The 144,179-nt window shown below is 38.1% G+C and overlaps 3 protein-coding genes across 5 annotated transcripts in view; 1 reads left to right on the top strand and 2 right to left on the bottom strand.

Moving 5' to 3' along the window:
- The window catches only part of nr1d4b (nuclear receptor subfamily 1, group D, member 4b), a 22,924-nt gene extending 20,506 nt beyond the window's left edge, over window positions 1-2,418 (bottom strand). The window contains exon 1 of the mRNA XM_036559958.1: window positions 1,858-2,418. Coding sequence (XP_036415851.1) covers window positions 1,858-1,873 — 16 coding nt within the window. The 5' untranslated portion in view covers window positions 1,874-2,418. The remainder of the gene's footprint in view (window positions 1-1,857) is intronic.
- Window positions 2,419-36,190: 33,772 nt separating this feature from the next.
- On the top strand, window positions 36,191-125,859 carry LOC118799292 (retinoic acid receptor gamma-A-like). 2 transcript variants are annotated; one of them, XM_036559039.1, is made up of 9 exons: window positions 36,191-36,296; window positions 66,773-67,163; window positions 109,002-109,150; window positions 111,259-111,400; window positions 113,808-113,971; window positions 114,992-115,168; window positions 117,195-117,399; window positions 119,105-119,263; window positions 121,449-125,859. In XM_036559039.1, the coding sequence occupies exons 2-9, from the start codon at window positions 67,007-67,009 to the stop codon at window positions 121,772-121,774; spliced, it is 1,479 nt and encodes a 492-aa protein (XP_036414932.1). In that variant the 5' UTR covers window positions 36,191-36,296; window positions 66,773-67,006; the 3' UTR covers window positions 121,775-125,859. The 2 variants fall into 2 exon arrangements, with proteins under 2 accessions (XP_036414932.1, XP_036414933.1); XM_036559040.1 differs by lacking the exons at window positions 36,191-36,296; window positions 66,773-67,163 and adding an exon at window positions 88,616-89,209.
- Window positions 125,860-138,605: 12,746 nt separating this feature from the next.
- The window catches only part of calcoco1b (calcium binding and coiled-coil domain 1b), a 14,529-nt gene continuing 8,955 nt past the window's right edge, over window positions 138,606-144,179 (bottom strand). For both annotated transcript variants that reach the window (XM_036559786.1, XM_036559784.1), the window contains exons 10-14: window positions 143,899-143,961; window positions 143,714-143,798; window positions 142,931-143,112; window positions 142,338-142,426; window positions 138,606-139,863 (exon numbers count right to left, since the gene is read on the bottom strand). In XM_036559786.1, the coding sequence (XP_036415679.1) occupies window positions 139,836-139,863; window positions 142,338-142,426; window positions 142,931-143,112; window positions 143,714-143,798; window positions 143,899-143,961 (447 nt within the window). In that variant the 3' untranslated portion in view covers window positions 138,606-139,835. The remainder of the gene's footprint in view (window positions 139,864-142,337; window positions 142,427-142,930; window positions 143,113-143,713; window positions 143,799-143,898; window positions 143,962-144,179) is intronic.

Genomic DNA, 144,179 nt, shown 5'->3' with positions numbered 1-144,179 from the left:
TTAGTCAGGTTCCGAAGTCTTTCTCCTGATTCACCCTTAAGACTGAAAAGTAACTTTTCCATCCTGAGTGATTGTGATTAGTGAGCTGTATAGCAGCGTTTAGAAGCAGATAAACAGCTCATAGTGAGAGCTAGACAGGCTAAAGTACAGCCTCCAAATGGGGGGGTTAGTTTAACACACTGTTACATCTGAGACTCCCAAAGTACACAGTCAGAGAACTCCATATCAACCCTGTGTACATTCATGTTAATTCTAGTTCACAAATTCTCAAATTTGATATTGTGCTGAAATTCTTTGGAAGTCGTATTTATTTTCATGCACACATTTTTATGCATTTGGGTTGCCAAGCTTGTCTGGTTCATTCAATAAAGATTTGTATTGAATTGTATTTACTTTGCCTTAGATGTTTGCACTCCTGCCACCTTTGGCTGAATTGTTCATAAATGGTAGTTGCAGGAATCAAAAATATCTTTGCAGCAGATGTGTATGTTGCTTGCATAAAAAAATCATTAATCTTGCTCAAGTACTTTTAAAATTATTCAGCAAAGGCCAAAATGTGTTGATGACTCCTCCACAAACAGATCTCCTCAACTTTGGAGATCATCAGGTTTATCAGCCTTGGTCCATCCATTCTTTCCAGGTAGTCATCAAAGCATTCTCACATGTTGGAGCTTAGCATGTGCTGTCACTGACAATCCACACGTGCAGTGAGAGAAAGGGAAGGGAGGGGAGAGGGGCAGGGAGCTGGGGTCAGTTTTAAAAAAGCGTGTCCACCGCTTGAAGGAAACGGAGTCACCGGTGAAGGAGCGTGACTTGGTTCTAATGAATCGAGGCAGGAAAACAAGCCAACCTGGTTTGAGGTCACAGAAGGGAAACACCTTTAATAGCGGCCAAGTGAGCTTAGGGATTTCACTCAGAGCCCAGCCCCTCTGTGGAACCCACGTGCAGTAGGTCGCCAGCAGAACCAGCCGAGCACGCCTTAACCCACTATTCACCATGTCTGAAATGTTCTCATAGCACAGATTTGAAGAAATGCTTCCAATCCATCAAAGTAAATGGCTACAAAGTGAATTTTCATCACATTATATTAATCCATTGATCAACAAAACAACTGGGCATCCAAATTTAATTTGGATTAAAATATGCAAATAACATGGAACCAAAAGAAACCAAACGGCTACTGTTAGATATCCATCTAAGGCATAAGTCTACCAAATTTTATCACTTTAGACCAATCAGAGCCGTCAATGTGGGTGGCATTTTTTTTTATTGCACTAAATATAATGGGCATGAATGGGATAAACATACCCAGTGTTATTTTGGTAAAACTAGCATTGCATACATTAAAAAAACTCGGCTTAAATATTTTAAAAGGCTCTGCTGTGGAACTTTAAAGGGAGCAGAGAGCCGCACGTGAGTTTGTTTACATGCAGCGAGGAAGGAAGTGGCTGTGGGAATGGGGAGTGACGACACCACGGCAGCCAAAATGAAATGGACAGAACTTTAAAGATCATAAATTAAAACAAACAGCATCTCAGCATCTAAAAGAAGCGTATTCGCCAGTTTCTCGTTTGAACTTCTCGTTCCACCTTAAATAGAGCTGCAGTTACTACTGCACCTTTTAAGGTGGAACGGGGAATTCGAACAAGATGCCAACTTCAGCCTCGTTATCTGATATGAACTTGCTAGTTCACTCAGGGGTGACTTCTGGGAGACTAAACTGACGCTCCAAGTTTTGCTTACCTGTTCACAACATACACAGATGTAACGGTAGATAAACTGCCTACGCATGACATAAGACTGTCCACCTCGTTCGTACACTGGCTTCTCGCATTTAACCGTGCATGCATCACTCACCTGGACTGTTGTCCATCGCGTCTTTGGCTTTGGCAGGATGCTCCTCCTGGACAGAGTTAGGAAATCTGAACGTGCGTTAAGTTAATTTGCCTGCATCCATGCAGGTGAGTCCCAGTTGATTTTTGTTTGTTTGTTGTTTTTGTTTTGCTTTTGATGAAATAACGCAGGTGTCCTTCAGGTGAGCGTCGTCACAGCTCGCTCCCTTCAACTTGTCTGAGCTGAGGCATCCTGATGTACAGTAGAGTAACTCCTTAAAGAAACACCCCCACCACCACCACCAGTTAGTGCCAGACTAGGCAGCTGTCAACACATGCACAGAGCTGTTTTGACTAATAGTCCCTCACTGTATGCACGAGCAAAGAGCACGAGCACATTCTTTCAGGTGTTTTCAAATGCCATCGATTTGCCCCCCCTTCTTCCTCCTCCTCCTGTCCTTTCAACCTCTTGTTTTTGTTTTGTGTGTGTGTGTGTGCCAAGGATTATTTCGTCTCTCTCTCTCTCTCTCTCTCTCTCTCTCTCTCTCTCTCTCTCTCTCATGTACTCACGCCCTCTTGCTCTCACTGTCACGCTCCTCTAGTGTCTAGTGTATGTGCACCCCCCCTCCTCATCCTCCTCCTCCTTTCTTTCTCTGCTCTGTGTTCTTTCTCACGTTTTCATTGGCTGCCTTGGAGGCGAGACGCTTTGGACTGATTTGACATTGAAAGCGGCTGCACTGAAGGCGCGCGGCATGTGCGCGCGGCATGTGAGCGCTGTCGACCGCTGCCCTACTGACACACATTTTATGCAAATGAGAGGCAGCGGGAGGCGGGGCTTACGCTGAAGCACATGCGGCAGGGGCGGAGCTCACCGTGACTGCCTTTTTGTTTTTTTTTCTGTTAGTCCAAGCTGCTCGCACGCGCTCTCTACTGGCCAGAGCTGGATCTTCAAGCGTTCTTTAGTAAAGGGAATGGTTCTGTTTAGAACCACGAGGTCTATATAAAACTATTTGCATGCTTAAATGGTTCTCTGAACATAGCACTTTCTGTTCTTACTAGATTGACATTGCAACAACAGCAAAAGCCATTTTGGTGCAATATAGAACCATATGCAACACATTCTCAATCAATCTGAAGAACAATTTCACCATGCAAAGAACCTTTTTAGCATGCTAGTAGTTCATTGAGCGTTTATGTTTCTGTATAGAGCCATTGTTTTTACTAAAGAACCATCTTTTTAAGCGTGTATACAGAACCATTGACATGCTTATTTGCTTCAGAATGGTTGAGAATGTGTTGTAGATGATTCTACATAAAACCTTTTTGAAAAAGGTTCTATGTAGCCCCCAAAGGGTTCTTCTATTATTACAAGCTTGACATACAGAACCATGAGATCTATATAGAACAATTTCATGTTTAAATGCAAGTGCAAAACTGTTTGCATGCTTAAAGGGTTCTTTGCATGGTGAAATGGTTCTTCATATTGATGCAGAATGTGTTACATACGGTTCTTCTATTCTTAAGATGTCAAAATCTTACAGAATAGAAAAACCCTTTTTGGTGTTGCATAGAACCATGTACAATAAGGTTCTATACAGAGCCATATACAACACATTCTTCCTCAATCTAAAGAACCATTTCACCTTGCAAAGAGCCATTTAAGCATGATAATTGTTCTATGTATAACTCATGGTTCTAAACACAAACATTGTCTTTACAAAAGAACCCTTGAAGAACTATTTTGTAAGAGTGTACAATATTTAGTCCAAAAGACACCAGAATTTCTTGGAGTATTAAGGGACTTTTTTCTGAAGTAACAGCTTGTACTTTTCTGGGATGGCATTATGGAACATTGCTGTGAGGAGGGTTTGATTGCATTTAGCTACAAAGTTGCTCCCATCAGTCCAGAGAACACACAGCTTAATGCTGGGGGGCTTTATACTCAGGGGTGGTCTTTGCACTAGGCATGGCCTATGGCCCCCATTACCCAAGGGCCCTATGAAAATACAAATTAGATAGATGTGTTGATATTAAATAACCTTAACTATAAATAGCTGTTATTGTAGTGATTATTTTCAGGCATTGTAATAGGATTACTTTACTTATTATTTTCTGGAAAAAAGTAATCTCACTGCTCATTACTTTATTTCTGTGTTACTCCACACCTAATTATCTCACCACACTGGCGGATAATTTGCTTGTTTAAAGCGTTTTTTCATAAAACAGGCAAAATTATTTGCCAATATAGTAAGATAGTTTTACTTTATTTCACGAATGTCTACAAATAAGTTAAATAATCTAACACTATTCTTACAACAATATCAAAACTAGCAGTGTGCCACTCAAGAGCACAGAGACTCAACTACTTTAAAAATGTGCATTCTGTTTTTGCCCTAGACCCCCAGAATCACTAAATCTCTCTAGCCCATGGGCATGGTCATCTCTCATTCCACCAATTTTTCAAACATTCTGAATAACTCAATTGCTGAGCTGTAAACTTAGTGATTCAGAGTGGTTTGGTGTGAAGTGGTTCAGATTTCTTTAGAGTGGTGGTGATAGGAACCAGGGGTCACCATGACTACAACACAAATATAGCCATTTTATTTACTAACCAAAACCACCAGTGAACCCACACTCTTAAAGCAGATGCGTTCATTGTGGAGGGATACATGCAGGACATTGTGAGGCAAAATAGTCCCCAAAGAAAATGTATTATTTCCGCGTTTCCACTATTTTACAATTATCAACCTTCCATATAAAACTCACATGTACAATCTTAAAACAGATGGTACTTCAAACATTCCTTAGTAAAGAAAATGGTTCTGTATAGAACCATGAACACTCAAAGAAAAATGTTTTTTTTTCAGATTGATGGAGAATGTGTTGTATATGGTTCTACATAGCACCAAAAAGGATTGTTCCACTGTTGCAAGCTTGACATAGTAATAATAGCAGAACCCTTTTTGTTGCCATGTAGAACCATTTTCAAAAAGGTTCTATATAGAACCATATTCAACACATTCTCCATCGATCTGAAGAACAATTTCACCATGCAAAGAACTCTTCAAGCATGCAAATGGTTCTTTGTGTGTTCATGGTTCAATTTAGAACCATTTTCTTTACTAAAGAACCCTTGAGGAAGCATCTGTTTTAAGAATGTACTGAGTTTTATATGGAATGTTGATTATGGTAAAATAGTGGAAAATCTAAAATAATAATAAGTTTTCTTTGCAGACTATTTTGCCTCACAACACCCTGCACATATCCCTCCACAATGGATAGATTTTAAAGGCCTAAATCTTCTGAACACAGACAGGCAGTGTATTCATAACCCTTTCATGTAATAGCTTGTGAGGGAGCTTTTAGAGGTGGACATCTGGTTCCTATCACCACCACTATGAACAATTCTGACTCTAGAACAGAGCATTTCACACCAAACTGCTCTGAATTGCTGTGTTTATATCTCAACCAAGTCATTTAAATATATTGAATTTTGGAAAATGAGTTGAGTTCCTCTTTAAAGTGGCTGAATTCACCAACACAAGGAGTATCTGGATACTTTTGGACCTGATGACAGCAGGAAAGGAACTGACGTGCGTTTGACGTGCCACCTAAATTAAGTCCATATAAAAAAATAAATGAATAAATAAAAGAAGAGAGCAAACATTCTGGAGCACATTAGGGAGTCTGTTCTGAACAAGCATCATCACGTTTCTGGCCCCGGCTCACGCTGATCTGAATGTAGGTCACAGTGCTAAATTAGAGTCCTATATTTCGCCTCCTACCACAGTGTGAATAAAAATGAGCCTTTAGAGAACAGTGGCCAGATCTGAGTGAGGAAGGGCTGATAACACCTAATGACACTGCAGCCTTAAAGGGACAGTCCAGCATTGGTCAGAATGAGCTCAGTCCTGCTGTGTTTATAGCATACGGTCGATTACCAAGGACAATAATTTCAGCACGTTCTCCTGAGTTTAATAAAAGAACAGAAAGCCGGTTGAGTCGAAACTCACCTATAACAAGTCAGTGGGCAGATGCTGAAACTATTATACTTATGCTTTGAGTCGGCGTGTTTAAATTGTGGGCAATTTCTGACCATTTTACATCGATTAGCTCTTCAAAAGAAGGAACAGCAGCAGCTGAGATCCTGCATCCAAAACTGTCCATTTACATAGAATCATGCAGCACATTTTTAAATGCCAATCAGAAACTGCCTGACACTGATAAACAGGCTATAGCTAGCTCTTTAAAAGGATGGTTCTTCAAGGGTTCTTTAGTAAAGGCAATAAATACTACAAGAACCATGAGCACTCAAAGAACGCTTTGTATGTTTAAATGGTTCTTTGCATGGTGAAATGGCTCTTCATATTGATGGAAAATGAGTTGTATATGGTTCTATATAGTACCAAAAAGGTTCTATTGTATTGTATTGTATTGTAAGGTTCTACCTTCTATTGTATACAACACTCTTGAAAATAATAGTTCTTCAAGGGTTCTTTAGTAAAGACAATGGTTCTATTCAGAACCATAAGTTCCATATAGAACCATATGCATGGTGAAATGGTTCTTCAGATCGATGGAGAATGTGTTGTATATGGTTATATATAACACCAAAAAGTTTCTTCTATTGTATACAATACTCTTAAAAAAAGATCTTCGAGGGTTCTTTAGTAAAGACAGTGGTTTTATTCAGCACCTTGAGGTCCATGTCAAAATGTTTGCATGCTTAAATGATTCTTTGCTTGGTGAAATGGTTCTTAGAGTGTTTATGGTTCTGTTTAGAACCCTTTTCCTTACTAAGGAACCCTTGATGAACCATCATTTTTAAGAGTGTAAACTTAAAATGGTTCATGAAGGGTTCTTTAGTACAGTAATGGTTATATATAAAATTGCATATATTGTATTGTATAATATTTGAAATAGGTTCTTTAAAGAATCACTAGATGGGTTTCATTGTGAATCAAAGTGTGATTGGTTGATACCACAGAGAAAACAATCCTGATTGGACAATTTTCTCTTGGGCGTCTCAAGATGTTAACCCTTTTCTTTCCAACCAAAACTTCTTCTGTTGTTAAAATCTCAGGCTTGTTACAGAGGAAGAACCCTTTTTGGTGCTATATAGAACCCTTTTTGAAAAGGTTCTATGTAGAACCATCTGCAACGCATTCTCCATCAGTCTGAGGAACTCTTTCACGATGCACAGAACCCTCTGAGTACTTTGAGCGTTCATGGTTCTATGTAGAACCATTTTCTTTACTGAAGAACCTTGTAGAACCATCTTTTTTAAGAGTTTTTTAAGAGCATGTCACATTTTACATCAGTCTTTCACAGAACATCTTGTATCTTTGTCCTGAGGAGTACACAGTAGATAATCTGGCAAAAAGAGGGTATTAAACACAAACATAGTCTCACCGTTATTATGTGACACAAACGAAGCTAAACTGTCCTGGGTCTTGCTGTGCTTTTATGCACACACAAAAAGAGAAAGAGAAAATGCAAACTGGAGGTGAGTATGTGGTTCACAGAATATCACAGAGTTTTTCTGCAGTTTTGTTTGGTTTGTTTTGGCTTGTGTGTCACCTGCTGCAACCTAGAAACTAATGCCTGAGATTACAACTGGGTGGTTCGCTGTTTGAAGTGGTAAGTAAACACATACACATTGGTTAAACACTGTTTCGCCTTTCGATCTGAAAGAAACTCTGACCTGTGTATTTACTACATGTCCAAAAGTATCCAGAAGCCTCTTCTAATGAGTGAATTCAGCGACTTTAAGGTGCACCGTTTGCTCACACCGCTTGTAAAAATATTGACCAATGGGATGGGACACTCTGGAGCAGCTGCACATGAGCCTAAGGTCACCATGCGCCCAGATCGTCCCATTGTATTGGTCAATGCTTTTAAAAGCTGTTTCGCCCGTGGATGCATTGGGCTGTGGAGCAGTGGAACTGTGTTCTTTGAAGTGATGCTCCATCCAGTACCATTGGGATGAGTTGGAGTGATCCAGAACTGACCATCTAACATCAGTTCCTCATTTGCCTGTTTCTTGTTTGAATTTCCCCGTTCCACCTTAAATGGTGCAGCAGTTACATTCTGGCAACTCAGGCACCATTTAAGATGGAATGGGAAAATTAAAACTGTAAGCTGGCAAATAAGAAGCTGATTTAACCCTTGTAAGAATAAGAACATTGAGAGACATTTTACAAGAAACTATTCTACTTTTGAGTAAAGGTTTCCTGCCAGGGATGCGAGAAAAGCGGCTAGAGCTGAGCTAAAACTTAAAGCAGAGCAAAGTAAGTCTGCGTTATCTTTTATTTTATATTTTTAGCCTGTACTAGGAGATTATCACATACTAAGACATATTTACAGCCAAGATGGTAAAACGCTACTTCAATAAAATGCGCATACAATGTTGTGGCTCTAAAGGTGGTTTGATTTTTGTTGAAAGGACAAAATGGCTCTTCTTAATATTTGGGTTGTGACTCCTGATGTAGTGTAAAGCCTTCCCAAAAGAGTAGAGGCTGTTACTGCAGCACAAACTCACTATTAATATCCTTCATTTTAGAAGAAACACTGGAGTTTACAAACTACAAACAGATGGTGCTGCTGTCACGTTGGACAATGAGGTTTTAACTCTCACAAATTCTTAGAAAAGCTCTTATCTCCACTCGCTCCACCAGTGTTTCCATCTCCTATCACTACAGTGGATTTTATAAGCCTTGAAGTTCAACGTTCAGAAATATTTCACAAAAATGACACAGACAAGCTCTGGCACTTCTAGAATTCTATTGTTTTCACATTCCAGAGACTGGTTTTCTGACTCTAGTCACGTTCCACAAACCTAGCACAGATACAGCACCCAGCAAACCACTGGTCCTGACTGCACTGACAGATCTACTGTTTATTTTTCATATGAATTACAGCAGACCTGTGTGCAGACAATGGCCCTCATTCATCTAACTTGCATACAGTCTTAAAAAAGATGGTTCTTCAAGGGTTCTTTAGTACCATGAACATTCAAATATATATATCTATATCTATCTATCTATCTATCTATATATATATATATATATATATATATATATATATATATATATATATATATATATGTCAAGCTTGTAACAATAGCAGAACCCTTCTGGTGCTATAAAGAACGATATACAACACAGTCTGAAGAACAATTTCCCATGCAAAGTACCATTTAAGCATGCAAATGTGTCTTTGAGGGCTTATGGTTCTATATAGAACTATTGTCTTTACCAAAGAACCTTCTTATTAATGAGCTAGCTTCAGATAGGAATTTGTAAACGTGCTGCATGATTCCATGGAAATGGATAGTTTTAGATTTTACCATGCAGATGGTTCTATATGGAACTTATGGTGCTGAATAGAACCATTGTCTTTATTAAAGAATCCTTGAAGAACATTCTTTTTCAAGTGTGCACGGCTATGTCAAGGTTCAAGTATATCATTGTCATCTGAATGTAATATTTTAAAGCTGCACTATGGAAGTTTTGGGGATTGGGGATTTGGAGACGTCTCTGGTGGAAGCGTGTAATTACACGCTACGTGCAGGAGAAAATTTTGTAGAGTGGGTTGTGCTTCGGTTCTCTTCCCCGAATCTGATGATTAAAAGAGGATTCAGCTAGAAATCAGTCTAAACTTGGTGAAGGACACGTCGTCTCAAGGATGTGAGTGAATTATCAACTATTGTGATCATATCCTCATCAGTATAATGTTGATTTTGAGATCATTTGAGACCTAAACATCGAGCTGGACCTTGTTTTTGAGCCTGTGTGTGATACTATGACGTAAAGCCATACGACAAACCTCACAACTGGACGCTTCTGACCTAGAAATGATTATTTCAGGCTTCACAGGGTGACTCTGTGGCTCACGCTCACCATATTTTAGCCTGTTTTTATTTTCTCCCCTCAGTAATGACACTTCTTTCAGTTTTAACAACGCAAGTCTTACGTAGTGCAGCTTTAACAACCTGAAAATGCTCAATTAGTGGTTAAGTAATTATTGTGGTTTAAATTATTATCAATATCATCAATATTGGGATTTTAGGATGAGCTTCCTGAGTCTCTTAGAAACTTTGAATCTTTAGGGAAAATCTTTTTAAGAAAAATCTTAAGGCTTTTCTTTTTAGGCATGACAAGTTGGGTTTATTTTGTCAGAAGTGTCCGTACAGTTCTGTTTGTATTTGTATTTTATTTCAAATGTGTTATCTTATGTTTTTCTTATTTTGTGCTTTCTGTTTTAAGTTTTATTTCATCTTCTGTGAAGAGCCTTGAGTATACACTGTCATTAATGTGTGCTGTATAAATATAAAAAATGTATTATTACTAAAAATATTATTAGAATCAGTAATAACTAGCGAGCTAGCAGAGTAAAAGTGTCTGAGATGTATGAACAGACTTAAATTTCAGCAGTACGCTGTCAAAAAGTGGAAGAACATACATTTTTATTGAAAGTGTTTTGTAATTTTCGGTTGATTGAAAATATTGCTTTTATAATCTGCAGTATTACTGTACTTTGGATTCAGCCGAAAAGTGTATCTGATTGAATAAAACCAGTTAGACTCCTTTTACTTCTGTTAGGCTGAACTGACTAAATGTACAAGCAAGGCTGAAACAATCAGTCACATGTTTAACCCACCTGCTATATTGCAGGTCAAATTGACCCATTGCAAAGTTTAAAAATACAGGAAATTTTTTTTTAGCAATTTATGGAGTATGAAACTTTTTCTTTTCTTTTGAATTGAAAAGGTCGATTTGACCCAGAACGAAAGAGATGGTTTGTTTGTATTAATTGACATAATGACAGAAAATATGTCAAAAATGTTGAAAAAGTCTAAATAAGAATAAATAAAACAAATGTCTAGTTTTTGCAAATGTACAGAAAAAATTTTTTTAAGTATTTTTGATGACAAATAAGTGATTATAATGAGTGACAAATAATGAGTGACAAATGAGTTATTATAAGCAAACCATGATCTGTAAGGGGTGAAACCTACTACACTGTATTATATTAAAACTACACTATATATTGATTAAATTGATATTAATTGAGCTAAAGCTAATGTTTATGGAGAAGAACATTCTAGAGTATTGTTAATGCTGGATAATTTTATAACAACGTGAATGGGCAAGAACATTCTAGAACAGCATGAATGAGGGAGAACGTTGTAAAGTATATTTTTAATGACTTTCTGTTGGTTAAACATGCATCAGGACAGTTTGACCCTGGAACAGTACAGTAGAACAATAACATGAGCGTTAATGATGGCAGATCACTTCATTAGACTTTTACTGCTGAGGTTTCACTGATAGATTCACTGTTAGAGAATGAGGTTCCACTTTATTAAGAACGCCTACACACTGAACTAGATAGGGAAATGTTGCTGATCACCTGTGTGAGCATTTGGCTGAAGCAGCAACTGGGTCACGACCCACCGTTAATCCTCCAGGGGCAGATAAAATGAGCAAACAGCTGATGTTGCTCTCAATTAAGTTTGCATTTCAGATTCTGCCTTGGAATTTGTACCTGTCTGCTCTGAGCCCAGAGCACACTGACCCGGCGCTCGCCAACAAACAGCTTTCCTATGTTCACACTCCACTTTGTACTGTTCCACTGTGAGAACCGACCAGTCAGATGAACCAGTGTGAATGGGGGAGAACTTTCTGGAACAGTATCAATGGAGAAAAACATTGTAGAATTGCATGAACAGGATGAATGAGGAAAAAAATTTAGAACAGTGAAGAACAGTTGGAGAACATTCCAGAACAGTGAATGGTGAGGAACATTCTAGAACAGCATGCAGCATGAAAGAGGGAGAACATTGTACAAAATTGTGAATGAGGAGAACATTTTAGCACAGAGTGAAAGGAGAAAAAACATTCTAGAATGGTATGAATGGGAAGACCACTCTAGAACAATATGAATAAGGAGAATATTGTAGAACAGTGTGAATGGAGAAGAACATTCTAGAAATTTGTAATACTGGAGGACATTTTAGGACAGTGTGAATATTGAAGAACATTCTAGAACAGCATGGATGAGGGAGAACATTGTACAAAAATGTGAATGCTGAGAACATTGTAGAACAGGGTGAAAGCAGAACAACATTCTAGAAAAGTGTGAATAATGAAGAACATTCTGGAACAGTGTGAATGGGTAAGAACATTCTAGAACAGCATGAATGAGGGAGAACACTGTACAAAAGTATGAATGAGGAGAACATTGTAACAATAAAATAACTTTTTTGGTGCTGTTTTAAGCATGCAAGTGGTTATTTGAGTGTTCATGGTTCTACAGAGAACTATTGTCTTTACAAAAGAACCCTTGAAGAACCATCTTTTTTAAGAGCAAAGGAGAAAAGGTCAGAGCTTTATGTCCTTCATCAGAGTTGTCAGCAAATTTGTATTTGTTGTGACCACATACAGAATAAGGTCATTTACATCCTAAATACACGTGCCGTACAGTCGTGCTCTGTATTGCTCTGTATTGTGTACACTGCATGTGTGGAGCAGGGAACTGACTAACTAACGTGGGGTGAAATGTCACATGGATATTTATTTTAGTTAAACAGGTTCAAGTCTAGCTTTCTGGTCGTCCCCTCATGTTCCCATACTAATTAGTGACTTTGTCCAGCAGTCAGTTAGATGTTTCTCCAGATTCACCCTGAAGACTGTTTTATACCCATATAAGTAACTTTGTGTTTTTGATTAGTGAGCTGTACAGAATTCACTGCTGTGCAGCAAAAATGGCCTCACTGTAAGTGAAACCATCTTAAATCTAGTTAATATATCGAATATTTCTCATTTTGAGATTTTTTTAGGCTTATTAAGATAATTTAGCTTATTTCAACACATATACAATTGATGGTTCTTCAAGGGTTCCAAAGTAAAGACAGTGGTTCTAGATAGTGGACATATTTATATATTTTAGTAACAACTTTTTAAAGAAAAAAATAAAATAAAAGTCTGCAGTCAAGACGGGCTGCATGAAGTCAATATAGCTCTGATTGGTTTTTAAATAAAAAAAATAAACATCTAAGTTTATAGTGTACACTCTTAAAAAGATGGTTCTTCAGTGTTTCTTTAGTAAAAAAAGGTTCTATATTGAACCATTAACACTTAAGGAACTCTTTGATTAAATGGTTCTTTGCATTGTGAAAGGGTTCTTCAGCTTGATGGAGAATGGGTTGTATATGAAAAATATTTTTATATACTTTTTGAAAAGTGTTCTATATAGCACCAAAAATGGTTCTTCTACAGTTTACAAGCTTGACATCGTAACAGTAGCAAATACCTTTTTGGTGCAATATAGAACCATCTACAGCACCGTCTCCATCAATCTGAAGAACACTTTCACCTTGCAAAGAACCATTTAACCAGGCTAAAAGGTTCTTTGTGTGTTCATGGTTCTATATAGAACCATTTTTTTTACTAAAAAAACCTTTACTTAAAATAAGTAAAAAATATCTAGAAGTAAGTTAAATAATCTTATAATGAGCTTACAAACAATCTTAAACTAGATCTAAGAAAATTTCACCTGACCTGATGCCATGCACTGTGCATTATTTGAATCTCCTCTTGGTGTGTGTAATATAGTAGCTTTTAGAGGCAGATAAACAGCTCACAGTGAGAGCTAGACAGGCTAAAGTACAGCCTCCACACGGGGGGCTTAGTTTAACCCCCAAAGTACACAATCAGAGCTCCATATCCCCAACATAAACATCCAATGGGGGGATATGCCATGTTTAAAATTATTGCTAATAACATTCATTTTGATGCTGATACTGTTATGCATTTACGTTGGGAAGCTCATTTGGTTCAAACAACAGATTTGTATTGAATTCATTGATTCATTGATTTACGGCTTGTTAATACTCACCCCTCAGTCTCTTACAGCTGTTTACCTGTCTGTGGGGTAAGCTCTAACATTTGCACTCATGCAACCTTTGGCTAAACTGTTCGTAAACAGTAGGAGCTTTACATTTTTGTTTGTAGGAGAGATGTTTAGGTAGCCTGTATAATAATAAATATGTTAATTTAGTTCAAACACTTTTAGAATTAATTAGGAAAAAACTAAATGTTAGACTGTACTCTGCTGCGCAGGTCAGCTTGATGTCCTTCTTCACAGTTGTTTCAAATGCATCTATTAAACAGTGTGGCCAAATTGAAGACATCATCATTTCCTATTTCTCAGTTAACTATCAACGAGTGCAGTTTGTGAGGACATTGTCCTATTTCTTAATGAGCTTTCCTACACATCTATCATATAAGAGACAATCAGCATAGTGCAAGTTATTCCTCAGGTAGTCAACAGCCTTGTGGAGGTTCTGCATGCCATTCCCTCTTACTTGGGTCTCTTAAATGATCTGTTCATTTAGTCTTTGACAATGCTGCCACCTGCTGTTCATCACAGCAACTGCAGCACTTCATGACAAATGGGTGCTCTCAGGGTCAGTAAACACATACAGTACTGTGTAAAATTCTAGGAACTTTCGTTTTTTGAATTATATTCACTATAATAAAATCCACTCGCATAAGGAAGGAGAAAGTCAAAGGAAAATGTGATATTAATTAAGCTACAGAGAAAATGTGCCTCCTAACAACCACCTGGAAGACCTGGTAGACACCAAAACTGCCCCCATCAGATAAACAGCTCTTAAAACTTTCATCTCTGAGAGAGAGGAGAAAATCAAGCTGCTTCAGATCTGAAAACATCCACAGGTGTTTCTGCCCATCCTTCCACTGTGAGAAGACAACTCAGCGCTATGGGTCTGAAAGGATGTGTAGCTGTCAAGAAGCCTCACTGAGAAAAGGAGACAGACACATCAAACAAAGAAGCTGAACAATGGACTGACCACCCCAGAGTCCAGACCTCAATATCACTGAATGTGTTTGATTACTTCAGAAAATGATCAACCAACTTCTAAGACTGAACTTTAGAGGTGTGTCTGCAGATTTCTTTGAGAAACTGAAAGTGAGTCTCCTGAAAAGAATAGAAGCTGTAATAAAGGTAAAGAGAGACACAGTGAACACTCAAACAACTGGTATTAGTTGTGTTTTAATCTCTGTACAGAACTGCTGTGATGATCATATACAGTATTATGAAGCAAGCAAAGAGATTGGGCAGGAGTTGTAGTAAGTGCTATTGGCCACCCAGGGGCACTCTCTGTAAAGAAAAAAGTTTCATGATTGCAGTGTAAGATTTTTCTTAAGCACTATCACAGGAAATGACAAACCTCCTTATCTATCAAACTGCAAATCAAAAATATTGAAAATATGCTTTTTTAACTTTGCATGCTATCAGCTTGATTTTATACCAAATATAATATGTTAATTCTAACCTTTCAGTGAAGTTTAAAGAAAAACAGAAGTTCCTCATGAAAAAGAAAGAAGGAAAGAGAGAATGAAAAAAAACACAGCAGGCATAGTTATTGGCACCCTTGCATTTAGTACATTTGGTCCCATTGTCAAAAATAACAGCACATTGTGTTCTTCTGTACTGAGAAATGAGGTGGGAGAACACTTATAAAGGGATCTGAGACCATTCTATCCAAATAAAATCTCTCCAGATCTGTCAGGGTTCTTGGTCCTCACTTGCGTTTTCTCCTCATCAACTTGTTTTCAGTGGCATTTAGTTCAGGGGAATTTGTCTGGATTTGGATGTATGCTTAACCAGTGTTTTACTGGAGGACACAACTATGACCCCATCTCAACTTCCTGGCACATCCACCACCACGCTTCACAATGGGGATTAGGCTCTTTTTTTGACTCTTTTTGCACTAAGCCTTCTGGCATTTGTTGCCAAAATTCTCTATATTGCTCTCATCTGATCACAGAACCTGGTCCTGGTGATGTTTAGCTAACTCCAGGCATTTATGTTTGTGGTTTGAGGACAGGAGAGGCTTTCTTCTGGCAAGACCTTCAGAAATGGGCATCGGAGGTGGCATCTAACTGTTAGTTTTGGAAAATTAGGAAACCCAGCTTTAAAATAAGTCTTATTGTTTACTATAATATGATATATTATTACTTATATTTTTTGTCCAACTGTGATCCTGAAAGGTTAGCTTCTTGAACCTTCTACGTCTCTGTGTGCAGGGCAAAATACACTTTCAGACAGCTTAATGACAGCTCCAGTTCTCTTAAAGTTAGTTGCTGTACTAATAGTGGAGGTACCTTTAGGTATTAAGCTATTTCCTTATTAGCTTTGTCTGATTTATAGTTGTCAACAACCTTTTGTCTCTTCCGGGGGCGTCGTTTGGCCAGTTTTACGGTGCTTTAGAACTGAGTCTATCAAATTATTAATTTCTTTGACCATGTCGCCACCTGCTGTCCATCACTGCAATTGCACTACTTATTGATAAAAAGCCAGTTTTAGGGGGATTTACTCCCTCATATAGTACCCTTTTCCCCTGTAAATGTACATTATTAATTTAAATCTTTATTTTAATTTCTTATTCATTCTGTAATTCAGCTGTGCCAAGTTCACAAAATATTGTGGTAGCAGGGCGCGAACTGGGGGAGGCGCTGCTGCTGTTTTAATACAGCGCTGCCTCATGACCCCCAGCTCAGCCAATCACATCGCTCCTTGCGAGCTCTAAGCCAATCATATTAAACCTGGGGGATGGACTTCGGTGCAAAAAGTAACGACAATCAGAAACCATTGAAATTGTGAAAGGATTTTGGCTGAAAGCTAACTATAATAAACATTATGTATAATAAACATAAAATACGTAGTGAAATGTGAGGTAGATGTAGAGTGAAAATACCTTCATAAAATATGGATTTGAGGCAAATTATGGTCAACATAGCTGGCTATTCAGTTTCTAGCTGGTTGCTTGTTAGCTAACGTTAGCTAGCGTTAGCTTCAAGTTTACAAGAGGTAAAGCACACGGAAAGACTACATAATGCTAATGTTAGCTAGCTGACAAGCTAAACAACTAACAATCATTAAGAATTAATATTAAGAATATAAATTAGTTACTGAAAACTGTTTGTATTGTTGGTTTTCATGTTTCTCTTTAGTATTCTGAAACAATCACATTAGCATTAGCTATGTACTGTTGTTTACAATAAGAAAAAGTCATATAGTGTTGATCTTAATGCATTTTTATATCACCCTGATGGAAACGAAGAGGCGCCTGCTCCCTAGAGGCCAGTCAGGTGAGACAATTTTTGCCAGTTCAAAAACTGAACAGATCTTTCATTATTCCTGGAGTTCTTGTAAATTTGAGTTTAATAAAAAATAAAGATGATGTTATACTAAATACAGGTGAGGAGAGGGAGAGAAAGAAACTGAAGGGAGACTGATGGAGCTGAAGGAGCAGGTCTTATCAAGAGGAAAGTGGGTGAGAGTAGTTTAAGCTCTTAGTTAAAGTTGTTATTGAATGTATGCAAGTGTTATTTTCTTAATGCATCCTCAATAGTGAGACTTTTATTTTTATTTTTTGACCATTTTTCACCTGTTGCTACTGGGAGAACATGCCCCCAGACCCCCTTGTAAAGGCTTAGCCACTCTTTGCATAATCTCTACACACCAAGATGGTTCCTTAAGAGCTCTTTGGTAAAGAAAATGGTTCTATATAGAACCATGACCACTCAAAGAACCATTTGCATGCTTAAAAGTTTCTTTGCATGGTGAAATGTTTCTTCAGAATGATGAAGAATGGTTCTATATAGCACCAAAAAGGTTCTTCTATTGTGTACTAGCTTAACATCATAACAATAGCAGAACCCTTTTTGGTGCTATATAGAACCACTTTTAATAAGGTTCTGTATAGAACCATATACAACACAATATGAAGAACCATTTCACCATGCAAAGAACCATTTAAGTATACTCACAGTTCTACTAAAGAACCCTTGAAGGACCTTCTTTTTTAAGAGTGTAGTTACGTCCCTGGACTATTCTTCGTCTGAAAAACCCCAAGGTAGTCGGCGGTTGTGTTAGTATGCCTAAATGTCATAGAGGAGAACTTTGTTTCCTCTGTTTTTATTTCGGAATGCAGCCTTGGAAGGCCATGTGGAGTAAACAAAACCCTGAAGGGTCCAACTGGTTAAAAAGGGGGTCCCGGACCCCATGGACTACTATATTTCACACATTGGTGTTATTCATTTGTGCATTCTCTAATCTTCCATGTTCTTTTAGAAATATAATAAATAGAAATTAAGGATGCTAAAAATTGTGTTGTGTGTTCTTGAAAAAAGTGCTTGTAAAAAGGCCATATGCCATTACAGTAAATGCAGATTAACATAAATACAGTAAAAAGTAACAAGGATGTCTTGTTTTCAAATATAGTATTTGATATTTTATAAGCTAGTTTGAAGAACAAAGTTCCAGATTTCTCCTGGACGCCTCCAGATGTCACATGGATTTAGTCAGTTCCATCTTCAGCTCCTGATTTAACATAGTGAAGTATTGATTAGTTTAACCAGGAATTGGATGATAACTACAAACAAAAGTGGGCTTCCATCAGGAGAAGTTTGAAAAATTCATAGTCAGTGACGTATCTAGAACTTTCAGAAGCTCTAGAGTGATGTTTCTTCACATTCATTGTAAATCAGTTGATTGGTTGATTCTTCTGTCACTTCCTAGTTATGTTGGTAGTTAATCTAATCGTGTAAGGCCTTCAGTCCAGCTCCTGAAGTTCTAACCAATGGGAGAGCTCACATGGCTGTATCTACTTAGATACTACAAAGAACACAATCCCGATTGGCTGATTTTCTGCTGGGTGTTTAACCCTTTTGTTTTCAACCAAAACGTAGGAGTATTGCTGCAATACGAACAGTTTATGTACAAGCAAGCAGGATGATTCTATTAAAAATGCTTATTTTTAGTATTTTTTTTGTTCCCAGAAATCATTAGGCCTTCTCTGAACTAGATATTTGACAGTGTAGTTGTGTGCATGTTTCATTCTTTTATTGTGGTGTGCTGTGACATTTGTTGATTTAAAGAACAGTAACGGTGAGTAAAAGTGAACTGAAAAATGTAAGAGATTTTTTGAGGTGAAAGTAGAGCTGAAAGATGAATCATTTTTAGTTCAAAATCGCAATTTTCAAATCACAAGAGCTGCAGTTTTTTTTTAATTACAGCCTACACTTTTAAAAAGATAGTTCTTCAAGGTTTTTAAAAAAGATGGTTCTTTAGGAAAGACAATTTTTCTATATAGAACCATGAACACTCAAAGACCCATTTGCGAGCTTAACTGGTTCTTTGCATGGTGAAATTGTTCTTCAAACTTATAACAAAAAGAACATTTTGGTGCTATATAGAACCCTTTTCAACAATGCGTTGTATAGAACCATACAACAAATTCTCCATAAATGTAAAGAACCGTTTCACCATGCAAAGAACCATTTAAGCATGCAGATAGGTCATTGAGTGTTTATGGGTCTGTTTAGAACCAGGGTCTTTACTAAAGAACCCTTGAAGAACCATCTTTTTCATTAGCAAAAACACTGTTTTAAGTTTTAGAAGGGCAAATTGAACCTAATAAGAGTTTGTGAGATGCTTGTGGATAAGTTAGACCAATCAGAGGCAACCAAACCTCCATGTGTTGTGACCTCACAACCACAACTTACTGGCAGGTTGGCATGCTACGTTCAGGGGTCAAAAAAGGTGGATATTGTGGTCTTCTTGCCCAAAATAAATCAGGCCAGAATTTCACACACATGCACATTTTAAGGCACAATTACTGTTTATTTGATGAATTAACATATTGGGAAAAAAATCTAACACAAAATGTGGTCTACGCAAAACATTCTGGCAGAGGTTAGATTTTATGTTTTATTCTTTTTCAGTATGTTAAACTTAGAAAATAAATAGAAATTGTGCACTAAAATTTGCAGAAGAATGACACGTTTAAGTGAGCTTACTGAAGAGGATGTGTTCACTTACTTTAGGTGAGAAAGTCAACAAAATATGGTATTTGACTGACAGTGCTTAAAGTTTTGCTTACAACTGTATTTGAGAAAGTTTGGGAACCCCTTTATTCAGTGTAGATTTTTGTGTCTAAGTTTCTGATGGATATGATTTACATTTGTATGTGCGGGGTGTAATGATTCTGAGTCCGAAACCTTGATGCAAGCGTCTACAGTCTCGTGTCGCAGTTCCAGAAGACGGAACCACAATATCTCTCTCCCCATCCCGCTGCTGCCGCTGCTGGTGCAGCCTTTTGAGCTCTTATTACGTTACTAATGTAACAAAACTCATTTTTCATTTCACAGTTCACACCAAAACACATATAAATCATAAAACAATTATTCTATGTAAAGTTTGGGCAAGATTTAGTATTGCTCTCCTTAGGGTTCCAAATTGTTTGTGATTTAGGAAAACCCAAAATTTATTTCCCTGTATTTTCTTATTCACTCTCCCTACAAAAAAGAATCCAAAAAACAATCAAGGTATGAATCAAACTGTGAATTCGGAGAACTGTTCCATCTCTGGTATTGACTTTGCGCACACATGAGATACTGTATTCTCACACTGATGCGATATGAGAGTTATGAGAGTGTGTGTGTGTTTACAAGGCAAATCTGCGTGAGTGCAGCGAGCGCTCCAGGTGCTGTGTTTTACAGGTGTGTGTGTGTGTGTGTGTGTGTTGGCAGCCATTTCTGACAAGCTACAAATCACAGACCTGTTACCAACATGCCCATCACAACATGTTCTGACACAAAATTACACTGAGAAATGCTCTTAATGCGCTCATTGCCTCTCATTCACACATACATTCCAAAATTATTAGCACCCACTTACTCACTGTCTGTTGTTCATCAGCTTGATCTTACACTGAACATATGAGAGAAATTAGTCCTTCAGTTTGGTACTCAGTAACAGTTTTTGCCACTTGAGAATATTAGATTTTTAAAATAATTATCTGGTCTTGTGTTTGTTCCCCATAACGACAGTACTATTAGCTAAAATAGTAAAGGTAAATAGCATTAATAAAATTTGAGCTGTTCAGATGACGCTCAAACGCTCTCAAATGCACTTTAAACAAAGTCAGCTTTTTCTTTGACTGAGTGCTACGGAAAACTCCATAAGTCATCACAGCTGACTGGTGAATATCGAGGAAGCCTCAATGTTGGTCGAGAGCAGAAGAATTACTGTTTTTTGGAAAACTGAGCTGTACAACACTTGGCATTTAATGTCTTTTACAAGCTTCAGATGTCTAGGTATAATTTAGAATGGCCAAAATATGTGAATGTGAATCGCTGTTAGCTTAGCGCTAACATTCTATTGTAATTCCATAGAGGAGCTAGCAGAAATTAGCATTGTTGTAGATATGTTTTTCCCCTTGTTTTTGTTTTGAATTGATGGCCTAATTGTAATAACTGTGTTTTTCTATCGGTTAAAGCAACAACAAAAGAGCTACATTTTTAAAATAAATGGTTCTTCAAGGGTTCTTTAGTAAAATGAGTGGTTCTAAATAGTTATATAGAACTATTTCATGCCTTTCATGGAGAAACATGTTTTGTAAATGGTTCTATATAGAAGTTTTTTGATAATAGTTCTAAATAGCACCAAAAAGGGTTCTGCTATTGTAACAATGTCAAGCTTGTAACAATAAAAGAACCCTTTTTGTGGCTATGTAGACCCATATACCACAAGCTCTTCATCAGTCTGAAGAGCCATTTCACCATGCAAAGAACGATTCTGTATAGAAATCAGGGTTCGAAATAGAACCATTTCCTTTTCTAAAGAACCCTTGAAGAACCATCTTATTTAAAAGTGTACCGAGTAGATTCTCTCTGTCAGTCATATTTGAGAATCTAACATTTCTTCAATGGGCCTCATTCACCAACTGTTCTTAAGAAGAAATTTCTTAATAAAACCCACTTTCAGACATTGTGGATTTTTTCTTAGGACCTTTTTTGAAGAACATATTTAAGACGATATTGGTGAATTGTTGAATGTTATTTGCTGTTTCATACTGATTATTTGAAAACTGTGAAATTGCACAGGACTAGCAGACGGAATTTACTGTATACATTTATATGAAACCATATTGCGTTGATTTTATTGCAAACACTGGACCTCATTTATTTGATATCTTCCTAAGTTTGTTCGTAAATGTGTGAGAAAGGTCCTAAGAGAAAGTCTATGTCAGATTCGTGACGTGTTCTTAAACCACAGAACTGTCCTCACCTTTATGCTCTTGAGTGTGTGTAGATTCTGTCCTTACCTAAGAACAAATCCCAAATAAGAAAACATTGGTGAATGTCAGAATCTTCGTGAAAACTATGTAAGTGGGTTTGAAGCAGTGGGTTCTTATTAAGAACAGTTGATGAATGAAGCCCATTGATTCTAAACTTTTGAACAGTAGTATAAAACTCCAAATCAGTCATAATCCCCGCTAAGTGCATACAGAATGCATTTGTGTGCAAAAAAGGCACCCTTAGTCAAATTACTTAAACTTGTTGATTTTTAAGTGTAAATAAGTGAACACATTCTCTACAGAGACACATTCTGCACATTTTAATGCATGGTTAGTTTTTATTGGGCTGATTTAAAGATAATGGAAAAAAAACATAAAATGTGGCTTGTACAAAAGTTATGGCACATTTTATATTTTATGTTAAATAAAATTGTGTGCTTAGATTTGCTGAAAAGAAAGACAAAAGAAAGACAAGCTCCCTGCGGAGGATGTGTTACTTCATTTTCAGTTGGAAAATCAACAAAAAATTTGAATGAAGGTGTTCAAAGTTTTGCCTGGGACTGTAAATATCATTTGAAACCCATGACAGATGCAAAATTTACTTATTTTGGTGTTGTGCACTGCAGTGACTTATTAGATTGAATGAGAGTTTTGCTGACATTCTGTAAAATAGGTTCACACATCATAACAGTAGCTGTGAATGTTTGCTTTAGTGGGCGGAGCCTGGAAAGATCGGTTGTAAATACATAGTGTAATTTCAAGTTCACTACTTTCTCTTTATCCGCCAATCAACTTCCCTTCCTGGTAGGATTTCCTCCCATCACAGAAGTCAGTGAGACTTTGTCCTCCAATCAGAAATTCCTAAACCCACAGATCTTCAGAAACTGCAAAATCATTTCCATATGTGCATCAAACTGCTTCTTAAACCATTCATACCCCTCCCTCTCTCACTCCCCCTCCCTCTCTCTCTCTCTCTCTCTCTCTCTCTCTGATCATTTGGAAATTTCTGGATTTTTACAGACTCTGTCTTAATCAAAACAACCTGGCACATTTTGGCTCTGGAACTACACTTATGGTAATTCAATCAGTGTGAGAGCAAGAAAAGAAAAAAAAGGAGAGCGAGAGTGAATGTTGAACTTTTTCAGTGATCGTACTTAAACAGTGAGAAAGTGGACGACTGGCAGGAAACCGTATGAAACTGTATGACTGTAAAAGAGAAGGAGAAAAGAAGGAAAGAATGAAAGGAGCGAAGGTTTGAAGTTAGGAAAGGAGAAACATTTGAAAGGAAAAGAAAACGAGTGCAGAGCAGAGGGGGGAATCAGACAGTAATGGCAGTTGACAGAGGTGGGTTCACCGCAGGTTCACGATGACATCATTGGCTGATTTTAGGGACGTTTATATAGGAAAGCTACTCACCTCGTGTGAAGCGAGTGTAGGAGAGTGCGGGGCACAGCCTAACACGCTTTAGTTCTACTTTAATAACTTTAAAAGTATTTAAGCAAGATTAATGTTTGTTTTATTCAAGCAACCTAAACATCTGTGCTTCAAATGAAAACCTAAACTTTGTTTCGAGCACCTGCTGTTTATCAACAATTCAGCTGAAAGCAGAGTGAGTGCAAATGTTACAGCTCACCCCATAGGCGGGGATAATTGTCACGAACCGAAGGGGGAGTTGTAACGGTTGCTGATATATCTGAGAAAATGATGCAAATACAATTAATTCAGCATGTTGGCATGAGCCAAAACAAGCTATCCAACCTCGATACATAAAAACATAACATAAAAATGAATCAAATGGATTTTAGATCACAAAGTAGAATAAACATGAGCACAGTACATTAAAATATATTTCATTTGCATGATATTTGCAGTACATTTTTGATTTTTAAAAACTGAACTTTGAACATATATGGAGGGATATTATATGGAGTTCTCTGATTTACTCTGTTTACTTTCGGCGTCTTAGTTGTAACAGCTTGTTAAACTAACCCCACTATGTGGAGGCTGCACTTTAGCCTGGCTAGCTCTCACTGTGAACTGTCAACTCATTAATCAATAAACATATGATGTACTGGAACTTGTTAAACTATACTGTATGGCCAAAAGTATGTCGATTTTCCTCCTGATTATTCATTTCAGGGTTTTATGCCACACTGATTGCTAACAATCAAGCAAATAGCTGTGCAGTCTCCATAGACAAACAGTAGCAGTAGAATGGGTCGTACTGAAGAGCTCAGTGACTTTAAACGTGGCACTGTCATACGATGCAGCCTTTGCCGTAAGTCAGTTTGTGAAATGTCTGCCCTGCTAGAGCTGCCCCAGACAACTTTAAGTGCTATTATTGGGAACTGGAAGCAACTAGGAGCAACAACAACTCATTCACGAAGTAGTAGACCATGCAAACTCACAGAGTGGGACAGGCGAATGCTGAAGCACATAGCTTGTAAATATTGCCTGTCCTCAATTGTATCACTCACTACAGAGTTTCAAACTGCCTTTGGAAGCAACATCAGCACAAGAACCATGTCAGGAGCTTCATAAAATAGGTGTCTGTGGTGGGGGCAGCTGCACACAAGCCTAAGATCACTATGCACAATGCCAAGAGTCGGAGGGAGTGGTGTAAAGTAAAGAATTTGGTGGATGCCAGGAGAACATTACCTAACAGAATGCATAGTGCCAGCAGTAAAGTTTGGTGGTGGAGGGATAATGGGCTGGCGCTCTTTTTCAGGGTTTGGGCCCCTTAGTTCCAGTGAAGGGTGATGTTAATGCTACAGCACACAAAGACATTTTACACAATTATATGTTTCCAACTTTGTGTCAGCAGTTTGGGGAAGAGCCTTTCCTGTTCCAGCATGACTGAGCCCCTGTTCACAAAGCGAGCTCCGTAAAGACATGATTTGACCAGTTTAGTGTGGAGGAACTCCAGTGGTCTGCACAGAGCCCTGACCTTAACCCCACTGAACACCTCTGGGATGAACTGGAATGGAGATTCCAGGCCCTCTCATCCAACATTAGTGTCTGACATGACAAATGCTCTTTTGACTGAATGGGCACAAATTCCCACAGACACACTCCAAAATATTGTAGGAAGCTTCTCAGAAGAGTGGACGCTGTTACAGCTGCGAAGATGGGCAACATCATATTAATGCCCAAGGTTTTGGAATGGGACGTCCAACAAATTCATATAGGTGTTACGATCACATGTCCACATACTTTTGGCCATATTGTGAAAATAAAATATTCATGTTACATTTTACTCTTTTTAGTTTTGCTCTCTTCTTAGTGACAGTTATGTTCATGTGCACATGCACACACAAACAAGTGAGCTTGCACGCTTTAAAATGTGTAAATTGGAGCTGCAGTGGAATGAATGAGCTCCTTCATCACTCAGGATGTGTGTTTAACTTTATAACCCAAAACTGACAACTGCTCTGCACTGCTCTCTCTCTCTCGCTCTCTCTCTCTCTCTCTCTCTCTCTCTCTCTCTCTCTCCTGTACTTGCCCGTCCCCAAATGCAGTACAGTGTGGTCTTTGTGTGTTAGTTTGGTTGTATGGCTGTGTGTTTGTGTTTTGATTGTGTTTTTGCACACTCAGAATGTTTCAGGGCACAAACGCTGTCACAGGGGTGGTAGCCTTGAGTTTAGAGGAGAGATGTCACATGGATATTTTATGTAATTAAATGGGTAAAGGAAAGCATGCTTTTGATCACCTTCTTGTGTACCCATAGCAACATCATCTGTGGATTTTGATGGCAATCAGACAGATGTTTCTCTAGATTCACCCTGAAGAAAGTAGGTTTTTCATTATCATTGTTTGTGATTACTGAGCTGTACAGAATTCACTGCAATATTATTTGAATCTCCTCTTGTGTGTAATACAGCAGTGTTTAGACCAGGGGTCAGCAACATGCAGCTCCGAAGCCGCATGCTGCTCTTTTACTGCTCTGTCGTGGCTCCACAGCAGAATTATTTTTTTTTTGAGGTCAAAATAAAATACAGCTCTGCTGATCGTTATATCGCAGTTTTAACAATAAATGGTCTTAAACGCTGGAGTTAATGTATAACTGCTAATTCACCCCTTTACTCTGACGGCTGGCGTGACTGCTAGTCACCATAGCAACGCAGACAACAGTCTCGCCTAGCTAATAGCTGACAAAAAGACAAATAGAAAGATTTAAGATGTTGATCGATAATTTGGAGACGAATGGACTTATTTACGATTCTGTGCACTCCGCTGGTTTCCTGATACTTTTAGTCTGCACCGAGAAACTGTCAAACACTAAAAAGCCGCAAAGCTGAAGTCAGCTTCTCATTTAGATTTTCCCGTTACACCTTAAATGGTGCAGCAGTTACATTTTGGCACCTCAGGTTTGAGGTGGAACGGAAAAATATGTACAAGAAGCTGGCGAATGAGAAGCTGACTTCAGCCTTATAAAAAAATTTAACATAAAGAGACATTTCTCAAGAAACTGTTCTACTTTTGGGTGAAAAGTTTCTTGCCAGAGATGCAAGAAAAGCGGCTATAGCTGAGCTAAAGCTGAAAGCAGAGGAAAGTAAGTCTGCGTTTTCGTTCATATTAAATTTGTTAGCCTAAACTAATATATTAGCACATACTGAGACATATTTACAGCCAGGATGGTCTAATGGACATAAAATATTTTGGTTCCCAAGGTGGTTTGATCTTTGCTGAAAGGACAGAAAGGCTCTTCTTAACATTTGGCTTGCGACCCCTGATTTAGAAGCAGATAAACAGCTCACAGTGAGAGCTAGCCAGGCTAAAGTGCAGCCTCCACACGGGGGGGGGGGTTAGTTTAACCCACACAGCCAAGACCCCCAAAGTAAAAATCAGAGAACTACAAATATAAAGTAAAAATGCCAGCTGCAGTTTACACTGGGGTAAAATAGAAATAGTCCAGACTGATTTCATTAACTTCCATTCCAAATTCATAACATTTTTCCCTCTCCTGTAAAGGTACCATTTCAGAAATATAAGATTTTGTTTCAACTGTGACAATAATTGTACTATATTCCATCGCAGTTATATTGTACTTTTATGTTCTTTATTGTCAACTCCAGAGATCCCCAGAACGAAACAGGCTGTTTTTGTTTCTGGGCCTTTAAGACTGAAATATGTCAGTAGGTTCTGTTCCGTTCCTGTATTGTGCTTTATTCACAAAGCAGTCTGGGCTGAAACACTCTATTAAATACATTTTTATAAAATACAATTTATTATCATTTCAGTGTGAATGGGGGGGCTAAACTGCTGCAGGCTGAATGAGTGGATATGCGTAAATGAGGTGGGTTTTTTGAGATCATAAATGCAATGAAGGGGCTGTTTTTGCAGCTAAGCTTATATATATATTGACTAGGGAGTGAGTGGTACATTCTTAAAAAGATGGTTCTTCAAGTAAATAGCACACTCTCCATCAATCTGAAGAATCATTTTACTATGCAAAGAGCCAATTAACCTTGCAAATGATTTCTGAGCATCCATAGTTTAGTATAGAACCATAGTCTTTAATAAAGAACAGTTGAAAACTATCTTTTTAAAGGCTATACACTTTGAAACTTTCATGTTTAAACTCTTTTATTTAAAAAAATAAGAGTTGCATTCAGACTGACTGCAGGCTTTTATTTTATTTTTTTACTTAAAAATGTTGTCATGTTAAAACTTCTTTAGGGTACAGAATTGAACTTTAAGGACGATGTTGCACCTTTGAGAGTATTTACATTGTTCAGTTTACCTGAACCCTTTTTCTGATAGTGTGGGTTATGACACTTTCACAGTTAGAACAGAGAAGAATTTGAGTCCCAGTGTATAAAGATGTGTTTACTGATATGCCCCTCTGCTCGCAACTTCACATGACCTCAATCTGAGTGGATGGGGCTAGTGATCTCATTACAGACAGCTCGCTGTTGATTAAAACCTGCCGTGGTTGCCCCCCTTCCCCTTCTTTTTACCCCTTCCCTCTCCCTCTCTTTCTCCCTCCCTCTCTCTCTCTTTTTCTCTCTCCCTCTCTCAGCCCCGGGCTCACACCACTCTGCGGTTTCTCCTCTACTTGTGTCCAAATGGGGCCCCATTTTATGTTCTCCAAAAACTGGCTCGCCATCCCGTCCCAGTTTTTATGAAACACATCTTATTCTTTATTTCAGGGTGCCTTCCTACACTCTTTATCTCCTAATTTACATGTAGAGGTAGTTATTAGATTACATATTACATCCTACAGCTGTCACTGTAGGTGGAGAATGTAATAAAAGTTATATAAGTTAATACAAGATTGCAAACAGAGCTGTAGCTCATGGTCAAGAAACACTTACTGTTCATATATTGGGTCCTTTTTTCTGCAGCCTGTTAAGATCAGGTCGTCATAGTCACATGCAAAGCTTCCCATAAATGGCCAATAACAGGTCCTGTTTCACTGTATTTTGTGTTTTCCCTCTGAGTGTCATTTATGATATTTATGTGTTTTTTTATAGCAAGAATAACCATAATTCGTTTCTACATAACCATGTTCTAAACTCTCTTTATCTCTCTTTATTAGCTTGTTCTTGTTACTCTGTGTTTAAGAGTGACAATGTGTAAATAAACTATGTTCTGATTGGCTGCCCTCATTAAAACCATCCAGGTTTAAATATTCCATTAAATCAATCGTTAAATTAATCAACCTTAATTTAAACTCAAGTATATTGAAAGTGACCCTCATTTACTGTGTAGCTGAGCCTTACACAAAAAAGATGAGACTGAAAAGAGCAAATGTATATTTTTGATAGTAAAAATATAGCAAGAAAATAAAACATCACCAACAAATTATCAGTTAAACAGTACATAAAAATAAAATTTTGATAGGAAATTAGAAGCCATCACAGCAGAATTTAAAAAGTTTGGTCTGATTGCAGAAAGATTTTTTTTTTTCAATTTTCAAAACGCAAGAGCCGCAATTTTCATTAAAGCCTACATTATCAGCAATGTCTTAACAAGTTTAAAAGTGGGAGAATTTAACCTAATAACACAGAGCTTGCCTTGAGTTTAAGCCTCAAGCTAGAACAAGTATATATGCTGGTGTTCTTGGCCAAAAAATGGCCCGGACCTCAAATTTATAGAAAATAATTGTAATTTATATTGCATTTTGTTGTATTTAACTGTGTTAATTGTGTGAGATTGTTTAACTGTTTAACTGTTTCAATCAGAGTGATGACCAGAGGGATATATAACAGTAAATAAAATGAAAACTGGATAAAAACTGCTCTCGTTAATGAATTTAATAGTAGAAATGTGCAGGTTTCAGTGAGTATATATAGCTTGGATGCTGAGAAGATCAGGTTTACTGTCTCTGAGAGGTTTAGTTTTATTTTTGTTTTATTTTTTGGTCTGCTTGCTGTGTATTTTGTCCCTAAACACTTGGAACAGAGAAACGATGGACAGTATTTTTGTTTAATTTGTTTAATCCACACTGGCACACCACTAAAATGGTTACACAGACACACACACACACACACATACACACACACACCATAAATCTCCACACTCGTCCTCAAGTCGTCCTTAAAGACTCCACTGACACTGAAACACAAACACCGCTAACCTTTGACCTTACTGATGCTACTGTGACACACATGCAGTCAGTAGAGGAATTTTCTGAGATGTCCACCAGCTGAAATATGGTAAATGGCCATTTATTTGATCTTCTTAAAATTCCCATCTCCTTTTTAACTGTAGTCTACGTATAATGTTTGGGTTTATGTACCCAAAACAGTTTTAATTCATTTTTATATGACAGTTTTTATACCTTAGAATTAAACAGCTTGTTTTAGTTACTGCAACTTTAAGACTGATATATGCAAATAAACCTTGTTCTGATTGGCTGCACCCACTCAAAAAACAGTCAGGCTGAAGCATTTCTTATAACTTTCATGAAAATGGGCATGGCTAAACTGCTGTAGGCAATATAGGCGTATACACACTCACCGAGCACTTTATTAGGAACACTTTCTTGTATCTACACTCATTGTCCATTTTATCAGTATATATATTTTATATATATTTTCATATATTTTATCACTTTGTTAACCTGTTCTTAAATGGTCAGGACCCCCGCAGAGCAGGTATTATTTGGGTGGTGGGTCATTCTCGGCACTGCAGTAACACTGACATGGTGGTGGTGTGTTAGTGTGTGTTGCGCTGGTGCGAGTCCCCTCACTGTCCACTCTATTAGGCGCTCCTACCTTATTGGTCCACCTTGTAGTTGTAAAGTCTCAGACGATTGCTCATCTTCTGCTGCACAGTTTGTGTTGGTCATCCTCTAGTCCTTCATCAGTGGCCAATGCTCCCCACAGGACCCTGCTGTCTGGATGTTTTTGGTTCTCAGTCCAGCAGCGACACTGAGGTGTTTAAAAACTCCAGCAACACCCCATGAATGTTGAGTGTTAGCAGCACAAGGTTTGAGGAGTCAGAGAATTAATTACAGTCAGCTGATAAATCCTAATGACGATTTTTGACTTGCCTAACCATCCTAAAGAGTCAATGAAGGCCTTTATGATAATCTTAACGCGTTTAGATTAGTCATGAACCAAAGCTGAGAGTTAGAGAGAAGCAGAGAATGACAGTGACGAAGGGCTGTTGGCCTCGAGACAGACAGTGAGAAAGAGATTATATCTGTTATTAATCAGATCCATTACTCATCTCATTGTATTCATTTGTTCTTTATCTAGTTTCTTAGCTTTGTTTGTTCTCATTGGGTCACCTGTTTCCTTCTTCCTTACAACTCATCACACAGATGATTTGTATATGTAAAACTGTGACAGGTTTTTCAAACCCAGCAGACTCATGGACTATGGAAATCTGAGTGATGGGAACAGAGTGTCTCTAACCTCAGTATTTCTTTCTCTTTCTCTCTATGTGGTGTACAGTGTACTATGCGTATTCTATATGTTTGTGCTCCTGCATGTAGTACATATAGACTGCACAATAACTGGAAAAGATGAGCAAAAAAAGTGCTACAACACCGACATATCTATGCCATAAACATGACATATTCTGTCATAAGTTGTCATAATAGATTATATTTAAGCAATAGAACACGAGAGGGAGTGTGTTATCGCGAAATAACATCATGGCTGTGATTTGGTCGCAATCTGTAAATTGGCCGTAGATCATCACAGCTGTGATGTTCTTCGCGATAACACACGACCTTGAGCGTTCTATTGCTTTTATACAACAGTTAAATAAATAAAGTAAGAAATAAATCAATTGTCCTGTGAACGTGGCGTTTAATATTCACAGTTCCTTCCGCCAAATTATAGTTCCTTAACAAGCAGCTTGTTGCTACGTCAGAGTAACGAACTCCGCTCACTTGCTGCTCAGCCAGCAGTTTGTTCTCCGACTCCTTACACTAACTTCTGAAACTGTTATTACCACTGAGCAAGCTTTTCGGTTGGCAGCTATGACAGAAGAACACCTAAACAACCTGGAATTAGCCACACATGAACAGAATACCATTTGCCAAACGTGTAGGCTCATCTTCAGAGCCTGACCAAATCGGACTGAGCCATAAAACTGACGCAATATCAAGTTTAGCTTAGCTTTTTAAATTTTTGCTAGATCAGTATTATGTATATATGTTGTTTTGTTCCAGCCAATCTGTAAAGCATCTCACAGCCCATTTTGGCAAATGGTATTCGGTTAATTTCTGGCTAATTAGAGGTTGTTTAGGCCGACTGAAAAGCTTGCTCAGTGGCAATGACAGTTTCGGAATTTAGTGTAGTCTCATCTTCAGAGTCTGACCAAATTGGCTGTCAGTCAAATGAAATCTTAAAAGTATCCATTCTCTGTTTGTGCCCAAAGTAAGAAGTAAAAATGTTCAAATGGCTTCTCATACAGCTGTCAAACTCGTTGCTAAGCAGCGGCGTCTCAGCGGAGTGATACAGTATTTGTGAAAAAAACGTGCTGTCTTGGCGAAATAACAGCACAGTTAGAACGCTTCTCAACCAATCAGCTTGCGTGGCCAGAATCAACTGTTGTATAATGAGTAATATAAGTGTCATGTTGTCATGAAATACAGGGGGCCCTGGGATGTCCTGAATGTCTCCAATTCCAAATTCTAAAGCAGGGCCCTGAAAATAAACTAATTATAACATTATGCTGTCCGTTAGGGAAGAAATATGCGCTCAAATACAGATTCAGTGAAGCGCAGTTTATCTGCCTCACCCACAATCAGCTTCTGTCTTTGGTGTTCTTAACTGACTAGATCTGCAGCACTGCTCTGCCTTAGGGTGGCGCTGTAGCAGACTGGCTCACCCAGTTGGTCCTTCATAGACAAGAAAATGTCTATATACCACAGTTTCCCGTTGTATATAGAACCATGTACAACACATTCTCCATCAATCTAAAGAACCATTTCACAATGCAAAGAACGATTTAAGCATGCAGATGGTTTAAGTGTTTATGGTTTAATATAGAACCATTGCCTTTACTAAAGAACCTTTGATGAACCGTCCCTAAGAGTGTGCTGAAATGTTCTTTGGAGCACTAAAGAACTTTCCCAATTGATGGGTTTTAAACATTTTTTTGTAAGTGAGGTGTGCAAGTGTGAATAACCTTTTAAAGTCTAAAGAACCTCTTCGTAATGAAAACATTTTTCCTAATGAGTGTGTTCAAGCCGAGACTCGATTAGGAACCTTTGACCTGATCATTTTGATACTTTCCCTGGATGTAAATCCTCAAGACTGGGACTGATGTCAGCTAATTTGACTGTGTAACTGAGAGAATGTGAGAGTGTACTATGCGTATTCTATATGTTTGTGCTCCTGCATGTAGTACATATAGACTGCACAATAACTGGAAAAGATGAGCAAAAAAAGTGCTACAACACCGACATATCTATGCCATAAACATGACATATTCTGTCGTAAGTTGTCATAATAGATTATATTTAAGCAATAGAACACGAGAGGGAGTGTGTTATCGCGAAATAACATCATGGCTGTGATTTGGTCGCAATCTGTAAATTGGCCGTAGATCATCACAGCTGTGATGTTCTTCGCGATAACACACGACCTTGAGCGTTCTATTGCTTTTATACAACAGTTAAATAAGACTGGGACTGATGTCAGCTAATTTGACTGTGTAACTGAGAGAATGTGACAATTGGAAATGTAAAGCAAAAATCCAGCTTAAACATGGCTTTAGATTAGAAGATGGATTAGAAGGTGGTAATGCTGTTTAATTGCTGTTGTTGTAATAATGTAATGTGCTCACTGTATCTGGATCAATCTTGTGTTCTTGTGCTATGTGGGGACCAGGATCAGTGTAGACGAGGAGAAATCTGACCCTAGATCAGCAACAGAGGTCTGCTGGAGCTACCAAAGAGCTGCAGCCAGCCTGGAGTTTAACCTCTCTGAACAGGCGCTGCAGGCCGTGCATTGATAACTGATATCCCCACAGCGCCTGGTCTTGGAGGCAGGTGTGTTTATGTATGTCTGAGGGGGTAGTGACTCTCTCACTCTCTCTCTCTCTCTCTCTCTCTCTCTCTCTCTCTCTCTCTCTGTCTCTCTATCTCTCTCTCTCTCCCTCTTGTGTTAGACAATATGTTTCATGGCATTCATCACAGTATAGTGTGTTCAGAAAAGGACAGTGAACAGTGCTTCATTTAAAGGGGAATTCCACCAAATTTTCCACGTTTTGACATGAATCCGTTTGTTGATATGTAAACAAAGTCATTCAGAGTGGTTTTGTGTGAAATGGTTCATCATAGAGATTTCTTTACAGTGGTGGGTGATGATGGGGTCAGGGGTTAAGATGTTTACAACACAAATATAACCATTTTATTTGTTATCCAAAAACAACAGTGAGCCTACATCTGAGTTTTATATGGATTGTTGATGGGAAAATTGGGAAAAATCTCAAATAATGAGTTTTCTTTGGGGACTATTTTGCCTCACAACTCCCTGCATGTACCTTCTCAAACTTTCTCAGAACTATCAGACATCAGGCAGTGTATTCATAACTGTCTCATATAATAACATTTTATGAGGGAGCTTTTAGAAGGGACGTCTGGTTCCTATCACTATGAACAATTCTGACTCGGTAAGTTTCTCTAGAACAAAGCATTTCATACCAAACCACTATGAATGACTTTGTTTACATCTTAATCACCTAATCATGCAGATATTTAGGAAAATCAGTGGAGCTGCTCTTTAAGGAAGCAAAAGGAAAAAAAGGTGTCCGGGAGAATCGAGACAAACAAAAGAGAGAAAGTAAACATGAAAAGAGTATAGATGGTAGGAGAAGAGGAGGGGAGTGTTCCATTGGCCTGAGACTGAAACAGAGAACGCGAGGGAAGAGCACGGAGGAAACAGACGGTTTCAGAGAGGGTGCAGAAAGAGAGGGAAGAAGATAATGAAGAGGAAGGAAAATAAAGCAGCCTGGAGAAAGTGCAGGGCCGTGTGAGATGTAGCATTTGGGAATAACAAGAAAAAAGAGGAGGCGGATGGTTGCAGAGAAAGGGGGGAGGAAGAAGAGAAGGAGAAGAAAGAGTGGCAGGGTAGAGAAAGGGGGGGCATGAAGAGGAGGAATGGGTAAGAGAAGAGTGTGCGGAGGGGGTGGAGAGGGAAACTTTCTGGCCCTTATTTTTCCATTCCTTTAGGCGTTCTGTGGTCTTCTAAAAAAAAGCACAATGAATATTTGAAGTGTTGAATCACGTGAGCGAGGGGCAGCATTTATGACTGTAAGGATATTATTATTTCAGAAACAAAGGGAGAGGGAGAGAGAGACACACATATGGATCTATAAAACAGCTGGAGAGAGAAAGAAAAGAATATTTTTTATTATTGTTGTTATTTTTATTTGTTGTCATTGTTATGTTTACATTTATGATCTTTAGCAGCACCTTAAAAGAGTGCTTTGGAAAATCTAGTGCAAATGTTGTCGTAAAGTAGTGGTTTGAAATAGTGCACTTAAAGGGAAATTCCAGTGAATAATTGAATTAAAGTGAATAGTTTCTGCATAATTAAATGGTTAAACAGAGTCATTCAGAGTGGTTTGGTGTGAAATGCTCTGTTCTAGAGAAACTTACAGAGTCAGAATTGTTCATAGTGGTGGTGATAGGAACCAGACGTCCACCTCTAAAAGCTCCCTCTTACATGAAATGCTTATGTTTATGCTGCCTGATGTCTGAAACATTGTTTTATGATAGTTTTGAGATAAAGTTTTGGCTTAAAATTTATTTTAATCCATCATAGTGGAGGAATACATTCAGGGCATTGTAAGGCAAAACAGTCCCCAGAGAAGACTTATTATTTCAGATTTTACACTATATGCCATCATCAGCATTACACGACAGAAGACACGTCTAGGTTCACTGGTGGTTTTGGATAATACACTTTTAGAAATAAAGGTTCTGAGCAGGTACATTTCTTGTTCATCAAGGTACAAACAATGAAAATGTTCCCTCAAAGGTACAGCAGCGGTTTTAAGGTCCGATTGTGTACATTAAATAAGTTTTCACTGGTAAAAAGTATGTATTTGTAAATTTTCATAACTGAATGTTTTAAAACAGAACAATAAAATAAAAAGCCTGGAGACGAGACGGGGTGTATGGAGTCAATACAACTTAGAAAATATCATTTCAATGGATTATGGTACAGTTATGTTCCCTGACTAAAGGTACTGAGATGTACCCTTGATGTACCCTGTGACAAGAAGGTTACTGTCCCACAGTTTCGTACCTTTTTTTTCATGGAGTGTAAATAAAATGGCTATATTTTCTACATTTTGACACCTGGTTCCTATCACCACCACTGTAAAGAAATCTGAGTCTTTAAGTTTCTCTACAATTAACCATTTCATATCAAACACGCTGAATGATTTTGTGTACGTATCAATGATGGAATTAGGTAGAAAAGTTTGGTGGAATTTCCCTTTAATTGTAATGCCAATAGAGCTAGAACTGAACTGAGAACTACTAACGTGTTACAGAGTAACAGTAAGTAACATTGCTGGGTTGAATAGGAGCCGAATGGAGGAGGGCAAGAGAGGATAAGCGAGAGAGAGAGAGAGAGAGGAGAGAGAGAGAGAGAGAGAAAGAGAGGGGAAGAGCTAAAGAGAGTGGGGAGGGAGGGAAAGAGAGAGGGAGAGAGAGTGAAAAAAGGGGCGGAATGCCACAGGCTTCTCTTTATCCGGGCAAAAGAGCGCAACTTCTACACTCACTAAGCTCAAGTCAGCCGAGCTGCTCTCGCCTTTTCCACTCGTTCTGTCACTTCATCCCATCTGCTCGCCAGACCCGGCTGCACTGGGTGAGTTTCTGTTTTCACCATATTGTTTTTGGAGACCTTTTGAGAGGCTGTTTTTACACATAACTCAATTTATACATTTACACACGCAGAGCTGAACTATTTCACATCTAACATGTTCCTCCACTCAACCTGAAAGAGAAAGACAGAGAGGCAGAACATGTCAGAGCAAGACGGAGGACAGATCTGAGCGGCGTGAGTGCGCTTGCGTGCATGTGCGTGTAACAAGTTAGGCATTAAGGACGGGGTGTTTTGGGTAGCATGTGTTTTTTGTGTAAATTTCTGTGGCTTTTGAATGACCTGCTTGAGAGAAATGCTTGTTATGCTACACTCTAATTGTGGACAAGCTTGAACTGAAGATAGAACTGTTTGTGTTTATTTGCTTGTTTGTGTGTCATTAAAGGGGAATTCCATCCATTTTTCAAAATTCCCGTATAATGAAATGGTTAAGATGTAAACAAAGTCATTCAGAGTGCTTTGGTGTGTTCTACACACCTAGAAAAGAGGGTTCTTTAGTAAAAGCAGTGGTTCTATTTAGAACCATGAGTTCTCTATAGAACTATATTATGCTTAAATGGTTCTTTGCATGGTGAAGTGATTCTTTTTGATGGAGAATGTATTACATATAGCACCAAAAAGGGCTCTTCTGTTGTTACAAGCTTGACATTGTATCAGTACTATGACCCATTTTGGTGCTATATAGGACCATTTTGAAAAAGGTCATATACAGAACCATATACAACACATTCTCCATCGGTCTTAACAACCATCTCACCATGTAAAGAACCACTTAAGCATGTAGATGGTTCTATATGGAACTCATGGTTTCTTTTGCTATGTGTTTTTCCTTAAGAGACTAAAAATGGTGCTTGGGTACTTTGAACTGATATAAATCAAATGTGTCAAACAGTTTAACATGACAAAATGAGTTACATCAGCATAACTATTGCCTAAAAAGGAAATTTGAATGCAGCAGTTGTGTCAATATAGCACATTTTATTCATATGTAACCCAATCACAAACCATTTTTTCACTTTAATATTTATATAGTCTATTTAACAGGCACTTAAAGAGGAATTCCACCAATTTGTTCAAATTTTCTGCATAACTCAATCGCTGAGATGTGAACAGAGTCAACTGGATTGTTTTGATGTTAAATGGTTGATCAGATTTCTTCACAGTGGTGGTGATAGGAACCAGAGGTCACCATGACTACAACACAAACATAGGCATTTTATTTACTATCCAAAACCAGCAGTGAACCTACACTAGTCTGAGTTTTATATTGAATGTTGATGATAGGAAAATAGTGGAAAATCTGAAATAATAAGATTTCTTTGGGGACTGTTTTGCCTCACAGCACCCTGCATGTATCCCTCCACAATGAATTGATTTTAAGGCCAAAATCTTCTCCAACCTATTGTAAAACATTGTATTCCTATCCATTTCATGTAATCACTTTCTGTGAGAGAGCTTTTAGAGGTGGACGTCTGGTTCCTATCACGACCACTGTGAACAATTCTGACTTGGTAAGTTTCTCTACACCCCTAAAAAAGATGATTCTTCAAGGGTTCTTTGCAGGCTTAAATGGTTCTTTACATGGTGAAGTAGTTCTTTAGATTGATGGAAAATGTGTTGTATATGGTTCTAAGTAGTATCAAAAAGGTTTCTACTATTGTTACTATTGTTACTGCTAGGGTTCTTTGAGTGTTCATGATTCTGTGTAGATATACTATACTACTTTCTAAAGAACCCTTGAAGAACCATCTTTTTAAAAGTGTACAACACATTCTCAATCTGAAGAACCATTTCGCCATGCAAAAAAATGTGAAATGCTTCTATATAGAAGCCATAATTCTAAACAGAGCCATTCCCTTTACCAAAGAACGCTTGGAGAAGTAGCAGATATATTAACCATAATAGCAGATAGATTGCTAACAACTCATAATAGCAGACCAGCAAATTTAACAATATTAAAAAATGAATACTGCCCAATAAGAAAAGTCATTCACTCTCAGGAGAAAAGGTTCTGTGTGGGTACCTTTGTACAAACAGTGTAAATCAGGGGTTCTCAATCCATCACCCTGCAGACTTTAGCTCCAACTCTAATTTAACACACCTGATCCAGGTAATGAAGGCCATCAGGGACATCTCAACATCAGAGCTAGGTGTAATGGATCTGATGTTGGATCTATATAGAGCCTTTTTGAAAATGGTTCTATTTAGCACCATAAAGGGTCCTTCTGGGTGCTATATAGAACCGTTTTCAAAAAGATTCTATATAGAACCATATACAACACATTCTCCATCAATCTAAAGAACCATTTCACCATGCAAAGAATGATTTAAAAAGCAAAAGTGTTCTATGAGCATACATGGCTCTATATAGATTCTATAGAACACTTCTATATAGAACTGTTTTCGTTACTAAAGAACCCTTGAAGAACCTTCTTTTTTAAGGGTGTTCCGTGCAAAGGTTTTAGACACCAGAGAAATTTAGATTTACAAGCTGTTTATAGGAGCAGTAAGCATTTATTTGCTCTGAAAAGTACTATATTAGAATGAATACATATAATATTAATATAGTAAGTAGTGATTTTACGTGTGTCCAAGTGTGTGTTTAACCATTTCCTGCCCTCTCCTGGAGGAAGTGTTATTTACAGTTATCATCCAATGTCTGCTTTACTTAGTCGAAAACTTCATTATGTTAAATCAGGTGCTACTGGTGGAATTGAATAAATCTGTGTGTTGTTGTAGGAGAAATCTGGAACTTCCTTCAAACTAGCTGTCAAAATATCAACTACAGACTTGAAATAGTTCTTCAAGCGTTCTTTATCTTTATTTCTATATAGAACCGTATTCTTTACTAATGAACCCTTTGCATGGTGAAATTGTTCTTCAGATTGATGGAGAATGTGTTGTATATGGTTCTATGGTTGTGCTATTGTGATGATGTCAAGCTTGCAACAGTAAAAGAACCTTTTTTGGTGCTATGTGGAACTGTTTTCAAAAAGAAAAGAGTTCCACATAGCACAATCTCCATCAACCTGAAGAACACTTTCATGCTGCAGAGGACTTTTTAATCATGCAAAGGGCTCTTGAAGTGTTCATGGTTCTATATAGAACCATTTTCTTTACTAAAGAACCCTTGAAGAACCATCTTTTAAGTGTGTGCTTTTTTGAAAATAATACATTCTTGTTACTTTTTACTGTATTAATATTAATTTGCATCTGTTGTAATGATAATAATGTGCTTAGGGGCCTTTTGCACAGGACTGTATGTAGAGTGCATTTACATGTAAGTCTTATAAATATTACTTTTAAAGTTTTTTTTATTAAAGAATAATCAATAACCATTATGAACAAGAGCAACGTCACTGAATCTTTTTTGTAAGGAGGTTTTTAAGATTCATTCAAAACAGACAAACATTATTTTTACAAAAGCAGTAGTGTGGCGAAGTGTAATGTTAATACAGTAACTTAAATAAAGCAAATAAGTATCATAACACATTACAGTTTAAGGTCTTATAATCACATTACAGTTACAGACTTAATAAGAGTTACCATACTTTTGTCACTTATACGTCTCTAACAGGGCAATATTATTTACACATGATGCTCTAGTCCTCTACAGAGAACACACTTATGCACATTTTAATGCACAATTACTGTTTATTTGCTGAGTTTGACATATTGGTAATAAAATAAAACATAAAATGTGGCCTGTATGAAAGTTATGGCATATTTTGTATTGTTCCAATATGTTGTTCCAGTATGTTAAACTCAGCAAATAAAATGTAATAAATTTTTAAACAAAATTTAATCCCCCTCTCTTGAGGGTGTATAAACTTATTTTCACTTAGAAATCAACAAAACATGTGATTTGACTGGGGGAGCTTAAACGTTTGCCTATGACTGTATACAATCTTCCCAGTGTAAAAAAATGAAATAATAACCAAACATCACTCTTTTATTTCCTGCTACACATGCTTTCAGTAATACTTCCTTTCATCACTCGTTCTTTTCCAAATAAACATGAATGGGTTGCGGTTCAATCAGAAGTAAAAACAGACGTAAACATGAACTTTTGCTCGGTGATTGCTGCCAGAAATATTCCTCTCTCACTGTAAACAGTAGAGGATGCCGTGACTGGCAGGGTGTGATTGCTGCAGTAAATTTCAAGTTGTGATGGACGGCTGTGTTAGTGATGTAAATGGCCAGCTCTAGTCTTGTTTATTTTCTTTAGAGAGGTGAAGGGCTGCCTCTGGAAAGGTTATGTAAACAGGTCCATCTACAGCAATTAATCTGAACGCAATGGAAACATTAAAATCAGCTACTTTGAATATTGGAGAGATCAAGCTAGAGTGTCTGGGACACGACTGCAGCTTCCTTACCGGACATCTGTCTGTGTATGTATGACACAGAGAGTGTGTGTGTGTTTGTTTTTGTACTTTTCTGGACAGTGGTACCCAGACATTGTAGCTAAACCAGAGGAAAACAGGGCTAATCTACAATGTCAACACCAACAAAATGTTCCTGAAATGCATTTTACCAAAACTCCTTGTTACGTGTTGTAAATCTGAGAGTTAAACTTTTTCTTTTTGGTGTTGTAGGTTTTGTGTTAAGCTTAGAAAATAACATATAGATACTTACACATTTATAACACAAATGGAGCATATTATTACCACACTTGCACTCTAATTATTGAGTTCAGGTGTTTCAGCGTGTATAAAGCGTAACACGTGTATAAAATCAAGCACATTGCCTTGCAGTGTTCATAGACAAACACTGGCAGTAGAACTGGTGGTACTGAAGAGCTCAGTAACTTTAAACATGGCGCTGTCATAGGATGCCACCTTTGCCATGAGTAAGTTCATGAAATTTCTGCCCAATGCGGTAGACCACACATACTCTGAACAATGCCGCCAGGTGCTTAGACACATAGTACGCAAAACTCCCCTATCCTCTGTTGCAGCACTAACAGCAGAGAACCAAACTGCCCTTGGAAGAAAGATCAGCACAAGAACTGTGTGTCAGGAGCTTCACGAAATGGGGTTCCATGGCTGAGCAGTTGCACACGAACCTAAGATCACTGTGCGCAATGCCAAGAGTCAGCTGGAGTGGTGTAAAGCACATCGCCACAAGACTCTGGAGCAGTGGAAATGTGTTCTCTGGAGTGATGAATCATGCTTCATTATCTGACAGTCTGATGGACAAATCTGGGATTGGTGGATGCCAGGAGAACGCCACCTACTGAAATGCAGTGCCAACAGTAAAGTTTGGTGGAGGAGGGATAATGGGCTGGGGCTGTTTTTCAGGGTTTGGGCCCATTTGTTCCAGTGAAGGGTGATGTTAATGCTACAGCACACAAAGACATTTTACAAAATTACATACTTCCAGCTTTGTGTCAGTAGTTTGGGGAAGAGCCTTTTCTGTTCCAGCATGACTGAGCCCCTGTTCACAAAGCGAGCTCCATAAAGACATAGTTTGACCGATTTGGTGTGGTGGAACTCCAGTGGTCTGCACAGAGCCCTGACCTCAACCCCACTGAACACCTTTGAGATTAACTAGAACACTGATTGTAAGCCAGGCCTTCTCATCTAACATCAGTGTCTGACCTCACAAATGCTCTTTTGACTGAATGGGCACAGATTTCCACAAACACACTCCAACATCTTGTAGAAAGCTTACCAGAAGAGTGGAGGCTGTTATAGCTGCAAAAGGGGGGTGACTCCATTTTAATGCCCGTGGTTTTGTAATGGAAAATGGACCATCACGGTGTGATGGTCAGGTGTCCACATATGTTTGAGTATTTAGTGTAGGTTCTTATATCTTATCATGGTTAGAGCAACACTTTATATACTTTTTTATTTTTTATGTTTTTTTCATAATTTGCAAATGCTGCTCTTTACACTGTGTCAAAATATCATTCAATTCAAAATATCATTTTCCTTCGTGTGATATACATATAATACATATGGGTCTTGTCAATATTATTACATAAAGATAAAGTAGCTTTACAGGGGAAAGAAGAAAACATCTGTAACTTCCACTGTGAATCAGTGCGACAAGATTTTCTTCAAACGAATTTTGGATAATGTCCATTGATGTGTTCATTAAGAAATTTGGGGATATTTTATTGTTACATAATGAATTATAAGGGATATTTTATAACATACGGGCAGTACATATAGATCATTATAATATATAGGTATGTACATACTGTGTACAGGACATATCGAGCATTTGTATGACTCCATGTCCTGACAGTGTATAAAAACAAATCTGTGTTTGTGGGCTACACATATTCAGCTGCATATTGTTGAACAAAACTTTATATCTCCAAAATGGTAAATTAATAGAAGAAGGAGACAACTTTCTGGACTTTTAAGGCACAATTCAGTGAAATGTAAAGGGCATTTAGAGGTTTCAATTTACGCAAAAGAAGTAAAAAAATGACAAAAACGTTAGAAGGTACAGTGACAGTGATGATATTCTTAGCTACACAGAGCTTTTTAGATTCCTGTTGGAGCAAATAAGGTCACAAAAACAACTCTGATGTAGCCCAGCACATCACTGACCAACTGTGGAGCACTGTGTCATCATACTGTAACACTTTTAATTGAATTACAGTCATGTTCCAAGTCAAGAGTTTTACAATTGCTTTACTATACTTTTAAAGTGTAGATATGTAATTACATTATTAAAAACATAGTAAGTTATATAATGAAGCACATTTACATTTGATTTTCATTCTGTATTGACAGATTTATGATTGAACTTCTGACTGTTTGTTGGGAAATGAGATAAAGTGGCATAAAAATAAAAGAATAGTTTTATTACACAAAACAAGACACAATAATTTAAATTATAAAACAAACACTTTCCACACCGTTTCTTGACTTGTTTCAATGAGCTACGAGTGATAAATAGTTCATAGCGAATTACATTATGCTTTTAATATTGCTGATGATAACTTTCTAAGAATTAACATAATCCTTTATCTGCTTACACGTGTAGCATAGTGTCCAGCCTTTTTGATTTTTCTTGTCAATGCAAGATCCACAGTCAGCATCCATCAGTCACAGGCAGTAAAAGCTGGCACCAACACTGAGGAGCTCGGCACAAACCAGGCATCTGAACACTGCCTTCCCACAGACATAAAGCCTTGTTTGTGTCACTAAGATTTTAAGTGCTTGTGAAAGGGACTCGCCAGTTCATGTATATTTAGGTTGACTGAAATCAAAGCAGCCTGACCAACACTCTGCAGTTATAGTTAAAGCCTTAAGACCCAGAAGAGACGCAGAGCAAAGCCTGTGATTACAGCTCCGAGAACGCTGTGATGGACAGTTTAATCATGCAAACCAAGACATAAACAGCATAACTGAGTAACTTGTTAGTAGCATATGGTCTCGAAGATGAAGGCTCCTAAATGGTTCTTAGGTTTGACGTATGGTTGTATGGGAAGTCATTTGGTATAGAAACTTTGCATTGTGTTTATTAGACTTTAAAAAGGTTCTGGGACACTGATATAGTTGTTATAGTTGTTCTTCTTTGGCATTAGCATTGCTCCAAAGAATCCTTTGACAGATCCCTTTTATATAATGAATTTTTGCTTTTAATAAACACCATTTAACATTTTAATACTTATAAATAAACATGAATACAGTACAACATAACAAGAATTTCTTGTTTTCAAAAAAAGTTTTGTTTTTTTTTGGTTCCTGCTTTTCTCACGTACATTTGTTATCAGCACACCCGATTTATTTTAATAAAGTATTGATTACATAGATCAAGTAAGAGGAGCAGTTTGGAAGTGGTTAAACAAACACTGACATACACAAATATATATATAATACACATACTACACTCTTAAAGGTGGTTCTTTAGTAAAGGCAATGGTTCTGTTTTAAATAACGGGTTCTGTATAGAACCATTTCATGCTTAAATGATTCACTGCATGGTAAAATGGTTCTTCAGACTGATGGAGAATGTGTTGTATATGGTTCTATATAGCACCAAAAAGATTTTTTTATGGTTATGATGTCAAGTTTGTTACCATAGAGGAACCCTTTTTGTTGCGATAAAATGAACCATAAAAATGTTCTATACAGAGCTCATGGTTCGAAATAGAACCATTGACTTTACTAAAGAACCCTTAGCAGTTACAGACTGTAGTCCATCTGTTTCTCTGCATACTTTGTTACCTTGTTCTTCAATGGTGAGGACCCCCACAGAGCAGGCATTATTTGGGTGGTGGGTCATTCTCAGCACTGCAGTAACACTGACGTGGTGGTGGTGGTGTGTTGGTGTGTGTTGCGCTGGTAGCAGTGGATCAGAAACAGCAGTGTTGCTGGAGTTTGTCCACTCACTGTCCACTCTATTAGACGCTCCTACCTTGTTGGTCTACTTTGTAGATGTAAAGTCAGAGACGATAGCTCATCTGCTGCTGCACAGTTTGTGTTGGTCATCCTCTAGTCCTTCATCAGTGGTCACAGGACGCTGTTGGCTGGATGTATTGGTTCTCAGTCCAGCAGTGACACTGAAGTGTTTAAAACCTCCAGCAGCACTAGGAGCAGCTAGAACAGCAGAATCAGAGGTCCTTAGCTTGTACTATGGGGCATGAGAATGTAACAAAGCAGAGAGATGAGCAGGTGCTAGTCCACGCAAGGCTTTTAAGGTTAACAGCAAGATTCTGTTACGGATGCGTTCTGTAACTGGTAGCCTGTGTAACTGATGAAGGATGGGGGTAATATAGGCAGATTTCTTAGTGGGAACTAAGACTCTGGCTAGAGTTTTGGATGTCCTGGAGAGAACAAAGAGTTTTAGATGGTTAACCAAAGAACAGAGAACTGCAGTACGCTAACTTTGATGTAATGATAGCATGCGCCAAGATTTCAGTATCTTTAAAGATAAGCGTAAGGCAAAGTCTAGCATTATTGTGAAGATGGAAGAATGCAGATGTGGTCAGAGATTTAATAGGTGACTCATGTCTTACCTGTTTGCGAATAGGTGAGACATGGTGTCAGTACACCTCGGATGGACAATCCACACCGCATCCACATCTCAAACAGACTCACTCTAATCTACTGTAACTAGCAAATCTATACCTGCATATATAGACTGACATATTGTACATCTTCTACATTATATTGTATAATCTAGAATATATATGTAATCAATATTCTATTCCGGGTACACCCTGCTTCTCATGTATCTACCTCAGACTCACTAATTGCATATATGTAAATGTGTACAACTGTATCATAGCTTTTATTTCATCCTGTATTACTGTTACAAAACGGTATATTGGGAATGGTGCAATGCTGTTGTATATCAATGTGTATATTTAGAGTCTAATGTGTAATGTGTATATTAGAGTCTAATGTGTATATATTTTTTATATATTTTTGTATTTAAGTCCTACAAGAGAGCTACACAAGATTTTCAGTCCTGTCACACCTGTGTTAATGTGATATGAAAAAAATGTGAGTTGATTTGGGTCAAATAGGACACCCAAGGTTTTGTGCAATAGAGAAAGGGCTCACTGGAGCATTATCAACAACAAAAGTACAGTGACTTGTTACTAACCAAGCTGAGAATGTTAGCATTCAACCAATGTGTTAACTCCTTTACACAGGACAACAGCGTAGATGCTGGGAATCATTCTGTTTAAGGCTAAGATCTGTGTATCATCAGCTTAGCAATGAAGATTTATTCTCTGCCTATTTTGCTCTTGGGCTATTGTTTGCTATCCGGTATGGTCTAGAGGACGATGGGTTACCTTTTTGAGTCTTGCTACCTCTCAAGGTTTCTTCCTCTTGCTCTTGGGGAGTTTTTTCTTGCCGTTGTCACCTTTGGCGACGCTCATGGGGGCCTGGACCCGGATTTTTCTGTAAAGTTGCTTTGTGACAATGGCAGTTGTAAAAAGTGCTTTATAAATTAGCTTTGAAACTTCGACGTTGAGGCCATGGGAACGAGTCATGTTTCCAAGGGGCAGTACGTAGACAATAAATAGCAGGGGATCCAGAACTGAGCCTTGTGGAACTACCTAAGTACCAGAGCAGTAATTGATTTGTGCCTCCCCAATACTAACAAACTGAGAACTGCATTGTTGACACCCCCACTCCAGCAACCCCTAATCTCATTAGTGCAACAACATCTCATTAGGCTACAATCATCATTTTGCTTCATTCATATGTTGTTCAAAACACCACTGGATGTTTAGATCACTCGGCTCGTGAACCCAGGGTAATGTGATCTTGTCTTTTTGGACCATTTCTACTGGCCTAGCTAGTGTTTTCATACAAAAAGACAAAAATGGAAAACTGTGTTTTGAGGTTGTCCAAAGACAACAACAATTTGCTAAAAGATGATTAGCAATGCATTTTTTCTCTCTATACTGTTATCGTCAGTTAGTTACTTGCGAGCGCACTAAGTCAGACGGTGGTTTACACTGAATATAACGTAGCTGACACTTTACTCATGAGTATACTATGCAATGCTAATTGCACTTGCTGACGGCTGCATTGCAGGCTGTCTGGGCCTGTCGCCCAGTGTACACGCCGTGAAAGATCTCATCAGTCAATCTGTCAGCTAACTGTCTCCCAATCCATCTTGCCTCACTTGACAGGTCGGCTTTGTTCGTCTACTCCAGTCAACGCATTCAAATTCAAGCACTTTTAAGAATTCGGGTTACATTCCTCCCAGAAGTGTAAATGTGTTTGTTTTTGTCGTACACTTTCTGGCCCTGACTTTTTGTGAAAACAGTAGAAAAACAGGAATTACCAACTCCTGACTTTAAAAAAAAAGAAAGAAAACAGAAGAGTAAAACCATTTCCGTTTGGTTCCCAAGGGTTAAATTACAGTTAGGTTGAGGATTACACTCTTAAAAAGATGATTCTTAATGGGTTATTTAGTAAAGACAGTTGTTCTACATTGAACCATTTGCTGGCTTTGCATGGTGAAATGGTTCTTCAGATTGATGGAGAATGTGCTGTAGACCTTTTTAAAAAGGGTTCTATATAGCACCACAAAGGGTTGTTGTGCTTTTTGGTGCTATATAGAACCATATACACACATTCTTCATCACTCTGAAGAACCATTTCACCGTTTCACCCTATAAGCATGAAATGGTTCCATATAGCACCCAAAAGGGGTTCTTCTGTTGTTACAGACTTGACATTGTAACAATGAAAAAAACCCTTTTTGGTACAAGAAAAAGGTTCTGTATAGAACCATATACCACACATTTTCCATCAATCTGAAGAATGAGTTAACCATGCAAAGAACCATGTAAGCATGCAAATGGTTCTTTGAGTGGTTGTGGTTCCATATGGAATCATTTTTCTAAGAGTGTAGGCTTAGAAAATCTTGCTTGCATATGCAGTCGTATGCAAAAGTTTGACCACACCTGGTCAAATTAGTTTGTTTGATTTTCTTTCTGAACATTTTAGTGCACAATTTCTGTTTATTCCCCTGAGTTTAACATATTGGTAAAACAAAAGAAACATAAACTACAAAATGTGTCATAACTTTTGTACAGGCCACTTATTATGTTTTGTTTTTTTCCAATATGTAAAATTCAGTAAATAAACAGGACAAACAGTACATTAAAATAAGTGTGTTCTCTGTAGATGTGTTCAGTCTTACAAGTTAGGTCTTAGAAGTTGGTCGATCATTTTCTGAAGTAATCCAAACACATTCGGTGATGTTGAGGTCTGGACTCTGGGGTGGTCAGTCCATTGTTCAGCTTCTTTGTTTGATGTGTCTGTCTCCTTTTCTCAGTGAGGCTTCTTGACAGCTACACATCCTTTCAGAGTCATAGCGCTGAGTTGTCTTCTCACAGTAGAAGGATGGACAGAAACACCTGTGGATGTTTTCAGATCTGAAGCAGCTTGATTTTCTCCTCCCTCAAAGATGAAAGCTTTAAGTGCTGTTTATCTGATGGGGACAGTTTTGGTGTCTACCAGGTCTTCCAGGTGGTTGTTAGGAGGCACATTTTGGAAACTCATGTTTTTTTTTTCTGTTCCTTATATTTAATCTCCTCAGAAATATTCTGTGAAAAATAAATGACTCGTACTTCATGGCCATTTCAACTGGAAAACTGACTTTTGCACACTACTGTATAGTAGACAACTGTGACATATTATTATAACATGTAAATAATTATATAATTGGGGCATTTTATCATTACATATACTGTAGATTCTTACAAAACTTATAGGGTACATATGTGTGGCGCCACATACTGACATTGTCTAAAAACAAACTGTGTGTTTGTGTGCGTTGAGCATTTAAATACTTTAACCGCTCCTCGATCTTGATCTTTTAGTGCGTTTTTTAAAGAATGACGAGCCCTCGAGGCAGAGAATGCTGTGTGTTTCCTCTTTGTCTTTCTTTCTCGCCGTGTCCAGCAGTCTGTCATCACCTGCTCTTTTCAGCACTCCCTCTCCATCGCTACCCTCCACACTCCCAGTGAAAGTATCACGTCCTCTCAGTTGCTTTACTTAAATGAGTGCGTTATGCATGTTTATTTAAACAACTGTAGCCGTCTCTCATTACTGCCCTGCTATGTGGACGCAATGAAGAGTTTTATGAAGGAGAATGATTTTATTGAGCATAAGCTCACTGAGATAACACAAGAAAATGACATACGTTCTTAAAAAAGATGGTTCTTCAAGGGTTCTTTAGTAAAGGGAATGGCTCTGTTTAGAACCACAACTTCTATATAGAATCATTTTATGCTTACATGGTGAAATGTTTTTCAAAGTGATGGAGAATGTGTAGTGTATGATTCTATATAGGACCTATTTAAAAATGGTTCTCTATAGCACCAAAAAGAGTTCTGCTATTGTTACGAACTTGTCACAATAGCAGAATTTGTTTTAGTGCTATACAGAACCATTTTTCAAAAAAGTTCTATATATAACCACATCCAACACGTTCTCCATCACTCTGAAGAACTTTCATAATGCAAAGAACCCTTTAACCATGCAAAGGGTTCATTGATTGTTCTTGGTTCTGTACAGAATCATTTTTTTACTAAAGAGCCCTTAAGAACCTTCTCTTTTATGAGTGTTGTAACAATAGTAGAACCCTATCTGCTGCTATGTAGAACCAATTTCAAAAAAGTTCTATATAGAACCATATCCAACATGTTCTCCATCACTCTGAAGAACTCTCATGATGCAAAGAACCCTTTAACCATGCAAATGGTTCTTTGATCGTTCTTGGTTCTGTATAGAACCATTTTCCTTACTAAAGAACCCTTGAAGAACCATCTCTTTTAAGAGTGCTCTAACAATAGCAGAACCCTTTCTGTCGCTATGTAGAACCATTTTCAAAACGTTCTGTATAGAACCACCCATATTATTTCTTCAATAATCTGAAGAACAATTTCACCATTTAAAGAACCCTTTAATCATGGAAAGGGTCCTTTGAATGTTCATGGTTCTATATATAGCCATCTTCTTTACAAAGAAACACTTGAAGAACCCCCTTTTTTAAGTGTGTAGACTATGGCTGCTTCCAAAACCACTACTCAAGTAAAAAAAAAACTACAAAATGACTTGATTTTCAGTACTGAACTACTTAAGCTTGAACTACTAAAAGAGTACTTTTGTAATTTAACTCAAGTAGAAACATATAGAACTGATATATGTTGTTCCTAACTAGGCCTCAGCTTTATAAGCTATGTTATTTGGAAATGAGGATTCATAACAGTGTTACAAATGGAAGTAAATATCTTGCCCTTTAGTTTGAAGCCCTTAATGCCAATACAACGTCATCTATTTCATAGAACATCTCATGTGATTACCTGACATTCATAAATTTCAAGTACTGCTTTATAAAAGTGTTATGCCTGTGTTATGAAGTCCCATTAAAGAAAGTGTTACCATGGAATCTGACGCTGAGATGTGAGCTCAGAATAAGCAAAAAAGGGTGTCGGTTCCTGGGCACAGACTTAATTACGCTCGACCCCTGACCTTTTCCTGTAGCTCCGGGCACTGAGAGAGTGACCTTTCAACTCCAGGGGCCAGCCGTCGGGGTCTGGTTGGAATAAAGGCACCTCTGTGTGCCTCAAACTCAACGTGATTATCATCATCAGCTGTCGGAGAGTTATTCCAGCGCCCTCTCAGATGAAGACATACAGTCTCGCCAAAAAGAAATGATGATGTTGGAGCCACATTCTGACTTTTGAAGTCATTTTGTTTACGTTATTATTAAAATAAATAAATATGAATACATTTTATTTATAAAGCACATTTTATGGCAGCGACAACTCAAGGTGCTTTACAGAAACGTAAACAAAACAAAATTTATAAAAACACGTCTAAAAAATGTCTTAAAATTCTTGAGAAAAGAGATCCAGAATTACTTACAGTAGAAAATTAAAATTAATTTATAAAAACAGGTCTACAAAGAGAAGTCTTAAGATTTGTTTTAAAAAGAGATGAAGATCCAGAATTTCTTAGATACTCAGGACCCAGTACACTAAAAGCATGTTACTTACTTGCTGTGGTAACAACACCTTGTAGCTGTGAAATAGTAACTTTTTAACCCTCTGAAATTAAAGATGTTGCCAGAAATATAAAAACGACATATTATTTAAAAACTCTTGGAATCATTTGGTGAGAGTTGCTGTAAGTTGCATTTTGCCATGAAGATCCAAAGCTTTCTGGAAGTCACAGCATTTACAGTTTAGCAGTGGAACACCATGATATTCTGAACTTCTTTTTTTTGTTGTTTATAACATTATTTGGCAGCTATTTTATGGGGAGTGTTTTTCCCATCATGTGTAATGTGTTTCTGGTGAGATAGTAACATACCCAAGGTTTCCTTGTCAGCAAAATTACTAATATAAAATGAAAAATAATGACTTTTCTTTATCCTCACATTTTTTCAATGCTTTATCTTTTTATACAATCATCTAACACAATTAAATCTACAAAACTGTGCTGAAGAAAACAATATTAAACACTTTATAGTCACTTATTTCACTTGTGTTTGTATTCACAGTTAATCCAAGATATCAAAGGTACATGAATATGAGTTTATTTACACTATGATGATCATGATAGCATCCTAATTGGGATGTCATATGTCATAATCTACCTTTCCTAGCAGATTAGTATTTTTAAACAAGACGAAAGTATATAAATGGAGTGGCTTTGTTAACTGATTTGATTAATGCAAAGTTATTACTGAGGGAAAATGGAACATAGTGATGTTGTTGTTAATGGTGTGCCCTCTTAGCCTGAGGGCTGTGATTATAGGCCTCAGATTTACACAGAATTTTAAATGTATATGGAGGAAATGATCATAATCCAAATATCATGTCTTATATAGTTTTATTGTATATATATATTGCATGCTTAAATGGATCTTTGCAAGATGATTGAATGAATTGAATAAATGAATGAAGCAATGATACACGGACCAACTTGATATCGTTAATCAGTTTAAATCAGATATTTATTTTCTAATATAGTGTGATTTACAAAACATACTGTCTCTTTCCTCATGAAAGAGTTCTGTGTTCTGGCTGTTCTTCTACACAACCACCAGGAACACATTCTAGCCTACACACGATCCAGAGCCAGCGTACACTTAAGCACCATTCCATGCAAAGCTCCAGCTTTTATAAATCACAGCTCTGGTGTGGATTTCAATGTCTACACAACTTAAAGGGCCAGTGTCCTACATTTTCTTGCATTTTATTGATTTGTCTGAGGTCCACTTATGACATTTGTGTGTTTATGCCAAAAACAGTAATAATTCATTTCAACATGACCATTTTCCAACCTCTCTCTTAGAAGTGATAAACATGGTGTTGTTAAGACCAATAGGTGTAAATGAGGTGTAAATTCTGGTTCTGAAAAAGCAGCCTGGACTGAAACACTTCTTATAATGTCAGTGTGAGTGGGCGGGGCTTAAGCAATACAGGCTGAATAGGCGGGTTTATGTAAATGTGTTTCGGTGACATCACAGAAACAGTAAATTGAAAGTGGACTGTATTTTGCAGCTTAGTTTCCATATATAGTCTGTGTGGTCTGGACAGTGAATGGTATAAGACTTTTATTTTTCAGCATTTTTGGCTCTTAGAAAATCATCTGTGATGTTTTATCGATCCTACGTTTGCATCTTTGTGTCCTTTTTATGTAAAAAGGAAATTTAATAACCTCTTAGATCCTGATACAGCAGACTAACAAACAGGACAAACACAAAAAACATCATTCAAACAGCTGGAATGTGAACGTGAGCTGGCTAGCTAGTTTAGCCTACCGATAACAAGTAAAGACACAACATTATTCCAATAGAGCATCGTTTGTTTGTTTTTTTCTGGGCATATATATGATTGAAATAAGTCATTTGAAACGATATTGTTTGACCTAATCACATGTTAAGTCATCTGCATTTTGATTAGTTGTCTTCATTCTCTAGACCCGGTGTTTAGGTGTGTCCCAGTTCAGGGGCTGCTCCTTCGATCAACGAAGGCGTGTCCTTTGAAGGCTGCATAGAGCCGTGAAGGCTGAACCAAAATGAGACAGTCTACTCTATGGCGAATTTCCTGTTTGCGTCACAGCACCGCTGTTCCCGCCCTTACCGTTGCCTCACGAAACACCACTCATCAAGTTCTTTTAAAGTACTTTAAAGATGGAGCCAAAAAATTAGATTTTGCTTATTATTTGTTTCATTTATTAGAGCTGGAGATGCTTCTCTCTGTCTGCTCATTGCTCCCTAAAACAAAACGAAACGTTTTGCTTTAAACCACATTGGCTTATTTTAACATTTGTCTTGTTAGCTATTCGACTCAGTTTAAACCCAATACTTAGATTTAAACGTGTCTCCTCAGCCGCCATTCGCTCCTCTGCTGAAGCCGCCGTGTTCTCGAATCCTTGCTGACACACAGTGAACCCTGGGATATGTTGGCTGGCGAAGGACCCACCCATTGCGCTGCTGTGATGTAGTTGGCCTTCAAACACAGCCTCCGAAAGATGCCTCCCCTGAATTGGAACACAGCTTTTGGTTTGTCTGTTCTGAGCTACTGTAGAAACATGGCGGCGCAACATGATGGCTCTGTTGGAAGAGCAGGCGCTCCCTATGTAGATATCATAGGCTCATTTTAAGATAACGAAAACAGTGGATTATACACTTATTAAAACATGGTTTTGTATTATACACTCTTAAAAAAGATGGTGCTTCAAGGTTTCTTTCAAGCACTTGCTCAGACTCATCAGACAGTCATGTTGAGGTTTGTCTATGGGAGGAAAACAAAGCTCAGAGCTCACGCTGTCCTTTTGCCTAAACTAATTACAGTCTCGCTCGGCCTCTGCTACTGCTTACAAAGGAGGGACTGATTATTTCTGACTAAATGTGACCACTGTATACAAGCACCGTGGCACTTAAGAATATTTATACACACATTCGTACCACGTTTAACTGCACGGCCAACGACATAATGGTGATCATAAATCGGAGTTATTGTGCACCAGCGGTGACCGCGCTCATAAAAATGTTTTTTTGGAAAAAGCGCAATTCACTCTCACGATTCAGTTTCACAGAAATGTTTTAATTTATCAGAGATGGAAATTTAGGCTCATTAACTGAAGTCATGTGCTGTTTCTTTAGTCATATTTGGAAGCTGCGGTTGTGGAGTTTTTTTTAGATTGGATACATATGTGTGGAAATGCCTCAGTGTAGTGAAGTTTGGCAACGTTTGTGTTTTTATGTGCGTTTTGAGAAGAGTTTGTGCTCTTGGACACCTGCGTCACGTTCACGGACACCTGAAGCACTAAAAACGGCCATTAAGTGCGAGTTATTCATTTTTCAGCATCAGTATATATATATATATATATATATATATATATGTATATATATATATGTATATATATATATATATATGAAATGAAATGATATAACAGAAAATTATACAGATGCCCTAACAACTAATATAATATGTTATTGTATGTAAAATACATTTTGTCAGTATTCAGTGTGTCACTTTTTACCTTTTCTTTACTCTTTTCAGGAGACTCACTTTCAGTTTCTCAAAGAAATCTGCAGACACACCTCCAAAGTTCAGTCCTAGAAGTTGGTTGATCATTTTCTAAAGTAATTCAAACACATTCAGTGATGCCAAGGTCTGGACTCTTAAAGATGAAAACTTTAAGTGCTGTTTATCTGATGGGGACAGTTTTTGTATCTACCAGGTCTTCCAGGTGGTTGTTAGGAGGCCCTTTTTCTCTGTAGCTTTTAATCAGTTTTTTGGTTTTGTTCTCCTTCTTTATAAAAGCGTATTATCTTTTATCTAATTGAAATATTTCCTTAAAAATTAATTACTTAAACCAAATGGCCGTTTTGACTGCAGATTAAAGAAGTGAAGAGTGGTCTCTGACTTTTGCATGTTGCTGTATAAGCCGAGTTGTGGGTGAGTTTAATTTGCTTCAAAATGTATTTCTGTCAACTTTGATAAGTATATGAAATTTTCTAATGAAGAACTTATAAACTATAAATCAACAGATAATAAACAAAATAGTGCAGTTGCTTTGCACTGTCAACTCTTATGAGCTTTCTTTTACTATGAGCAAATCAAATAATGAGAAAATGGGGAAACTGATTAAATTGGACATGCATCCTTGATAAATATGCTCTGAAAGTATGTAAATGATAGTGCCATCATCAAGTTCAAGTAAAATTATAATGTAAAATGTAAATATAAATGTAAAAGTTAATTCAGCTATACCTTAATTGGACATTTGTGCCTGCTGTAGAAGACCAGTGTGCCCAGTTACAGCTGAAGGGACACACTTAATGAGGGGTGAGGGTTATTAACTAAAAACGGGGAAAAAATGTCTGTGTTTCATGAAATCAAAATAATTTGGAACACTAAAGAGAAGAACACTAAAGGACATGGTGTACAGCTTGCTCTAACTTTAAATAGAGTAATACTTTTGTAATTTACATTACATGTTGTTAACTTTAAATGGGTTGTATTACATTAGTAATATAATAAGAGCTCAACAGGCCACACCAGCAACAGTTGGGGTTGAGGTGGGGGTGGTGTTTTCCATGATGCATGACCGTGGACGTTTATATCACAGTTTCGATCGCGGTTTCAGAATCGTTACACGCCTAACAAACATACATGCTTTGAATCTCTACTGTTTTCCAACTGTTAACAAGCAGTATTTCTGCCTATTTTAAGACTATGTACTATGCGTTTTCACTACTAGGGCTTTTCTTGAGCTTTGCACAAGGATCAGAGGGGCATCTTCCACCCAGTTTTGGTTCTGGGGGTTCAAATGACCCAGTGGCCCCCTGTAGTTGGTGCCTATGGAGGTTTGTATCCATCTGTGTTCGGTGAGACTGTAAGCATGCATGTGAAAATGCCTGCGATGCATGAGTGTCTGTTAATCTGAGCGCTTTAGTGCACCACATCCTTTGGTTTGAGGTTCATAACCTCCCTCAGGCACCTTGATTTATGCCTCATATTTCAGCGACGTAATTATTCCCTCTTAGCTCATGTTTTTCCAGACATGTTTGCCTGTGTGACTGTTCTCCCTTTCAAACGGACCCTGCCTCACTGCTATTGGACCAAGAGGTGCCAAACTGAAGTCATTAGTGAACTTCAAAGGGGCTTTTTTCTCCCACCTGGCTCAAAGCACGCTTGTCTCACTTGTAACTGGCGAGGTAGCTCAAACAAAGTAAACGTGTTGTTGCTTTAGTGAAAGCAGAATAAAAGTAGCCTAGCAAGTTGTCAGGTCAGAAATGTCCCCCAGAGCTCTGCAGTGGAAGTTCTAGTGCATCCAGCATCTGGCAGCATAGGAACTGATGGTTTTTAGGTGCTATTCTTTTTTTTTTGGTCTAAAGTAGAATGCTAAAGCTAAAATGCTAAACAGCAAAGCTGTCCAGGAGCAGAACCATCTGAACAGAATGAATTTTACATGATGTATTTTATTCAAAATGTCCACATAATTCAGTGTTTGAGATGTAAACATACTGATTCAGAGTGGTTTTGTGTGAAATAGTTCAGATTTCTTTACAGTGGTGATGATGGGAACCAGGGGTCACCATGACTACAACACAAATGTAGACATTTTATTTACTATCCAAAACCACCAGTGAACCTTCACATGTCTTCTCAGTTTTATATGGAATGTTGATGATGGTAAAATAGTGGAAAATCTGAAATAAGTTTTCTTTGGGGACTACTTTGCCTCACAACACCCTGCATATTATGTATTCCCTCAACCATGAATGGATTTTTAGGCCAAAATCTTCTCAAAACTATCATAAACAGTGTCACAGACATCAGGCAGTGTATTCATAACCTTTTCAAGTAATAACTTTCTGTGAGAGAGCTTTTAGAGGGGGGCGTCTGGTTCCTATCACCACCACTGCGAACACTTCTGTCTCTGGAACAGAACCACTTTGAATGACCTTAATGAGTTAATTATGCAGAATATTTGGTGAAATTCTCCAATCATGTTATTGAGTAAATGCAACTAGCTAGTCAAGGTAAACAAGGTATCCTGAATGACTTTTTAGCAAATGAATGTCTTTTAAAACTCCTTCGAACTTTATGTTTTACTGTTTGCTGCATAACTGTGGCACCAAAGTGGCAGCGTTCGAAATCTTGGCGCGCTCATTTTTCTCTGATTCATTCATGGAAAAGCTGGTCTTGGTCACTTTTTTCCATCGAGTGCCACCCTATGAGTTCATATATGGCATGATGATGTCAGAATCTTGTCATTTTCTTGATCTCTTGCTCTTTTCCACAAATGTCACTGCAACACAACCCCTCTGTCCTCACTGCCAGGTGTCATGTTATGTTGCCCAGGACAACTATTAAAATCCCGCACTTCTATTACTCACTCTGTTGAAATGGCATCCAAAACTTCATTTTCATGACTGATCTGTTGCTCTTGCTGGACGCCCTGCTCTGGGTAATAACGTAAGGTGTTGTGCGAGTGCTTTCAGTATAATTAACAGCCTGTAAATTGACCTCTTATATTGGTTTGTGGCTCTAGCTGGTTCATTACACGAACAATTATGCACTTAAATCCTATTTCACAATTTTTTTTGTAGTGATTGGCCATATGGTTCAGATTTGGAGTTTATTGTCATACCACATAGTAGACTATCATTCATTTACAGTAGAAATAGGTTGGCAACTATGCTAAAAACAGCAAAATGAGCTCTATGAAATGATTTTTCTGTAGCTACAAATAGAAGCCGAATTGGCTGATGTTGTAGTACTGAGTGTTGTTTCCAGATTTGGCAGTGGGAAAGTTTCCTTTGAAGGATTTAGTGGAAAAACAAGGCAGCAAAAGGGATGTGGAAAGACCTGAGACATTAACAAAAAACGAAAGCAGCCTTTGATTCCTTCTACAGCCCCGAGGCTGCAATCCTTAATGCACTTTGAGGGCAATTTGTGCCTGTAATGTCTGTTTAATTCAACTGAGTCTACTGCAGCAAGACTGTATATGTATTACGTACACAAAATATCTGTGCAGGATTGAGCAAGTAATTTTAAAACTGTACTAAAGCCCCTATTTGCCTGATATCTAATGCAAATCTAACGTGTTACACAATCTCAGCAGCCTATTTTGATGGTTTTTGAGTCCTTTTGTTTAGGATTAAAAGAATGTGTTTTGAAAGAAGGGATGTGGACGGGTACTCCAGCACTCGGATAACTGTTCCAGATGCCAGTATTTAAATACTAAAATCACTATCTTGTGCTGCTGCTTTTAGCTTGTTGTCCTCTGGTGATTCATGTCTGTGGTTTGAGTGATCCATTCTCTCCTCTGTAATGACGTTTTGGAGACGGTTAGCACAGTTGTATGGCTGCAGTAAGCTTACCTAGTAGTAATGTTAGCTGTCTGCCTTCCTTCTGCATTTATCAGCTAATGAAAAAAACAAAACCCTTACAAATCCACCCCAAAGCAATTGTAGTTTTTCAAAAGTTTCGCCCTCCTTTTAGATCCCATGTGTCAAACACAAGGCCCCTGGGCCTGATCAGGTCCACGACAATCCTCTCTGGCCTGCAAAAGTATTTTAATTTTCTTTTAAAGCATGCACTGCAATGTAATGTGTGCTCTGACACTCCTACCCCAACAACAGTCTATGGGACAGTGGTTACACCTCAATTCTACACAATTCTACACAATTCCACACCAGTCATTTCACTAAACACACTAGCTTCATTTATATCTAACGTCAGCTCAGCAGCTCTGAAATTGAGCCCAAGCATTAATGAACTTGCAGCAAAGAAACAGGTAGGTTTATTCTGCCGATATTTAAATTTTGAATATTTCAGTATTCATGTAATATTTTAAGGTCTACTACAAGTGCCTGTATTGTAATGCTGAAGTCTTTGCGTATTTTGAATAAACAGTCGTCAGTCTAGATTATAGCAATATGTTGATTAAAAATTGAATAAAACATAGGCGTTCTCTGGCCCACAGATTTGTTGAGATTTTTTAATATGGCCCTTTCAGTGCTTGGGTTTGCTACCCCTGATCTAGATGCATCATCAGAAGGGGGTTTTCCTAGCCTTTAAACTGGAAATCTCATTCTGCAGAAGACTGCAGAACGTTAGTAGGAAGCGAGGAAGCATATTTAAAGCAAACGTTATTTATTTATTTATTTATTTTTATCCCAAGAAACTTTTGTCCACCTTTATTTTGTACTTAAATGACTGGATGAAGGCAGAGATCATTAGAGTTCCATCACTGCTCAACCCCAGCCCTGCCCTGGCAGGTGGACTCTGGGACATAGGAGCTTTTGTCAATTTAAAGGTGTGCACGCTGTGGAGAAGCAGACTCTGGAGACCAGGTCTTGGAGCTGTGGAGCTCAGGATGAGGTAGAGACAGTAGACATTCAGAGTGGTTTGATGTGAACTGCAGTGTTCAGGGGAAACTCAGATGTCTTTACAGTGGTGGTGATGGGAACCATGGGTCGCCATGACTACAACACATTAATACACATTTTATTTACTATCCATAACCACCAGTGAACCTACACGTGTCTTCTGAGTTTTATATGCAATGTTGACGATGGGAAAATAGTGGAAAATCTGAAATAATAAGTTTTCTTTGGGGACTGTTTTGCCTCACAACACCCTGCATGTCCTCTACCACCATGATCGGATTTTAACAAAAATGTTTTGGGCCAAAAACTTCTCTGTCTCAGACATCAGGCAGCATATTCACAACCGTTTCATGTAATGACTTCCTGTGATGTTATACTAAAAAATGTGATGTAATGTTTAGTTGTTTTTATGGAGCCCTGCTGGTGACATCCCTTTGTAAATAAACACTGTATTAACACGTGGGAACAAGATCTTCATGCATAGCCACAACTTAGTAAGGCGTGGGAAAGAGATTATTAAGCCGTGGCCACAACTAGGTATAGGTGTGAGATCATGTCTTATTGATAAGCTCTAGTCAAGGCTTAATTATCTCATTTCCACACTTTACTACGTTGTGGCCACGCATTAGGATCTCGGTCCCACGCCTTACTAAGTCGTGGCCGTGAATTAATTATCTCATTCCCATTCCATTCCTTTCGTTAATCGTGACCAAGCATTATTTTTATGTATACAGGATGTCACCAGCAGAGCTCTGTAGTTTTTCCTGGGTAAACATATGTTTTCCTCTTTGTTTCCCTGATTCTGAAAAATTAAACTTTTACTTAATGGCTGTTTTGACTGAAAATTAGATAAACAAAGGGTGATCTCTGACTTTTGCAGCTGTTTGCTTAATGTGCAAGGCATTTGCGTCTCACACTAAGCAAGAATGTCACAAAGTAATCCATGATTGTTTTATTCTTTTATTCCTACACATGCCTTACTCAAATACCAGATTAAGCAAACCAATAAAAGGCTGAATTGGTCAGGTTCACACAGTATATTTGATGCACAGCACCAAAAGCTACTGGAGTGTTAATAGCGTCCCACTGTGGAGAGTTTTCAGCCTGCTAAACATGATCGAGTGAGTAAATTACAGGACAAGTTCATGAGGTGCTTCACATTGAGAAAACCTACCTGGGGCCTCTTGTAATCTAGAATCAGCTTTTGAAGTGATCATTAAAATTTAAAATAACAAAGTCAAGAATATTATTAAAAATACAATAAAAGTCTCATCACAGGAAATAATGTGCTCTTGTACTGTGCTTCTTTATAAGAGTACAGACGAGAATGTTTTCATAATGTGTTCCCACATTCAAGAATGTAGGTGCGGTTGAACTTTACAGCTTTATTAAGGCACCGACAGTTTGTGTGAGTGAGTATGTGCGTTTGTGAGGGTCTTTTTAGTACATTAGGCTGGTATGAGTCATTAAAGGCTATAGTCAGCCTCCTGGCATGGCTGCTCATTATTTTTTTTCATTTTATTGGGGGAAATAAAGCCCTTTTTATATGCTTTAGGTCCTTGTTCACCCTGGTTTATACAAACACATGCACTATAGACTCATTCAGCACTCAACATGTTACTAATTAATGATTAATTACTTGCTCCAAATGAGGACTGTTTCACTATTTTCCATCTTTTCCCACTTTCGCCTTACTCCATTCTCATTTATCACCTCTCTCTCTCTCTCTCTCTCTCTCTCTCTCTTTTAATAAACTGCCCTGTTTTTAGGCCCCTTTTCACACCATCTTAAAACTTAGTTTAAGCATCTTTGTGTGGAGAAGCATTGTGGTAACTGTGGTGGTCCCTCCTGCCGAAGGGTGTTGACCTGTTGAGGATGTGTTCATTTATTTTCACTTTTCACTTGTCATTTGACCAGGGGTGCCCAAACTTTTGCATATGACAACAAACGTGCTTCTTTCATCCTTTTAAACCAGCACTCTTAAAAAACATGATTCTTCAAGGGTTCTTTAGTAAAGATAATGGTTCTATGTAGAAGTTTTATGTAGAACCTTTGCACAATATAAATAATAATAATAATATGAAGTACTGTGCAAAAGTCAGAGACCACAATTAATGTATTTAATATCCAGTCAAAACGGCCATTAAGTAAGTAATTAAGTAATTAAGTTAGTTATTCTTTAGTGTCAGGACAATTACACAAAAGCCTGAAAAACTAAATCTAATATTTTATTACAGCTTTCGTTCTTTTCGGGAGACTCACTTTCAGTTTCTCAAAGAACTCTGCAGACACACCTCCAAAGTTCAGTTGTAGAAGTTGGGTGGTCATTTTCTGAAGTAATCTAAACACATTCAGCGATGTTGAGGTCTGGACTCTGGGGTGGTCAGTCCATTGTTCAGCTTCTTTGTTTGCTTTAAGTGCAAACATGAAAGCTTTAAGTGCTGTTTATCTGATGGGGCAGTTTTGTTGGTCCGCTAGGTCTTGCACTGTTGTTAGGTTATATAACTCCTGTTTTTTTCACTTATTTTCCTTTGACTCTTGTGTAAGTGGTTTATTTTTTATCTGGTCTCCAGAAACATCTCCTGAAGAAAATGAACCATTGTTACTTAATGGCTGTTTTGACTGGAAATCAAATAAATGAAGTGCAAACAGTACTGTATATTAGCTGATAGCATTCGTTATCAGAATTTGTCCTTGAAATCAGTACGGCAATAAAATACCTGCGCAAATGTGACGTAAGTGCGTATAGTTGGTTCATGCAATATGGATGCTCCATGCAGACCTCACATGTGGAACAGCTTAGCTGCAAACTGCAATCAGCTGCAGACAGAGAGAGAGTGAGACAAACAAAAGAAGAGAAAGAGGCTAAAGAAGACAAACAACATTAATTGTGAGAACGCAACTGTGTTCCAGAGTGTGCATTGTTTTTTTTTGTTTTTTTTTACCTTTTTTTTTAGTGTCTGTCAGTGACGCAAATCTGCTGAAATGTTGTGGCGTTTGTGTGTGGTGGATTCTCTTGTCTGTTTTGGACTGAAGTAGAAAGAAACCACAGAAACAAATGTGGCCCATACTTGTTTACCAGTTTCAAAAGGGTGCGTGCCACAGGCCACCTGTCAGGACCCAAAACCCAGAACTGAATGATAAATATAACCTCACCTTACACGAAGCATCACGAACGCACGCCAGTTTCGGTTCAGTCCCACATCTGCATTTACCCATCACATTCCTTCTGAAACATGTGGTTACAAAGGCCTGGCCACGAGCTGAATTCACTCCCATAACACTGCTAGAAAACATTGTTAGTCATCAAACAGCAGTCAAGTCTCTCAGGCCAGATGTGGTCTCGTAACGAGAACGTCCGGGGACAGCCATGAGAAATTTGAGACTCAATGTGGATGGGAACATAGACTAAGCAGGAAGGGAACAAACTGAAGCTCAAAGTAGGGGGCGTCAGCACTGTCAGATGGACAAGTCTGTCGTTAGCACATGGAAGGAACATAAGTTAGCATGACTGAAAAGTCCCAAAAAGAACTACACACTGTGAAATAAGCTTCACCTCTAACAAGGTAAACAGTTAGCTAATGCTAACCTGCGGCAATTTAGCCTGTCTAATCAGCTTGAATGCATGTCTTTGGACTGTGGGAGAGAACCCACAGAGACACGGGGAGAACATGCAAGCTCCACATAGAAAGGACCCTGGTCACCCAGCCGGGGAATCAAACCTAGGCTCTTCTTGCTGTGCCACGCCTAAATAAGCAACGTCTAGAGGAAATTGAGGTGAATTTAGGTGGGGTGTATCCATGTTGTTGTTGAATTTAGCTGCAATCCAGCACTAGAAGTTTAACAGTTTCCCCAAACAAGTATCTGCCTTTGACTTCACAGCAATAAAACTTCAGAAATCATATTTTGAGCATATTTCTTCGATTATATATATGTTTTGCCCAGTTTTGCCTCAGCTAATTAGTTAGGTCTCCTTCTGTCTAGCAATGCTACCAAGCTGGGATGGTAAAGGATAGCATGTGCTTCCTCAGAGACAGGTGAAGCTCCACCACATCTTTCCAAATGCTAATGCAACGGCAAGCTGAGCGATTGGGAGATAGAGAGCTATCTTACCCACCCAGAAAGAGTGACAGTGAATATTTTACTGAGTCGTAACTGTGAGGAGTAAAATATGAAGCTCATAAAATTTGCATTTCTATCTTGTACTGTCCATTGATCATTTGGTGCATTGCCATGTTGTTGAATATGTTTTAAATACTAACAGATATAATGACAACACTCTCAAAAAAGATGCCTCTTCAAGAGTTCTTTAGTAAAGAGAATGGTTCTAATTAGAACCATGGGCTCTATATAGAATCATTTCATGCTTAAATAGTTCTTTGGTGAAATTGTTCTTTAGATTGATAGCGAATGTGTTGTATGTTGTTCTATGTAGCACCAAAAAGGGTTCTTCTATTATGACAACACACTTAAAAAAGATGTTTTTTTAAGAAAAAAACATCAGAAGAAAATGGGAAGAAAATGGTTCATAGCATGATTAAAGGCTTCTTTGCATTATGAAAGAATGAAAAACGTGCTTTAGATGGTTATTTATAGAAATGATTTTCTCGTCTCTCTCAAAGCTCTGTTTTTTTTTTCAGTTTCGGTGGCCTTGCAGAGTTGTTAAGATCCCATTTTTCTCTGTAGCTTTTTATCATTTTTTTGGAAACTCCTGCTTTTTCACTTATTTTTCTTTGACTTTCTCCTTCCTTTTGCAAGTATTTTATCTTTTATCTAATATCTTCTGACATGTCTCCTGAAAAATGAATAGAGATTTTTCGCAAGAAATTAAATAGCAAGGTGGTTTCTGACCTTTGCACAGTTCTGTAGATTCTGCACTGCATGTTTAAGCACAATAACGTCTTTATATGTGAAAAGAGCATTTAGTGGTTCAAAAGTCATGAAAAAAGAGAAAGAGCCTATGACGTAGGCTGTTTTTTTAGGCTGTTTTTTTAAAGAAAATAACATATTTAAGGTTAGAATCTTATTACGCAGACTTCTAGAAGTGTTGTGACTTTCCATTAGGTATTTATGGAGAGAATTGAGGGTGGAAGGGGTTAAGCGTGCCCACGGTGGGTGCCCTCCACCCTGGGCATGTGGCAGTTGGAGGCTGGCTTTGGAACAGAAGCGTCTTTATTGAGGACTGCCTCTGATTTAAATCATATGGCATTGCCTGGAATCACTTCACGGCTTTGGAGGCCATTCAAATGAACGCCCGAAACAAGAGGCTCACTCTCTTCCCCCACTTCTTGCTCCCTCCCTTTCATCTGGCTGTCTGCTCTCACTTTCACTAATTTAATGATACTTTGTAAGTAACATGGACTTCGTTTGTCAGTCTTTACTGTCCCCTGTTGTGCGTGGAAATGTTAGAGTCTTTGAAGCTGGCGCACGTACCCTGACGCTGCTGAATGCCTTTGTCTCGAGCTGTTCCTTTGATGAGTTGCGTCTAATGAGATCATGTCATAAAGAAAGACCTTTTTTGTCATTCAGAATATAAAACGCACTCTTCTTCCTCTCTCTATCCTCCTTTCTCTTCCTCCACTCCCTTCTTTGCGAGGCAAGCAAGTGCAGGAACAAATTTAATTGCTCCACGCTTTAAGGCCAAATGGTTGGAGACGAGTCTTTTTTCGTTGATCTGTTTTTTCCAAACAAATGACAGTTACAAAGGAAAGCTTTATGGAAGGGAAGTGATGGTATAATAATAAATCATCCTCTCAGTATTGGTCTGTGACCTTTTACATGCGGTTTTTTGGCCTATGCACTGTCCAGAGTTGGTGTTGGCATAAAAACACTAGTGCTGACCCTGAGTTTACATCAGAGGTACCTGTATCTGTGTAGTGCTAAAAATATCTGTATTTGGATTTGACCATAAGTGAGTATGGTGCAAACGGGAAGTGGGCGTGGCCCATCCCCTTTTTTAAAATCCCTTTTTTTTTGGACTGTGCTTGCACATAGGATGTTTTATGCTTGCACAGTGCTTGTTCTGCTTAACAAGAAAACAATCAACCAAATCACACAGTTATTAAAGCATAATTTTTAAGCAAGTAGTTCACTAATATTTCATCAAGTAGCTCAGATCATAACACCTACTTTTCAGGATTAGATTAATAAGGCTGTGCTTAGGTCTGGTTAACGGGACAGTCTTTAAAATGGTGGTATTATTTTGGAGATGCAACATTATTTAGGACCAGTTGACACAGAACAATGTGATTACTTAGGAGAATAATAGGCTGTGTTTAGGTCTGGTTGGTATATAAGTGTGAGCTTATTTCGCAGGTGTATTTAGGTCTAGTTAGCAGGATAATTGGTATGGACCTATGGGATTATTTTTTGGGTTATTAATGCCATGTTTAGGTCTGGTTAGTGGGACAGTCTGTATAGAACTGTGGGATTATTTTGGGATTATAAAAGCTGTGTTTGGGTCTGGTAAACTGGATAGTCTGTATGGCTCTGTGGGATTATTCAACCTATGTTTAGGTCTGATTAGCCGAACAGTATTTTTAGGAGTGTTGGATTATTTTTGGAACTATTAAAGCTGTGTTTAGGTCTGGTTAGCAGGACAGTTTGTACAGAACTGTTGGATTATTTTGTGGATTATTAAAGTTGTATTTAGGTCTGGTTAGCAGGACTGTCAGTAAAGAACTATGGTATTATTTTTAGGATTATTTAAAATGTGTTCAGGTCTGGTTAGCAGGACCATCTGTATAGAACTGTGGGACTATTTTTGGGATTATTAAAGCTGTGTTTAGGTCTGGTTAGCAGGGCAGTCTGTCTAGAACTGTGGGATTATTTTTGGGATCATTAAATCTGTGTTTAGGTCTGGTTAGCAGGACAGTGAGTGCAGAAGTGTGGGATTATTTTTGGGTTTATTAAAGCTGTTTTTAGGTCTGGTTTGCAGGACTGTCTGTATAGAACTGTCAGATTATTTGGGGGGTTATTAAAGCTGTCTTTAGGTCTTTTTAGCAGGACAGTCTGTATAGAGCTGTGGGATTATTTATTAAAACTGGGGCGGCACGGTGGCGCAGTGGGTAGCACTGTTGCCTCACAGCAAGAATGGCCTGGGTTCGATTCCCGGCTGGGTCACCAGGGTCCTTTCTGTGTGGAGTTTGCCTGTTCTCCCCGTGTCTGCGTGGGTTTCCTTCCACAGTCCAAAAACATGCAGTCAGGCTGACTGGACGTGCTAAAATTGCCCCTAGGTGTGTATGTCTGCCCTGTCTGCCCTTCCACCCAATAGCTGGGATAGGCTCCAGCACCCCACCGCGACCCAGAAGGATAAGCTTAGATGATGTATGTATGTAGATTATTAAAGCTGTGTTTAGGTTTGGTTATCAGGACAGTCACTGTAGAACTATGGGATTATTTTGAAGATGAATAAAGCTGTGGCTGTCTGATTAGCAGCGTAGATCTTGTAGCGTGTTCTGTGTTGTGACAGCGGTTAAAAAAGCGAGCTGCAACTTGCAAGTTAAAACATGCACAGTGTGTCGACATTCATTCGATTCAGTGATTACAAAATCACAGTTTGCTAACATTTCTTCATTTTTGTCCCCTTTCTTGTCTTCTAGGAGCCCAAATTTTGAAAGACATTGCAAACTGGCTACTGAAAAAAGCCTACGATGGGCAAGTGGTGGTGGTTGTGAGCCAACAGGTACCTCCAAGACCTATTAAGTTACCAAGCATTGTGGGAATACCAGAAGGAAAGAGTGGAAGAAAAGAGATAAGAAGATAAGCGGGAGCTCTGCCCCCTAACGAAGCCCCTTTGGAGCGTGGGTTTGATATTGGGGCGTCCTGTGATTACCATGGCAACAAACAGGGAGCGGTCTGTAGGTCACATGACTGGGTTTTACCCTTTCGCCTTTAACACCATGCGAAACCACTCCCCCTTCGATCTCCTGGCCAATGGCAGCCTCTTCGGGCGATATGGGGCGGACCTACCTAAAGAGATGGCAGCACTATGTGAGTAACTTTGAGAGATTTTGTTACATATTAACGTTTCTTTTGATATAAGACAGAGTTTGCTTGCTTCTGACTCTCAAACCAAGTTTATAAGTGTTTGGAGCCGGGATGAATGTGTGTCAGACTTTTATTTTGCACACTTTTATGGAGTGATAGTACTGGGGAAAGCACTTTAAGAGCTGTTTTGTCCCTGGAAAACAGCCTTTTTCCATTCAGACCCGCTGTGTGTATGTGTCTTTGTGTGTGCTGCCAACCCTACTCCGTTTTATGAGGTTGAACATTGAGGAGAATTTCCTGTAAAAACCACAGGGGGTGCTGTTGTCTGACTTTGCTAAATGGAAAGTGGATGGCAAGCCAATGAAACAAAAGAAGGAACAAAACCAGAGTGCAAGAATGAAGGAAATTTCATTATGTCCAGAACTCTGTCTTCCTTTAGCTTTTAGAAAAGTTTTATTATTCATAAAAAGGCAATTTTCCAAATGGGGGCCAGCCAGATGTCCCCACAGTGTCACAGTGTTATTGTTTTCCATCATCCTGGTCCCTGCAAAGAGCTGAATACACACCCACACAAGGATAAAAAAGGCCTACTATTGTGTGGCAGTTTTAAACATGTAGCGGCTGAGATCTGGGTATGGATCTGGTATCTGGACTACTCGTGTTTTGATCAAAGGAAGGATTAACTTCTGTCCACTCAGGAGCTGTTAAGACCACCACATTATCAGATATACATGTACATACGTAGATTGCAACCTTGTTTCTAGAAGTAAAACCATGAAACTCATCATTTTGTATATGCTAACCACCTCCCTGGCTGTGTGAAGTGAACGCTGAGGTGTTTTTTCTCCCGTGTTTTAGTGTTTGGAGCCGAACATTTAAGTTATAACAGTACATTTCAGTTTGATTTGGAGCTCAGAAGATACAAGTAAATACTTCTTGTACAAAATGCTTCTCCATACTTTAGAAAACTGCAAAAACTGCTTTTCTACAGAATGTGATGGAATATTGACTGACATATAACCTGGGGTTATTTCTGTGGTTTGTTTTATATGACAGGATTAATATAACCTGAGGTTATTTATACAGTTTCTTTTACAGCACAGGATTAATATAAAATGGGATCATTTCTATGGTTAGTTTTAAATATTGGGGTTAATATCACCTGGGATTGTTTATACAATTTGTTTTATAGCCCTGCGTTAATTTAATTTGGGATTATTATTACAGTTCCTTTTAAAGCACTGGATTAATTTAATTTGGGATTATCATTACACTTTATTATGTAGCACAGGATTAATTTATTTGGGATTAATATTACGCTTCATTTTGTAGCATTGGATTAATTTAATTTGGGATTATTATTACATTTTATTATGTTGCACTAGATTAATATATTTGGGATTAATATTACGCTTCATTTTGTGGCACTGGATTAATTTAATATGGGATTATTATTATGCTTCGTTTTGTAGCACTGGATTAATTTCATTTGGGATTATTATTACATTTCATTTTGTAGCACTGGGCTAATTTAATTTGGGATTATCCTTAATCTATGGACCCTAAAATCATATAAGTTTAATAAAGTTCCGTTCTGCATGTTCTAGTTGGCTTTGGTGCCTTTGTCTCACAGTGAGTTCCATGCTGAGACGTGCACAGACTCCACCAGCAGCGTCCTGCACTTCAGTCAGCACTTTCCAGACTAACACTAGTGGAGGGCTCTCTTTCTCTCTCTCTCTCTCTCTCACTCACTCAAGAACGTATGCTTTCAGACACTGTGTGTGTGTGAGGGTCAGATAGGAAAAGTATGAGAGTAGAAAAGTGAGAAGTACAGAATGAATGAATGAAGTACTGCATGAATGATTTGAATAGCTTTGAGATAATTCAGGTAGTCAGTAGTTTTGGAAAGCTGTGGAGTCTCAATGTTCGTTTCTAGATATTCTTGAACAAAGACAGTTTCTGCATGTTTGTGTTTGTACAAAAATGCTCATAAAAGCAGAGAAAAACAGGACTAACCAACATCAGCACCAACCAAACGCTCCTGAATTTGTGAATTTTTGTGTTATAGTCCTTAAATGTGCTAAATGTATGTGCTGTGTTGGAGAAAATAATCTGTAAAGCTCTTAATCTGGTCAGTAGACATTTATTTGTGCATTAGAATAAATCCATTGTGATTGTTCTGTGTTAGTTTAACCACTTCCTGCCCTCTCCTCGAGTAGGTCCAGTATTTACAGTCACCATCCAATACATGTTTGTCTGATGAATAACTTCAGTAAATTAAATCAGGTGCTGCTGATGGAACTGATCAAAGCAGCGATGCATCAGGAACCAAACCTGTGTTCCCTGGAACTTCCCTGGAAACAACACAGTCTTCTTATGCTTCACTGTATTTATGTTTATTTGTAATTATTATAATGTTATATAGTGTTTTACTGGAAAACAATTACACTTACTGTCCTTATAAATATACATTTGAACACATTTCTTACACATACACTATTTAAAAAGATGGTTCTTTAGGGGTTCTTCAGTAAAAGGGAGCTGTTCTATTTAAAACCAATATACACGCTTATAAAAGATGGGTTCTTCAAGGGTTATTTAGCAAAGGCAGTGGTTCTGTTTAGAACCATGAGTTCAGTATACACTCTTAAAAAGATGGTTCTTTAAGGGTTCTTCAGTAACGTTATTGGTTCTGTTTAGAACCATGAGTTCAATATACAGTCTTACAAAATATAATTCTTGAAGTGTTTTGTAGTAAAGGAAGCGGTTCTATTTAGAACATTGAGTTCAGGATAGCCCTGTGATGGACTGGTGACCTGTCCAGGGTGTTTCCTGCCTTCCACCCATCGACCACTAGGATAGGCTCCAGCTCCCCCCCGTGACCCAGAAGTGTTCTTCAGTAAAAGGGAGCGGTTCTATTTAAAACCAAGAGTTCAATATACACTCCTAAAAAGATGGTTCTTTAAGGGTTCTTCAGTAAAGGGAATGGTTCTATTTAGATCCAAGAGCTCAATATACACTCTTAAAAAAGATAGTTCTTCAAGGGTTCTTTAGTAAAATGAGTAGTTCTATTTAGAACCATGAATTCAGTATACACTCTTAAGAAAGATTGTTCTTCAAGGATTCTTTGGTAAAGAAAGCAGTTCTATATAGAATTATTAACACTCAAAGAACCGTGTGCATGGTTTAATGGTTCTTTGCTTGGTGAAATGGTTCTGCAGATGGTTGGAGAATGTGTTGTGCATGGTTCTATATAGAACCCCTTGAAAAATGGCACTACAAATGGTTCTTCTACTGTTACAAGCTTGACATCGTAACGATAGTAGGAACGCTTTTTTGGTGCCATTTCAGAAAAGGCTCTATATAGATCCATGCACGACACCTTCTCCTCAAAATGAAGAACCATTTCACCAGGCAAAGAAGCATTAAGCATGCAAATGGTTCTATGTAGAACTTGTGGTTCTAAACAGAACCAATCCCTTTACTAGAGAACACTGAAGAACCCAAGAATAACCATTGTTTTTAAGAGTGTAGGATATGGGATATAAGTATGACTCCAGGTCCTGATGTATAAAAAAGTGTGTGTGTGTGTGTGTGTGTGTGTGTGTGTGTGTGTGTGATTCTTTATCTCAGATCTGTGTGATTATGCGGTGCAGTCAGAGCGAACTCAGAGAGTCCATTAGCAGCATTTAATAAGAGATAAAATCTGCTCTTCCCTCTGACTGCGCTGTCCTTTATTCTCTCTGAGAGAGCGAGGGAGAGAGAAAGAGAGAGAGAGAGAGAGAGAGAGAGAGAGAGTTGGCCTTCAGGTGCTGCTGCGCTGGTCTCACTTCACTGCCTGTGTAAGTGACTCCACCTGCTCTTATTGTTCCACTGTGTGTGTTCACTGGTGTCATGTGACGTCGACTTTGAATACTTTAAATACTCACTTTCTTTGGCTTTCGGGCTCCAAATAATTCTGTACCTGCAGCTACATTTTTACTTACACTCTTGAAAAGATGGTTCTTCAAGGGTTCTTTAGTGAAAAAATGGTTCTATAAAGAACCATAAACATGGTTCCCAGAGAGCCCTTTGCGTGATTAAAGGATACTGTTCATCATGAAAGGGTACTTAAGAATGTGCTGTAGATGGTTCTATATAGAATATTTTTGAAACAGGTTCTATAGAGCACGCAAAAAGGTTCCTCTACTGTTATGATGTCAAGCTTGTAACAATAAAAAAATCTATATAGGACCTTCTACAGCACACAAACTTCTACAGACTTTTTCCCAAGTCATTATGGCCGCTTATTTTGGTCCATTCATCATGAAATGCACACACAATGTAAAGGACAACAGGCATTTTTAAAATTATGAAAAAGCAACAAAAATGAAGATACAAGGTTTTGTTTGGACTTTGGGTTTATTAAAATGAGCGTTGAGTTTTTGCTCATAAAACACCCTATATTATTAGAGGAAATGCAAATAAACATAAATAAAGTAAAAAAATAAATAAATACAGTAAAAGTAAAAAGTACAGTAAGTAGGTTTTTGTTCGTTTGTTTGTTTTTTGGAGCTAGTTTGAAGAACAACACTGGATTACAAATTTCTCCTGGATGCCTCCAGGCATTTAATGAATTCCGTCAGCAGCATCAGATTTAACACAATGGAGTCCTGATTAGATAAACCAGGTGTTGGATGACGACTGTAAGAGCAGAGGTTAGGAAAGGTTAACCAAACGCTGACACACATAAATATATACAAAACACAATCAAAATTTGCCCTGTTATTTATTTAATTTCCAGTCAAAATGAAATTAAGTACACATTATTACACATTATTCACAGTAAAATGACAAGAAGCCTTAACAGCCAAATCTAATATGAGCTGTTTGAGTGTTCAGTGTTTCACTCTTTACCTTTATTCCAGCTTCCATTCTTTTCAGGAGACTCACTTTCAGTTTCTCAAAGAAATCTGCAGACACACCTCCAAAGTTCAGTCTTAGAAGTTGGTTGGTCATTTTCTGAAGTAATCAAATCATTCAGTGATGTTGAGGTCTGGACTCTGGGGTGGTCATTCCATTGTTCAGCTTCTTTGTTTGATGTGTTCGTCTCCTTTTCTCAGTGAGGCTTCTTGACAGCTACACATCCTTTCAGACTCATAGCGCTGAGTTGTCTTCTCACAGTGGAAGGATGGGCAGAAACACCTGTGGATGTTTTCAGATCTGAAGCAGCCTGATTTTCTCCTCTCTCTCAAAGATGAAAGCTTTAAGTGCTGTTTATCTGATGGGGCAGTTTTGATGGTCCAAAATAACACAGACTTTTTAATACCATTTAAGAGTTATGAGGTTTTTGCTCTGATAAACTTCTATTTGTCTCGTACGTGAATAAATGTAACTTCACTTCCTTTAAGATTTGCATAGTTTTATTAGGTTGGACACGCAGCCTAAAGAGCAAACTTCCTCCTGTGTGCAGTCGGCCTGTTTGCTCTTTTACCGGCCGTATTTGCACAGAAGCAATTGAGGTTAAGTGCTTTCGCTCGGGGGCACAACAAAGGCTCATTCCACCTTAAATATTGTGACCGAGTGTTTGCCCGGCCATTCCAAAAGCACTGAAGCACAGTTCATCCTCAGAGCTCACCACAATGCGCTTGAATTATTGAGCACATATGAAAGAGCACTTTGTTCAGCCGTCTGGGATCAGTTAATGTTGAATTTGGAGACATAAAAGGTTAAGCCAAACACTTCCGCATCCCAAATGTTTTTTTTTCTTGTTTTTTCACTGATACCTGGCAGGCACACAGTAAGCTCTTGCTCTCCTTCAAGAAAAGTTTAATTTACAGTGCCGTCCAATCTGAATGGGATCTTATAGAGAGTTCAGTTCAGCACAGAGCTGCACATTTCACCATTTGTTAATTATTTTATGTTGAAATGTCAGCCTTTAGTATTAGGTCAGTGGTAAACCATGACTGTTAGCACTAGGCCTTGATTCATTTTAAAAATCCTTCAAAAATGAGGAAAGAAAAACACCCAGTGATAATGCTGGTTTCCACTAGCGCCCCTACTGGATTTTAGTGGTATGTTAGTGCAAAGCTAACAGCGATTCGTTTTCTAACATTTCCAAAGTTAAAATGATGATGTTGTCATTGGTTTGTAAATTTGGTACTTATGCTCTTTACAGCAGCTGTAATGTGCTGTCAAAATATCAAAGCAAATGTCTGTTTCAGTGTTAAATAGGTAGGTAGGTAGATCTACCATAAAATATAACGTGCAGTACAAAAATGAGTAAGTAAAATCGCATAAATACTATGCAGGTGACAATGCAGTGGTGCATGTCCCCTCCAGTGAATGAACCGAGTGACTAAACACTGTAAATATGTTAATAGTTGTACAATATATATGAGTATAGTAACAAGTGGCAGTGCAATATGAAATATTCATGGACGTACAGACAGAGTGGCAATGTTCCAACTCATTAAAGGTAATAATAATTTTAATTTATAGAGCACCTTTCTTACATTAAAACTACAGCTCTGAGTGCTTTGCAATACAAAGTAAAAAAGTAAAAACACCAGAGAAAGAAAAGAAAAAAGGTAATGAAAGATAAAATAAATTAAAATTAAACAAAAAATGCAACATATAAAATCAATAATAGAATCGATCAATAATATTTAACATAAAAATTAAAATACACAAAATAAAAACAGAGTGCTGCCTACTCACTCTTTTTATACGTTCATAGGTAAGACATTAATGGTCCATATTACCTGCTGTGGCAGTATGCTTTAGCCTAGCTTGATTAGGTTTAGGTTTTTAAGTTTGTCATGTTATTTTTTTCTCATCTCTGTATATCTCAGCTCTATTCTTCACATTTTGGATCTTTTAGTCTAAAATAAAACATTAGAGCTCCAAAGTGGGAGGAGTGACCAACAGTAAAGCAGTATAGAAGCTGAACCAAAACAACAGAACAAAGTGAATGTTAACAACTAAAAAGGTACAGAGTAAAAAGAGGAGTAGAAGTAAAATCATAAGCCAATTAAGCTGTTATTAAACATTGCCTATTAAATCTTAATTAAATTTTAAAAACCAAGAAGTGAAAAATATTAATAAATGCAATTGTTATTTCTTTACTTAATATTAGATATCAAGTAACATAGTATCTATGTTTTTAATGTTGACAAATACGTTCAATAATTTTACACTTAATGTGAAAACAACATCAACTAATGCAGTTGTTACTTAATTTTAGCCATTATTAATGTAGTCCTTCCTTGTGTTGTTCACAAAATGCGTTACTTAATGTTGGTTCATCAACACTTACTGTAGTGTTACTGACTCTAAACTACATGTGGGGACCAATTACATTCTCTGGGATGCAGTTTAACACACTTTTTAATGATATAAATGAAAAAAAAACCCAAAAAAAAAACAAAAATGGACATTATATTTAAAAAAGATACTTCTTTTAGTATGAACACATCAAAGAGTGAATTTAAACACTATTTAAAAATGATGAATTCTGGATATTAATTGTATAGTAATAATATTATTGTTAATTTGGATACTGCTAACATTTATTAATTTTTTACAGCTTCCTACTGATTACCTGAAACCTGATTAGTTTTATTTTGTTGAAAACTAGTGTACATAAATAAGCATCATTATCATTTTAAAACCTCATAACTCCCTGTGTAACTTTTTACTAATGTGAAAATGTCAGCTGTCTTTCACATTGTCTGAATGTTTAGTGGGAGTGGATGAACAGAAATGATCCAAAACTACATACATGCTCTCCTTTATCTCAGCCGCCACGCTGGGAATTTGGTTAGATTCCGAGACACGAAATGACGTTCAGTCTCTAAAAGTAAAACGAGGAGAACAAAAAAAGAAAAGTTCAGAAACCAACGCAGAAGGAGGGGGGGGGGTGGAGAGAGAGAGAGAGAGAGAGAGAGAGAGAGAGAGAGATACAGCAAAGAGAAAGCAATAAAGAGAAAGAAATAAAGGAAGCAAAAGAAGAGACAAAAATAAAACAAGAAAGAAAGAGTGAGAGAGCAACAGAGAGAGACAGCAAAAGAGAGAGAAAAGGAAAGAAGAAAGAAAGAGAAGAGAGAACAAGAGCAAAAGAGAAAGGAGTAGAGAAAGCAAAACAGAGGGAGGGAAAGGATAGAGAAAAAGTGAAAAAATAGAGAGAGCAAATAAAAACCAGATAGAAGTAAGAGCAATGGTAGGAAAGAGATAGAGAGCAAAAGATGTAGAAGGAAGGAAAGAAAAAAGAAAGCGTAAAAGAGTGAGAGAACAAGAGAGAGAGAGCAAGACAGTAAAAGAGAGAACACAGAGAAATAGAGATAGAAGAGAGAGAGAGAGCAAAGGAGAAACGAAAAGAGAAAGCAAGAGAGATAAAGAGGGAAGAGAGTGAAAAAAGAGAGAGAGCAAATAAAAGCTAGAACAATAGTGAGAGAGAGAGAGAGAGAGAGAGAGAGTTTTAAGGGAAGAACCTCCTGCAGTGTTGAAGTACTAATCAAACTGAAATCAGCCAGAAACAAACAGACAGCAGCGCTTTACAGACTCACTGGAACAAAACCACATCCAGCTTCATCTGGGAATCAGTTTTACGGCTCTGTTTGTAACACAAAGGGTCCTACTTTTTGTGGCGGAGGGAAATGCCAACATTACAGCACGTCTGATTTGATGTTCGGGCTTCTTTGTTTGACCCTTTTTCTTTATTTTGCAGAACTGTTGTATAAAAGCAGCACTTGAGAATGAATAACATTGTGGCTGTGATGGTCTGCTGTACTCGCCGTCGGCTCGTGCTGCGACCGAATCAGAGCTGTGATGCTCTTCACAATAACAGAATCCTTCTCAGGTTCTATTAAGGAACTCAGATTATTATTTTGTTTATCTAGTGCTTGATATTCAGTGACTAAAGACTTCACACATATTACCAACAAGAGCTGAGGTTTGATGAGGTTGCATTTTTAATAGGGCTGCTCGATTATGGCAAAAATCATTGATTATTTTGGTCAATATTGAGATCACGGTTATTTAACACAACTGCTCATTGTCTTTGAGAACATCATGCACTTATAAAAAACCTTGCCTTTTAAACAGTGGATTTCCTTAAACTATTAATATAATTAAACTGAAAAGCCAATAAAATATGAAAAAAATGATGATAAATAAAGAAAAACATAAAATTAAATCAGATCAAAATAAATAAGATCAAGTGTGTTATGGTGCACTTCCACAACCTGCTGAAAACTAGTAATCATGTATAAAAAAATAATAATTAAAAAAAATTAGACCAAAATAATTTAAGAGAAATGAATAAGATGAGATTTTTGGGAGGGGTAAAATTGAACCGCTGTAAAGAAGACAAAGCAAAATGAGAGAATCACTGCAATATGGACTGTGGAACAGTATTCGCTTTATTTCGAATATCTTTTTTTCATAATTGTTGGAAGCCAAAATCATTACTGAAAATAAAATATGATTAATTGCCCAGCTCTGGCTTTTAACCTGTTAACTGTTTCACCAGTAAAGGGGGCGCTGTTCCCACATACTTTGTGCTACAGTCATGATCTTGCTCTCATTTGAAAAGGAGCAAACTCAAGTTTATTTCCCAGCCCGTCAGAATAACTGTTTAAATCACTGACTCAGAGTAACAGAGTCTAGAATGGAGGAGTTTATTTCCTCCTGACTCCTAGATCTCTAAACTGATCTTTGACTCTTGCCGTGTTATACTTGTTTTAGATTATGATGTCTCTGTGGACACCGGCGAGACTTTTTTGTGATCATCTTTTTATTTGCTTTCACCAGATATGTAACTTACATTCCAGTTCAGTGAAAACAAACATGAATAGGTACGGTCAAGATCACAGTCTGTACAAGTACAAATATAACACTGTCACACAAAATACGAAAATAAGTGTAGAGTGAGTTTTGCAGGTATTCATCTAATGGGCTCCTTAAGTCCTTAAGAGCTGATTTAGTTGCATCCCATGCCAATATTGTAGCTGCTTTAGCTTTGTTTATCATTGCAGTACTCCGCTCAAAGGAGACAATATCATAGTAAAATAGCAACCATTGTTGCGATAGATGCATATTCGGATTAAACCAATTATGTATAATAGTCGAGAGCAGCAAGGCTTTGAGGGTGAGGACTCGCAGATTTGTTAGCGTTTCCTCACATTAACTGAGATCTTACTCATCTCCTCTTGTGTATTCAATGTGAAAAATGAAGAACAGTCACTCTTTACACCAAACTCTTGGGAAACTGGGTGAGTTTTCAGATTTACATAGATGCTGCAGCACATTGTAAAGTTTTTCAGAGGAATCCGGGCAGAACCCGTCTGCTACTGCGCCACCCTGAGGCAGAGCAGTGCTGCAGCTCTAGTTAGTTAAGAACACCAAAGACAAGCTGATTGTGGGTGAAGCAGCTAAACAATGAGCTTCACTGAATTTGTATTTGAGCATGTATTTTTCCCAAACAGAGCTTATTTACAGGGACATTCAGGGGTCCCCACAGGACCCCCTGTAATTTGCACCTTGCTGGTACAGTGATCCAGATGATCTAATGAGTTTATTAAAAAAGACTCTGTGCAAGCAGAGAGAAAGAGAACAGTACAAAAGAGCCGTGATGTGTGGGTGGGCGCGTGATGACAGATGAAGATGAAAGAGTGTGGGGCAGAGATCGACAGAATGCTGCACCAGTAAAAAGCCACATGCCAGTATTTACTGTTAAAGCTGACCAACCATTAGTTAGCTTGACGTTGAGGTTGGAGCGGCAGCAGAAGTTCATGCCAGCAGCGTTAGCAGAACGGCTCTGGCTGCTTTATTCTTCACAGAAAGACTGCCTGAGGTAGAATTACTCCCGATTCTGTTTATTTTCAGTCCTCGATGAAGGAGTTTTCATTAGAGAGGCGGCATGTAACAGGAGTAAGGCCCAGCCGACTGCGGAAACACACTGAACAGATGAAAAATGAATGTAAATGTATGTTTTATTATGCTTTATTGTGTTCTGTAATGGTGTGTGAGTGTGAGTTAGGGTGCACATACGTGCGCACATGCTTAACCCGAGTGGCTGTAAAGGAAATCCATCCCACCCCCATCAAGTTCAAGTTACAATCCATGACCAGGACATGGCATCCACACAGAACCCCAAAACCTCACACTATACTACACTCTTAAAAAGATGGCCCAGGAATTCTGTCTAGAACCAATTTGTGCATTGGTTCTTTGCATGGTGAACTGGTTCTTCAGATTGATGGACAATGTGTTGTATATGCTTTTGAATAGAACCTGAAAGTGTGTTTCTATTGTTACAAGCTTGAAATTGTAACCAGCAAACCCATTTTGGTGCTATGTAGAACTATTTTCAACAGGGTTCTGTATAGAACCGTATACAACACATTCTCCATTAATCTGAAGAACCATTTGACCATGCAAAGAAACAGTCAGGCATGAAATTATTCTAAAGAGAACTCATGGTTCTACACAGAATCATTCCATTTACTAAAGAACGCTTGAAGAACCATCTTTTTGCCACAGTCTATAGAGTGTATATTATAGATGATAAGACAGAACAATATGATATATGAATAATATTGGATACTAATCTGGCTGATTATTGAAATAATCAAACAAACTGCATGCAACTTCATTGTAAACTGCTTTGTGTACCTTTTAAAGGGGAATTCCACCCATTTTTCTTAAAATTAAATGGTTAAGATGTTAACAAAGTCATTCAGAGTGGTTTGGTGTGAAATGCTCTGTTCTAGAGAAACTTACTTAGTCAGAATTATTTATAGTGGTGGTGATAGGAACCAGACGTCCACCTCTAAAAGCTCCCTCACATAAAGTTACATGAATGGTTATGAATACACTGCCTGATGTCTGAAACATTGTTTAGTGATAGTTTTTCAATAAGTTTGGCCTAAAACATGTATATTTTTAATACATTTATGGCAGGAAGTGGGATATTATTATAACTGTTATTATTATAATAATAAAATATTCTGAACAAGAGCCTCAGCAAGTAAAACCCTATAAAACCAACAGCCTCTATCAGGGGTATCTACAAAGGTCCAGTTTGGCTTTTGCCAGTAGGTGCTGACGTTAGCTAGGTTAGCTAGGTTAGCTAGCTAATGTTGGAGCCCACCGGCACCAAACTTTTCTTTCCACATTTGTTAAAGAATTGTAACTTACCTACCAATTGCAAGGTGTGAATTGTTTGACCCCCCATTGCTCACAAGCAGCTCAACACAGAGTCACATTTCGCACACAGAGAGACAACAGAAACTTAGTTCATCTGATAACAGAGTTTATTTGATTATTGTTAATTTCTATATCACAGGTGGGATGGTCACTGGGGGGTGGACTGCAGAAAGAGGCCGCTGTCCGCTGTGTATCATTCTTGCTATGTGATGCTATAACCAACTCACAAGTTTTTACTGTTGCTGAATGTCTCGGCCTGAAACTTAGTGGTGTGAAAGTCTCGCTGTGCAAAGCTGGCCTAACATCCCCTAAAGGAGCTGCACATTCCAACAGAAGCAAATACAGCACACATACTTTAAAACATGCCAGCCCAAATGGCGTGTAGCTGTAACCGCAGCGTTTCTGGGCTGGGTTTAGTGAGTGCAGGCTGGAGCTGGAGCTGGAGCTGCAGGGTGGGGGAGGCTGCTGTTTGAACAGAGCAGGTTTTGTTTCTGCTCCGCTTTTCGCCAGCCCATGACACCAACTCTCCACGCTAAACACTAAAGAACCTGAGGCTGAGGCTGCTGAGCTCTGTGAACGGCTGGAATGTGGACGAACGAGTGACAGAAACACACAGAGAGAGAGAGAGAGAAAAGAAGAGACAGAAGTAAATTGGAGGGAGAAAAGAGAGTAAAGGAGGGAAAGAGAGCGAGAGAGAGGGAGAGCAGCGTTGTAGTGTAAGACGGAGAATAATTCAGTGATGGAAAGGCCTGAGAAAGGGAGAGAGTGGAAGGAGAGAGGGAGAACAAAAGACAAAGAGAGACAGAGGGAGAAATGAAAACAGAAATAAATAGAGATGGAATGAGAGAGAGCATTAGGAGAAAACAGATGGGAATGATTGAATGATGAAGAGGTGGAGCGAGGAAAAGCCTGAGAGAGGGAGAGAAAAAAGGAGAGGGGTAAAAAGAGAGAGAAGAGAGAGAGAGAATAGCATTAGCACAGGAGACAGATTGAAAGATGAAGAAGTGGAGTGAGGGAAAGCCTGAGAAAGAATGATAGATGCTTAAAGAGGGAGAAAAGGAGAAAGAGAAATTAAGAAACAAATAGAGAGAGATGAAAAGGAGAAAAGGGATAGAGCAAACAGAGCAGCATAATAGCAGAAGACTGAAGTGGATCGAGGAAAAGCCTAAGAAAGACAGAAGGAGAAATAGAGAGGAGAAAGAAAGAGAGCTAGAATATAAATGCTGCAGGAGACAGAAGGAAATGACTGAAAGATGATGAATAAGCAGAGCAAGAAGAGAGGAGGGAGAGAGAGAGAGAAAGAGAAAGAGAGGAAGCAGTAATTATTACAATTATTGCATAATCGCCTAATTGCAATTATTTGAGATGATTGCAGTTATTTAGGCTGACTGCAGTCATTTTATACAGTGACTTTTTATCAGTACAGTCATATTACGTGTTTAGAGGGCAGTAAACACAGCTGGGAAGCAAGATGGCTAATTGGTTAATTTTGCCAATTTAAGCTTGTCCTGTAATAGTTGTATACAATGAACAAAAGAAGACAATTCAATCGTTACTTGCAATTATTTACAACCCTAATTCCAGTAAAAGCAGTGACAGTGTGTGAAATGTTAATAAAAAAGAGAAAGCAGTAATTAGTGAATTCTGTTTGACCTGTATTAAAACGGTAAAAAACATAATATTTGATGTCTTACCTTATGAACTCTAGTAATTTTGGAAATATACAATTTGATGCCCACAACATGTTCCAAAATAGTTAGGACATGAGCATGCTTACCACTGAGTTACAACATCTTTCCTTGTAACAACATTTAATAATCGTTTGGAGGCTGAAGACACAAACTAATCCATTGTTCTGTTATACATAATGGGAATTTGGTGTCATATTTTGAGCTTAATAAGACAAATTTTCAGTGGGAGACAGTTCTGGACTGCAGGCGGGTCAGTCTATCTTCCACACTCTCTGATTACCAACCGTTCTGTTGTAATGTGCAGAATGTTTCCTGGTGTCATATTGAAATAAGCAAGACATCCCTGAAAAAGATGGTGTCTAAAAGGCAGCATATGTTGCTTCAAATTATGTTCAGTGTTAATGGTGCTTTCACAGATGTACAGGTTATCCACTAATACCCCCCAACACCATGACAGATGCTGGATTTAGAAATGTACACTGGTAACAGTGTGAATGGCTCTTTTCTATTTTAGACTGAGAACACAATGTCCATTATTTCCATAAACAATCTGAAAGGTTTACTCATCAGACCACAGTACACGTTTCTACTGAGCATCAGTCCATTTCATGAGCTCGAGCCCAGAGAAGTCGGCGGCGTTTCTGGACATTGTTGATGTGTAACTTTCACTGTGCAGAGTACAGACTTAACTCACATTTGTGGATACAGTGATAGATGGTGTTTGTTGTGAATGGTTTGTTAAAAATATACCTGAGCCCATGTGCACTGCAAAAAAAAATATATCTTAGCAGGTGAAATCACTCTTCTATGGCCAATGGGAGAAGACACTCTTGGTAGATAAAATTATTTAAAACAAGTAAAAATGTCTAGAAACCGGTGGAATAATCTTTTAATGTTCTTACAATCTCATAATGAGAAATGTTAGATGTATTAGCTAAATTTAAGATGTTTTTACTTGCTAAGATATAATTTTTTTTGCAGTGTGGTGACCTCCATCACAGAAACATGCCAGTTTTTAATGCAGTGCCCTCTGAGAGGTCGAAGGTCCGGGGAGTTTTTCTCCTTTATGTACAGAGGTTCCTGAATCATGATTACATCACGTGTTTAAGATTTTTTTTAGCATTTCACAATGTTCCTAGTCTTAAATTACTCCTGTCCCAACTTTTTTAGAATGTGTTGCAGGCATCAGTTTCAGAATGGAGATATATTTACAGAAAACAATGAAGTTGATAAAATAAAACATTACATGTCTTGTTTTTGTATAGTTTTTGTTAAAATACATGTCACTTCCTACATTTTACCTACTGTACCATCTTTTTGGGAATTGGGTTTGTACATGACAGTTAATCATGAGTTAAAATTTCGTGATTGTGACAGCCCTAAAAGAGACTGAAGGGAATGACTGAAAGGAAGAGAAGACAGAAGAGAAAGCTGAAAGAAGGAGAGAAAAAAGAGAAAAGGAAGAAACAGAAGGAGAGGTGGAACAGGCCAGCTGTATTACTTTATGTGCTGCTTCGATCCAGGTTCTTTTCTGTGGCCCTCGTGCTTTGGGGTGGGGGGAGTTTGGGGTTCATATGGGACGGGGGGGTGTAATTGCCTCAAGGTGTGGAGAGAACGAAGCTGAAACTGTGCAGCTCTGCTCCCTGCTGTGTGTCACTGAGGAGTGTGTGTGTGTGTGTGTGTGTGTGTGTGTGTGTGAGAGAGAGAGAAACAAAGGGGGGGGGGTCTGTTGTTGAAAGACAGGTGAAAATGTTGAGACAGAGAGAGCAGAGGTATGAGGTGAAGTAGAGGCTAACGCATGGAGAGATTACACTGACACGGAGTGAAAGAGAACAGAAAAGAAAAGAAAGTAAAAGTCACCAAAAATAAATAACTAAATCACTTGAAAGATTAAAAATAAACAACAAAAATAGCCCAACCCTTTTTCTTTTACACCTTTTTATCGGCACTGTAACCGAGCAACTATGACAAAACGAGAGAAAACGTAACAGAAACACTTAATCGTAAATATGCCACAATGTAATGATGGACGGCGCAATAAAAATCAAATCGAATAGAGAAATGAAGGGAAAGAGAGAGAGAGAGAGATGGAAAAATAGACAGAGAAAAAGCGAGTGAGCCAGCGGTTGAGGACAAGGCGCCAGAAAAAGAGAAAGAGAGAGAGAGGGAGAGAGAGAGGGAGAGAGGGAGAGCAGCAGAAGTTTTAGGGGGGGGGTGTGTGGGGGGGTGTTGGAGGGGTAATGGTTAGCGCCCCTCTGGGGGTGCTTTCCAGAGTTCAGTCCTCTAGAACGAGGAAAGGGAAGGAAGGAGGGAGGGAGGGAGGAGGAGACGGCTGCGCGTGAGTGTCCAAGCCATTTTTTTCCTCCTATAAATTGTTTTTATATTATTTTTAAATTCATTTCTTTAATTTAGACCAAAACATGTTAATCATTCATTCATATTTTCAAGGTTTCTCTGTTTCAAGCACTTTTGAGATTTTGATTTTGAGACTTTTGAAAAGTGCCGTATAAACAAGGGTAATTCTGTGACTGATTCTGTGCTGTTTGTGCCTCACTGGTGTTACATTCGCAAGTATATACTGTGGTGTGCAAAGGTTTAGGCGCCCCTGCTCAGATAGAGTGTTGCGTTATTTTCTAAGTTTAAATAAGTGAACACATCCTCTACAGAGAACACACATTTTAACGCACACTGAATGTTTATTGATGATTTTAACAGAAATAAAGCCTGTGCAAAAGTTATGGCATGTTTTATGCTCTTTTTTTTCCCAATATGTTACACTCAGTAAATAAATAGAAATTGTGCATTAAAATTGGCAGACGTGTGTTTTTCTGTAGAAGATGTGTTATCTGCGTAAATGTCCAGGGACCACTGGCGGGCCCAAAGTCTTATTACACACTTCTATAATCCAAGAATAGCTCAGCCAGTTTGCATTGAAGTCCCTGTATTTACTGAATAATACGCCTTAGTATGTAATAATACTGAGATTTTAAGAGGTTAGTTTATTCTCACTTAGAAAATCAACAAAACGTGTTATTTTCCCAAGGGTGTTAAAACTTTTGCATACAGCTGAATGTAATGTGAAGGTACAAGATGTCTTAAAACCTCTACAGCACTTGGAAAACAGTTTTTATAGCTACACTTTACCTTCAATTATAATCATTATATTCTCTGGAAATCTTTTATTTTTGTATTAATGTGTGAATCCGTTTAATGTCTTGGGCTTGAATGAGTCGTTCACTGTAGGTCATGGAAAAAATGTACCAGAATGTTCAGTCAATCTGAAAACATGTGTGCCCAAACTTTTATCTTGGAGGGGCAAAGGTTAACGTGTGGTAGAGTAAATTGTGTTATGAGTGCATTATATCTATCTGTAGTGTTTCTGTAATGAATGGTGTGTTTCCTTTGGTACAGCGTGGTCAATGACTATGGTTTTACTAAAAGTGTTAAAAAGAAGTTTAAAAATGTGTTTTCTAATCGGGTTAGGAGTTAGAGGAGTTAAGGCAACTTGATGAACCAAATCAAAACGTCCACATCAAAAAATTATTCTAGTCCAACTCAAAAGAAGCTAAAAAGAATAGTTGCATTATCCTGTTCACTAGGGTACAGGACAGTGGGCCCATGGTTCGTTATGTATCATGGTTTTTGAGCCATGGTAACGATACGGTTGCGGTATCTTTGTATTAAACTCTTCATTGTGCCTGTAGACAAATAAAACTCGCCACTCAAAAAAATAGCGGCAGGACTGACTAGACCTGGTTTTTAATGGAGGTCTGCACTCTGGTGCTGGCATTTTGAGTTGACATGAAGCGGTGCTTGTGACTCTGCCAACCAGTCTTTTACATAAACAGATAAATGCTAATGGTAACTTACCTCAGCTAATGCTACTAGCCTTTTTCAGCTCCTATCTTTCAGTTCAAAAACAGCCAGTTTGTGAAGACCAAGTTTGATGAGTGATGCTGAATGCTTTATTTCCTTCAAACTTCCTTTCCTTGAACCTGGCGTTTATCAGCTCTCCCTGCCAGTGTTCTATAGCAACGCTCTGCTACGTGATGCAGCCCGTCCGGTGTGCAGTGGCCTTGACAGTGTTCCCTCCAAAAACTCAATGAAACATCACAGTGAGAAATTGAAAACAAAATTGACACAGACGCCCTCTCTAGCTCTCTTTCATTATTTGAAGTAGAAATGGCAGAGCATCTACAGGCTGTTGAAGCTAAGAAGCTATTTCTAATGTTTTCTCTTGATTTCTGTTGACTAGCATTTCATAACAGAAAAACTTAATGGTTGTTTGCTGTCTGCTTGACCTGCTTATAAACATCAGCAACTTTTAAAAATGTTTATAACCACTTTACTTCAAAACTTTGTGTGCAGTCAAAACAACTTGTGCAGACATTCAGTCGTGTGCCAAAGTTTGGGTGATATTTTACATGTCTTTAGCCATGTTTACATGCAGCCTAATAATGCGTTAATAGTTCGACTAATAGTTCGATTGGAATAGAAGACGTCCCTGTATACACTTCAGTCAGAGTGGGCTAGTCGGAATACAGTTTCTGTCTGATTGAACGAGGTGGGTAATCCTATAAATAATCTGTTAATTAGAAGAATAATAACCATATAAACGTTTGTATCTGATTACAGTCCAAATCAGAAAGTTTAAGTACAGTCTGCGCATGTGGACGGATGTCATAGCAAAAAATGTATAATGTTCAACATGGCGGGAGCAGCAACTGGTCTGCAGACGAAGTTTATGGAGATGAAGTTTATGCTTTGAACTTCAAAAGACGGCGGTGGGTTAGTTTGACGGCGTCCAGTTTATGTGTCTCAGAACACATCGTCTTCCTCACGCCCTTCTTTCATAAGTACATGTGAAGTAATTAAAAACACAAGCACTGCTCACTGCTGCTCATCTCACTGTGACTGGACTCACATGATGCTGGTTGTCATGGTAACGTCTACACTAAGTGGTTTTCTATGTATGCATGCAATTTTGGATCAGATTACTTGTAGTGTGAGTGTAAAGTCTTTTCCATCAGATTGTTGAGTAGAGTGTGATATAAACACCTCATTCTTAATCTATAATCAGAATGTATTCAATCGGATTGGCTAAAATCTCTGCATGTAAACACAGCCTTTGTTTACGGTTTATTTTAATGTATTGGAAACTTAAAAAAATATAAAATGTGGCATGTGCAAAAGTTACAGGACCTTTCATATATTATGTTTAACTTTTCCTCAGCAAAAAAAATAGAAAATAGCAGAAAATGTTTGTTCAACTTATTCTCACTTAGGAAATCAAAAACATTTTCAAACTTTTGGATACCACTGTAGCTTTATTGTTTACACATTTGGATGAAACATCAGTCCAGCTGTACCTGATCTAATAAAGGCATAATCAGTCAAAGATGTCCATTTGCTTTAAAGCCTCCACACATCATAGTCTAAGTTATCCTCCATAATACAGTGTTAGAGGTCATAAAATGTGCTTTGGCTGGCTTGGGCAGCACTTGTATGGAACATATAGCAAGGAATTGGCAGGAGGTCACTTATGGGTCTGGAGGGATAGTCGACGTGGATTGGTTCTCGGTAGCAGCCGTTTTGGGAAAGTTACCCCCGTCTGGAACCGCATTCTCTTGTGGTCTCTTTGATTAAATGAATTGCTGGAAAGATGGAGAGAAAAACAAGGATGATGGGGTTGAGAAGAGGAAAAAAGGGTCACGGCACAATGTGTACTAGCGTGGGTAACAATAATATGACTAAAGCACTGGCGAAGTAAAGGGTCAGGGGGCTACGGAGAACGACTGTTAGGCTGCCAGTCTAAACACAGGAATAATGGGAGAGGTGGAGAGAGAGAGACATAAAGAGGTATAGATAAAGATAAAAAACAAAGCGTGGCTCCCTCTCTGGCCTCGATCTGCCTAATGATCCTTAGATGTAGTGCATGTGTGCACTAAAGCACCACCCTTTGCTTGCTGTTTCTTACCTATGGAGGGCGCTAGATTCAAAAGATCCAGAGAGTTTCCCAAAACTTTGCTTTCCAGCACACTTCCTATCTAGAACGTCACTGTACTGGTGCAAAATGCTTGTCACTTCTTTTATTAAGCTATTTTTGTATACTGAAAGTGTTGAGAATTATAGTAAATAAGTGAAAAGTCACACCAGTTGCCTTTAATGGCCCATATCCTACCTTGTTCTTTTATTTTTGTTTTACTCCCTTCCAGTCCCTTTAAGTCCACTTCCAGTGTTTGTGTTTGTATTTACCAAAAACAGCTATAATTCATTCTTATATGACCATTTTTTCAAACCTCTCATTATTCAATAGAATTAAACAGGCTGTTTTGGTTACTGCACCTTTAGGAATGATATAATTTACCTAATAAATTAATGGTGTAAATGCCCTCTCTTCTGATTGGCTGCTCTGTATTGTGCCTAATTCAAAAAGCAGTCCTGACTGAAAATATCCTTGTAACTTCAGTGTGAATGGGTGGGGCTAAACTGCTATAGGCTGAAAAGGCAGGCATACATTTATATAGCTCTATGTAAATGTAAATAGCACCAAAAAGGGTTCTTCTTTTGTTACAGTTTGACATCATAACGATAGAAGAGACCCATTTTGAGTGCTATATAGAACCATTTAATCATGCCAAGTGTTCTTTGAGTGTTCTTGGTTCTACGTAGAACCATTTTCCTTATTAAAGAACACATTCATTCAATGCTTGTAGTTGTAAATACATTAGAAAGCCTCAAAATGTCATGACTTAGTTGTTATTAGTTTCATCATAAGAACAACAACAACAATAATAATAATAATAATAATATTAATAATAATAAGCAGATTTTTAAGGACCAAGAACCTTTTTAATTTTTAAAGAGCCTCTACATAATGCAAATGTTCTAAGAAGAACGCTTAAACTGGTATACAACCTTTGTGAAGGTTCTTTAAACTTTTAAAAAGGTTTCAGACATGGTTCTATAAGGAGCCAAGATTATACAGCATCGCTTATAGTGGCACTTTGAGGACTATAAGCAAAAAGTTGCAGCTGTATGCATTTATATTTACATATCTATGTATGTATTTATTTATTATTTCATGTTTGGTCTTTGTTCCTTTTTAGTGTAACATTTGGACTTTAAAATAAAAAAAACTGCATTCTTGTTCATTTTTATCAACAGCACTGTGTAGTTATGAGTCGTTTTCAAGCGTTGATGGATTAAGTGTGAGTGATGGTAAACAATAAAAAGAACAACGTCAGAACAGTTATAGTGTTAGAACACTGAGTATCATGAGTATTAAGTAAGATGTGTTGAGAGAAAAGAGAACAAAGGAGTCAGTATTGGCGGAAAAGAGGGAATAAGAGGGAGAGAGAGAGACAGAGAGAGAGAGAGAAGGGGACTGCGGGGAGAGCGATTGTTTGTTTTCATTTGTAAAACTCTGAAATATGACGCAGGGTTGACTGACCGCTTGGCCAGAAAATGGGAACGACAGAAAGTTTGGGCCAACCAGGATAACTCCCGCCTCCCTTTCTCCCTCCCTTTTTCTCTCTTCCTCCTCCCTCCCTGAACCCTTCCCCTCTGTCTAATGTGGGCTGAGCTTAGACGTGTTGTCTCAACGTGAGTGCAGCTAGCACACACTGTCCTGCTGAACCTCCGTGTGCTGGTTGGAGAAGCTTTTACATCTAAACCAGGTTTTGGAGACCAGCTGATCTACAACCAAAGCACTTGGGCAGAAGAGGAGAAGGTAGTCAGTCTGGAGACCCTCAGAGAAGACCTGCAGAAAAAGACGTGAAGATCCAAAGACTAGAGGATACGAAAGTGACAGCAGTACCTGAAGAAGTTCTCTGATGCTTCTCATAGAAGCTGTTTTCGTTCCCGAAGCAGTTTATTTCTTTTTCTTTTGGTGCTAAAAGAAGCAGCTCAGCCTTGAGTAGAAGTTTCCTCTGTTGTCCTACTTTCCTGATTGGTGAGTGACAGCAGCTGAGAGAGACTGTAGAGACCTTGGTTAGCTTGGTTTAGAAGTGGACATCATGTTTGACTGCATGGAGGCTCTAGGAGTTGGTGCAAGGCCTCTCTTTAGCGTGTCCACTCAGGGTTCCTGCATGCTGCGCAAGGCTAGCTCCTTCTTCTCTGGGCTGGAACCCTTCTCCTGGTCCAACGGCACCAGCGCCAACCTGCAGTGTAAGTGTCAGTGCGTTTGTAAGTGTCTTCTCTTCACCCTGAGGGTCTCTATGTGCTTAACCTTCAGTCTGTTTGCTGTTTTCTATTTGTTTGGGTTTGTTTTTTGATGTTTTTAGGACAAAATTGTCTAGGCTGTTCAGTGTAGCCACAGAAAAACAGGGTTAACCTGCACTGACAATGTTTACGTTGATAGATTGTTATTAACCCCTTAAAATCTCAGGCTTATTACATAGTGAGGCTTATTACTCAGTAACTACAGGGATGTCAGTGCAAACTGGTTGAGCTGTTCTTAGGTTATAGAAGTGTGTGAAAAAACTGTGGGCCTGTTGGTGGGCCCTGGTCAGTATTTATGGGTAGGGCTGGGCAATACGATATTTATCATTATCATGATAAATTACGTGACAATATTTCACAATATGCTTCTCTGAGTGTATAATGTATATTGTCATTACTTTAGAACTGCATGTTTCACTACAAAGAGAGAATAATTTGGCTTGATTAGTTGGATTTAGGATAGCAAAGTATGTGAAATGTTGAAAACAAATAATAGTTTTCATAGTTTTTGATAGTATTTTTGTTTTAGTATGGTCTTTTTTTATTTGTTACTTATGCAACTTCTAAGATGTCATAAAAATAAATATTGTGACATGGTGTGTATCGTTTCAACTTCTTAAAGTATTGCAATATATTTTTGACATATCGCTACCCCAACAAACGGGACGTATTATTATTATGATTACTTTCATTACATATAAATGCTTACCTATATACAGAGGTGGGTAGAGTAGCCCAAATCAGTACACAAATAAGAGTATTGATAAAAAAATAACTCAAGTAAAAATATCAGAAAAACAAAAACAACATGAGTAAAGGTACAAAAGTATCAGATCAAAAAACTACTTAAGTACTTAGAAATGTATGGAACTGCAGTGGAACTTTATAGTAAATCCGGCATCTCTCAGCACAGGAACTGGAGTTTGTATGGCTCTGTTTTCTCTTTTTTGGGTTATTCTGGTCTAAAATAAAATATTAAAGTTACCAATAATGAAGCATACAGACATTGTCACCAACAAAACAGAATGAAATTAAACACAAAAGCGAAATTAGTAACTTAATATGAACAGCTAATAATGTAATGAGTAAAAAGTAAATTCCTTTACTCACCAATATACTTGAGTAGAAGTAACAGTGTTAAGATTTGAAAATACTCAGGAGAGCATTATTTTACACACAACATTTTAATACATCTACTTGAGTAAATGTAAGTAGGTACTGCCAACCTCTGCTTATGTTTGATACGTATGGGACATATTATTGCATATAGATCCTTACCTGTACATATTTACATGCCATTTATATATATATATATATATATATATATATATATATATATATATATATATATAAACTTGTGTATCGCTGTTGTTGGGACAAAGCCTTGTATCTCCATTTTTGTTGTTTTTCAGTTTTTGACATAATTTGAGAATGCCTGTTGTTCTTCAAATTGTGTGTAAGTTTCACAATGAATGGACCAACAGAAACGGCCCAAAATGACAAAATGAAAAAGGTTTCATTGACTTACATTAAAAGTAAAGAAGGTTTTTTCCTTCTCCTGTAAAGTCTTTTTTGAGGTTTTGTTCCAACAACAGCGATATATGTAACATAAATGGGACATATGTATGACCTCATGTCCTGACTCTGTATAAAAACAAGCCTTTCTCTGTGTGTGTGCGTGACAGAGACAAAGACAAAGTGAATGTGCTCCTGTGTCTGCATGCCTACTAGTTTTTGTGTTGCTCCATCAGCTTGTCGTGCTCTTTCTGGCTTTGATTAATGAGGTATGCTTCTGACAACAAGTGTTCAAGCGCTGCAGTCAAACTAGCAGCCACTCAGTAAAGAAGAGGTGCCAAAATGTCTAACTGCAGTGTGAGTGAGGTGTCTGATTAAATACTGTGACATATTAATACACCTTGAAAAGCAAACTTCAATTTTGAATTAGCTATAAGAGGCTTCAGTGCTCAGCTCTGTGTTAGTTATTGCCTTTTGAGTGAAACCACCTATAAGATCTGAGAGTTTTTTTCTGAGGAAAAGTTATGAGACTATAACAACGGAAAAAAGAAGATAATACATATATGCTTTTGCTATGATGTGATGATTATACTTCAAAAATAGTAATTCTTTTTTTTCATAATAAACACAAAAAATGGCAGATTCATGCAAAAGTTTGCAAAACTACAGCAAAACAATGCAAAAAATGACCAGTCAGCACCCTCGGGTGACAAAGGCCTTTGGGACATGGTGTTCAGTTTCATTTCAAACACTCAGCATAACCTTTGGAAGTACGTCAGAACAATGCATTTGAAGGGGGGGCTCCCGCTCCATTCAGTGGATCCCATTACATTGTTCGCCAAGAGAGTGATGAGAGGATGTTTGAGGAGTGCTTTTAGGCCAAGTGACCTGTCCCGTTCTCCTTTAAGGCATTTGTCTTGATATCAGCTGCTATGTTGGAGTTTGTTGGTGGAAAAAAGCCAACTGGTGTTTATGTTAGGCTGCAGTGTATTATCTACTGAAAGATGCATTGTTAGCGTGCTAGTGCCGTTGAGCTGCTTTAATAGCTGCTTCAGTCAATGCTTCAAAGTTAAATGAAAGAATCTTAATGATATTGAGTATCACTTTACTGTAGGTCAGTGTTCATGAGGCTACATCACACCTACGTAACCTCATCACTAGAGTTGACTTAAGCCTACACTTTTAAAAAATTTGGTTCTTCAAGGGCTCTTTAGTAAAGGGAGTGGTTCTTTTTAGAATGATAAGTTCTACATAGAACCATTTTGTGCTTAAAAATAGCCAGATTTGAATGTGATGTCACAGAAACCAAAACATTTAAACATATTGACCTGAAGTTATAAGACTTGAGTTTTTCAGCCTGGACTGCTTTTGAACGAGTCACAATACAGGGCAACCAATCAGAGCAGAGCTCATTTACATACACTCTTTAAAAAGATGATTCTTCCTGGGTTCTGTAGTAAAGGGAGTGGTCCCTTCTAGGACCATGAGCACTATATTGAACTCTTTCATGCTTAAATGGTTCTTTCCATGGTTCTGGTTTGGTACTAGCATCAAAAGGGTTCTTTTATCTCTTATGACAATAGAAGAACCCTTTTTGGTGCCGCATAGAACCATATACAACACATTCTCCATCAATCTGAAGAGCCATTTGTAGAACTACAAAGTGCTCCTATATCGTCAGTGGAGCTAATAAAATGTACAGTGAGTGTAGATCTACGAGGAGGTGTTCCTAATAAAGTGCTCTGTGATGTGGATATGTTAATGTAACAGGAGTAATTTTGAACCATCCTTGTTGGTCCATTCATCATGAAATGTACACACAGTCAAGAGCAGCTGGTGTTTCCAAATGATGTAAAAACATAAACAACGACCAAATAATTGGAGTTATAGTTTAAAAAACATGATAACATGTAAATTGTCACATTACATAATTAATGCCCTGTAATGGTTCAGTGTTATCTACTCTGTGTGGGAGTCAGCATGCAAACTCCTCTGCTATCTCAAGTTCTGGAGCCTGGAGTGTCTGCCAGCTCCTCCCCCCGTCATTTGCTTGCCCGTCATGAAAGTCTTTAATTATTCAATTATAAATACAATAGGCTCAATTAAGAGATCAGGCAGCCTGTGGGGACAAGCTGTGAACAGAGCGAGAGATGAAAGAGGAGCACTGGGAGAGGGAGAACAGGAGCTGATGAAGGGATTAAGATGTTTTCATCTCCAGGTTTACCTCTTGAAATGATTGACAGAAAAATAAATCTTGAGAAATTTATGCTGTTATAATTTTTTAATTATTATTAGCATACAATATCATAGAACAGGGGTGCTAAAACGTTTTCTGTTAGGGGGGCAATGTGCAATATAAGTGGTGGGCTGAGAGCCAAAAACACACAATAAAGTAAATAAAACAAAAGATATAAAAGTAAAGAAGTAGGTTTCAAATTGAGCTTTCATGAACGCATTTGTTGTAAATTTGACGAATTAAAAGTCTTTGTTTCGGTAGTGACATAAAAACATGGGATAGCAAATTTTGAATAAAGTTTGATCAATATAAATCTTTTAACTTCAGTTTAAAAGAAATCAAACTGATCTTAAAAAAACAAAAAAAAATGTAAGTAGTATTTAGAAGTTAATTTAGTGGCTATGGTTTGGGACAGACACCTCCCAACAGGAAGTACCCCGTAAATGATGATTGTTTATATATTTAGCTCATTACTATCTCTATTAATGCCTTGGGTTAAATAAATAATAATAATTTAAAATATCTACAGTATAAATATTTTATTGTTTTTTTAAAATAGTGTTCTTATTGTGGAACAGCAATTCAAACTAATTGGGTAGAATTCACCATAGAGTATGTGTATCTTTTCTCATTGGACGGATTGGTTTGGGGTTAGGATAACCTTCTGGTGGGCCACACTTTGGGCAAAGAATCTCTTCCCTAAAGAACCTCTCAATCGATTCAGCCCCAGTCACTGTTTATAGACTAGTGGATTGATTAAGAACATAACAAATACATGCCAAAAAAGTTCTGCTTCTGACGTGAATGAGAACACAAATACGAATGAGGTCATCTTGGACCAGAAAGATGGCTTTGTTGTAGAGGGAGGAGCACTACCAGATTGTGAGGGAGAAGAGAATGTAGATCGTATCCATAGTTTTAAGATTTAAGTGGACACTGGAGAGAGCTGGACGGGCTATTCAAGGCCAGTAACAAACTTTCCCATGTTCTGGAGAGTGAGAAAGAACAAGGGGCAAACAAAACAACACAGCATAGCATAGTTCAATGTCAATGAGAAACCAATAGGGAAGACTGGGGATAATGACATGAAGCATAAGTAAAGAGTTTTATGCTGAGATTCAGTGAAGACTTGAGAAAGCCCCTCTGAAAGCGCCTGTGTGGCAGCCGACTGGGCGTCTTGTGTGTGCCTGAGCAGATTTCACAGGTTCCTGCTGGAATTTGGCCCTATGCTGTAATAGCATTTTATAGCTAGACTGCACTGGGTGAGGGAAACATTGTAAATAACATAGGCCCACCCTGTGTCTCCAAGAGATCCTCCTGCCCTGTCCTGTCCCCTCAACTGCTCCACGCTGGCCAGCAGCCTTGCCCTCTGGGTTCACCTTGAACTTGCTGCTCTTTTTTATCTCCTGGTCATCAGGGCTAGACTTTCTGGGTTCTCGGTTTTGGGCATGGCTGCGATTGGTCTCAAAACGCTTCATACCTTAAATAGGATTAAATCCTATAAACACCAATGGGACAAAGATCTGGTCTGGTTTGTTCCTCAAGTCTTAGATGCTCCTACTTAATTTTAAAATTCCACTGATTGTCCAAAATTTCTGCATAATTCAGAGTTTGAGATGTAAACGGAGTGATTCAGAGTGGTTTGGTGTGAAATGGTTCAGATTTCTTAACAGTAGTGGTGGTGATAGGAACCAGGGGTCACCATGACTACAACACAAACACACTTAAAAATGATGGTTCTTCAAGGGTTCTTTACTAAGGAAAATGGTTCTATGTAGCACCAAAAAGCGTTCTGGTACGACTCGAGCTTGTAATAATAGCAGAACCCTTTGAATGTGTTGTAGATGGTTTTATATAGAATAATTTTTTGGGTCTATATAGAACCATCTACAGCACAGTCTCCATCAATCTAAAGAACGCTTTCAAGCTGCATTTCTTTAGTAAAGAAACCTTGAAGAACCATAAGTGTGAATATAGCCATTTTATTTATTACCCAAAACCACCAGTGAAACTATAATGGTGGAGGGATACATGCAGGGTGTCGTGTGGCAAAGTAGCCCCCAAAGAAATCCACTATTTTTACCATAATCAACACTTCAAATAAAACTAAGAAGACACGTGTAGGTTCACTGGTGGTTTTTGATAGTAAATAAAATGGCTATATTTGTGTTGTAGTCATGGTGACCCCTGGTTTCTTTCACCACCACTGTAAAGAAATCTGAACAATTTCACACCAAACCCCTCTGAATCACTCTGTTTACATCTCAAACACTGAAGATTTTTAAATGACAAAAATAAAAAAGTGCTTAAACTATGGAACAAGAAGTACCTACAGAAATGTTGCATTTGTGATTCTGGCTCTTTCAGGCTTGATGATGGTGATGGTGTTGGACCAAAGTTGTTCATGGACTTGAATGTCCAGTTAAGTCATCGTCTAGCATCTTTTATGGGCTACAATTAGCATCAAGGCCAACTTTCCCAGCCTGTCTGCTTCTCCAGCTGGTCTAGCCAGGTCTCAGTCAGGTTTGAGGTGGACTTCATGGTCGTTTGAGACTCTTGTGTCGTTTAACAGGAAGGTGTTGTTCGGTGAGGTTTTTCTTTTTTGAGAGGGGTGAAGTGCAATATTGGGGGCTGTGACCAAATGTTGACTCAGCTTCATCCAGGAAAAGACAAAATAAAAAAAGGTCAGTTTATGGGGTGCTGTAAAGAAGAAAGGGGGCTTTGTATGCAGGCTGCTGAATTATAGGGGCAATCTAGGTTTAACAATGTGCCTAAGAAGGACACCCCCGATTTTCCTGTCCACCTTAAGCAAGTTAGGACCATGTGTCTGGACATGTGTGTTCTGTGGAGTTGGATAAGGCTTAATAAGGGTCTCAATAAAAGTGTTCTGGCAAATGTGTAATTCATACTAGTTACTGCTTAATGATGCAGTAATAAGCAGTCACTTAATTGCCAGCTACTGGCTTGATAAGACTTAAAGGGGAATTCCATCAAATTTTCAAAATATCAGTGGTGGTGATGTAAACAGAGTGATTCAGAGTGGTTTGGTGTGAAGTGGTTCAGATTTCTGTACAGTGGTGGTGATAGGAACCAGGGGTCACCATGACTACAACACAAATATAGACATTTTATTTACTATCCAAAACCACCGGTGAACCTACATGTGTCTTCTGAGTTTTATATGGAATGCTAATGATGATAAAATCAGAAAAAAAAATAATTTCGGGGACTATTTTGCCTCATAACAGCCTGCATGTATCCCACCAGGATTAAAAATATATATGTTTTCGGCCAAAACCTTCTTAGAACTATTATAAAACAGTGTCATCAGGCAGTGTATTCATAACCATTTCATGTAATAACTTTCTGTGAGGGAGCTTTTAGAGGTGGACATGTGGTTCCTATCACCACCACTGTGAACAGTTCTGACGCTAGAATGACTTTTACATAATTATACAGATATTTTAGAATTAGAATTAAACATTAGAATCGAAGTGAACAGTTCTGTCCATAAACAGTTCAGTCAGTCTTTGGTCAGCCAGTCTGTTGTGCAACAGTGTTCTAGCTATATTTATTTTGTTCATAAGGCCAAGGTTACATGTTGTTGTTGCAAGGAAGTGTAAAGCCGCCCTGGAGGACACTGTGGTGTTACCCATTTTATTAGCTGAGTTCTTGGATGGAGTCCAGGTTTGGTTGGGGGGGTTATGGTGGAGGGGGTTAGAGGTTTGTATTTGGTGTGACTCTGTAGCTTCGTGTTGGTCTGCCAGTATATGTGAGACAGAGTTTTATTGGGTCATCTCCTGGACAGTGGATGGCTTTTATCACAGGTTTCCTTTCAAAGACAGGAAGAGCTCCTCCTCCTGAGGGGGCAGGAAGGTGGGGAGCAGTGGGAGATGGGGTGGGGGGTACATAATGATGACGGCAATGGTCCTGTTGGGTGGGGGGTGAAGAGATTTTGTAAGTCAAATAGATTTTAGAACTTGGACTACAAAATATTAAGACGTGTTAAGCAGCCAGGAAAATAGTTTAAAGTTCAGTGTCTGAGATGTAAACAGAGTGATTCAGTGTGGTTTGGTGTGAAATGGTTCAGATTTCTTTACAGTGGTGGTGATAGGAACCAGGGGTCGCCATGACTAGAAATATAGCCATTTTTATTTACTATCCAAAACCACCAGTGAACCTACATGTGTCTTCTGAGTTTTTTCTAAGTAATGTTTATAAAATTGTGGTCAAGCTGAAAGCTTTTAAGGGACTATTTTGCCTCAGAAAACTCTGCATGTACCTACCTGCTGTTTATAGACTTAATAAAATACCTTTTTAGACCAAAACCTTTTTAAAGACTACCAATAAACAGACATCAGGCAGTGTATTCATAACCATTTCTTGTAATAGCTTCCTGTGAGGGAGCTTTTAGAGGTGGACGTCTGGTTCCTATCACCACCACTGTGAACAATTGTTCAGAAAGACTCTAGAACAGAGCATTTCACACCAAACCACTCTGAATGACTCTGTTTACATCTTAATAAATGAATCATTCAGAAATTTTAGAAGATCAGTGGAATTCCCCTTTAATGGTATTTATCTGGGCAAAAAGCATTCCAAAACACATTAAAATTAGGGTGTACACACACACACACACACACACACACACACACACACACACACACACACACACATAGACATTACTTTAGAAAGGTTATTCACTCTTGCACATTTAATTTACATATATGGTTTTTTAAAGAATACCCCACTTTAAGGTTCTTTAGAGAACCAAAAGTGGTTCCGCTGTGAGAACCCTCCAACAGCAACAAATTCAACAGCACATATAACTGCATATAGATAACCCAGACATAATTAATCAGTCAAAAGCTGGTGACTTCTACAGTTTCACCACCTGGAGAACAAGAGAATTCTAATTTATGCAAAACTTTTAACTGTCTACCAATCAGTGAACGATATCTGGAATCAGCACAGTTTGCATGCTAGTTTAACATTAAATTGGCTACTTTACACACTGCACTTCACACTTGCACAACTCACTGTGTAATATAATGTAATGTAATATAATATAATAATAAAATAATATATAATTTTATATCAGCCTACAGCAGTTCACACTGAAGTTATAAGGAGTTTTTGAGTCACAATACAGGGCAGCCAATCAGAATGGAGCTCATTTACATACATTCTGAACAAACATGGTTCTTCAAGCATTCTTTAGCAAAGGGAATGGTTCTATATATAACCATTTCATGCATAAATGGTTCTTTTGCATAATGAAATGATCCTTCAGAATCATGAAGAATATGTTGGTTCTATATAGGTCCTCTTTGAAAAAAGTACCAAAAAGGGTTCTGTTACTGTTGCAATGTCAAGTTTGTAACAATATAAGAACCCTTCTTGGTGCTGTATGGAACTATATACAGTACACTCTACATCAATCTGAAGAACCATTTCACCATGCAAAGAACATTTTAAGCATGAGATGATTCTATATAGAGCTCATGGTTCTAAATAGAACCAATCCTTTTCTAAAGAACCTTTGAAGAACCATCTTCATACCAATCTTCAAGGAGGTTGGAAATTAATGTGTAAAAGTGGATTATGAGTCTTTTTGGTAGATAAAACCACACACATGTCAAAAGTGGGCCTAAATACACATTTAAAGAAGCTGGTTCTTCAATGAATCATCCACTGAAAGATTCTTTAGGGAAACAAAAGTGTTTTTTTTAGTGATATCGCTCCAGAGAACTCTGTTTGTCGCCTTTAGAGTGTACTTTAAGAGTGCAGAGCTGGGGCAGCAGCACAAGGGGAAGTTAAAGTTAGATTAACTCTTTCCTGCTCTGTGTTCTGTATGTATTTTCCCACAGCTCCTGTGTTCAGCCTGCAGTGTCTGGGTGGAGCGCAGGTTTGTGGAGGATTAAGTGTAAAGTTAGCCCAGTCAGGACTGCTGCTATTGTTATGTATACAGCCTCTTATAGTGAAAACAAGGATTAGTGGAGTTCAAGAGCATTTTGTGTGGATTGAGGGTGTTTCAGGGTGTAGCCTCAGGGTGCCATTTTCAGTATATCAACATTCCATGGATTTGAATGTGCTGTCCTAATGGGAAATTCCACTGATTTTCCCTGCAAAATGTATGCATAATTATAAGATTGAGATGTAAACAAAGCCATTCAGTGTGGTTTCATTTTCAAGTTATTGCATGAAATGGTTATGAATACACTGCCTGATGTCTGAGACATTGTTTTATGATAGTTTTGAAAAGATTTTGGCCTTAAAAATTCCTCATGGTGGAGGGATACGCATAGTGAGGTAAAATGGTTCCCAAAGAAAACTTCTTTAACATTCCATATAAAACTTGTGAAGGTTCACTGGTGGTTTTGGACAGTAAATAAAATGTCTATATTTATGTTGTAGACATGGTGACCCCTGGTTCCTATCACCACCACTGTAAAGAAATCTGAACCATTTCACACCAAACCACTCTGAATCACTCTGTTTACATCTCACACACTCAATTATGCAATTTTAAAAAGTGGTGAAATTCCAATTTAGATACGGCTTTGATTCTAGTGAGAACCTTTACATGTTTACATGATGTGGATATCATTTATTTATGTTCTTTAGAGAAGCAAAAGTGCTTCTTTCTCTCTGTTCCCTCCATTGAGATCCTTTTGGTTCTATTTAATTTGAAGACTGTCCCAGACAAAGCCGCAGTCGGATCATATATTTTTTTTGTTTTATTATTTTTTTAAAATGTAATTCAGATAGACTTAAAACAACAGAAAGCATTCCAATCGACTTGTCAACAGTTCAAATGTCCACACACACGCTCGCATTCCTCCAAACACCACAGTTTAAGTCGGGGGGGACATTTTGTAATGCAGGCAGTTATGTAAAAGCCGCATTAGCAAATCAAACGAGGCTCAAGGAGACTTGAGAGCGCCACGGCCTGGCGTGGGGCCAAACGCTCTGGAAAAAAAAGGAAAAAGAAAGAAAAAAGGCCTCCACACTGCAACTCGAGAAGCATTCGGGCTCAGTGCTCGGCGCCAGCTTTGCTGTGAAAAATACGCTTGCTCTCAAATTGACCTGCTCTGTCAGATTTCCCAGTTACATCTCATCGCACACTCCTGTTGCCATGTTATGAAATCTCACAACATGAAGGTACCCGGGTGAGGTTGACAGCTCCAGGTTGGGTGGAATACGGGTGGAAATCATAAAAAAGGTTAGACGGGCTTTAACAATAATTCAAATCTAAGATTTTTGGTAATAATTTATGATTAGCACCCACTGTAGATGATCAGCTCATCCTTAACTAACGTTCAACTAAATAGCCATTAAATTCTACTATATATCTACTAAATTGGTTCATTAGGCACAAATGGCTCACTCTAGAGGTTTCTTTACAGTGGTGGTGATAGGAACCAGGGGTCACCATGACTACAACACAAATATAGACATTTTATTTACTATCCAAAACCACCGGTGAACCTACACGTCTTCTGAGTTGTATATGGAATGTGGATGAGGGGAAAATAGTGGAAAATCTGAAATAATACGTTTTCTTTGGGGACTATTTCGCCTCACAGCCTACTGCACATACCCCTCCACCATGAATGGAGTTTAAAAATATGTATTTTTAGGCCAAAACCTTCTCAAAACTTATTCAGAAGGATTTCATGTAATAATTTTCTGTGAGGGAGCTTTTAGAGGTGGACGTCTGGTTCCCGTCACCACCACTGAGAACAATTCTGACTTGTTAAGTTTCTCTACAATAGAGCACCAAACCACTCTGAATGACTTTGTTTACTTTTTAGCCATTTAATTATGCAGAAAATGTGAAAAATTAATGTGATTTCTAACAAGAAAGTTGAGCATCTGTATGAAATCTTTGGGGCACTATTCAAATTGAGTGTGACTGAAATTTCTATTCACAGAACTGAACGTGAACTAAAAGTGGGGTGGTGCTGGTTTTCCTTGAATGTGCAAACAAATTATGCATAAAAGGAAAGCATGCATAACAAGCAGAAGTTGATGCATGAGTTGAAAACCATTAATCTGTATTTAAGAGAAAAGCAGCGCTCATATCAGTCAGAATCAGTGTTCCTTGCTTTTTGCGCATTTTTGTACAGTTTATCAGGTTTAATACAAATTAAGCACCATGAAAATAAACGTCAGACATTTCCAACTATATCCCCAGAGGAATATGATATTATAAGCCAAAAACAGAAACAACAGGCAATTTACATAAAGACAAAACTAACATTTTCAATCTGAATGAAAATAGCTTTGCGCACTGGCGGGATCTCAAACTGTACGCTCGTTAAAATGCGGCCCTGGACGACTGAAAATCGACACTTAGCTCTTGTTACAAGTTCAGAACATTAAGAACTCCTTGAGGCACTGAAAACAAGTTTGTAGCACTCTGGCAGTGACTCACCCATTCGACACAGTACATTTATACACACAATCACGCAGAGGAAATGAAAGAAGCTATTCATCTGCGCTCCATCGTCAATACCACAGCCCACCACGTCTGTGCCTCAGCCTCCTGTCACGTCCCTGAAACATCCATTATATGTTTCTGAAACAGTACGAGGATAATGACAGTAATTACACTGTCTGTTACGTTTCCACGCTGATGTAGTTTATTGTTCTTCTACAAAGCAGCACATGCTTACTGCATATGCTGAGACATTTGGAAAAACAGGCCCCCATATTGTGGGGTATTTTTTGAAATGAAAGAATTTAATGTAGCATATATATTATATATATATATATATATATATAAAACCTCTGTTGTCCACAGTGGTAAATTGGGTAGTCCTAATCTTGGGTCATATTTACATATGCAGTATCCTGACCAATCACAAGGCTGATGTGGTTTGTCCTGCCCTCACAGCTTTTACTAAACTGTGTTGGGTGTCAGAGTCAGAGAACCTTACTGAGAGAAAGCTGACCACCAAGCGAAAGCTTACCTACACACAGAAGTTTCTTCAAGGGTTCTTTCGTAAAGAAAATGGTTCTATATAGAACCACGAACACTCAATGAAACTCTTTGCATGAATAAAGGGTTCTTTGCATGGTGAAATGGTTCTTCAGATTGATGGAGAATGTGCTGCAGATGGTTCTATGTAGAACCTTTTTAAAAAGGATTCTATATAGCACCTTCTTCAGATTGATGGAGAATGTGCTGCAGATGGTCCTATATAGAACCTTTTTCAAAAAGGGTTCCATACAGCACCTTCTTCAGATTGATGGAGAATGTACTGTAGATGGTTCTATATAAGACCTTTTTGAAAAGAGTTCTACATAGCACCTTCTTCACATTGATGGCAAATGTGCTGCATATGGTTATATATAGCACCAAAAAGGGTTCTGCTATTGTTATGATGTCAAGCTTGTACACAATAGAAGAACCCTTTTGGGTGCTATACAGGACCCTTTTCATCAATCTGAAGTGGCATTTAACCATGAAAAGAACTGTTTAAGCATGCAAAGGGTGTCTTTGAGTGTTCTTGGTTCTTTATCGAACCATTTTCTTTACTAAAGAACCCATGAAGAACCATCTTTTTTTTAAGAGTGTAGTAACTAACGGTATATAACGGTTGCCATCATTAATGGTATGAAAGTCTTGCGACTCATTTGCATTTTGAAGTGGTTATAGTGGTGTTTCTGTGACAGTAGTGGAAAATGTGGTCTCAGGACCTTAAAACAAATCATATAAATTATCAGGTTTGTTTTGGTTCCTCATGCAGCGCCTTATTCTTAGCATTTGGACTTAAGAGTCTGTTTGAGGTGAATGTTTTGTAAAGTAGCTCATTTAAATGTACAACTAATGTGCAAACAGGGCTAACAGTTTCTAGCTTCCACTCACTAATAGACATGTTAGCATTTTGAGTGGCGTATATAACGTATTTTTCTTACAGAAGAACTGTTTTTACTAGATTTTGAGGAGAGCTTTGCAGATACTTAAAGGCCCCTCAGTGTTTGCTAAGAGCTGATTAAAAGATTTTCCTCTTAACCCCATGTGACCCCCACCCAACCTCGCTATATCAGTATAGAAGAAACAGAAAAAACAGATAAACTTTACTAGACAAGCATTACACACACCACGTCTGTCTGTCAGTCATTCAGATATCACCCCCTCGTACTATAACAGTTGCTTTTTCAGCACCTCCTGTGCATTGCTGGTGTGTAAACAGACAGAGCCTTCTCAGATTAAGGTTACTGCATAAACACTCGGCTCTGGTTGCGTTCTCGGCCTTCAGACAATGTCAGCGGCAGCAGACACCTCCACGTTCCCTTTCTGCTGCTAACCAGCTAATACCAAGATGAGGTAGCTTAGGATATATGTAGATCTGCCACCTGTGACTTTTGATTCGGTTATTTAGAAATCAATAGAGGCCTGAAACAAATAAAGCAGTTAGTCTTCCGCAGTGTAATTTATGGACTTGGCATTTAACATGTGTGATACGTTAAGCCCTTTTCTTTAGTTACACTCTTAAAAAGATTCTTCAAGGGTTCTTTAGTAAATGCATGAAAGAATTTTTACACTTAAATGGTTCTATATAGCTTCTCTGCATGGTGAGATTGATGGAGAATGTGTTGTATATGTTTCGAAATAGCACCAGAATGTGTTCTTCTACTGTGACGATGTCAAGCTGGTAACAATAGAAGAACTCTTTTGGTACTGTATAGAACGCTTTTCAAAAAGGTTCTACATAGAACCATATACATCACGTTCTCCATCAACCCTTTCACAATGCAAAGAACTCTTTAATCATCATTTAATCACTGGGTTCTTTGAGTGTTCATGGTTCTATATAGAACCATTTTCTTCACTAAAGAACCCTTGAAAAGGCACCTTTTTTAGGTGTGTATACTTCAAATATCCTATATTAGTCACCACTCATTTGATTGGTTAATCTATATGCAATTAACTACGCTGTTGAGTATGTTACTGTTGGACTGACATAGAAGAACCACTTTTGGTTCCCTAAGGAACATTTCAATGGATGGTTCTTTGAAGGTTTTTTTTGAAAATGAGAAAATGAGGTGTGTGAGTGAAAGATCTTCTAAAAGGTTCAAAGATATATAAAAATATATAAGTTCTGTACCAGTTAAACAATTAAAGATAGTTCCTTGTGCTCAGTGCTGACCTTCTTCTGTTGGCTCCATAAAGAACCTTTCATTAGATGGGTCTTTAAGAGTACTTGAAAATGAGATTTGTCTCCCTAAAGAATCCATTAATGGATTGTTCTGTAAATGACATGTGTGAGTGAAGAACCTTTTAGAAGGTTGAAAACCTCCAAATACTGAAAAGGTTTTATACTAATCAAGGTTTTTATTCCCTATATTATACTTCTACAAGCTAAGAACCATTTAGTTTTAAGAGTGTACAGCAGTGACCTTCTTCTTTTGGCTCCTTAAAGAACCTTTCAGTGGATGGTCCTTTAAAGCTTCTTTTTGTGATTGAGATGGTGAGGAACCTTTTTTTTTAAAAAAAGTATAAGTTTAAAGAACCTCCACAAAATATAAAAGTCCTGTACCATTTAAAAAACAAGATTTTTCCCTGGCTTCAGTGCTGAACCTCTTCCTTTGGTTCCCTAAAAAACATTTTATCAGATGGTTAAGGGTTCTTTTTGAAAATGTGATGTGCAAGTGTGGAAAACGTTTTAAAAAGTTGAAATTTTAAAGGTTACATACCAATCAAAGATTTTTCCTAGTGTTCAGAGCTTCTTTTAGGTTCCTAAAGAACCCTTCAATGGATCTCTTTTGATGTTTTTTGGGGTGTTTTTTGTAAATGAGATGGTTGAAGTTTAAAAGGTTGAAAGAACCTTCAAATACTGTAAAGGTTGTATACCAATTAAAGTTTTAAATAACCCTCAGTGGATGGTCCTTTAAAGGTTCTCTTTGTAAATGAGTTGTGTGAGGAACCTTTTAAAAAAAAACGTTTAACGAACCTCCACAAAACCTGAAAGTTCTGTACCACTTAAAGGTGTTTCCTGGAAGTGTGTGTCCAGAAACCATCTGAGAACCTTTGTTTTTTAAAGTGTACAGTGCTGACCTGCTTTATCCGGTTCCCTAAAGAACCTTTCAATTAATAGTTCTTTAAATGTTTTTTTCACAAATTAGATGTATGAGTGTGAAGAAGGCGTTTTTAAAGTCTAGAACCTCCAAAATGTTTCCTAGAATGGTCCGTCCATTTAGGCAGTCGGCACCTACCATGACTTTCAGTTCACGTTCAAGTGTTGAGTGACCAAAGTGCAGTCAAAGCCAAGGTCAAAGTAAGATGGACATGCTTTCATTCTGCCTCTCTGTCTGTCTCTCTCATTACCTCCTGTTCTTCACATTCTCTTCATTTGTCTTTCCTCCTTTTTTATTAGATCACCCTTTCTGGCCTCCTGTCTTTCTTTTTGAAGTCATCCCACCCTTGTTAAACAGTGGCCGTGGTGTGAGAAACGGGGGGATAAAGAGGGGACACATTTGGGCCAGCCTTGTGGTATCCATTCAGGGCACTGGCTTTTGGGGGGGCTGTTTGCGAGCAATAAAAGTTGGAGTTCTGAAGAAGCCCTGTTTTGGCTGTTTTTTCCCCTTCTTTTTATAAGTAGGGAGCCAGGGGGACAGCTGGCAATGGCGTGAATGGCTGGCCAAGGTGACCTGGTACCAATAAAGCTCCGGTCAACCAGGCCGGAGGCCCCCTTTCCAGCCTACAGACCGCCTTTATAGGGCAGCTTATGAGCCTGGACCTCCAGTAAAAAAGCCAGCCAGCCGGGCCTGAGGAATTTAGGGTCCAGGAAACATGATAGAGGAGGGGGGATGGTTTGGAGGGGGGTTAGAGGCAGGATAGAGGGTGGCAAAAGGTGAAAGTTGAACCAAGTGACATCAGTTGCAGCTACACAGCACTGTTCTGTTGTACGTTTTGAGGAAAATGTCCTGAATTTTTGGTAGAACCAGAAAAAAACACACAAACCTACAAGGTAAAGGTGCCAGTGGTTTTATAAAGTGATTTCTGCAATGGCAACATTAAATTTTTTTAACACTGAAAGAGCAAAATTTTCTTTTTGTTTTCTGGGTTTTTATAAACAGTCATGTGCAAAAGTTTAAGCACTTAAAATAAGTCTAACAAGAACACACTTCACATTTTAATGCGCAGTTACTGTGTATTTGGTGAATTTAACACATTATTAACACATAAGAAAAAATGAAACTTAAAATGTGGCCTGTGCAAGTTATGTCATGATTTTTTTTTATGTTTTAGTATTTTCCAGTATGTTAAACTCAGCAAATAAATAGAAATTTTGCACACAAACTTGCAGATAAATTCTGTATTTAGGAGGTTGTATTAATGTTGCTTATAAAATCACCAAATTTGACCGGGGATGTACAGCAAAACAACATCTATAACTCATCTATAACTGTACTCTAAAGTATGCAGAAGTATGTTTTCGTAATGTGTCCGGGGATGTAGAGTTCTTGTAAAATGCCTTTTGTTTGTCCTATTATTCTCTGATCTGAAATGTGTGCACGCAGACATACAGTCCCGTGTCAGTCAAAGCTGCTCTGCCCCAGACAATCTTATCAATCTCGCCATCTGGCCTACAGCTCATTTTTTTGTCTTTCACTCTCAGCTTTTCTGTCTCTCTCCACATCAGTCAGCACCCCTACCTCTAGCTGGGCTCGGAAAATATTTGCCTTCCAGCTCACCCCCTGAGCTCGGGACCCTCTGTCTCGAGTAGTCGCTCTTCATCTGTTAATGGCACCAGACAGACGTTGATGATTCTGCCTTTCACTCAGAGTTAGAGTCAGAGTGGGTTGTGTACTGTACTGTATACAGACGCATTCCAGATTAATGCAGAACATGGCTCACGTTTCCACAGAGTGCTTAAGAACCCAGAGAGTGAAATTTTAGTAATTAAAACAGTGTTGATTTGATGTTGAGCAGTCTGACTGAATGAAAGTAGGTCTCTGCTGTTGAATTCTGATTGATCTTGCTTGTTTTATGGGCCATTAAACACTAGAAAAACTGACCCTGTTGAACATTGATTCAGTGTTGAATGAAGAACCTTTTAAAAGGTTGAAAGAACCTCCAAATACTGTAAAGGTTCTATACCAGGAGGTCAGCAACATGTGGCTCCACAGCAGAATTAGATTTTTAGGTAAAAATAAAATAATCCGCCTTTACAGTCTTAAACACTGGAGTTAATGTATAACTGCTAATTCGCCCTTTAACCCTAAAGGTTGGTGCGCAGACTGCAGGTCACTCTAGCAACACAGACAACAGTCTCGCCTAGTCAGTAGCTAGCGAAAACGTGAAGAGAAAGATTTAAGACGAACATCGATAATTTGGAGACAAATTATTTGCATTTATAATCACTCCAGCTGGTTTCCTGATACGTTTAATCTGCAATGAGAAGCTGTCAAACATGAAAAAGTCACAAAGCTGAAGTCATATTCTAATTCAGTTTTTCCCCTTCCACCTTAAATGGTGCAGCAGTTACATTCTGGCGCCTTAGGCATCATTTAAGGTGGAACAGGAAAGTATGAACAAGAAGCTGGCGAATGAGAAGCTGATTTTAGCCTCGTAAAAAGTTGAACGTTGAGAAAACCCATACTACACAAATATTAAGAAAATAAAGGAATTATGGCTCAAATAAGCACTAACACTAGCAGCGCTGCTAATTACAGATGCTAATTTCTACATATTTACGGAGATTTAATTTTTCCTTCTTTGCAAAACATAAGCCGTTTGACTCCTGCTCATGTCTCTCGCCTCAGCGCTCAGCTCTTTTGCAATAAATGCCATCCAACAAGAGACCCACTACATGGGATTTCATAGCAGTGGAATTGAAGAACCTTCAATCCACATGACATTTGTGTTTGTAAGTACAAGAGGAGATATTTTATCATCATTTGGGTTTGATGAAAAATGTCCACAGCGCTCATCAACCAACACACTTTAAACGTAAACTGAACCAACAAACCTCCTTACAGTATTACACTAACTCCTCCTGTAGCATTATGCTTATGCTTACTGTACAAGTTAATTTTTACAAATGTTTATGTCACATTGTAACATTCTGTATATAATAGTTTTAAAGTGTATTTTTAAAAAATGTCTACTTGACCTGCATACGTGCAGACATTCATATCTGCATATGTACAGATATGCATACGTCTCATATGTACATCTACTGAGCTCCTTTCACATTGTTTTTATTAAGATTCTATATTTTATTTATTGTATTTTTATTTTCCTTTTCCCTTAGTTTAATACTTGTTAACAGTCTGTATGCTTGTCTGGTCTGTTCAGTGTGTTTCATGTCATACGTGTGTGACTCACCAACACCAATTCCTCGTATGTGTAACACACTTGGCCAAATAAAGTGATTCTGACTGATTAAAAGTTGTTGTGCATCCAGAAAACATCCTTTACAATTTTTGCCTTTTTTTGTCATTTTCTCATGTTGAAACAAACAGCAGCATATTAGTACCTGTTTATACAGAATGCAAATCAAAAGAAATGTAATTTACAGTCATATGCAGTTTGTCCACTCTGATTGATTTTTTATGTTTTTGTTGGTTTTCTAAGTGACAATAAGTGAGCACATCCTAGACACACTTCTAATGCACAACTACAGTTTATTTGATGAATTTAACATAGCAGAAAAAATAAAAATAAAATCTGGCTTGTGTAAAGCTTACGTCACATTATATTTTACTTTTCTTCAATATTTTAAACTTTTTATTAAAGTAAATAAATAGAAATTGTGCGCTAAAATCTGCAGAAAAATGCCATATTTCAGAGGTTGTGTTAACTTCCTGGGAAAATCATGTCATTTGACCAGGGGTGTTCAAACTTTTGCACAGATTATATTATGTAATTTTCATTAATTATGCAATTACATTTAAACAGTATAGCAAAACGACATCAATAATTCTTGACTTCAAAAGCTTAATGTTCCTTTGTCTCTCTTTCTGCAGCGGTGGAAACTCAAAGTACGAGTTCAGAGGAGATGGTGCCCAGTTCCCCCTCTCCACCCCCTCCCCCTCGGGTCTACAAGCCTTGCTTTGTGTGCCAGGACAAGTCCTCAGGCTACCACTATGGAGTCAGCTCCTGTGAAGGATGCAAGGTGAGGACCTCCTACTCTGGAAGCTTTGAACCACATCAGCCAGTCAGTGACTTCCACTTTCTTAAAGAGATTTTATTTTCACTATTTTTAATAGTGAAATTGTCCCCACCAATTTTTCAATTTTTCACCAAGTTTCAGCAGTGGTTCAGTGGTTGAAATATAAAAAATACAACACAAATAAAAACATTTTATTTACTATCTGAAACCATCTCGTGAACCTCTCAGTGACCCTACACGTGTCTTTTATTATACAAGTTTTATATGGATCCCTCCACCTTGAATGGATCAAAAAATAAATGTTTTACACCAAAAACTTCTAAAAACAATCGTAAAACAAATGTCTCAGACATCAGGCAGTGAATTCATAACCATTTCATTTAATAACTTTCTGTCAGGTAGCTTTTAGAGGTGGATGTCTGGTTCCTATCACCACCACTGTGAAAATGTCTGACTCTGTAATGTTGCTGAAATGTTGAAAAATCTTATTTTTTATTACGGTCAACTAACAGCTACACAGTTCGATTCAGTTCAAGTCTGTTCCGTTTGATTTGTTTCGGGTTGTTGGGTTCAGTCATTTAGTTCAGGTCACTGAGTTCAGTTCAGTATGAATCAGTGTGCCGCAGTTTAGCATCAAAGCACGAGTGTGCACAAACAAGCGTTATCTAAACAAGCTGTACCAGCACATGCAGATCAAAATATCTACTCTAGAAATAAATGAAGATGGCACTGACTCTTTAAATGTGTTCCAAAGAGGTTCCCAAACAAGCAGAGAACCTTTTCTAAACATTTGGAGGCCCTCAGCGACATCCACATCCACCGCAGTGATGCACTACATAGACAAAAGTATGTGGACACTTGAGCATCACACCTGTATGAGCTTGTGGGGTGTCTCATTCTAAATTCATGGGCATTAATATGGAGTTGCCTCCCTTTGCAGCTATAACAGTCTCCACTCCACTGGGAAGCTTTCTACAAGATTTTGGAGTGTTTGGGATTTATGCCCATTTAGTCATAAGAGCATTTGTGGGGTCAGACACTAATATTGGTCGAGAGGGCCTGGCTTACAGCCAATTTATTTACTATCTATAGCCACCAGTGAACCTACAAATGTCTTCTGTGTTTTATATGGAATGTTGATGATGGTAAAATAGTAAAAACCTGAAGTTTTCTTTGGGAATCCTGCCCTGCATGTAACCCTCCACCATGAATTGGCTGAAAATATAAGTTTTAGGCCAAAACTATTTTAACACAATGTCTCAGATATCATTTCACAGCTATTTCATGTAACAACTTTCTGTGCAGGAGCTTTCAGAGTAAACAATTCTGACTCAGTAAGTTTCTCTAGAGTGGACCATTTCATCACACCAAACCACTCTGAGCTACTCTGTTTACATCTTAACCACTTAATTGTGTAGAAATTTTTAAAAATCAATGGAATTCCCCTTTCAGTACATTTCTGGCTGTGACAACGAATGGAAGTAAAAAAGCTGGACCAGATGGAAACCTTTGTTTTAAATGGTCAAGTGCTGCACCCTAGTGGTGGAGTTTGTTACAGCAGTTACTGACAGTCTTTGGCTGTGATTCTGACACTTGCTCTATTTGGAACATAGATGTCCTACCAAAGAATCTGGAGGGCACAATTATAGCTCACCAGTTAATAATCTAAGTCTGACACACTGGGTCCCTTTCCAACAAGCACACACAGTTGAACCCGGTCAACCACTCCCTAAATCTAAATTAGATTTAACAGGTTTCAAAGGTTAAACAAGACCATCTTAGACTTTGCAGATAATACTACTAATAAATTGTATTCATATAGCATATCTTATACATTAAAATCCAGTGCAAAGTGCTTTACAACAGAAGAAGAAAGCACAAAAGAGCACGTTCATAAGAGACAAGGGTGAAAATGAAAATAGAATAAAAAATGTATTGAATTAAAGAAATAGATATTAATTGATGAGTAAATCAAGGAATTGCAGCTCAGCAAATGATGTAAAGCAATCGTTTGTCAGATGTAAAGCAAGTAAGCAAGTAAGTAAATCAATAAACAAACAGAGTATTTTTAAACTAGTCTTTTTTCTTGTCTCTCTCCTTCTCTTTCTCAGGGTTTCTTTCGCCGCAGTATCCAGAAGAACATGGTGTACACCTGTCACAGAGACAAGAACTGCCAGATCAACAAGGTGACCCGCAACCGCTGCCAGTACTGTCGCTTACAGAAGTGCTTTGAGGTCGGCATGTCTAAAGAAGGTGAGGAGGAGTGAATAATTCATTTAGTTCCCAGTGTTTTAGTAATGAAAGGTAGAAATGAACAGAAGCTCATGGAGACGCACACCTGCAAGGCTCTGAGATGTTAGCTTTTCTGTTTATTCCTTTACAGGTAAGAGAATCTAACCTGGGGCTGTCAGTTCTTAGATGATATTAGAAAAAGAGCTTACAAGGTCAAAGAAAGGGGTTCCCTGTCTTAACATCACTACTGGCATAGCAGGTGATCTGCACTGACTAAGAAAGAGAAAACCTGATGGAAAAGTATTTGTGTGTTTTTTTAAGTATTCTTAAGAAGAATAAGAAGAATATAAGTATACACTGATTGTTTCCAGCGTAACGTGCAAAGAGTAGGCACTGATTGGACGAGCCATTTTTCTACCACTCCACCATTCTAAACTTTGGAATCACTTGCCATTTTACCAATTGTTAGTGACTGTGCACTGCAGAGTAATACAATAAACAGCTTTTATACAGATTTGTATTATTATTAAAAACATCTAAACATTTAAACAGTACTGTAGACCATGTAACTCCAGAGATGGTGTCCTACACAGCCTGCATCATCACCATCAATCATAATGTGCTCCCACTGAGTGATAAAAGTCTGTGTGCCTGTGTTGAAGGGCCTGTATTTTTCATGTGCTTTAGTTTTGTTCCTCAGGGCCAACTAATGATGTTTGTTAACTACCAAAAACAATCATTCATTTTTACATGATCATCTTCCAAACTCTGTATATCATATACATAACTGAGCTCTGTTCTGATTGGCTGACCTGTGTTGTGCCTTGTTCGGAAAGCAGTCTGGGCTGAAACACTCCTTCAGTGTGAGTGGGCGGAGCTAAACTGATTTAGGCTTAATAGGCGGATATATGTAAATGCATTGGTTTTTGTGACATCACAAAAAAGAAAGAATTCAAAACAGGCTATTTCAAACTCTGTTATTACAAAAATTGAGGAAAGTTTGTTTTTCCCTGATATGGGACCTTTAATTCTGTATGTCACGCACTGGGAAAGACCTTCCTGCCATTAGCCACTGACTCTAGCCCTCTGCCAGAAGCATCCCACACTTTCCTTCCTCTCAGGATATCCACTCTGAGCTGAGGTCCAGCAGGATTTGTCTATTTATTTAATTATTTATTTATGTATTTGTTTGTTTGTTAGCCAGTACATGTTCTTTATTACTGTATGTAAGTGTTTTTTTCAATTATCTGTTCTTATTTTTGGAGATTTTTACTTTTACTGCTGGATTTCACAGTAAAATATCTTCCTTTTTACTTTTTCCACTGCTTTTTGCAAGATACTGTGAAGTAAACACCAGCTTTTCCATAATATACATACTAATATGATGCACTCTCACTAATAAATCAAGCAAATCACAGCATTTAACTTTCACTAAACCCCTACCCCAAATACTGACTGTCCAATCATAGCTTAGCAACTGTAACTAGACCCGAGCAGCTCTGACAAGCTGTCACAATTAAAGAAAATGCTATAAGGTTGTTTTTCTTTTAAAAAAGCAATTTCCTAAACTGAAACACAAAAGGAGAAATGTGGGATCATTAGAATGCAAATTTTTCACAAAACTTTTGCTCAACTGCCTTTAAAAGAAAGTACTTTTGTACTTTAAGTCAAGTAAAAATGTTAATAGAGCTCTTATATTTTTACATAAGTAATATTTTACCTAGGATGTCACTACGTTCACTCAAATACTGATTTATGTACTTTGTTTACCCGTATTTATTAACCTGTTTTTAAATTAGGAAAACATTGCACACATGCAAAACATGAGGGCATCCAATATTAGAATTGAAGCATAACTGGGGTTATCCATTACTTTCCCGGTTCACTGCTTAAAAAAAATGTCATATTTAGCTGATAAGGTCTGTAAATCCAAAATTATCCACACGTCCTTCTAATAAGACAATGCAGCTACTTTAAGTAGCACATTCATTTATTATAAGGTGTATAATGTCCATAGAAAAGCAGTGACTAATAGAATCGGATGCTCTGGAGCAGCCTAAGGTCACCATACCCAATGCCAAGGATGGTCTAGAGGGGTATTAAGCCTCCCAGCATTGGGCTGTGGAGCAGTGGAGCTGCGTTCTCTGGAGTGATGGAGCTCCATCCAATACCTTTGGGATGAGTTGGAGTGATCCAGAACTGTGCTCACTGTGAAACTGTCCTCACAGCAATGTTCAACATCTAGTGTAAAGCCTCACAGAAGAGTAGAGGTTGTTACTGCAGCAAAGGGGGACAATTTCACTATTAACATAGCAACTTTTGAATTGATCACCTGTAAGATGGCTGCAGATTTACTGTTACTGCTCTAAAATTGTGCTGATTGTTTGATATAGATAGTGAACCCTCTCACTCACTCTCTCTCCATCAGCGGTGCGGAATGACCGGAATAAGAAGAAGAAGGACGTGAAGGAGGAGGTGGTCTTGCCAGAAAGCTACGAGCTGAGTGGAGAACTGGAAGAGTTGGTCAACAAAGTCAGCAAAGCCCACAGAGAAACCTTCCCTTCACTATGTCAGCTGGGGAAATACACTACTGTGAGTCTCAGGGCTACAAATGGTCCTACACAGTCCACTGAGCTGTGTGTTTACAGATATTTTCACAAAAACATTGCATTTGAGCATGAAAAGCTGAAATACAGGGAGACAGTACAAAACCACAATGGGCAGCTGGCATTTTCAAGCTTTGTATAAGACATAAAGCTGGATAGTAACAGCTGTCATCATATCCAAACCAGATAACCGTGCTCGAATCTTTCATTTTTTATTTTTTAAATTATTTGAATACAGCTGCCCTTTATAATGTCTGCACATCTCATGATGAATGGACCAAAAGAAATGGTCCAAAATTCACGTTTTGTATTATAAGTCAAATGTTTGGACACACTCATGTAGACTGTTTTTAATAATCTTAAAGACATTAAATCTAAGAAATTCGCTTATATGCAAATGAATTTCTAAGACAAATACAAAATATATATATTCAGTACTGTACAAAAAATTTCAGGCACCTAAGCACATTTTTAAAATCATTTATTTTGGCAATAATTGTGTTTCTGTTTGTAAAACCACCACATATTATTAGAATAAATGCAAATAAACATAAATACTATAAAAAAAAATACAACGATTTCTAGTCCAAAAAGTAGTTGACATCTTGGGAGCTAGTTTGAAGAACAAAGTGTTGTTCCAGATTTCTCCCGAACCCCCCCCCAAACATCAGATGGATAAAAATCCTTTCTAAAATCCTGTTATATCCTGATAAAATAGTACAGAATAATCTACAATAGAAGATTTGGATTTTTATTGTCACTGTATTTTTCAATGTGTTGTTTCACTGCTTTGTTTTCACTGTTATTTAAAAATGTGGAAAGTAGTGAAAGGGAGGAAACCCTTCTGTGATTAGGTGTCCAAAACGTTTGACTGGATTGTGTACATTAAGTTTAAAAACAATTTCTGTAAAGTTAACATTTCAGACATGCAAGGTTTTGTTACAACAGTGACAAAGAATACATGTCTGTTTCACTGTGCCTCTTTCTTTTTATTTTCTCTGTGTAGAACTCGAGCGCAGATCACAGGGTGCAGCTGGATCTGGGTTTGTGGGACAAGTTCAGTGAGCTCTCCACTAAGTGCATTATAAAGATAGTGGAGTTTGCCAAGCGGTTGCCTGGCTTCACCTCCCTCACTATCGCAGACCAGATAACCCTGCTCAAATCTGCCTGCCTCGACATCCTGGTAAGAATTACTGCTCATACAGTATATAGTCTACACTCTCAGTAGGGCAGTACCCCTCTTGTCACTGGGGTGGTACCCTCAAGGGTACATCTTTAATCAGGGAACATAATTGTACCACAATCCACTGACTCCACACACCCCGTCTCCAGGCTTTTTATTGTTCTGTTTTAAAACATTAGGTTATGAAAAAGATACAAATACACCTGGAAAAACTTATTTAAGGTTCACAATTGGACCATAAAACCACTGCTGTACCACTTACATTGTTTGTACCTTGATAAACGAAAAACGTACTTACACAGAACCTTTATCTCTAAAAGTCTACAGTGTACAGAGACCACCATTCATTTATTTAATTACCAGTCAAAACAGCCATCAAGTACAAGCATAAAAACATATAGCCAACAGAAAATTGCACCGAAGCCTCAACAACTAAATCTAATATCAGATGTTTCAGTATTTACACTGAAAATGGTTTCAAGATTGTTGTAAGCTAATTATAAGAGTATTTAACTTGGTTATAGATTTTTTTTTGCTTGTTTTCTGAGATTTTAGTATCTCAAATGATCTCACTATTTTGACAGATCATTTTACTTGAAGCTAGAAATATTATCTGCCAGTATAGTGAGATAATTTGACTTACTGAATGTAATAAACTGAAAACAGTCTCAAAATGAGAAATATTACAAATATTAGACTAGATTTGAGATCATTTCAGCTGACAAGAAACAAGTTGTAGTGTGTCACTCTTTACCTTTATTCCAGCTTCCATTCTTTTCAGGAGAGTCACTTTCAGTTTCTCAAAGAAATCTGCAGACACACCTCCAAAGTTCAGTCTTAGAAGTTGGTTAAACATTTTCTGCTTCTCACCATCCAAGTAATCCCAAACACCAGCAGCTTCTTTGATTTGCAGATGTTTTTCTTGTCCTTTCTTGTTCTTTCACTTATTTATCTTTGCAAGTGTATTATATCTGATCTCAGAAATATCTCCTGAACTCATACCCGAGGCTTATGTTTAATTTTTTTGCGTAATTGTTTTGTGCTTTTTCACATAGAGAAAAAACCTGATTTAAAATGCAGTAAAAAAACATAAAATCAGTGGAACTCAGGGACAGACAGACAGATAGCTGTTTTAGGTTTCTAAAGTATTGATATTTTTCTTACAGTTGTTCTTTGTCATTTTTTCACATTTCATTATAAAATAATGATTGTTTTTAACATTATGGCATTTTTAAATACCTGCAATGATGCTAAGCCATAAAAAAATTAAAACCAAATACAAAACTAAAATAAAAATAATGACTGGGTAAATGTATTCATGCTCACTCACTGAGCAAGGTAACACATTTAATTTACTTGCTTCATATGTTTACATCATTTCAACATGAAGTAAATATTTTACATAAACATGAATACTGGAGTTTGCCTGTTCTCCCCGTGTCTGCGTGGGTTTCCTCCGGGTTCTCCGGTTTCCTCCCACAGTCCAAAAACATGCAGTCAGGCCAATTGGACATGCTAAATTGCCCCTAGGTGTGTGTGAGTGTGTGTGTGTGAATGTGTATGTCTGTCTGTCTGCCCTGCGATGGACTGGCGACCTGTCCAGAGTGTATCCTGTCTTCCGCCCAATGACTGCTGGGATAGGCTCCAGCACCCCACCGTGACCCAGAAGGATAAGCGGTTTAGATGGTGTGTGTGTGTGTGTGTGTGTGTATGTGTGTGTGTGTCTGTGTGTGTGTGTGTGTGTGTGTGAGTGAGTGAGTGAGTGAGTGAATACTGCCAAAAGTAAGTGCCTATTCAGTGCACTGAATAGATACCAGCAGTTAAAATATCGATCCAGTTTGGCATAATAACCACAAAGATAATGGAAAACACTGCTTTCAGTTTAAGAACTCATGCTCACCTATATGCATTCAATGCAGATAATATAATGCTTTATATGCCTCTTTCTTATTCTCCTCCTCTTCATTATCAAATGTCACTCTTTTTCACTGATATTCATCAGCACTCCTCCATGTTTTCTCCTCAGATGTTGCGGATCTGTACGAGGTACACTCCAGAGCAGGACACCATGACCTTTTCGGACGGGCTGACTCTTAACCGAACACAGATGCACAACGCCGGTTTCGGTCCCCTCACTGACCTTGTGTTCGCCTTCGCTGGCCAGCTCCTTCCTCTTGAGATGGACGACACAGAGACTGGTCTCCTCAGCGCCATCTGCCTCATTTGTGGAGGTAATGCAGTCACCCATTTCTGTTAAGTTTCACACACTGTAAACACTGAACTGCATGTAAAACACAAGTAGCACTAAACGTAAACTGATTAACAGCTGAGGGAAAACTTTATAGTGATGTTACATTTACATTTATTCGTTTGGCCGACACTTTTTTCTCAAAGTTTTTGCTGCTTGTTATCTTGAGTTTGAAGTTGATTCGTTTGTGTCAGAGTTCGTCTTGTCATGCATCGCTCAAACTGCCTATAAAATCTGCCTGCATGCTGAGATTTTGCTTATAAACAGAGTTGCTAGTTTGTTATAGATACCTACTCTTAACAAAGATGGCTCTTCAAGGGTTCTGTAGTAAAAACAATGGTTCTATATAGAGCTTTGAACGTTCAAAGAACCCTTTGCATGATTAAAGGGTTCTTTCCATCATTAAAGTGTTCATCAGATTAATCGAAAATTATCCAGTTGCATAAGAAAGGAAAAAACAGAAGTTTCCAATGCTAGAAATTATTAAATGCTATTAAAAGCTACAGCGAAAATGGGACTCTTAACAACCACCTAGAAGACCTGGTAGACTCCAAATCTGTCCTCATCACATAAACAGTGCTTAAAGCTTTCATCTTAGAGAGAGGAGAAAATCAAGCTCCTTTCTTGCCTCAGATTTCAGGTTTGCACTAGAACAGCAAAACTGGACATTTGAGATGTGGAGTTAAGTTTTATGGAGGGACCAGTGTAAATGGGTATCACTTTACTGTAGGGTTCTGTTCATAAGGCTACATAACACCTACATAAGCTTGCCATGACATCTGACATAACCCTACATAAATGTTCATAAATGCTTATTCCAATAGGTGTGATTTGCTATAAAGGCTACATCTGCCAATTTTGATCAAAGTAGTCTTTATGACAGATGAGATGTGTTGGAATAAGCATTCATAAACATTTGTGTAGGGTTATGTCAGTTGTCATTATAAGCTTATGTAGGTTATATAGCCTTATGAACAGTACCCAACAGTAAAGGGTTACCACAACTTCTAAGACTGAACTTTGGAGGTGTGTCTGCAGATTTCTTTGAGAAACTGAAAGAGAGTCTCCTAAAAACAAATGGAAGCTGGTGTGAAGGTAAAGAGTGACACACTGAAGACTCAAACAGCTGAGATTAGATTTAGTTGTTGAAGTTTCTGTGTAATTTGAAAAATGAGTAACCTGCACAAACAAGTTTACAGACAGAGGCTGTAGCCCAACTGTAGATAATTGGAAAGGGGCCACTATAGGACCACCACTGACCAGATATTATTTCAGTGGTGACCCATCATCAGCACACTGGTACATAGTCGTGTATATGGACTTTAAACACCTCAGTGACACTGCTGGGTTATCAAAAGCCTGACAACCAAAAATATCTGGCCAAGAATGGCTCTGTGGTCAAATACTAACCACTGATGAAGGGTTAGCGGATGGCTAACGTGCATGGAAAAAGATGACCTTTAGTTTTTAACTGAACATCTACAGTGTGTACCAACGAGGTATGTGTTTGTAATTAAGTGGCCAGTCATGTATTGTTGGTTACTGGATCCAGTCACGATTGGCCTGACCTGACTTCTGCTGTCCAGTCTCTCCTCTGCTGCCACTCTCTAGTCTCAGTACTTTTCTGTGATTGTTTGCTCACTGTTATTGACTCTCCACTCTCTCTTGGCTGTTTGGGGTTTGTTTAGACCGCATGGACTTGGAGGAGCCTCAGAGAGTGGACCGGCTACAGGAGCCTCTGCTGGAAGCATTAAAGATCTATGCCCGAAGAAGACGCCCCAACAAACCACACATGTTCCCTCGCATGCTCATGAAGGTCACCGACCTCCGAGGCATCAGCACTAAAGGTCAGCTCTCACCTGCACACACTCTGGATACCATGTGTGAAATGTACAAAATTTCTGTGCATATATTGCTGCAAGCTAGTGGTGGGCAATATGGCAAATCTTGTTAAAATATGTACATATATTTTAAAGCATTTTATGTTGGCAGTAAGTGTTAAATTAAATTAAATACAAATAAATACAAATAAATATAAACACAGTAAACAGTGAATTTCTTATTTTGAAAAAAGTAGTTAATCTTATAGTCTGGATAGAACAACACTTCTTGCTTCACTTCAACCATCACATAATAAATATTAACAACATAATGAAGCATTGATTAAATAAAGCAGGTATTGGATTATAACTACAAATAATACTGTTCTTCCACGAGGAGAAGTTCAGAAAGGGTTAAAGGAAAACATTAATATACATAAAAACACTATTCCTATATCATTATTTATATTCATTATAATATTGCTGTTTTTCTGAGCACATAAACACTTACTGCCCAAATGAAGATTGGAGTCAAGATTTTTCTCAGGTGCAGATTACAAATGATTTTTGTTTAATGTTTCACACACAGCACTGCACTAAATCCGATTAAACACGACTAATTATGCTCTTTTCTAAGTATTGACAATATCCACGATACACTCAGAAAAGATGATCATGATTAAATTTATCGTGATCATGATAAATATTGTCTGTTGCCCAGCCCTACTACATATAAGGCATATCTGAAAAACTATATCACGATATGTAAGCATCACTGTATACCACTATAGATACTACTGTACATTGTTGAGCAATAAGTATACAGTCAAATGCAAAAGTTTGGGCACCCCTGGTCAAATGACATGTTTTGTTGATGAAGTGAAAATAAGTTAGCACATCCTCTGCAGAGAACACATTTCTGCACATGTTAATGCACAGTTGAGCCCTTGCAACAAGCCCTTGCATCATGTTGAAATAAGCGTGTGGGGGTCCTAGAAAAGATGGCGTCTAGAAAGCAGTATATGTTGCTCAAAAATATGTTCAACATTAGTGGTGCTTTGACAGATGTGCAAACTACCCACTAATACCCCCACACCATGACAGAGACTGGATTTAGAACTTTATGCTGGTAACAATCTGGATGGTCCTTTTCTTCTTTGGCTCAGAAAACATGATGTACATTAGTCCATAACCATCTGAAAGGTTGTACATATTTCCACTGTGCATCAGTTCATTTCAGATGAGCTCAAGCCCAGAGAAGTCGGCAGTGTTTCTGGACATTGTTGACATAACACTTCCACTGTGCAGAGTACAGACTTAACTCACATTTGTGGAAGCAGCAACAAAAGATGTTTATTGACAACAGTTTGTCAAAGTATTGCCAAGCGCATGTGGTGATCTCCTTCACAGAGACATGTCTTTTTTAATGCAGTGCCATTTAACGGGTTGAAGAACACTGGTCAGTATGCAGTTGTGGTTTTTGGCCTCTCCCTTTATGTACAGAGATTTCTCCTGATTCCTGAAATATTAGATTTTTTGCTGATGCATTTTGGCAAAGTAGCGCGCTCAACCCATCCTCACTCATAAAGGACATAATTAATAACATTCCTAGCCCTAAATTTCTCCTGTCCCGACTTTTTTGCAATACGTTGCAGGCATCAATTTCAGAGTGAATGTGTATTTACAAAAACAATGAAATTGATAAGATAAAACGTTAAATTGACATTAAATTTCATTCAAAAACAGGTAGAAATTGAGTTATAAATCATTGCTTTCTGTTTATTTGCATTGTACCTACTGTCTTTTTTGGAATTGGGTTTGTAAAAGGTTGTGTAAAATAAAATAGAAAACGAAATAATTGATAATCAAAAAAGGCTGAAATGGTTTATGTATGTTTTTTCTTTGGAGGGGCTTAAGCTTACTCAGCCTACTGTTGATGTGCTGAATTTAACATACAGGGGAAAAATAAAACATAATATGCGGCCTGTGGAAAAAAAATGTGTTTTATGTTTAAGTTTGTTGCCTGTAGAGGATGTGTGAACCTATTTTCACACAAAACATGTAGTTTTACCAGAGGTATTCAAACTTTCACATACAACTGTAGCAGTGTTTTTCTCTGTTTTGTAAAAACAGCGACGATATTTATCCTGTATTACTAAATATTAATGTCATTATTAAAAGACCCATCCAATATCTCTTCCTGCGTTTGTAGGAGCGGAACGAGCCATCACGTTGAAGATGGAGATCCCAGGCCCCATGCCTCCTCTCATCCGCGAGATGCTGGAGAACCCAGAGGTCTACGAGGAGAGCAGCGACTCCGGGGAGAGTGCGGCCGCTGCCCCGCTACCGCCCCCTGCCATCCAGGCCATCAAGCGCGAGCGGGATGAAGATTCAGCCCCTGAGGAGGAGGACGATGAAGAGGACGAGTGCGGAGAGGAGGAAAGGGAGAGAGGCGGGGACAGCGAGGATGAAAGCTGGGGTCTTCTGCAGGGGGACGTGGGCGGGGCCAGGAAGAGCGCAACAGGCAGGGCGCAGTGATTGGTGGAGACTGTTGGAGGTGTGTAGGAGTGATTTATCATTAATAATTTATGTGGACAGCAAAACACCACAGCATTGGAACCTTTCTTCTGACAACATGCCTTCATACTCGTGCACATTCAGATGTACTCTTCAGTTTATATGCGTTCCACATGCAGATACCACCCCAGATTCCTTATGCTCCAGCCATGCTTGGAGTACAGGCAGCCATCCCTCCAGACTGGCGTAATATATGGACTGGCTCTGGAAGTTAATGACAGAACGATGAGACTGATAAAGTTCATTTTGATCATGAATACTGGAGTCTGAATGAGGTGAAAAGAAGCTGCCATTCCATTTTTTACATATTTGCGTATTTGACAAGCACAATTAAAAAATGTAGAGATGCCAAAAATCTTTAAAGGGCCTGTATTATGAAAATTCTCTTTTTTGATGAAAGAGTTTAATGTACTATGTAAACATCACTATGGTAAAACTACAGGACGGTAATGTGCTTTTTCAATCCATTGGTTTTGTAATTTTACAAAAAACAATGCATTTGCATACACTGTAAAAAATGGCTCGTCAAAATTACTTCATGTGGTGACAAGTAAATTAATTATATTCAACCTAAAAAATACTTTGATTAAGCGATTCTTTCAATGAATGTAATTTTGGGAGTTGAATAAAATTCAAAATTCGAAGTTCAGTTGCTTTTTTTTTTTTTTTAGGTGGAACTGACAAGCCATTTTTAACAGTGTACTCTATATCCACCTAATAAGCCCACAGCAGTTTCACATTATGTTTCTAAGTGTTTGTGCCCAAGCTGCTTTTTCAGTGAGGCACAGTGCAGGACAGCCAATCAGAACAGAGCTCAATTGCATATATCAGTCTTAAAGGCACAGCCTGTTTAATTCTAAGGGGTGAAAAGAGAGATTGGAAAATGGATTGTTTTTAATATGAGAATATCTTAAATGGACTTCTGGGGAAAAACAAATTATAAGAAAAATTCAGGATATCATCCTAAATAGACAAGTAAGCAACCGAAAACAGTGAAAAACTTCAATCCAGATGGTTTGCATTGCTTTTCATTTCATGTAACTTTTTCAGTCTTTGCACATATGCAGTTCTATTTATTTTTCTATGCATATGCCAACTATTTCCACCTGTGTTTTTTGCGTCATAATTACGATGTTACTTCGGTTCATAACTATATATCTTCAACTGGCAACTGGCAAGGCTGCATTTTAAGCTGAGTTTAGGGCCCCTTAGGGGATACTGAGGTTGGAGGGAAATATTTGAGCAGCATTCTTTTTCTCCAAATCATCACTCAAGTACTTCTTCTTTTCCTTTTGCAAGCTCTTCTGTCCACATTTAGTTCTGTTCTTTGTCAGAACTGTTTGTCAAGAAGCAATGTTAGTGTCAGAGCTTGATTTAATGAGACAACTACATCTGGAAAGCAGTTTGTGTTTGATTAATTTTTTTAGGAAAGAAATGCAGGATTAGTTTGTACTACGGTATCACTACCAAAGTAACTGAAACTGTCTAGGCGTCAGTTTAATATGGTGGTAACTGACCTTTCGCTAAACCCCTCCCCTAAATACAGACTGACAAATCGTAGCTTAGCAACTGTAGCAAGACCTGTGCAGATCTGACAAGGTTTCAGAACTTTAGAGTCAGGGGTGCAAGTCAGAGTTGAGTCTCGATTCTCTGATCTGTGAGTCTGAAATGGGTCTTCAGTCTCTGGGCTACAAATCTGAGTCTTGAGTTTCTGGTGTGTGAGTCCAAGTCATGTCTCGAGTCTCTGGAATGCTACACCGAGTCAAGTCTCTGAGATACGAATCCGATGCAAGTCTGAGTCGAGTCTCAAGTCTCTGCGGTGCAAGTCTGAGTTGAGTCTCTAGTCTTTGAGCTGTGAGTCTGAGTTGATTCTTCAGTCTCTGAGATGCAAGTCACCATTGAGTCTCAAGTCTTTGAGGTGTAAGTCTGACTCGAGTCTCTAGTGTGTGAGTCTGAGCCAAGTCTCTAATCTCTGGAGTATGACAGAGAGTCGAGTCTCAAGTCTCTGAGGTGCAAGTTCTAGTAAAGTCTCTGGTATGTGAGATTGAGTTAGGTCTTGAGTCTATGAGGTGCTAGTCCATGTCAAGTCTTGAGTCTCTGGAGTGCAAATACGAGTCGAGACTCAAGTCTCCAAGGTGTGAGTCCAAGTAGAGTCTTTAGTTTCTGAGGTGAGAGTCTGAGTCGAGTCTCGAATCTCTGAGGTGCGAGTCCGAGTTGAGTCTCTAGTCTCTGAGCTGTGACTCAGAGTGAAGTCTCAAGTTTCTAAAGTGCAAGTCCGAGTCAAGTCTTGAGTCTCTTGAGAGCGAGTCCAAGTTAAGTCTCCAGTCTCTAGACAGCAAAACTGAGTACTGAGTCTCTGGAGTGCAAGTGTGAGTGGAGTCTTGAGTCTCTGGAGTGCAACAGGGAGTAGAGTCTCGAGTCTCTGAGGTGCGAATGCAAATCAGGACTCGAGAATCTGATGTGCAAGTCTGAGTCAAGTCTCAAGTCTCTGAGCTGTGAATCCAAATTGAGTCTTTAGTCTCAGAGGTGAGAGTCCAAGTTGAGTCTCGAGTCTCTGGAGTGCGAGTCCAAGTCAAGTCTTGAGTCTCAGAGGTGAGAGTCTGAGTCGAGTCTTGAGTCTCTGGAGTGCAACAGGGAGTAGAGTTTTGGGTCTCTGGAGTGCGAGTCCAAGTCAAGTCTTGAGTCTCAGAGGTAAGAGTCTGAGTCGAGTCTTGAGTCTCTGGAGTGCAACAGGGAGTAGAGTTTTGAGTCTCTGGAGTGCAACAGGGAGTAGAGTTTTGGGTCTCTGGAGTGCGAGTCCAAGTCAAGTCTTGAGTCTCAGAGGTAAGAGTCTGAGTCGAGTCTTGAGTCTCTAGAGTGCAACAGGGAGTAGAGTTTTGAATCTCTGGAGTGCAACAGGGAGTAGAGTTTTGAGTCTCTGGAGTGCGAGTGCAAGTCAAGTCTTGAGTCTCTGGAGTGCAAGTCCGAGTCGAGACTTGAGTCTCTGAGGTGCGAGTCCAAGTCCAGTCTCCAGTCTCTAGACAGCAAAACCGAGTACTGAGTCTGTGACATTGGAGTCAAAATCAAGTCTTGAGTTGTTTTGTTTTCTATAACATTATTTGAAGCTCTGCGAGTTCCAGCAGCAGTTTTTTTTTCTTAAACTGAAATTTTTCTTGAAGGCTGAATCGTCTACATTTGCAATAGAAAACAGCACAAGTTAACAAACCAAGCTGCAAGGTTTGTCAGACACAGCAACAGTAACCAAGAGGGGAGGGGCTTAGCAGAGGGTCTATTAAAGTGTGTAAACGGTTCAGTTTTGCATCATAAGCGCTCAAACATTCTTCCAAAGGCGACATGATACGTCTGTAGTTCAGGGCAGACCAAACCTTTCACTCAGGGCAACTATATACAAGGACCAAATCATATCTGCATCCAGATCAGCCAGTCTGGCTGCCACAGTACTCCAAATTGGACATTGTTTCAGGCATGCATCCAATACGAGCTCAAAGCTGTATACACCAGCTAATACAATATTTCTTGCATAATTAAAGAACATTACTAGCTTTGTGCTACATTTTTGTATATTTACTCTGTTAAAATGCACTTGTATAATGAAAAATCTGAGAGTGCCTTACTGGATCATTCCCCAGTTCAGTGTGATGTCAGTCCATAAATCTGTTCTCATGAGCCATAATCATAATCGTAAGCATTATGAAAGCTTCATACCTCTTTATAGTGTTGGATGGACATGCAGTACATATAAATACACGCAAAGCTCTTCTTTATTTTGCTCTTCTGGTGCTGAAGTAGATTATGCAAGAATGCAGTACAGAATGTAATGCATATCCTTAATGGGACATAGCCATAAGGTTTGACATCTTATAGGGCTTGTGTACATGTTTGCGTTTGTGTGTTGCATGTTTAACTTGTGTGTGTGTGCACTATTTTTTATGTTAATGCTTAAAATTTGTCCCTACTGATTTGTATATTGTATGACTTCTATCTGTTTTCTGCAGTGTTTTCATTACGGTCTTCTTTACAATACAAAAGTATTGAGATTTTTGCTACTTATTTATTATTGCTCTTCTTTCCATTTGCAACTCAAACAGAGGCCAAATAGTTTTCTTTTGTTATAAACTGTCTTAAGATCCACAATGCAATGTCAGAGATTTTATTTATTTAATTTCCAGTCAAAACAGCTATGGGCCTCTTTACAAGCACCTGGAAGACCTGGTAGACACCAAAACTGTCCCCTTCAGATAAACAGTACTTAAAACAGACAAAAAAGAAGGACATTTGCAAATCAAACAAAGAAGCTGAACATTGGACTGACCCCAGAGTCCAGACCTCAACATCACTGAATGTGTTTGGATTACTTTAGAAAATGATCAACCAACTTCTAAGACTGAACTTTGGAGGTGTGTCTGCAGATTTCTTTGAGAAACTGAAAGTGAGTCTCCTGAAAAGAATGGAAGCTGTAATAAAGGTAAAGAGTGACGCTCTGAAGACTCAAACAGCTGATATCAGATTGAATTGTTAAGGCTTCTGTGTAATGTTTTGCTGAATATATGTCCTCCTTTGTTCCTAAATAGCTGGAAATGACTGGAAATTGAATAAATGAAAGGTGTCTCTAACTTCACAGTGCTGTATCCATGCTCCACCCACAAATGAGTTCTTTCATACCAAGTGCTGCAATATTGGACAAAATTTACAAGACATGCACAACTGAGTTGCCAAAATCCTAACGCAAAATTCATCATGATCATTAACATGGGTTTTTGTTGTGTAATCCAGCTAACGTTAGCATGGTGGCAAGTTCGTCATTGTCATTTCCAATGTACCAAATTTGGATTAGCTACCACAGTCCAGCTCAGCACAGTGTTATAAACTGAAAGCTTAACATTATTATTTCTCATCCAACTCTTCCTACTTAGCGAAGATAACTTTTGTGGGCGGAGCTTGGAAAGGTCAGTTCTGTTGTGCCTTTAAAGCAACTTTGAAAACTTCAAATGAGTTCAGAATTGAAATTTAAACAGAGTAAGGTTTCCAAGACTAGCAGTATCTGAGGTTTTTCATTGTGCAGACCAGTTCATTTTCATAGCAAAGTGATGCTAGACCCAGAAATACTAATGCAGCTAATAATGCATGAAATTAAGCCATCCTAGCCAGCATGCATTGTCCGTTGCATTAGCCATTTTCTGTACAGTTGTACTAAGTACTAGATTAAACCGCAGGGCCAATAATGTCTCATCAGTTTGATGTATATGCACTGATATCCGGAGTTGTGACAGGGTAATAATGGCCTGCAGTTTTAGCACATTTGAATGAATACTGTCTGTCCAGTGAGAACCGTGTGCATACTGACCTAGTCTGCTTTTGTTGAGGCCAAACTGCAGCTGTATTTTCAGTGTACATCATGTGGCTTGAAGGAAACACAGTACACTTCATCCAGATCAGTGGTCACTCACCCCACCCTCCTTCTGGAGGTCCTGGATCTAACATGCCACCTAATAGTAACACTAACAGCAAACTGGAGACTTCAGAAGAAGTTAATTAGCTGGAGAACTTGACTCTGCAGGAAGGTAGATCTGCAGGACCTGAGTTGGTGACCACTGCTCCAGATTAAACCAAAACAGAAGCCAAAGCCATTTTGTTAAAGGGAATTCCTCCAGTTTTTCAAGATTTCTGGATAATTCAGTGGTTGAGATGCATAAAGTCACTTGGTGTGATTTGATGCATAAATATTCAATATACAGAAACTTAGCAACTTTCTTGGATTAACTATTGAGATTTTTTTACAGTGGTGGTGATAGGAACCAGGGGTCGCCATGACTACAACACAAATATAGACATTTTATTTACTATCCAAAACCACCAGTGAGCCTACACTTGTCTTCTGAGTTTTATATTGAATGTGGATGACGGGAAAATGAATTTCCCATGAGTGGAAAATCTGAAATAATACGTTTTCTTTGGGGACTACTTTGTCCCACAACGCCCTGCATGTATCCCTCCACCTTGCAATATGTTTTAGATAATAAGATCATAAAATAACGTCTCAGTCATCAGGCAGTGTATAACTTTCTGTGAGGGAGCTTTTAGAAGTGGACGTCTGGTTCCTATCACCACCACTGTGAACAATTCTGACTCTGGAACGGAGCATTTCACACCAAACCACTCTGAATGACTTTGTTTACATATTAACCATTTAATTATGCTGAAAATGTGAAAAACGAGTCGAATTCACACTTTTTTAATGTGTGCATGTGTATGCATGCATGTGTTCCTACAAAAATGTTGCAATAGCTATTAGGATACACAGCCATACCTCTGGGAATACATTTTATTCAGGTGCTTGGATGAAAAGGAATAGGATTATAATAACAAATCCGTGATGTATTATGACCCCTCAATGATAGTCTTGCTTAGACGGCTCTGTAAATGTAGCAGTTAACCTATGGCAACAGAGATTTGGAAAAGGCCACAGGATGCTAATGTGTTTAGAATGATTGTGAGAAAACTTGTGTGTTTAGTCATTTTTGTTTTGTTTTTGTTTTTTTATAGCATAATGTTTACTTGTGCATGCGTTTTGACCATTATTGTTATAGATGTATACTTTATCTCCCATGAAGAATCTTCTTTTGGTGGCTTGTGTATATTTTCACTTATATATTTCCATTTGTTTATTTCTATGACATGTTTTTGAAATAATGTACCTGCTTTTTGAGTGTCAGACCAATCGTCTCTCTTTTGTGTTTTAAAGCTTCATGAATAGTGTAGGTTAAGTTAGAACTGCTAATGAGAATGTATCAGGCTTGTAATGGGCTTGTTATGTATGTGTTTATTCATCATGTGCAAAACAATATTTGTGTTCATTGTAAGATGTTCCGGCATTTCTCAAATTCAGGGATTTTCAAAAACAGCCTAGATTTGTTTGTTTGTTTTGTTTCCCCTGTAAAAACGTGAAATCCCTAATTTTGTTATCTATTGGACAGAAATTATGCTTATAAATATAACCTTGTTTAATTCCCTGATCCATCATCTTTTCTCCCCAGTAGTTTCCTCTCTTTCTGTCTGCTGTGTGCCTTTGTACAACTCTTTTCAGTGCCTTGCACAAATCTAGTGGAAAGCTAGAACTGGCTTGATTAAAGTTGAAAAGTGTTTAAACAAAGCCATTTGTATTAATCGCCTAAATATTTCCATGACGTGTCTAAATATTCATTTTTTATTACTGTACTTTGTTTTTGAAAGTGTTTTTCCCAAATTTATTTTATAAAGAAATCTCTCATTGAAATGTGTGATGTTCTCTTCATTTCTGTTAGATTCACTATGGTGGTGGTGATACAACAAGGGGTTAACATTTTAAAAGACCACCTAAGTGCCCAGGAACTCTCAAATAGTCATCCATGACTTCCCATTTCTATTTTTCTACACTGTATCGCACAAAAAACATTATTGTTATGATGTCAAACTTTTAACAATAGTAGAACCCTTTTTGGTGCCATATAGAACCATTTACAACACACTCTCCCATTAATCTGAAGAACTATCTTACTATGTAAAAAAACATTTAAGCATTAAATTGTTCTGTATAGATCTCATGGTTCTCAAAAGAACAACTCCCTTTTATAAATAACCCTTGCAGAACCTTCTTTTTAAGAGTGTACTACATACCTAACTTTTTGCTTTGATATATATCTGTAAAACCGGGTGAATGACAGTTTAGAGATCATATTTACAACAACAGTTTTCTTTGGGGACTATTTTGCCTCACAGCACCCTGCATGTATCCCTCCACCAGAACAAACTGCAACTGAAAAATGTTCACATTTATATTTCACTTTTTAAAAGCCCATCTGCCATCTGAGTGCCCAGGAACTTGTCTTTCCTTTTCTATTTTTCTACACGGTATCGCACCAAAAAGCGTTCTGCTGTTGTTATGATATCAAATGTTTAACAAAAGAAGAACCCTTTTTTGGTGCTATATAGAACCATTATAAAAACGTTTTTTTTGTAAAACCATATACAACACTTTCTCCATCAATCTAAAGAGCCATTTCACCATGCAAAAGCATAACATGGTTCTGTATAGAATGTACATGTATCCCTCCACTATGAATGGGTAAAAAATTGTTTTAGGCCAAAATCTTCTCAAAACTACCATAAAACAATGTCTCAGACATCAGGCAGTGTATTTATAAACATTTCTACATCTGTAAAGCTGGGTGAATGACAATTTCATACATCATATTTACAACAAGAAGATGTGACGGTGGTCTTCATGTATGTTGCAGGGCAGTGGTCACAGCGCCACTGTGGATTCCAAACTCTCCATCAGATTCAGTGCACTACGGTTAGCCAATCAGCAGTGCAGATTACTGTTTATCTGTAGGTTGATGTGCCTAATGCTAATATGTGCTGTCCAGCTGTTTCGTCCTGTGATTCCACCATATTTCGTGGACCTGGCATGTAATTCACCCTCACGGTTTATCAGACTGAAGGTTCACCACAAGGGGGAGCTGTTATGGAAACAGTAAATCCAGTATGAGATTTGGGCACAGTGTTAAAGTGATGAATATCAGCGCTGCCCTAACAGTTGGCAAAACTATACCATGTCACTGCATCTTAAAATGCCGATAATTCACTGTTTGGACAATCAAAATAATCAATTAAAAAGACAAATTAAATATCATGATGCAAAAACCACAATACAAGTCAACATTTGTGTATCGCTACACCCCTTCCATATAATATCCCATTGTTAAAATATGTTTCTTAAGAATTTTAATTCTACTATTATTAATAAGCTGTTGAGGAAACATTACAGGGTGACCGACTAACAACGCCACAAACAGAAGTTATGTATCAAGGCCTTTTCTGAAGGTCACTCACTATAGTCATTCTCTTGCCATGTTAGATGAGGCTCATGCATTTGTTTTTTACACATAAAATTAACACAATAAAGAGTTATTTTAGTCAGCACAGCTATAATGCAAACTGGAAAACACACTTTTGAAATTTTCCAAAATAATCCTCTTTCTATTCACACATTGACCTACAGCACAGTAAAATCCAGCCTGAGCCAGACATCATACACATACTGCACGCATCCTTTCTTACTTCGGAGTGATAGATGGGTTTGTCAGGAAGACCGTTTTTAGTAATGAGTGGAGAGAAAGAACGCAGTAAAGCAGGCTCGGCCTCTGCTAATTAAATGATTGCCATAATTAACATTCGCTTAACAGAGATCAATAAAATGGTGCAAGGATTAAAACAAGGTCCATACATTATACACTGTTTTACAAGGGAGCTTTTAATGACCTCATATATCTGACCGGAGCAAGGCGTGTTACCATGGGAACGAGATTGTGGCTGAGGAGGGCGTAAAGAGGCAAAGCAGTATATTTTATTCCCCTGTTTTATGCGTCTCCATCTTCATTTATATTTGATCTGCTCTCTGCTGCCTGGAATTAGATGTTCTCCAGGGTACGCTCCCGGGGTGCAGAAGAACAGAGGTGTCGAGGGACACGGCATTCACGGCGCTCTGACACTGAAAAGGAAAGAACTTAAATGCACATACAGATCATCGTTAATTCAGGAAAAAAAATAAAAAAAAAATACTCCGGCACTTTTCAGCCTAATCTCCACATTCTACAATGGCAGTTTATGACAGATTATCATGGATGACAATTTTGATGAGTTTTGCTGTACTGTAAGGATATGGTGTTTTTTAGGTAACAATCTCGTTAACACCAAATACTTTCAGGTGCATACTAGAAACTATTAGGTGCACTCCAGATGCTATCAGGTGGGCATCAGATACTATGTGGTGAGCACCCAACAGTATCAGGTGCACATAAGATACTGTGTGGTGAGCATCAGATACTATTAGGTATGCACCAGATACAATCAGATAGTATCTGGTGAGCTCCAGATATTTTCAGGTGCATACTAGATACTATTAGGTGCACACCAGATGCTATCAGGTGGGCATCAGATACTATGTGGTGAGCACCAGATACTATTGGGTACGCACCAGTTACTAGCAGATATTATGTGGTGAGCACCAGATACTTTCAGATGCATACCAGACACTATTGGGTGTGCACCAGATACTATTAGGTGCACACTAGACACTATGCAGTGAGCACCCAACACTATCGGGAGCACACGAGATACTGTATGGTGAGCACCAGATACTATTGGGTACTCACCAGTTACCGGCAGATATCATGTGGTGAGCACCCGGTACTATCAGGTGTGCACCAGATTCACATAGTATCTATGCACAGTATCTGCACTTTATAGTATTTGGTGTGCACCTAACAGTATCGATTGCTCACAATATAGTATCTTGAGCTCTGCATAGAACAGAACAGACAAACAGACTTAAAGAGCACTTAGAATGGAAGTCAATAGGCAGAAATGCTAAAAGATCTTCCCATTGGCTTCTATTGTAAGTGAGTTTTAATGACCTTTTCTGTTCTTTTGTTCATGGAAACTGCGGTTCTGTGGAGTCAAAGAAGTATGCAGCAGAAGGAACGCTGAGGCACTGAATGAGGCACAGAAGTTCTCCGAATTAATAAAAAATTCCAGAGCAAAAATAATTGAAAGCTGATTTGCTGAGAAAGCAGTAACAGAGGTGTTTACCAGGTCACCGGGAAAAGGACGAGGAGAGAAGAAGCACGAATGGGGAGATAAAAGAGAGAGGGAATGAGCTGTGGACACCAGAGTCTTCCCACCCCTCCTCCATTTCTAATTAAAAGTGTAGAGGGAGCGGCGGGCTATTAATCCTGCTCCCAGCCTTCAGCGGAGGCTTTAGAGCCGGCTGTAAAAGCAGGCATGCATTACCGCCGGCTTCATAATGAGAAAGAAGGGAGTGGCGGGCAAGAGGGCGTAAGATTGGCAGCCTAGCAGGGCGTCTGTCGATTGAGAGTGAGGTGACATGCTGCTAAATATATATATATAAGACTATTATAAGAATATTATAAGATTCTTTCTATGCATGTGTCCCTGTTTTAAGTCATTTTCTCTAGTGAAAGTGTCTTGTTGCACTGGAAGATACTTTTCAAATATTATTTATTGAAATAAACAAAATTCCTCAATTATTTTATTTAATAAGAGAAGAATGAATGAATGGAGGGGGAAAAGTGTGAGTCTGAAGTTTAGAGAACCTCCATATAATGTAAAGGTTGTGGAACAATCAGAGGTTTTCTGGAACAATAACATTTAAAAAATAAAGGTGCTTTAAAGAATTATTTCCCATAGAACACTTTGATGCCATAGAATGTTTTGTGAAAGTGAACAGAAGAACCATCTTTGCTTTTCTACACTAAAAAATGATGGTTCTTCAAGGGTTCTTTAGTAAAGAAAATTGTTCCATGAACCATGAACACCATGATCAAGGGGTTCTTTGCATGGTGAAGTGGTTTTTTGGATTGCAGGAGAATATATTGTACATGGTTCTATATTAGAACCTTTTTGAAAATGGTTCTATATAGCACCAAAAAGGGTTTTGCTATTGTTGCAATATCAAGATTTGAACCTTTTTGGTGCTATGTAGAACCCTTTTCAAAAAGGTTCTATATAGAACCATACACAGCACATTCTCACATCACATTCAATGTGATGAACCATTTCACCATGCAAAGAACCCCTAAATCATGCAATGGGCTCTTAGAGTGTTCATGGTTCCATATAAAGAGCCCTCGAAGAACCATCTTTAAAAAGGTTCTTTATACCTACGATTCCTTTACAAAAATGGCTCTTTATACAATCATCCTTTAAAAAGCTTTCAGGGAAGCACAAGTGGTTCTTCTCTAACATCATGCAAAGAACCCATTATTTATGCGTGTTTGTAGGTGATGTCACCGGCTGCCTCATCTCTCCACCTCTCTGATTAATGTTCTACCCATTTTTTTGCCAAAGTGTTATTAAATGTGGGTAGTTTTCATTTTAGAAGCAGCTATAAATACTAGTTTTTGTGTTCTGTATTTCAGCGTTTTGGAACTGAATTGAGGTCAATGTGCCGGACACGAGGATATTTACACCAACCATAAAGGAACTACAGTCATTTTACAGCTTGTTCTCCCTTTTCAAGAAACAATATCTGATCACTGATCAGACAAATCAACATTAGCATCTTAAATTCAACTGTCTTTTTTAAATAATTGATTGCAAATGTTTTGTTGGCAGTGATCATCTCCAGCCTGTGACCCACAGAGACGAATTATTTCCCAGCTGATGTTCTGCCAAGCCTGTAATACAGTGATGTTTAGGCTCCTGTTTGTTTTGGAGGATTCTTTCCTTCAGTCTTGTCCTCAGTAAGTAAAATGCATACCGAGTGGAGTTCTGGTTGAGTGGTTGATCTGACAGTTCAAGAACTTTCCATTTTTGGACCCTGAAAAACTCCTTATTAGTTTAACGGTACCGCTGATGGTGAAGATATGGAAGTGGTGGACAGCTTTTGGATCAGTTACTAACAGCAAACGATCCAGCAGTCAAGAAAGACGATAGAGATTGGCACTAATGATGTGACTCTACGAACAAAGATCAGAGCCGCCCAGCCGTGGTAACACCTCTGCCTTCTACCCTGTAGACTGGGGTTCAATTCCATGGCGTGGGCAAACACCTTACACTATACTAATAAGAGTCTTTGGGCAGGACGCTTAACACTTCTTTCGCCTACATGTGTCACTCCGGATAAGAGCATCTGCCAAATGCCATAAATATTTTCTGTGGTTATTTATGGATGTGAAAGCTGGACTATAAAAAAGCAGGGGCTGGATACACAAAAGCTTTCTTATGACAAACACTAAGAAGTTCATAAGAATGATCTTAAATGCAATTCTACACTGTTTTCTCATGTATACTATGTTGCATTTTACCACATACCCTAAATGATGCAAACTACATTCTGAATTTGTATTAATTGTTATTTCTGTTATTTAATCAGCTCAAAAGACAACAAAATAAAGTCTCACTTCTTACTTGAAACCCAGATAAACCCTGAAGCTTATATTTTAGACAAATTATGAGAAAAAGTTTCCAAGTTCACTTGAAACTGGTTCTTCTGGGGAAACTGGGGGAAGGTAAAAGATGAGGAGGACAACCAACAAGATGGATGGGCAGAAGCAGAGGAATCATGAAGAAACCATTCAGAAGCCTAAAGACCCAAACAGAAGACAGAATATTCTGGCGAGACACTATCCATATGGCCTATGTTGACAGCTAACAGCAACAACAACAACAATAACAACAACAATAATAATAATAATAATTTGAGACTTAACAATAACGAGTAAACATGCAAATTAGATTTTCATCTTTTATTCACTGAAAGTCTGAAAGGGGGGTACAATTCATGTTTGTTTTGCAATGTGGCCAATAAATCACAGTTACGCCACTGAACAGGGCTCTTCTGATCGTCAGGCTTACCAGCGAGAGGTAAACCAGAGTTAATGCCAGTGTCTTCTTCTCTTTATGGTAGCCTTTTAACACTTCTGTGCGATCCTGGAAAGTCTTCTTGACACAACAATTTTTTGTAACGACTGAAATTGGTCGTCTGTCAGATACAGCTTGCTCTGCATCTTCTGCTTTTTACCTGCTGTGAGTCTAGCTGTTTCCTAAAGGTGTAAAACTAGGCTAATATTTCAAATAGCAAGGATTCCCCACCCCATTAGCCTACAGAATTACACCAATAAATGTGTACGATCTGCAATCCCCTCACATTTAATTTGTTCATCTGGCTTTTTGCATTAATACTCACATGGAGAGCTTATATTCCGATGTTGATTACATATTCTGCAAGAGAAGCACTTCGTAAATGTACTACGTAAATGTAGAAATACCTGCCAACATGTACGTTGAAGTCACTCAGATGGAACCATAGTATAAAAGCAAGGAAAGTGCCAGTTCATTTAGGGGATATAGCTCTTTACTGAGGAGGAGGAAGGGAAAATTAATACTAAAAACAATGGAGTCAGCAAATTTAACATCACGTCACATCATCAAAAGCAGCTTTTAAATTCCTCTGAAGAACATCCAACCCTAACCCAGCTGAGGTTTGGCTTCGCATTTGTAGGCAGGAGATGTCAGCATGTTTAAAATTGGTGCCAGATTTTTCTGAATGAGTTGGTTTTTGAGGTGTCCTTGATTTGCTGAAGTCAAAATGGACATTTTATACTTTGTTAGTTCATGTTCTGCCCTTAAATTAAACATGAGAAATGGTTAAACTCTGGTGTATTCCATTCTTTACAAACCTAGGCCCAATTACAGTAACTCTTTTTTCATTGATCTCCTGCTTAAACCCTCAGCAGACATCATTTTTTTCAAAATACGATTTTCACAAAAAAGTCAACACCTACATCTTTGACACGTTTAAATCAGGTACACTGGCTACCAGTCTTGTCTTCTATTGTACATACACTATTAGAAATATTTTACATGCATTTTTCATTCATAAAGGTACAAACAATTTAAAAGTGCCCTCAAAGGTACAACAGTGGTTTTAAGGTCCATCTGTGTACCTTAAATAAGTTTTTCCCAGGTATAAGTACGTATTTGTACCTTTTTATAACCTATTTTTTTAAAACAGAACTATAAAATAAAAGCCTGGAGAGGAGACGGGGTGTGTGGAGTCAGTACAACTTAGAAAATATAATTTCAATGGATTATGGTACAATTATGCCCTGACTAAAGGTACTGAGATGTACCCTTAAGGTTCCACCCCAGTGATAAGAGGGGTACTGCCCCAGTGACAGTTTCATACATTTATTTGTGAGAGTGTACTGCTTTCAAAATCTTACACTTTCTGCTTAAATATTGTTTTTATGACTTGGAAGAACACAGCACCTACATTACATTACACAAGTGGCTGCTCACAGGAAATGAGTAGCAGGGGACAGCTAGGAGTGGGTTTTTCAACAGTAAACGCTAGGCTAATGTCAGTGAGCTTAGCAAGCTAAACAAACTTTGGTCTGCAAACCATTTTTTGAGAAGTCCATAAGACGTGTGAATAATAGTTTTGTCTGACTAAAGCTTAAGATTTAGAATGAAGATGTGTTGCACTGCTTTCCGTTTTCACTGCTGTGTAGTCCTTGGTAACTATTAAGCCAGCAGAGTGAACAGCAGTCAGGTACAGACACAAAAAGTCAAGTTGGGAGTTCTAATGTGAACACATAGTTTCAAACAGTGCCTGTGTTAGCCTTACCTAGGCCCTAAGAAAAACTTGATCACCCTGAGCCTAAACCGCATCTACATCCTCTCCTCCAGTAATGTTAGCGCTAAACTTCTGCACAAGCCCCTTAATGTCCCTCACATTCATCTGCTGTTAATCATAATGTTAATCTTACAGTCAAATACAATATTTTTGTCCTGGTAACTCTGTTATCGGATGAACTAGGACTTGTCTCTCTGTGTGTGAAATGCTGTTGAGCTGCTAGTGAGCAATGAGGGGTAAAAGGGGGGGGTGAGGACTCCATGCTGTGAAAAACAATTCACACCTCTCCACAAAGATGGAGATATGCAACAGCATTTTAGGCTCACTGTTAAAAAAAAATAGACTTCAAGAAAAGTCGTAATATTTCAAGAATAAACATTAATAACAATAAAGTGGGCTAACTGTAGAGAGGCTGCCACAACGCACTGGGGTCTTGGTTGCTGTATTAGCGAGGGCGAAGACGCTGAGCGCACCGGTGTTCCTCTCCTTTAAGAATGATCATTTTGATTATCGTTCTCATTGTCTCCTGTGAAACTACATGCGCTCTTCAAATGGCACAGAGTAACCACGATAGCCGTGTAGACGAACACTGCAGGCTAGTTCTCCTTCAACAAAACAGACAATTTCCTCCAAGTCCGTCTGGTCTTTATTCTAAGTAAACACAGTTTCCTCTACAGCTGTTACAGCCGTTTCTTATATTTAACAATCTGGTGCTGATGTGCCAGGAGAGACAGGGAGACTGAGTATTTCTTTTTTGGTGAAACTGATACAAAATTAAGTTTGAACTCTACCGACTCCTCAACGTTCCTCATTTTAACACAAGGAGGTTGCTATCTTCCTTTTGCAAACCCTATGATCATAATATTACAACTTTTCCTGGTAGTATCTTACTTTAATGTCGTAAATCTACCACTTTATTCTTGAAATATTACAATTTTACAAAATATGACTTTATGTTCAAAGTCTATTGTATTTATTGTTTTAACAGTGGCCCTAAAACGCCATCGTAGAAGTAAAATGGACAATAGCAGCTTCCTTCATATCAGACAATCCTGCACTGACACAATAAACACACAGCATTTACAATAAAACACTTTAATTCATGCTGACTTACTTGCTCACGTATAAAGATAAAAACCCCATTTTGGCAAATAGTAAATTTTTCCATTTAAAAGTGTACTCTTAATATTGCATATAATATTATATATAAGACATTAAAAGCATAGTTCAACTGATCGAGCTCCAAAACAGGCAAAAATTAGATTTTATGGTGACTACAAAAAAATTGTCTGGGTTACATGCACAGTTCTAGGAAAACCTTTAATTGGTATAGAACCTTTACAATACATGGAGGCTCAATTTGATCTCATTTATAAAAATGATTATCCAGTGAAATTATTTTTACATTACTAAAAATGTTCAAATGTTTCAATGGTTTTGTAGTTTATTACTATCATTGTATTATTATTATTATTATTATTATTATTTTTAAAAGGGCTGCATGTTGTACAAGATTCACCTAATATGTGTGTAAACAGCCTCATAAATCAGGCAGCAGCATTAAACTGAAAATAACACGATTAACCACAGAGGTCAATAAATAGACAGCGTTTTATTGAAGAGATTCTCTTTCACTGTGTGAAAACATTCAAAGTAAACACTGCATACACAAATAAAGGAATCTGTAACACTTCAAAATCTTTTCAGGCACAATTTAATCAAAGCTAATAGACTGTAATTATATAACTGATCAGTAGGGGTGGAAAAAAGCATGGTATTTCCTGTGATAATAAAATCACAGCATGCTTTTCTGAGGCTACTGTGGATCGTACTTAAACTGCATGTTTTATTGCAAAGGGAGCAGAATTAGTCCTGTTTATTTGGGTTTACTGAATTTCAGTGTGAGAAAAATCATTGTGCTCATAGTTTTTGATAGCATTTTTAGTATTTTCACTGGTTTCACTTTATTTGTCAAACCTCACAGAACTTAAACATCATGATTTGCATCGTGTACTGAAAGTATCGAAGTATCGTGATGTTACTTTTTTGCTATAATTGTCCACCTTTACTGATCTAGCACCACAAATATAACTGACCCCAGTGGGTGGGCTACTCTGTGCTTGTGTTATTGCATCTTTCTGAGCAGTGAAATGAGTGTTTAAACACCCCTGGTCAAATTACATGTTTTGCTGACTGAAAATAAACCACAGGAAACATTTTCAGCACATTTTAGTGCACAATTACTGTTCATGTGCTGAGTTTTACATATTATAAAATGTGGCACAACTTCTGTTTATTTCCCCTCCCAATATGTTGAATTCAGTAAATAAACAGTAATTGTGCAGTAAAATGTACAGAAGTGTGCTCTCTGCAGAGGATGTGTTCACTTATTTACACTTAGAAAATCAAGAACAACATGGAATTTAACCAGGGGTGCCCAAACATTTGCAGAAGACTGTAGATCTATAATCTTACTGTGATTCATATAAAAATATTCCACAAAAAACAGATATAAAGGTGTTGAATCAAACAGCATATTTAAATAATAAATTCAAGTTGGCACATGTATTTAAGCATCTATCTTTATAAAGTTCCCTGATTTATTTAGGTTATTTACTCATTTTCACGGCAACAGCCACACATTCACACAATAAAAAGCACACATCCGTCGCACACAGCATATCCATTAGGTACCTCATTAACTAGGAACCAAGGCAGCTTGCAGAGCTCTGTTTTGATACGTTACACTCAGCTCGAGCACATGATGTGGCAGGGATGTAAACAAGTAGCATCAGGTTCTCCTCCCTCCGCTCTATTCCTGTGTCACCACAAGGGAAAATCAGCAAGATCACTGCAGGAAGGCAAACAGGGATTGAATGAGGCCACGGGTCTGTCATCTGAGCCGCGCGTATGAAAGAGAGGCACGCGAGAGGGGTGCTTTCATGGGAAAGCTGCACTTGAGCAATATTCTGCAATTCTAAGAGCACTTGGCTGGAGCTTCAACCCAACTCCCTTCTGTGAGTGGTTTCTTTTTCCATGCTATAAAAATACTTCAGTGGCTTCGCAATTGCAGGGGAATCGTTTTCAAGGGCTAAGAGCGTTCACGCTTCGCATTTTATAAAAGAGCCGAAAGTGAACAGAAACGTTAGGCCACAGTAAGAGGAGGACGGCTCTTATCTTCTGCCAGCTTGTTGTTGGTCAGAAGTTCTTTGGGAAGCAGTGCAGATTTCATTGCTTGTTATAATTGTTAACTTTTGTGCACTGCAAAAATGATACTTTTTACCTAATGTTTAATATGAAGTGTTTCTAATTGTGAGTCGTAAAGACTTATTTCTTGACATTTTTCAGAAATTGTATCTAATGAAAGCGTCTTATTCCATTGGCAGATAATTCTTTAGAGGAATAATGTTACTACTGAGCCAACAGAGGGAAACTTAAATTTTTTAGCATTTCTGCATAATTAAATGTGTCAATGAAGTCATTTAAAGTGGTTTAGTGTATAGAGAAACTAAACTATTTGGATTTCTTTACAGTGTTGGTGATAGGAACCAGGGGTTGCCATGACTACAACACAAATATAGACTATATATTATTTACTATCCAAAATCACAAGTGAACTTACATGTGTCTTCTGAGCTTTATATGGAATACTGATGATGGTACAACCTGAAAATAATAAGTTTTCTTTGGAGGCTATTTTGCCTCACAACACCATGCATGTATCCTTCCACCATGAATAGCTTTTACAAATACATTTTAGGCCAAAAGCTTATCTCAAAACGATTGTAATATAATGTCTCATACATCAGGTAGTGTGTTCATAACCAGTTCATCTAATAACTTTCTGTATTGTAGCTTTTAGAGGCTTTAACATTTCAGACGTCTGGTTCCTATCACCACCACTGTGAACAATTTCGACTCTGTTAGTTTCTCTAGAACAGAGCATTTCATACCAAACCACACTGAATGACTCTGTTTACATATTAACCATCTAATTATGGAGAAACTTTGGGAAATGGGTGGAATTCCCCTTTAAGGCTAGAAAAAATTACATTAGAAATATTACTTACATTGACTAGGTTTTCACTTGCAAAGGTATCATTTCTGCAGTGTACTTTACACACCTAAGACAACATCATTATTCTTAGTGTATTCATAATTGACATATCCAGGCTCCACCCACAAACACGCGCTTTCATAGCAACTGTTGTAAAATTGTTGTAAAACTTTTACAGAACACTGGCAAAAATCCCATTCAATCTAATAATAAACTATAGCATCTGAGCACGACTCTGAAACAGTAATTCACAAATTATTATCATAAGAAAGCTACAGTGTTTGTCTAGAGGCATTACATAACATTAGAAAGTTTTATTTAATACGCTGGACTTGTGTTGTGTTCTATAGTTTCTCATTAGGTTGAATGAATAACTGGCTCTAAATGTAGATATTGTGATATAAACTGAGTCTGTTCTACAGTTTCTCACTAGGTTGAATGAATAACTGGCTCTAAATGTAGGTATTATGATATAAACCAAGTCTGTTCTACAGTTTCTCATTAGGTTGAATGAATAACTGACTCTAAATGTAGGTATTGTGATATAAACTGAGTCTGTTCTACAGTTTCTCATTAGGTTGAATGAATAACTGACTCTAAATGTAGGTATTGTGATATAAACTGAGTCTGTTCTACAGTTTCTCATTAGGTTGAATGAATAACTGACTCTAAATGTAGGTATTGTGATATAAACCAAGTCTGTTCTACAGTTTCTCATTAGGCTGAATGAATAACTGGCTCTAAATGTAGGTATTATGATATAAACTGAGTCTGTTCTACAGTTTCTCATTAGGTTGAATGAATAACTGACTCTAAATGTAGGTATTGTGATATAAACTGAGTCTGTTCTACAGTTTCTCATTAGGTTGAATGAATAACTGGCTCTAAATGTATGTAATGTTTTATAAACTGAGTCTGTTTTACAGTTTCTCATTAGGCTGAATGAATAACTGGCTCTAAATGTAGGTATTATGATATAAACTGAGTCTGTTCTACAGTTTCTCATTAGGCTGAATGAATAACTGGCTCTAAATGTAGGTATTGTGATATAAACTGAGTCTGTTCTACAGTTTCTCATCAGGTTGAATGAATAACTGGCTCTATATGTAATTGTGATATAAACTGAGCAGTTAGGTTTAATGGGATTTTTGCCAGTGTTCTGTAAACCTGGCTAAGAAAGAACCCATTTGTGGTGGTCCAGAGCATGGAATGGCCCCCTAAAGTAAAGACCCACCAAAGGCCCTGTCAATAGTGTCCATCATAGTTACCTTGGTATGTGCCCCTTGACGTCAGACAGGTTGAGTGGTTTGTCTTCGTTAGCATTCGGATCATACTGGACCCCCAAATTAACTGGCACCTTGTTTAAGACACATAAAAACCCATATAAAATATTCACTGCCAGATCATCTCAACATCTTACTCAGCTCCCCAAGATGCAACTCAAAAGCAGAATGCAATACGTCTCAGTCATAGCATTAACATGACATGTTGGAAATTGTTCAATATAGTTTTAGGTAACTATTCAATTTTGAACATACACCAATCAGTCCACCTCCTTATATCTACACACACTGACCATTTTTTTAGCTCTACTGACCATATAGGAGCACTTTGTAGATCTACAGTTACAGACTGTAGTCTATCTGTTTCTCTGCATCCACTTGTTCCAGCACAACATGGTCAGGTGGTCCTGTGGGGGTCCGGAGCATTGAAGAACAGGGTAACAAAGTATGGAGAGAAACAGATGGACTACAGTCTGTAACTGTAGAACTACAAACTGCTCCTATATGGTCAGTGGATCTGATAAAATGGACAGTGAATGAAGAAACAACGTGGTAGTTTTAATGTTTATTTCTCTTACCATCTCTTTTCCGTCTGTTTCACTCTTGCAATGCTCTGTTGTCCCAATCGAGCTGTCCTGTTCAGTCTGTTCCTGGTTGTCCTCGTCCTTCTCTTTGTGGATCAGAGGTTGTATCTCAGGAGGTTCCTCTATATCATTATGGCCAAATGTCTCCATGGCTGATGGTGCGCTCTCAATGTTGACTAAGGGAAGATACAAGAGTTTATACTCAATTGGTGTTTCCAAGCTCCGCCCACAAATGCATTCTTTTGTAGCTACTTTTGTAAAGTTGGGCAGAGTGAGTTATTAATTTATAGAGAGTGGGTGATACTGCAGTAGTATTATATAGTAATACTTCAAGCATTTCCACGATACACAATATGCATCACAATGTTCAGTTTCTGAGGTTTAATAAGATAAAACGGATAAAATATAATAGGTTGGAACAGAGAAAATAGAACCTGTAGTGCCACATGTAAAAATACAATAATAATAATAAAAATAACAATAATAATAATAAAAACAACAACAACAACAACAACAACTTTACAACAATGATTTTTATTCAGTGTTTAAGCACTTATGGGCGGAGCATGGATAGCTCAATTTTGCGTATCTAGTACAGTAATAAAATATCCAGGCAAAAAAGACTAAGAGGCCCATGTAAGTCTGCATGAACACATAATTCTGTTTACATAATCACAGTAATAAGTTTATCATGGGTATGTTACCATAATGCTAACTGATGGAAGACTATGAAAATGAGCAAGTGTTTGTGATGTAGCTTCAAAAAACCTGACTGACGTGTTGCAGATGCTGCTTCTGTCCACTTGGCATCGGCCTCCCTTTCCATCCGCAGCTGCAGCAGACGAATGTGATCCAAGAGCTCCTGCATTTGAATAAAAACATACAATCAGTGTGAATAAATTCAGAAAGCCATTAAGAAATATGTGGATGCTATCATGTTCAGATAAACAGGAAAGATGTGCCTGTTTCTCCAGCTGCTGCTGCTCTCTCTCCTTCTGTATGGCTCTGAGACTCGCCCTAAGCTCCTGTACACAAAGATAAAATGTATAATATTTTGTTTCCATTCATTGTTATTATTTTTATGTCGTGTTATTACATATTTAAACTACAAAATAAACCATTATCCATAGCATTTTATAATTCGATTGAATTTAAGCTAAGAAAAAACTGCATCTGCTTGTTTACTGGGTGACAGTTTTTAAATTCTATTTTCGCTATGCCTCATCAACTTTGCATCTGTGTT

This window comes from Colossoma macropomum, unplaced genomic scaffold, assembly GCF_904425465.1.
Source record: "Colossoma macropomum unplaced genomic scaffold, Colossoma_macropomum, whole genome shotgun sequence".
Lineage (NCBI taxonomy): Eukaryota > Metazoa > Chordata > Actinopteri > Characiformes > Serrasalmidae > Colossoma > Colossoma macropomum.
Note: the sequence above shows the minus strand (reverse complement) of the source record. Positions and strands in the feature narration are given on the sequence as shown.

Excerpts from the sequence above, each read along its gene's own strand:
- LOC118799292 (XM_036559039.1), top strand. The coding sequence starts at position 67,007 with ATGGCAACAAACAGGGAGCGGTCTGTAGGTCACATGACTGGGTTTTAC. Across the intron at positions 115,169-117,194 it reads CTGCCTGCCTCGACATCCTG|ATGTTGCGGATCTGTACGAG; the intron begins GTAAGAATTACT and ends TTTTCTCCTCAG. Across the intron at positions 119,264-121,448 it reads CCGAGGCATCAGCACTAAAG|GAGCGGAACGAGCCATCACG; the intron begins GTCAGCTCTCAC and ends CTGCGTTTGTAG.